The following is a 144,179-nucleotide window of genomic DNA, read 5'->3' on the forward strand; positions in this document are numbered from 1 at the left end:
GAACTGTGAGCAGTATGGACGTTTCATACTCCTATAGCACTACATGAAAGTTTTGTAGAGGGTGATGTAAATGAATGTGCACAGTAGTAAAAGGTTAGGTGAGAGATGAGCAGTTTGGATTCAGATTAAGATGCAAAACAATTGACCCAACATTTGTAGTGAGACAGTTTTATTTTTATTTATTTTATTTAACATTTGTTTACTGGGAAAATCTGACTGGGAACAGTGCCCATTTTCAGTGGCGGCCCAGGGAGAAAAGCTCCACAGCAAATTACAGTTAACAGTGTTACAAAAACACAAGAATCCATACAATACACAAACAAAAATAAGAACTATAAACTATGTACAACAGTTACAGAAGGTAGTAAAACTTACAAAGATTTACATTATGTAATGTTGAGATGTTCATATAGGTACCTGAAGTAAAATTCCTGGTTTCACATAGTTAAGGACAGGTCAAATTGTGTAGCAAAGTACAGTCATTTGATTGCAAGTGTTGTAAGATTTCACACTAATAATCATAGCAGATAATTAAACTTGTAACAGTATAACCAAGAGCTGTAGAGTACCAACCAACATAGATGGAAAAAGTAATGAAATTATACAGACTAGGAGGAGATAGTAAGGAACAGTTTAGCTAGTAAGAATGAGAATATGGGGTGCAGAGAGTAAAGGAAAAGGAAAGGTGAGCAGGTTAATAAGAGGAGGGGGAACGAGTGGATGTTAAGGGTTTTAAAGGATATGAAAGGGAAAGGAAGGATCAGGCTAGGTAAATATGAGGGGGTGGGAGACAAAAAAATGAGGTGGAATAAGGAAATTCAAGATTCAAAGATTCAAAGAAACTTTATTGTCATTTAGGAAATACAAGTGCTACCTAAATGAAATTTCGAGTGTCAGCTCTTTTACAGGAGAAAACAAACAGAAAAAGACAGACATGATAGATATTAAAGAATAAGCAATAAGTATAGTACAAAAGTAAATATCTAGGTAGCTTAGGCTCATAGGCTCATAGGTGTGTACTAGGCTAATGGCCCTGGAGCCTTTACAAGCCTAGCCCATAGGATTACCCTGGCATTCTGCCACCTGACCTTAGCTCCCAGTGCCTCTGTCATCATTAGACTCTACCCCTACACACAAAAATTTACCACTGTGAGAATACAACCTCCTACTTATCTACTTACAGAATCTACGCAACATAGTATGAACCGCAAGCACCAGAGGAGAAGTCTGAGTTTTATTATGTGTAAGTGCCCATTTGTAATTAGTAAACCTTCAGTGTTTGGAATATCTGGTGCTGTGCATCACTGCTCTTGGGACATGGACAGGCCAGTGTAAAAGCACTGTACTTGTCCCATGCAATGACATACTTCTCTGCTAAGATTAATATTCTGTCATGTATGCACATTGTGTTACTGTGAGGCACATGTACCTGTTTCATAGTATGTGGTGGCAATGATGAGCAAAGTGCTAAAACAGTTTATGGTCAAGCAATTACTTGTGCCAGTTCATTTCTGGATGATTGCATGCAAATAGTAAACATTTATGGCATCATCTTCAGCTGTCTTGTCTTATATTTGCTTAATGGGCCTTGGCAATACAAACAATATACATCCTAAATATTACAGTACACTTCAGGATAATAGTGATGAATTATGTGTGAAAAGTTAACACACCATTGTAACACAGTCACAAGTGCAACCTCTAGAGTGCAGACATACTTTAACAGGCTAACTTAACTGAGTCAACATCACTCTGAAATCTAGATGCCTTGGTTTCAAAATTCATTAAAGTCACGCAGAAGTTGTACAACCTACACAATGAATTATTTGTTGTAAACATTTTTTTCACTCTCTTGCTTAAACGTCAGCACTGGCAAGCTCATTTGTACTGCTGATGGCAAAGTATTAACACATATGTAATCACACCCTGGGGTGTTGAACTTAGAATGGGAATTAGCAGTAGTCTGTGGTGCTCTGTACTGACGTTCACACAAAAAAAGCAGTATACACATACAACCATGTGTGAATCTGCTGGAATACAAAACAGACATGGTCCTATGCTCATGTTTTAGGTATAATGATTTACATGTTTGTCTTGACAGTTGCAATTCATCAATCCTTGTATGCATGTTACAGGTATATTATGATACATATGAGGGACCAAGCATGTTATTGCTGCTGGAAACATGGCTTATGGAAACGGTTTTGAAACATCAGCAGGATAATGGTGTATTAAGTACCAAGTTAACATATTTAATGGATATATGTTGCTGTTATAGCATTAGTCATCCTTTTCTCATCTGCTTGCAGCATCACAATTAGCATTTATTTTTCACAAAAATAGGATTTTATGTAATGGCAATCAGGCAGAAAGGTGACAGACAATAACAGGAAAGTATTCTTGACACAGTACACATATCTACTCATAATCTCAAAGTTTACAATATATGTATGAGTCGCTGTGACAAATTTAGAGATATGCATAATTTATCCAGCATATATGACACGTCCACATTACTTATCTTAACACTTTTGTGTTAGCACAATGTAAAATAAAATATATATTACAACAGCCATAAAACATATTATTAGTAGTAAATTGAAGAATTTAATTTTTGACAACAGCAGCACCTATGTAACATACATTCACATAGGTTCATAGGTAGATACTAGGCTATCTGCCCTAGGGCATTTATAAGCCTAGCCAGAGTGTATTTGTCTTCCGCCTCCCTATTAGATTAGCCTACTGTGCCTCTGTAAAGTAGGTCATAGAAGGTACCCTTTTAAGATTAGTTTACTGTGCCTCTGTCTAGCAGGAACACAGGAGAGATCCCATGGGTGAATTTGCAATTTCCCATCCACGCGTCCAAATTTCGCTTGAAGAGGGTCAGCAAGGGGCTATGTCTAACATGAATTGGGATTCTATTCCAGAGTGAGGGGAGCCTCTGGGAAATGAATCTGTCCCTCCAGCATGTCCTATTTATTTTTGTGCTGAGGTTTAGGTCCCTGGAGCGTGTAGCTCTAAGGGACTTGGATTTTTTGAGGTGGAGCATGTCTATTAATTCTGGGTTTGACATGGCTTTGTACGTCAGGCATAGATTGCCTCTCAGTAGGTGGTAAGCAACTGAGTAGAGCTGGAGTTTCTTTAGTCGAGCTGCATAGGACATCTGTTTGTAGCCCATGATCCTCTTGGTGAGGTACTTTTGGGGTCTCTCCAGTTGCTGCAGGTGTCGGGTAAGGTACATCCCAAAAGGGGCATTGTATTCAATTATGGGCCTGATTAGTGACGAGTAGATGCACATGCTTGTACACTATTTATTTACACTGGACAACACTGACTACTAGATGATTAACACATGAAAAGTACACTATACACAGAGGTGAGACTGGGTGATATTGCACATAAGTAAGTGATTAGAATTGCACTTGAATGAGAATATATTAATTTTAATATGCAATAAATAAATAATATTACTGTATGGAAAAAAAAGAAAAAGAATGAGAGGGTAACAATATATTATAGTTTTGATACATCCAGATTTACATCTGCATTAATGAGTCTTATTGCAGTTGGGTCAGAACTGTTTATGAATCTGGAGGTCCTGCAGCAGATACTCCATAACCTTCTGTCTGATGCAAGTTTAGTGAACTAGCCATCTGCTGGATGAGAAGTGTCAGTCAGTATTTTGCGGGACCTCTTTTTACATCTCAGTTCAAAGAGCTCCTGTAAGGTAGGAAGACTAGTGCCCCCAATCTTTTCTGCAGTTCTTATTATCCTTTGCAGCTTCTTCCTTTCGGCCATTGTGCTGTTACCGAACCATACTGCTGGTGATAATGCTCTCAGTTGCACCTCTGAAGAAGGCATTTACAGAATTCATAGAGAGCTTTGCTTTTCTCACCCTTCTTAGAAAGTGTAGTCGATGGTGGGCTTTTTTAATTAGCTGGCCTGTGATTGTACTCTAAGAAAGATCCAAGAAAGAAATAGTGACATAAAAGTGGATGTAGGCTGAATTAGAACGTGATAAAGGAAGGAAGACTGGGGTTTAGCCAGAGGTGGAGCATGAGCACAGCCAGTTGTTACTCAGGTAATCCTTAAGCAGTTTCTTGAAGTGAGTTAGGTTAGGAATAGTTAAGGTAGGCTGAGGGATAATATTCCAAATTTTAGAGATACAGTTGGAATAAAGAGAGTCACCAACACTATTTTTTGATTTAGAAGTGTGTAGCATAGATTTATTTGAGGAGTGGAAGCCTCGAGTTTTAGTAAAGAGATGGAGCAGTTGTTAGAGAGCAGGGACTTTGTCTGGATGGTGAAAGATTTTATGGACAGTAGTGAGCTGGGTACAGGTTAAGTAGTAGGTTAGTTCTAACCAGTTGAGTTGTTTTAAGGCCACGCAGTGATGGGTTCGATGAGGGACGTTTGTTGCGAACTTACCTATTTTATTGTAGCAAACCTCAAGTTTTGCTAAATCAGTTTTCTTTAAGTTGGTAAAAATCAGGGAGGCATACAGTAAGGTAGAGAGTTGCTGAGTTCTGGCAATAGCCTGTCTTGTAGCAGCAGTGAGGAAAGGTCTGAGTTTGTAAACAAAACCTAGTTTTATGTGTGTCTTTTTGAGGGCCTGTGAAATGTGTTTGCCAAATTTCATGCTGTTGTTGATTATTACACCTAACAGTTTAGCTTGGGGGAACTGTTGATATAATAGTATTGTCTGATGAGTAAATATGAGTCGGGGGATTTACCAGGTCAAAAGAGCAAGACCTTAGTTTTGTTTTGAGTAAGAATCAGCTGTGTCAGATACCCAAGATTCCATAGCTGAGAAGGCCTGTTGTGTTGTTGCTTTAAGTTGTTGTAGGGTGGGTGCAGCATAGATGAGTGTAGAATCATCTGTGTACTGAACAATGGCGGAAAGGTGGGTAGTGGTGTGAAGTTTACTGGTAAATATAGTAAAAAGAAGAGGACCTAGGACTGAGCCCTGAGGGACGCCTGTGGTAACAGGTAAAAGAGTAATGAGGTCTTGCTGTTATTTGACAGCTTGTTGGCAGTCATTTGGATAATTATGGAACCAAGATAGAGATGAATGACTGAGTTTAAGGGAAGCGGGCTCAGTGAGGATTTTCTGTTAGGAAACTGTATTGAATACTTTCGACATGTCTAAGAAGATGGAGGATACCATTTTGCCTTCATTTCTATACTGGTTGATAGTGTTAGTAAAGCTTTAGAAGAGTGGTTGTGGTACTGTGATTGGGATGGAATCCATGTTGTGTATTAGATAGTAGAGTGTTACATAAAAGGTAGTTTAAGAACTGGGTGTGAAAACATTTTTCCAGTATTTTGACAAGGGGGGTAAAATTGCTGTGGGTCTATAATTAGAGATCTCAGTAGAGATCCCTCCTTTATGCAGTGGGGGTGATGTATAATATTTTCCAGAGGCATGGAATGTAGTGTTCTGATACAGTGTGGTTGCTAAAAATTGATATAGGGTAGGAGATGGCATCTGCTGCTAATTTAAGGAATTCAGAAGGTAAATTATCAGCTGCAAGAGAGGTAGGTTTAAGTCTGCTAAGTAGTTTCTTTATGGTATTAGTTTGGACAGGTTTAAAAGAGAAGGTATCATTGGTTTCCATGGCTAGTGTTGGGATAGTTAGCAGAGCTTTACAGACGTTATTAGAAAGTGGACATAGTTAGTAAAGAATGTACTAAATGTTGTGGGTATGCTGTCTTGGGTAGTAGTGACTGATGGGGCTGGTATTGATTGTTGGCCAGATTGAAGGAGTTTTTATGGCAGACCAGAATTTATGTGGATTATTATGGTGTTTTAGCTTAATATCACTGTAGAAGTTTTTTTTTTGTCTACTTTGACTTGGGTTTTGGCTTTATTTCTAAGATTACAGTACTGGTCAAGGTTGGCTTGGGTTTTGTTTTCATGTCATTATGCTCAGGCTTTATACCTTTGTTTCAATGGGTTTTTGGTTTCTTTTGTTAGCCAGGGAGCATAGTTTGATTTAATTCTTATAGTCCTGCATGGGGCTATGTTGTTCAAAATGCTGAGGATAGTACTGTTAAAGACTTTCACTGCAGTATCTAGGGATATGTGAGTGGGGTCCAGTTAAAGGTACGTAGAACTGAGTTAAGTGTTTGGGGGTTAAAATCTTTTTTGTTTCTAATTAGCCGAAAGGTGGTATTTCTGGGTGGATGAAGGCACTGCCTAAGTAGGTAGGTTGGGAGGTGATCACTGATGCTGTCAAAGAGACAGCCTGACTGGATATTGTGAGATGTTCTATTAGTAAGGATCCAATCCAGTCTAGATTGCATTCTGGTGGCTTTGTCAACTCTAGTTGGAAATTGTATGAGTTGGGTAAAGCCATGCAGTTAATAAAATTAGTGGGATTGTTGGAGTTGCATTTGAACCAGTTAACATTAAAGTCGCCCATATCGCGAATGTTAAAGATATGTAGTGAAGAATTTGCTCAAGTAAGACAAGGTTATTGCCTGGGAGAGTATAAATACCTATGATGGTGAGGTATTTGTTGTGGTAAATCTCAAGTTTAGTCAATAATATTACTGTATGTTTCTTGAAGGAATGTTAAAGATATGTAGTGAAGAATTTGCTCAAGTAAGACAAGGTTATTGCCTGGGAGAGTATAAATACCTATGATGGTGAGGTATTTGTTGTGGTAAATCTCAAGTTTAGTCAATAATATTACTGTATGTTTCTTGAAGGAATGTTAAAGATATGTAGTGAAGAATTTGCTCAAGTAAGACAAGGTTATTGCCTGGGAGAGTATAAATACCTATGATGGTGAGGTATTTGTTGTGGTAAATCTCAAGTTTAGTCAATAATATTACTGTATTGTTGAAAACTGGGTTATGTGGTTCTATGCATTCTAGTTTAAGATTTGATTTATATATTATGGCTACTACCCCTCCACATTTGTTAGTTCTGTCTAGTCTATGTATACTGTACGCTGGGGGTAGAATTTCATTGTTGGTAATATCGGGTTTTAGCCAGGTTTCTGTTAGGATAGTGATGTCAGGGGAGTATACTGATAAACTGGCGTGGAGTCCATGTATCTTAATGAGCATGCTCCTTAGTTAGGTTCATGTTACTTAATAGAAGGTCAGATCCTTTGGGAGAGATGTTTATTGCTCTGAGGGGTTGGAGAGTGGGGGGAGTTGGTGGATTGTTGCATGTCAGTTTTGGAGCCAGAGTTTGGGTGAATATCACCAGAAAGGTTTAGATGATTTTAAGGTTTAAGAGTAGTGTAGAGAGTTTTGATAGGTGTTTATTAATTTTAAGGATAGTATGGGATTTGGTAACTAGGTGTGTTTACTTATGCTGAAAGTTCCTGAAATGAGCAAGGTCAGGAGCTATTTTGAGGTTTGGTGGAAGTCTGTGGAGAGGATGAGTGAGTGTAATGCTAGGAGAACAGGAAGACACTTGAGAAGAAGCTAAATATAAGGAAAAAGTCCAAATGGGTATTCCCAGACTTGGAGAAAGCATATGACAAGGTCCCAAGAAAGCCATTTGGGGCAGTCCTGTGGTGGTTCGAAGTTCCAGAAACATCAGTAAAATTAGTGCAGGCAATGTACAAGGACACAGTGACTCAAATGTGAACAGTGTTTGGTTCTCAGTGGGAGTGGGTGTGCATCATGCTTCAGCTCTGAGCCCACTGCTGTTTATACTAGTGATGGAATACATTAGTAAGCAAATTGGAGGGTAAAGATCAGCAAAGTTGCTATATAGAGACAACGTGGCATTACAGAAAGACTGAGCAAGAATTTCAGGAAAGGATGGGGGAATGGAATGCAAAACTGAGGGCACACGAGATGAAAATGAGTACAGATAAGCCAGTGGCAATGGCAGAAAATGGGGGAAATCAGAAATTAAGATAGAAGAGAAAAACAGTGGCACAGGTTAATAGCTTCAAGTATCTGGGAGGTGTGGTTTAGGAGAAGGGAAGTCTGAATGAGGAGGTCAAAGCTAGAATCAGAGGGGCTGCGGCCAACTGGCACAGAGTGTATAACAGAAGAATGCCAAAGAAGCTGAAAAATAAAGTGTATATACAGTGGTGCAACCAGTACTACAGTATGGTACAGAGACATGGGAAGTAAAGGAAGAGCAGTTGAGGAAACTAGAGATGATGCAGATGAAGTGCCAGAAATTGGAGGTAGGATGCATACTGTGGGAGAGATGATGAAATGAGAAAATAAGAGCAAAACCAAAGTGGCGTCAATTGCAGAAAAAGGTCAAAGAGAATATACTATGGTGGTTTGGACTCATATATAGAATCAGAAAAGTAGAAGACAATCTGGTGAAGACGATTTGGGACAGGCAATAAGAAGGAAATGAGTGCATCCATCAAGGAGGTGGATATATTGTGTGAGAGAAGATCAGCAACAGTCAGACATGATTGTTGAAAAAGGTAAGAGTGTGGCATTGAATAAAGAGATAGCAAAAATGACATCTCTGGACCAAGATGCTATCCCTTTGCTTATAAGCTGAGCAATATAGATGGATGTTTTCACAACAGTAGGCACACAGTTGAATGCTAAGTCACAGTATAGGTTCATTGGTCCATAGGTAGGTACTAGGCTATTGGCCCTAGGGCCTATATAAGCTTAGCCAAAAGGGTACCATGGCTTTCACCACCCAAGAAAATTATTTTCCTGTGCCCCTGTTGAGCAGAGCCACAGAGGTGATCCCCGGGGTGAATTTCCCATTTCCCATCCAATCATCAAGATTTTTCTTGAAGAGTGCTAATGAGGAGCTTTGTTTGATATAGATAGGTCGTTTGTTCCAGAGTATGGGAAGTCTCTAGGACAGGAATCTATCCCTCCAGCATGTTCTGTTTATTGTGGTGACAAGGTTTAGGTCCCTAGAGTGTGTAGCTCAGAGGGATTGGGATTTCTTTAAGTGGAGCTTGTTCAACAGCTCTGGGTTTGACATAGCTTTGTATGTTAGGCAGAGATCACCTCTGAGTAGGTGATATGCGACGGAGTAAAGCTGGAGTTTTTTGAGACGGTCTATGTAGGGCATCTGTTTGAGGCTGGTAATCCTCTTTGTGAGGTATTTCTGTGGCCTTTCCAGTTGTTGTAGATGTCTTGTGAGGTACATACCAAAAGGGGCATTGTACTCTATAATGGGTCTAATGAGTGATGAGTAGAGGGAAGCAATAACCTCTTTTTTCCTGGATGAGAAACCTTTTGTGATGAGGTGTGCCATGTAGAAGGATTTCCTGACTACTGTGGCGATGTGATTATCAAAGGAGAGACTACTGTCCATCTGTGTCCCAAGGTCTCATCACACGTTTGGTGTTAGGTATTCTACCACCTATATGGTAGCTCATGGGTGCAGAGTTTTTACCAAAGGGGATGACAATGCACTTTTTTGCATTGAGCTTGAGGCCATGGCTTTGACACCAGGCATTTGTCTCAGGCCCTTTTGTAGGATGTCCACATCATTAGGAGTTTCGATTATGGCTCCTAGTTTGCAGTCATCTGCAAACTTCATTAGCCAAAGACCTTCTGAGCTAGCCTGTACTTCAGAAAAGTAGATACCAAACAGGAGAGGATGCAGGACTGAACCCTGTGGTACTCCACTTGTCACTGGTCTGAAGTCGGATTTGGAGTCTGCTACTTTCACAGTGTGGGTTCTGTCAGTGAGCCAGTTGGCAACCCATATTGTGACATATGGATTTATACCTAGTTTAGTGAGTTTATCTATAATTCCAGAGTGGGGGTTGGTGTCAAAAGCCTTGCCGAGATCTAGATAGGCTGTGTGAACCACCTTACCCTCATCTACGGCTTTGGTGACTGCTTCAAAGAAGTATATCAGGTTTAGGAGACATGATCTGCCTTTTACAAACCTGAACTGGGTGGGGTCCAGAGTTTGGAGTTTACCAATGTCTTTGTTTATAAGTTCCATGATGATACATTCCATGGCCTTGCAGACCAGGCTCGTTAGGCTAATGGAGCAGTAGTTCCGGGGATCTATGGTGGCTCCCCCTTTGTGGAGTGGGATAACCGTCGCTGTGTGCCATTCAGTGAACACAAAGCCTGAGGTGAGGCAATGATTGAACATGGTGCTTAGGTGGGGTGCCAGTTCATTCTGTAGTTTGTGTAGAATGCAGCCTGGGATGTTGTCAGTTCCCATGGATGCTGTGTTCTTGGCTTTGGAAAGTGTGGTTTTTAAATGTGCAGCCGTGATTGCAGGAACTTTGCATTCTTCCAGTATAGAGATGGGCCCTTTAGAGGGTGAGAGGGGGGTAAAGTTAGTACTGAACCTGTCTGCCAGGATGTTAGCAATATCAGTTGGTTCTGTATATTTAGTGCCATTGTGCTGTAACTCAGAGCAGATCTGAGTGTTGCCATTGAGATTCTTGACATAGCTATAGAATGCTTTGTGGTTGTCTTTAGAATCAGTGGCAATTTTGTTTTCATAACTAGCTTTGGAGGATTTTATGAGGGATCTCAACTTCTTACCGAGGCTGACCAGGGAGTTCCTCCAATCATGGGATTTTACTCTTTTTTTGTAACATGTATGTTCTCAAATCTTTAACTATTAGCTCGACTCTTAGGGATCTATTGTCAATATGATAGTTTCCCCATTTTCCCAAAGGATAAAATAATGCACTTTTTGGCATTTAGCTTAAGCCCGTGACTCGGGCACCAGTTATCTGTATGGGACAAGCCTTCCTTTAGCATGTCTAAGTCTTTTGGCAATTCAGTGAATGCTCACAGTTTGCAGTCGCCCACAAACTTGGTTAGCCAAAGACCCCTGATGTTTGGTTGGACTTTTGAAAAGTAGATGCCAAACAGGAGTGGTCCCAGCACTGAACCCTGTAGGATTCCACAAGTGACAGGTCTTTTTCTGGAGGTGGCTTCCCCTATCTTGACTTCCTGTGCCCTATCTGTGAGCCAACAGGCAATTCATTGGGTGGCACAGGGGGTCATTCCTAATTTAGTAGGCTTTTGTACAATGCCTGAGTAGGACATTGTATCAAAAGCTTTGCCCAGGTCTAGGTAGGCAGTGTGGACTATCTTGCTTTTGTCTATTGCTCCAGTGACTCTTCCAAAAAAGTCCACTAGGTTAAGTAAGCATGACCTGCCTTTGACAAAACCAAACTGGGATGGGTCCAGTGTTTAGGGGGTTCCTATGTCCTTACTGAGTAATTTCACAATAAGTCTTTCCATGGCTTACATATGAGGCTGGTCAGACTTATGGGTCTGCAGTTACCCAGGTCAGTGGATGGCCCTCCCTTGTGCAAAGGATATGACTGTTGCTGCCCTCCACTTGCTTGGTACAAAGCCCATTTGGAGGCTGAGATTGAACCGTGCTGCATTTAACTGAGATAAACTATTTGACAACAGAATTTCTGACAACATAATGACTTTAAAAATTCCACTTTCCAAATATTACAACAATACAAGTGTTGCCAGATGAACTACTCTGCAACATCAAAAAATACTTATCAAAAGTGAATATAACAGATCTCCTTACACCAATGAGCTCACAATTTTTATACTGTGTTACGGGAAAAACAGAATACTCCACAGGGGGCAGAATGTGAGTGCCTTCTATTCTGATAGCCTTATTTCACTGATGTAATATTTGAAAGCTATATTTCTTGAAATAGTTCTATGTCATGAAGTCCTAGTTTTGGACATTTGAACTTACAGAACCAAAATTAGTAAAACTATGATTTGACAGCTCAAACCAGACCTGCAAAGCTATTTGCATTACAAACTTAATGCATTGTATTATCCATAATTGTTCATTCACTCTCCGATACCTGTTTTATCATAGTCAGGGTCACAAACAGCCAGAGACACATGCCCTGGCAAGCAGTAGGGTGTAAGGCAGAAATTTCATCTGACTGTCTGTTATAGCCATTTAATTTCATTAAAAAAAAAAAGGGAAAAAATACAATGAAATAAAGATTTCAGGGACTTTTCACAGATTAACAGAGCGAAATGAGATTTTTGTTCTGTATAGCCTACATGGCTTGCACATTACCTGAGTACATTTGCAGCCATTGTTCATGGCTGAAAGCCACTGTCATCCATTGACACAAATAAGTAAATATTAACACTATGTTCAGCACTATTACCTTCAGGGAGAGAACATCAACATGTTTTCAGATTCTGAAACAGAACATTGCCTAGTCATGTTACCATAACATTTTTTGTTTTTTTCATCTGAAATTCCTGGCTTTACTTGTTCTATAACTACAGCATGAGTAATTGTTTGTACAGTCGTAACTACGTCCCTGATTCATAAGGGCTACACAGAACTTGTCAATATCACACTTGAGATTTGGGGGACTTCATGTACCTCACGGGAATTCTAAAGCTCATTGAAGAATGCTGTTTAAAATAACCAAGAAAAACAATGGTTCTAGTTAATTTGAGAAAAGTCAGTCCAATCAAACACACCTTCTTTGTTGTTTACAGTTCATTTTGTTTAAACTACTAGTCTAAAGTGACTAAAATGGATTCATGTACTGCAACTATGTGACTACAATTTATGGTTTGTTGACTTCATTGATTTACTGCATTGAAGTCTTAATTTATTTGTCCCCAGACAGTATCTTTCTCTTTGAGTTCATTACTTTAAATTGCATAAAAAATAAAAAAAAAAACACAACTGATTAACTGCAATAAACCACTATCAGTCTCTGTACTGAAGACTTCTTGCTCTTAAAATGAAAAAAAATTAAAAAAAGAATAACAAAATACAGAGAAACTTGCAAACATGACACTTCTGTGATCTTTGTACAATATTTCAGTATAAAAAATATTACCTGGTAGGCTGGAATATCTACTACGGTTTTACAGTTGTTGAATTTTCCATATCATTAAGCATGCTGAGATATTTTCAGCGAAAAATACATTGAGAACCACCCCTTAGCTTAATTATAATCCTACATGCAGAAGACAGCTCATTTTTAATGATGGCAGTATAGAACTAGTCATTATGATAGTATAAATACAAACTGTATTACAGAAAGTTGTAGCTTACAGTTCATGCAGTGTGTAATCCAAACTACCAGTACTTAGGAACAGTTCCAGATAAGTCTACAGCTGTATTTTCATATGCCAACATGTTTCAACACAGCTAACAGTGCAACACATGGCAGGTTATTACATTGATTGAATTTTATTTTTAGAACTATAGGAGAGCTAGCAAGACTCTTTTTTTTTTTTTTTTTTTTTTTTTACTGAAATATTTTAAGGAACTTTATAAATGCATAACAAAACTATTGATCACTTTCTACATTCTCCAATGCCACATTTGTCAACTGTGTTTTAAACTGGAAAAAAAAAAAGAAGTTGCAGAAATGAAATGTGTTTGGCAGTTATTTATGTTTGAAAAGTACACATAAGTTAGTATTAAACTATTTGACTTTATTTTTACTAAAGGAGAATCACATAATGGAGTTATGGAGTGTAGAATCATACCTTTTTACTCTAGTGTAGTGTTAAACTACATAAGTAGTCATCATTTTACTGTATGTACCTTTTTTAATGCTTCGTGTTGTCATGCCATTCAGTTTACTGTAATCAGCTGTAGACTGCAGTTAAATATGGCTTAATATGCAAATAACCTTACATATGGTAAGGAGAAAAATTAATGCAAAGTCATGGACAGTTTAGAGCATGAATATGCAAAGGAGAAGTTAAAAAAAAAATTAAGAGTAACAGAAACATAGGACTGTCCTAGAATAGCCTTTTGGGAGTAGCAGCGTATACTGTGAACACTGCAGAAAGTAATGCTTCAGCTAGAAGTCACCAAAGTAGGCAGAAAGCAATATGTTGGCTAGAAGTCATCCAATAAAGGTGGAAACACAATATGGAGCACTTCCCATCCTATGAACATTCCCTATTCATTGATGCACCTATCAGAATATGAAAGGTGTTACTGGAAAGCTGAGAGTGGGCTGTATTGTTTACAACCTGTCTCACCATTCATAGGACCTCTGGGTACCTAGTGGTGGAAAGACATGCTGCTGCTACTTGGGACAAAACAGTTTTGCTGTTCAGTATTATGGCACCATGAATGCATGTACACCTGCTTTCAAGGGACAAGTTCTTGCCAGTCTGATGGTGTGATGTCTGGCAAATATTCCACCGGACTGCCAACTAAAACCTGGGTCAGTAATTAAGGAGCCTCAATCCTCACCAGTGACTCCAGTGTGGGAGTGTCATGGAAAACTCCAGAGCACAGAGCACACAAGAATATAATTCCACAATATCCCTTAAGATCACAACAGGAACATGCTTTTTTCCTGGGATTGGATTATATACCTCTGTCCACCCCAAATGTAATCCCTTATCATACACTTCAGAGCAATGTTTTCCAGTTTAAGACCTCTGACTCACTTACACTCAAAATAAATTCAAGTCTTACACACTCAGACTCTTATGGAAAGTCTGACACAGATTTCTAGCTGTGTCCACTCCCCAGTGCAAATGGGAAACGCTGCTACCAGAGTCATACAGCTCTACACACCCTTCAAAGGATGATCAGTTATTAAAAATTAAATATCAAAATAAATGATAGCTAGGACCAGAAGTAGCCAGGCATTCAAGGTGACCTGGGGAGTATCAAACCGGTATAAACACTATCTAATCTCTAAAGAACACACTGAAGGTCCAGCCGCAATGTAAAGTAATGAAAAAGATTTACTAATAAGTAAAATGATTACAAGACTGTAAATCAGTAACTTTCAATAAACACCAGAATTCAATCACCAGAAATATAAAATTAAACTGCAGGACAGAAGTCCATCATCTTAGAAAAACTCTATGTAAATAACTAAAGTTTCCTGCTCTAACTAGCGAATACTGCCCCCGATCTAATATAAAACATAATACCAAGGCAAAGGCAGACTTACAGTTCTGGTGAGTCCTTTTTCTGGGTATCTTCTGCACAACACTGTAAATGACTGCAACTCTCAACTGACTGCTGCTCTTAACAAACTGCACTGCTTAACAGTCTCAACCGTCTTGTTTTAAAAATAACAGTCAGCTGTTTGAAAAAGTTGGTAACCACAAATCTAAAACAGACCAACTTGTACCACGACACAGCAGGTCAGCCCAGAGGTATACCCAACAACACACAGGAGATAATTTCACTGATTTATTAAAATACTTTTCAATGCTTTCAAGTATTTTAATAAATCAGTAAAATTATCTCCTGTGTGTTCTTGGGTATACCTCTGGGCTGACCTGCTGTGTAATAGTACTGTTTGAAAAAGTTATTTTCCTGTCAGTCAGCTGTTCAAATAATCACATAGCAACCAGGAACATTCTAATGACATCACCCACTGTTCAGCTGATTCTCCACAAACAGTTTGTACTTTAGAATCTCCCTCACAAACATATGCAATTAGAAATGTATCAAAACACTGATATATTTTTTAAGCATGTTGTATAAACAGGGAAATACTCAACATTTTAAAACTTATTTACATTTTCACAATTAGACATGCTGGCATGCAAGTTAATCTGAGAATATACACAAATCTCCTGCTAGTTATGCTAATACAGATAACAGTGTTTTCATTTTCATCACAGATGGTATAGATAAAATTGGCCAACCATGCCCTTGCTGAACCAGGAACTGGTAAGTCAGCTGGATGAAACTGAATTGAGCTCTGCAGGCTAGTGTTTCCATTCTGGGGAATGGGCATGAGGTTAGCAGAAGCAGACCAGAGATTATCACTGAAAAGGTAACATTGTCACCTTTAGTGATCCCAGAAATGATTTGGAAATGGAAGTTATGGCTATAGGTTTGGACTTGCTTTGTGAGGTGCCATTTTCAGATGGACTTGCGATCATTTTGCTTCCAAGTGGAAATGTCAGCACAATGCAGTCCAGTGATAAATTAACTGATGAAAGTATCACATGACAATGAGGAATTTTTAGCAGTCTGGGAAAAAGGTCTATCAGACTTAAACAATATAGTCTTCTTTTAAGTTCACATGGGCATCGTATTCCAGAAAAGCTTGAAATAGCAAAATAGAGAGAAGATGAAATACTTTGTGCGGTGAGAAGAAATACTAACTTTAAAACAGATTGTGAAAGGGATAAGGTCTACATGACTTCAATTACTGAAGGCCTTATTAAAAGCATTTTTAAATTCTATTTTCCTTAGAATTTAATCCAAAAATCATCAACAGAAAACCTTGAAAAGTCTTGAAATAGTGCTTTATAATGATATTTAAGCAGGAAGTTGTGTGGTACCACAAAGCAGTGGAGGTTCTGACTAAGTAGCTTGTCAAAGCCAACAGATACACTGTGGGATTCTTTATCTAAAATTGTGGTTCATTTCTTTCACCCATTTAAAAATGTTTCTTAATCAGCAGTCAGTAGTGAAGACTTGACTTTGCACTAGACTTTGCCTGTCTTTTTGTATGGTTTACACAGAAGTAATACCATCTACTGATACCATGATATTTGGGAAAGGTTGTAAACTATTGAGCTGGAAGTGTTTGACAGAAATCATTAGCATCTTTAATGCTGAATTCCATTTACCCATTTAACCTACTGCAGGGTCACAGCCTAGTACAGCATTCATTGGGCTCACGAGATTGAAGTTCATTCTGAACATATCAGCAGCTCATCACAGGATACAGGAAGACACATTTTCAATCTAATATGGCATGCACACATGCAGGCAGTTTAGACTAACATCAATTCACCCATAGCATGCATGTGGCATATGAGAGGGACATGTGTGACTCCAACCTTCATTAATTTACACAGTCAGGAATCAGTTGAAACCATCATTGTCTCTACTAGGGAAAAAAAAACTATCATCTGGAGCAACAATGTTTACATGTCACTGATCTTGCAAATATCTGGCAATGCACTGATCAGCCACTTAACCTAAGTATGATCACAATCTCCTCAACTTCCCCACGTGACTAGTAGTAAGATTGAGTCACTTCTGACTTTAGAAAGCACTTCAATAGCTTAATAAAGAAGTCATTGCATACTGGTATAAATACTACTTCTGCTATCCTGAAATAATGCTACTAGCCTAGTGGGACTCACACAGTCAACAAAGGATAAATAAATAAAAATAAAACTGCTCTAAGAACACTATTCCTGTCCCTGCTAAGGCTTGTTCTTCCTTTACTCTTCATATGGTCTCACCTGACTTAATTCCTACTTAAACTCAAACTAGGTTGAGCTGTGAATGACGATCTTTACTCTGAATACCTTTGAGTTACTGCCAGTGCAGTTGTATATCCTATCTGTAATTATTAAACATTAAATCTAAGTAAGCAGAGTATCCAAAGATGATCTCAGTAACTGTCATCTTAATGCCATTCTTTCGCCTTTGTTAAAAGTACTTCAAATATGTGTGTAGGTGGTATAGATGGATAAAGCCCTGACTTTGGCCTGTGCAATCCAAGTCTGACTTCCAGTTTATGCATCTTTGGAGCTGGCATTGGGGGAGCAGGAAAAGGAATGGGAAGGCTTAATCCAACTCTCCTCTCTTTTGTCAATGGGAAGGGCATACACTCAGAGCATGTGGTATAATCCCTATTGGAGACCCATGGATCACATGATTGTGCCCGTCTGAAAGGGGAGGGGCAGCACCAACTGAGCACATCACAAAGGCCCATTACACATCAACCTCTTGGATGCCTAATTGCATGTGAAGGGAAAGCAGGACATTAAAGAGAAAATTCTGATCCTCCTTGCAGATGACAGCACTACTCCTGGTCTGCTTGCCCCTTGATCCTAGGGAATGAATGAATGAATTCTAAGGTTCACACCCAAGAGGTGGGGGCAAACAGATCAACAGAGCATCCAAGGTGATAAGGTCAATGATCATTGGAGGAACACATCAAAAATGTGTTCATTGACACTTCTGCAGCATCTCATTAAGATTATTTGATTCCCAATATGGTTTTAGGCCCAGTTATAGACCTGAGACTGCCTTTCTAGATATTCTATTACATTTTGGCTGTCATTTTAATCAAGGTAAGGTAGACAGGTTGTTGTGTTTTTCACCCATCATAAGCTTTTGATGCTACATGTGATGGTAAACTCTTAACAATCTCTGTATCTATGGTGTCTCCCTTAGTGATTCAAGGTTGTTTTCAATTTACTTGGAAAACATATTGGTTTGTTAAGTGGAGCCAGGGCATTTGTCTCTTACAGAGGATGTTCACAAGGGTTATTTCAATATATCCTATGTGCCTCTAATACAAGAGGTTTGAGAGGTCACTCAGTGAAAATTCTAGCTTGGCTAGAAATTTCTCTTAGTTTTTACTGATTCTTTTTCCTGTGTAACCTTTTCACTTATTGTTCTAGCTTACAGTGGATGTTGAAATTCCCCAAGAATGCTTTAGGTCTACTTCTCTATCTTTGCCAATGACATTTGCAATCAATGTGGGAACAGAGAAATTATATAATATGCTTATAATTCCTTCATCCTCCTAGCTAACATTATTACTTCAGTTCTGACAAAAGTATAGCTACAAGAAAAAGGTTGTTATCACAGGAGGCTGATGGCTCAGAAGTACCCAGTATGGCAGTGATGATTATGCCCATCCTTTTCAGATAAAATATGTTACAAGCTATATGGCTGGATCCATTTACCACTGGTGTGAAAAAAGGAATAAAATTTAATTACATAACATAAATGCGAGACATGACAGCAGCAGCACATGGGGGACCACTTTAACCCAATCATACACTAACAAGACAGAAATGCACCTGATGCTTAAGGTGTATTGTAACTTACAGGAGAACACTGATGCTGGTCACCCAGTAGAACTGTTCAGAGAAGGTCAGACAGGAACATGCTGTCAGAGCGAGTTCGATCTATCAGGCAAAGGATATCTGAAGAGCACTGCAAGCATTTGGGAAGATGCTCTCTGGCATAGCAGGATATGTGCAATAGTCTGAGAATCATGTGACCCTAGTCTCAACAAATGAGACTCTACAACAAGTGCCTAAACAGGTAAAGTAAATTGTGAGGCTGCAGATGATGATGTTGTTTAAACAGAAGGAAAAGAAATCCAAATGTTCTGCAATCTCTGGCCTTTATAAGAGGTGCTGGTGATTAAAAATGATGGTAGTACCTGGTTCTGTCTAAACTAAAGAAAGCAGGACATTCACACAAGGTCAGTTGCATAATGCATGATTGAGACAGATGCATATCTCTCAACCTCTTAGAGCAAGAAATCTGGACAAAGCCACCAATAATGGGGGGGGGGGGGCAAAGGCCCCAAAATAGGGACACTTTTTAAATATCCCTCTTACAAACTTAGAACAATTGATAGAATAACAGGTTTTGCATTAACATGAATTTTCTGAAGGGTATAACGTCTGAAACTCAAATATCTGTCACTATTTTCTGACTTCAACCCTCAATAATTTGCCAATGATTTGCCAGAAAACCACAAATTTAAGAGAAATGGACCAAAATATGAGGCAATCATCTGAACATTCTGCAAAAACCTGTACAGTTGAGACGTAGATGAGGCCCTTATGCAGCTGGGTGTGGCAAAGCACTGCTGGGGTGCTGCTGACTTAACCAAGGGTTATTGTCAACTACATCTGACTCCAGCTGCAAGGGGGCGGAGACACTGTCATTCTCTTTGGGTTATCTGATCAAAGGATGCCTTATGCCTCTATCTTGTGCATCCTTGACTTTGTCCATTGCTTTGAGCCCACAACATTTTTAGGAAAAGATGTAATCACTTCTTACTTTCTTAGTAAAAAAAAAAAAAAAAATGACTATCTTAAAATGCATCCTTTTATCATATTTCTACTTCTGAAAAATGCTGTTGTTTGAAACTTTGTAAATTCTTTTGCTGTTTTACTTATATTTTTATTACTTATTTTCTTTAAAGAGGAACTGCTTAAACTTAATTACATTGTAATTAAAAGTCAATAACTTACAATAAATGTTTATGCATTTCTAAATTCCTACTGTATCATTTTTCTGCTATATTTTAATGCATTCTGGCAGAAAATGTAAAGCAAAATTACTCAAAATACAAATAAATTATACTATATTAAGAAAGGTAGGAGGGACAGGGGTGCAGCAGTTAGTATTGCTGCTTCATAGGTATAAGTTCTCCATTTCAGTGTCCACGCAGTGTGCCTTCTTGCAGAGTCTACATTTCTTCATAGAATCAGGAATATTCAAGAAAACTGGGTTTTCTGACCATTACTACTTGCCAAGTCCCACTCTAAATTGTACATCCCCTTTCAAAGAGGGTTACGTCAGTCAAGCCCAGGGTGAGTTATGAATACCCAACCAGTTATTCACATCTACTTTGAAGGAAGGTAGTGTATCATACTGCTTGATCTCCAGAAGTGAGAAAGGCACTGAGTATAGAATGTCTCTCCACTATGTCTTATTAATCTGTTGAAGTCGATTTAGATACCTAGTTCTAGTATTTATGGGACTGTTTGACTTGTGAAGGTACAAGAAATCATGGACCACTGGGTTGCTGATTGTACAGAAGGCAGGGCATAGGTCCTCCCCAAGGATTCTACTTGACATAGAGAAGAGGAACAGTACTTCAAGTCTTTTCTAGTAGTTTAGGGTTTTTAACCCCCTAAATTTATTGGTTAGGAAACTTTAGGGTTTTTCCAGTTGTTCGATAAGTCTAATGAGGTACATCCAAAAGGAGGCATTGTAGCTATATTTCCCATGATCAGTGCTGAATATAAGGTTATAATGATCTCTTTTAATCTGGATGATATTTCCTTGGCATTCAGCTAAGCAAAGTAGAAAGATTCTCGAACAATCATTGCTTAGTGGTGCTCAAAGGAAAAGGAATTATTAGCTTGGGTTCCAAGGTCTCTTAAGTGGGGTATTGTCTATTCTGTATGCTTGGGGGAGGAATAGTCTACCAAATATAACAGTGTTAAGCATTTTAGCATTTAAGCCTGTTTTGGATATACCAGTTATTTTTAAATGTAATTCCTTGCTATATGGCTTGGACATCACAGGAGGATTTGCCAGTGACAAATAATTTACAGTCCTCTGCACAGTTGGTAAGCCAGATATCCTGCTTCTTGGTCTGGACTTTGGAAAATTAAATGCCAAATAAAGGTGGTCCCTTGAAATGAGTCCTACAGAACACCACTGGTTATCTTCATTGCCCATTCCACCTCCACCACATGGGTCCTGTCTATTAACCAAACACCTACCTGTTTTACAACGTAAGGATCTACTTGTAATGCATTTTTAATTACACAAGGGATTGTGTTGAATGCCTTGGCTAAGTCAAAGTAAGCCATGTCGAAAGAGTGACTGCTGTAAGAAGCTTGTGTTAACCTATCAAAGAAGTTTACCATATTCATTAAACAGGGTCCACTTTTTACAGGGTCTTCTAGCCTGATTAGATTTTTAATACCAAAATTTATCAGATATTTACAATGTGTTACACAGCCATGCAAATCAGACTTGTCAGGCTAATGGACTTAAAATTCCCATAGTCGCTTGTGGAAGAAGTGGTGTCATCAGTGCAATGAGTCATACTCCACGACAGAGCCTGCTGCTAAACTCATGTTAAATAGTTTATGGAGTGGTCTACAATGGTATATTTAGCACTGTTTATTCATTTGAAAGAATGAAGTGTTTTTGATCTTGAACACCTCCTAAAAAACATGTTCTTTAGTGATAATGTAGAATTTGAGAAATGCAGGGATAGGGTAGCATTGATTTGCACTGACTTTATTTCCTAGTATTTTGGCAATTTCCTCTGGGTTCAAGTAGGTGGTGACACTTTTCATTTGTTATCTGCAAATGCTGGGTGCTGTTTCTTAGATTCTTTACACAATTAAATAATGATTTGTAGTTTCCTTTGGCTTCAGATGCCAGCCTTAGTTCATAAGCCACTTTAGTAGACTTCACTTTTTTTAAACTCCTACTCAGATTTCTGATATTCTCTGTGACATCAGAGTTTTGCTGTATACTTTAATGGATTTTTCACCCACAGTCCAAAGATATGCATGTGATGTGGTGAGCCTGACAGCAGTTCAATACTACCCTTTACAGTTTGATAGTGGCAGCTTGGAATTCAGGCTGTCTGAAGGACCTTTTGTTTTGCAAATGATTGCAACCTGTGATCACATACAAACAATGAACTGTGCAAATGAAGGATTCCAGACCAGTATACAATACATTCAGATGAGGTCTCTTGTCAATTTGCCTATACAGAAGGGTAAATGCTTAATGTTTGCTTCTGGTAATGCTTATTCCTATACCTCCCAGTGTCTCTACACCTCTCTTACAATGTACTCACATTATTTGCCTACTCGCAGGGTAAGCGTATATGACCATTTTAGGTTGTGTTTCGCATTTGTTATTTCTAGTTCACTAAAAATTGTGAATTTGTCTCTTGATTGTGTCCCAGATTCATTTCTTTGTACTTCTCTGGTTTTGCTGCTTCAAATTTTAGCTGCCCTTTGTCTGTTCCTCTTGCCAGGTAAGATCCTATATTATATGCATACCATTACATATAAGATTTCTTTTGATCCACAGAATGGCTTTTACTCGAATACCATTCAGTCAGAAAAAAAGCCAAAGCCCACTTTCCCCGCTCATAAAAACAGCCTAATTTTGTAGGTGGCAAGCCCCCCATACACACACACATGCACACACTCCCAGGTTATACACACAAACGTCATGATCACACAGTAATGGGAAAAAGTACAACTTGAAAGATCACTGAAAAGTTTTATCCATTACTTCTCGAGTGGATGACATTTAATTAAAAGCCATTTGGTGGACTGACACTTTCCCTATACAGCATTTCCAATGTAAATCTCTGTGTTATTTACAAGAAGACAAAATTTTACTTCCAGACTATCTGCATTATCAATTAATAACACAATGCATTAACTTGTAACATTTCTGGTTCCAACACTAGACTAGCTCCATGTTGTCAGAAATAAAACTTTGACTGTGACTCAGATATGTAGGGATTGACTAGTGATCCAGACTCTGAAGAAGCTGGCTGATAAAGTGGGACTGAGATGTCAATGTCTTCCCACTATTCTTGATGGCGATAGGGAGGTCACGTGCTTCAGTGCAACACTGATACCCAGCAGAAGCTGACTGTTGCATCAAGCAACTCTGAGGATCACAATGATTACCAACAAGAAACATGTGCTGCAGTCATGACTGTGCATGCATGCATGCCTGCATGCAGAATTTATTTTTATGTTTATTTTATCTATCCTTTGTTGATTATGTTAGTTCCACTAGGAAGGGAGACAACAAGTGGTATTTACACTACTGGGAGAAATCTGCCCAGAGTACTGGGTAACTTTTCCTACTCATCATTGTTGTGAGTGGGACCCATTTTGAAGAAGCACTTCCTGTTTCTGTTCCAAGTACAGAGGTGGCATAGAGAAATAGGGAGGCAGATGTAGACAGTAAGAAATAATAGAGTGGTGAGAAAAATGGAGGAAAAAGCAAATATCAACACCAGAGAACATGTGCAGGATTCTGAGGAGGTGTTTCAAAGAAATCTGTATGATTGAGATGAGTCAACAAATGATGGATATATAATTACAACCCTCCAGTCATGAGGGTTGTGGGATAATTTGCTTAAAAAATGGTGATGCAGAATGAGCCAGAAAATGAAGAAGCTGTTTCCTGGGGGGACATTAAGGAGAAAATACAAAAGGAGGATGCAGAGACAATCATGAAGAATAGTGGTGAGATGGAAAAGAAAACATGCAGAGAAAGTAAAAGAAGACAAAAGGGGAGTTGCAGAAAGGAAGGCAGAAGAAAATGAAAAACAGAAGTACATGGTAAGGATTCAAAATAAAGATAACAAAGAAATGGGGTATGAAATGTGGGACAATTTAAGAGCTCCTTTGGGTATAAAAGCATGAGGCAAAGCATTTATTCTCATTAACAAAGAGACATTTTGTGATATTATATTTGAAACTGTTTTTCAATGGAAAATTGTCTTGGAGAATATAAAAAAGACTCTAACCTATGGAATCTTTATGTGACAAAAGCATTTAACAGGGAGACAAAAAAGAAACTTCATGTATAGTTTAGAATGGAGGTGGAAAGAGAGACTTTGAAAGGACATTTGAAAACTTTATGTATAGAAGTAATGGATACTGCAAAAGTTTATGAAAAAAAGGGTTTTATGGATTGCTGGTTGGGATTGTAATATTGTGCTAAAAATAGAAACAGGAAAAAATTATATACCAAACATGATAATGTGGAGGGAAATAAGGGCATCATAAAATACTGGGGGAAAAACTCAAAACACATTTTTTTTTGGGGGGGGGGAGAAGGGCATTTCATGAATAACTATAATAGAAGAAAATGTCATATTGGTAGGAAAATGGGACATGATGCAAAAAATGTGAATTGAAAGGTTATAAATGTAACAAAAGTGGACATTTATGATTGGATTGCAAATACAAAAATAAGAGTAAGGAAAAAGAAATGGAAACAAAAGAAGAGCAGACTGAGAAATTTTAGAAGTAGTAGAAATAGAAGAAAAATTAGATGAGAAACAATAATAAAGATGACATGAAAGAAGGCTCTGAAATAGATGATGAATAAGACAAACATTGGGAAATAGTAAAAAAAAATAATTCCATTGATAAAAGGGTAAAAGACAGAAAAATAACACTTAAAGGGATATGGACAAAAGAAAAAAGAAAGGAAATGGATGAAAATTAATACATACAGCTAAAGATTAGAATGACCTATAAAGAAAGCTAGCCTAGGAATTAAATGGACTATGAGTTCTTTCCGCAAATTTGAATAGTAAGAAGAATGTGGATTTTTTGTGGTGCAATACATATGATGTAGATGTAATTATATTTGAAGACACACGATTTAAAAAAAATGAAGAAAGATTACAAACAGAGAAACTATGGTGAGGAACGATAATCTGGAATTTGGGAAATGAGAGATGTTCTGAAATAACCATATTCTGTAGAAATACAGTAAAGTTGTTAAAGCAACATTATCAAGAATGGGAAGATTAACCATTGTAGATTAAAAATGGAAAGAACAAGATAGAATTCTAACATTATGTGCTTATACTAATTATAAAGAAACGGAAAGCTTATTTCATCAGATTTTAAAATATGTAGTGATAAATGTGAACATTAAAATAACAGTAGACTTTAACTGTAATTAAGAGGCAAGCATAAAAAGAAATTAAATGATATAAGAAAAATGTTAAACATTATAATGTGGTAATTTAAAAATTTGGGACAAAAATTCATGCATTATGTAGATTAAAAAAAACTTTCTAAACATCTTTTTATATATACATACAGATATTGTTTCATATTTTTTATTATTTTTTTATGCTTTTGGATGGGGTTACTATGTATGTGTGCACATAGGTTTACAGTGGTGTTACAATATGCTTTCAAAAATGCATTTGTTATAACGCTGTATTTTAAAGAACTTGTTCCTTTAAATTCAAGCTTTAAGAAGGACTTAGCTGTCATGTGACTGTTTATAGTGTGTTTGAACTTTGTATATAAAGCTTTGGCTAACAAAAGCTATTTTAACTGATGAAGTTTTAATATATTAGAACAAAAGTGTTAATCTAGTTTCTTTTTGTAATAAAGCCATGTTTGGATTTATCCTGCTGCCTTTGCGTTGGTTTACAAAAGAGCTGTGTTTGGATCTATCCTGCTGCCTTTGTATTGGTTTTGTGACCAGTTTGTATTCATTTTGGATTTCTGCTTACAAAAATTCATGGACTTACAAAAGAGGTATGTACAGAACTGAAATACAATATTTTATAGTATAAAATAGCTTTTTTTTCTGAGCATCTTGCAATATGGATAGAAATAAAGGAAAACAAGGAATATATCAAAACAGGCAAAGGAATAAAAAAGGTAAATGAGAAACCATGGAATGAAGAAGGAAAGAGATTGGTAATACAGTTATCGAAAGTCCATATTACTATTAGAACATTTTATAAAAACGGGTATGAAGAGTAGATGACATTTAAGGAAAAATATAAAAAAGTTTCTTTTATAGTGGCAATATAAAGAACATATTGCAATGCATATATAACGATAGAAAGTATTTTGACAAAGAAAAAGAATTACATGAAAGAAATCAAGAAAAAATACAAGAATTGTTATTTACACAAATATATTTTTTACAAGGAAAAAAGTTATGCAGTTTACATAATCAGATTAGTAAAGAAAAATGGTAGTATAATGAGAGAAATAAAAACATGTAAAAGGAGAAATAAAAATAACTCAGGAAAAGGTTAAGGATAGTGTAGTACAATATATACAATAAATGTTTAAAGAAAAAAGAAGTTAGTGAAAAAACATGAAAAGTAAAAAAGCTAACAAAAAAGGCAATAAAGAGTTGGAAAATGATATTTCTTTAAATGAGCTTGATAAATTATTAGGACAAGTATATATAGATTTGAATGCAGGACCAGATGGAATGAGGTATAAAATGTATAACATTTTAAAGGATTGGCAAAAAATATTTTTAAAGATTTTAAATGAATAGTTAAATGAAGGTTTTATGTATGAAGAATTATGTAGTGGAATACTTAATGCATATGGAAGAAGGAAAACAGAAGGCAATTAAAAAACTGGAGATTGTAGCAATGAATAATAATGAGTATAAGAGCTTTATGAAAATAATACAAAATTGATTTGAAACTAAAATGGAAAATATTATGGAAGATAGTATGTATTCCCTGGGATTCATTAACATTTACACTAAGTGTACACTGTTCTGAGTGAATATAACTCACACCTTCTTTCTCCTAATTTTAGTTTTTCTACTGATTTTCTTGCAACCTTAAATATCTAGGGGGATTCATAAAGGTTACCACAAAGTATAGACTACATGTACAATTATTATAATATTTCTGAGTGACTAGAAAGCACAAAAAAATGTGGTAGGGATGTTCTTGAATGCAGATCATGTATACTTTACAAGCATTAATGAAATCTGGCCCATAGTATAAAGGAAAGGGTTGTGAAGAATTATTAATTATAGTTAGAGAACTTGTGGATGACATGAATAGAAAAGAAGAAGCATAAATCATGATAGCAGACCTTAATAAGGCATTTGATACAATTGGACATGAAATCTTATGAGTAATAATAAAATAATACAATATAAGTGAGAAAGTTAGGAAATTTTATATGTCAGCGTATAGTAGAAATAAAATAAAAAAACTTGTAAATGGTTGGTTGAGCCAAGAGGTACATACAAAGAGTGGTGTAACACAGGGATATCCAATGACTTGTATACTCTTTGCATTAATTATGAATGTGATAGTATGTGAAATAAATTACAAAATGAAGGAGGTGGGGTATATAACACCTGAAGGGTTAAGAATTCCAATCCTATTAACATATGCAGGTGGCATTATAATAACTGCATAAAACAGAATTTGGAAAAAATGGCAATAATTTGCACAAATGACTGTATAGATGTGATAGGGATGACTTTAAATAAAGAGAAAACAAGGTTTAGGTGATGTAATAAAGACATGGGTATATATTTTACAATGAATGAAATTTCTCTGTTAGGTTTAAAACTTTGGAATAAAGATGTAAATAGAATTGAATGGGAAAAAAACAATAGGAGAAATAAAACAAACCTGCCTTTTCTGGAGAACATATAAATTACCATTCGTAAAAAATGATTATTTGATAAATTCAGTACTGATAGGAAAAAGCAGCACACTTAGCCAGTGTACTTATGTTGCCAATACTATTTGAAAAGGAATTATTGCAGATATATTTTTTCTTTATATGGAGTTCTAGATTAAACCCAGTAAAAAGAGGAGTTTGATATGTAAATAAAAAGGAAGGAAGTTTAGGGTTAATTAACTCAGTGGTATATGATGTCTCAGTAAATTTGTACAAAATGTTAAAGTAGATAAATTTAAAAAATGAGAGATTTGCAGTGAAACTGAATAAATATAAGTTTGATAACTGTTGGGGTATGGTAAAAAAGAGTAAAAGAGAAAAAAAAGTATATAAATTATTCAACTGCAGTACCACCTTTGTCATTCTTATAAGAAAAGCGCAGTCCGGGTCTGCACTGTCTGCAAACAGCTAAAGATGACTTTGAGTATGTGTCTACCTGTTTGAGCCAATATTCATTTTCCCCTGGAGAGCACTCTGCTTTGGCTTGTAAGCAGCCCCCCCACCCCCCACACACACACACACACACACACACACTCATCTTCCACTTTCTCTCTTATTCCCTTCTGTTAGCAAATAGTATCCATAACTGATCAATACTGTGTGTTTGTTAATTTAAACTGAGACCACAGTAGCCTACTGATACAAGGTTATTCTGTTTTTTCACCTGAGAAATGGTTAAGAAATGACTTACAGTTTCAGAGCAGTCATTGGTTAATTGTGATTGTTTCTTAAACACATATTTGTCTTTGCTTTGGCTCATTTAGCAGCAGTACAAAAAACTGCCTGCTCACACCCTTGTTCTCCCCTCCCCCTTCCCTGTTTATTACCTTAAGACAATCCCAAAGTTAATAAATATTACCTGTGGCAGGCACCATTTTTAAAACTACAGCCACCCTTGTCACTATCATATGTTCATTTATCAGTTAACTCTGTTACCTGATTGTTTCCAGCCCCCTCATAAGAGCAACTAACAGGGTCTCTACCCACTTCGCTCCCCACCCTGCCCCCTATTCCCTCCCGCCCCCAGTGGTCCCACCTTTATTACACTCACAAACCCCTCCCATCTTTCCAATAGCCAACCACAGCGCTAACCCAACGCTACCTCCTCCATCTTCCCACTACTATCACACCTCCTCAACTAACATGTACAAGCATACCTTACCTATGCTCACTGCATGCACTCTCCTTGCATATCTTACATTCTACCAAAGCTCCATCATTCCCCGACTCAACCACTACCACTGTACTACTACTCACACCACCACTCATGTCTCACCTTCACTCAGCTCCCCTCCCACCAACTCAAGAACCTTCCCTATGCACCTCCCACATATTCTACCAACTATATTAGTCAAACATAAAGCATCCCTACAACTTAACATAGTAACCCTCCCACCATACCTATTACCCACAGAGCACAATCATAAAGTTTCCCTTATAAACAAACACATTCAAAAACTGAGAAAACGAATAACCTCATGCATATCAAAACTAGCCCTAATTGGAGACATCCACCCCAACCCTGGCCCTACTATCTCCAACCCCAATCCTCATAATCAGACTAGAAACCACAACTTCTCCCATATTACAGCCAAAAGAAAGCCAAGTGACTTCCTTCTACTAAGCCCAAATATTAGAAGTATATCCAACAAAGTCCATGAACCCCATGCCACCATAGACTTGTACTCCCCAGATATAGTCATCCTGACAAAAACCTGGCGAAAACCTCACATTACCAGTGAGCAAATACTCGCTACTGGTTATGGCATACTAGGAGTAGACTGGCTAAACAAGAAAGGAGGCAGTGTAGCTATAATATTTAAACAGCATCTAAACATCCAGATCTTAAAATCATCAGCTCCACAAATAGGCAATGAAGAAATAATATATACCAACCTCAAAATAAATCAAAACAAAGCCATCAACATAATTGGATGCTACTTCCCACCTGGCCAAAACATCCCTCCACTAGAAAACCTCCTCAGCTGGTCTACCCACCATCTCCCCCAAGAAACTATCATTTTAGGTGATTTCAATATTGTCTGGCAATCCTGTTCTGGCAACCATCCAACCCATCATGTAAACCTTCATGGCTTCACCCAACTAGTCCAGTCACCAACCAGGATAAATAAAAACTCCAGCAAGCACACTACTCTGGATTGGATAATAGTCAGTAAGAACCCCCAGTCATATATAACAGGCTGCTTATCAGATAGCCTCAGTGATCACTCTCCAACATTCCTACTCAAAAAATACCTATACCAAGCTAAACCTGTCATCTACCATCAGATACATAAAAAACTAAATTTTAACCCACTCACATTCATCTCAACCCTCAAAGAATGTAACTGGCATCCTCTAAAGTACCTCAGTCTTGATGACGCAGTTGAATTTTTTAATACTACCTTCCTGAGCATCCTTAATTACCATGCCCCCATAAGACTTTCCAGAATCAAAGTACAACCCGCCTCATGGCTACAGAAAACCACTAAGTCAGAAATGAAAAACAAGGATAGAGCCTGGGAGCACTGGCGCAAAACCAGAAACCCCCTCAACTAGACAGAAATTCCTAGAACTACGCAATAGAGTCAAAAAGCTAATAAAACAGGACAAATTCCAATACTACCAGTCTGCCCTAGACTCCTCCCAACACAGCCCCAAACAATTCTGGTCCTCCATAAACTTCATCCTTCACCCAAGTAAAGTCAGTACCCCTCCTCCTAACATCCCTCACTCCTCAGATAATATTGCTACCTCATTCAAAACACACTTCACACAAACCATACTATCACTAGCTAAAAAACACAACCCCCCTCCCCTCCAACCCACACCTTCAACTAGTAATCTCCCCACTGCCTTCTCTTTTTCTCCTGTACCTACCTCCAACATAAAAAAACTCTTAACTAAACTTAAGCCCACCAAATTAGCAGCAGACAACCTCCCAAGTGAGTACCTACAAATCGCAGCTGATGCTCTGGCCTACCCAGTATCCATCTTGATTAACCGATCTCTGTCAGAAAGTTACGTTTCCACACTGTGGAAAGTATCACATATAATTCCCTCCACAAAGGCGGACCCTCCACAGAACTAACCAATTACCGCCCCATAGCTATTCTCTCTCCACTCTCCAAAATACTAGAGAGATGCATACACTCTCAGGTTTCAGACTACCTCCTTATTAACAACCTTCTTTCCAATACTCAGCATGGTTTCTGACCAAACCATAGCACCACCACTGCCTTACTCTCCTTTACTAACACTATCCTTCAACATAAAAACAATGGCTATCTCTCCTCTGCTACTTTCCTAGATCTATCTAAAGCATTTGACATGGTCCCACACAAACAACTTATCTTTGTCCTCAGTAACCTATCCTTCTCACAATCAGTCACCAACTGGTTTCAGAGTTACCTGTCTGACCGCCAACAATCCGTTGTATGGCAGAATGACATATCTCCCCAACTACCTGTCTCCATAGGGGTTCCCCAAGGATCCATCCTTGGACCCCTACTCTTCTCTGTTTTCACCAATAATCTAGCCTCTGCCACCAAACAAGGCACACTCATACAATACGCAGATGATGCAACCATCATCTGCTCAGCCCAGTCCCTACCTAAACTGCAAAAAGTCACACAGGAAGCCTTTTCTTCTGTTGAAACTTGATTATCCAATGCCCAATTAATACTCAACCCAAACAAAATTAAACTACTCATCTTCCAACCCACCAAACATAGTCAAAACAACTCTCACTTTAACATCACAGCAAAAGACAACACCACTATATACCCAACTGAACACACCAAATTACTAGGAGTGGAAATAAACAAACTAAAATTTGACATTCACATATCCATGACCATAAAAAAAGTTCACAAAAAACTAGGAGCGTTATACAGAAATAAGCAACTTCTCACCAAAGCAGCAAAGATTTAAATAGCAAATTCCCACCTTATCTCCACCCTACTTTATGCCTCTCCAATATATACCAACCTAAGGCAATGCGATCTAAACAAGCTAGAGACCTGCTACAACAAAATCACCAAATTCGCCACAGGGGCATCCTACCATAGTTACCACTGTCTCTCACTTGCTGAACTGGGCTGGCTTGAACTCCCTCACCTCCTTCAATGGTATCAACTCTCACTCGCCCACAAACTAGTAAACCATCCACTAAATGTCCCATCCCTCCAGAATCTACTCCAACCCTATCGCACCACCAGACCACTAAGATCCGGCAACAAAAATCACTTGCAGATCACTAAAGCCAATAACTCTGCTGGTGAAGCACTATTCTCTTGCACCATAGCCAAATTATGGAACTCCCTCCCACCCACAATTACCTCCATACCATCATGCACCCACTTCAAAACTTTACTAAAAGCACACCTAAAAACATGCTGGCTATGCCCTTGCACCTCCCACCCTAATATCACCCACCCCATCCAACCACTACCTTTCTTTCCACTCCACTAACTACCTTGATTATAGTAAGCTCAGATGCTCATAAGCCTAGTACGTATTATACAGCAGGAACTTCTTATTGTAACATTTGTTAATGTCTGTTATGTACTTCACAGGTAAAGATTCTAGTTGTCTACTGATGTACTATGTTCTTCATCTGTAAATATGTTGTAATTAATTGCTATGTAAATTGTTAATCGCTATGTAATCCAATATAACTACTGTCTGTTTATTTTAACTGTGGAGCTTTTCTCCCTGGGCCTCCGCTGAAAATGGACCTACATCCAGTTGGACACTCCTGGTCAACAAATATAAAGAAATAAATAGTAAATAAATAATAATTGAAGAAATAAAAGGTTACCAAGAAAAATATTTTGTGGAAAATAAAAATTGATGATATAGAAAAAGATATAAAAGTATGGTACAAGAATGTAATGAGAAAACATTACTATGCAAAATCATGGGAAAATCTAACAGATTAAAAAATTAAAGCTATTAAAATAAGAAGCAAATGGTGTAATCAGAAAGTAGAATGCAGAGATTTTTTTTTTGAGTCTGGTAATACATAAATTACCAGTAAAAGTAAATATGCCATGTAAAAAGAAAAGTGATAGAATATGCTTACCTTTCAAGAAGAAGAAGAAACAATGAAGCATGTTTTTGAAATGTAAAAGAGTTAAAAAATATATGGGGAAAACTATGTAAAGATTTTTCTGAAGATTTAAAAGAAGTGGATAAAATAAACATGGATATGATTAAATATGGACATTATAAGAAAAGTAAAGAATATATTAAAACAATAGATAAAAATCTTTTTTATATCATATGGGTATATGGAATGAAAGAATAAATGAAATTATGTTTAATGGTAAATGGAGTTTATCAACAATATTAAGTAAAAATCAGATGGCGTTTATGGAAAAAGGAGTGTGGGTCTAACAGGGATGAAAATGTAGTATGACTGTAAAGGAAATTGTGAATATGTGTAAATGTATTTGTATATCTATATATTTTTACATTTGCATATACTTGTAAATATATTGAAAATAAGAGTTATTTTTTGTACCTCTACTCTTTTTGATAGGTGCCATGGGATCTTTTACATCTACCTTAAGCTAACTAACTCAAGCAGATGAAGGCCTAGCACTGTGTGCACCTGCATGAGTGGGCAAGACTATATAGAAAACAGGAGTTAGTCCATGTAATAATCAACATGGCTACCTGGAAAGTGGATTCCCATGACTGACTCTTACTCACAGGAAATGAATTGGATGAACAGTTAATTGGAAAGGTAATGGTCTGTAAGGACAGGGAGAAAATGATGCATTAAAAAAATTTGTTACTATTTAAAAAAAAATCCTCGGTCTAACAGCAAACCCTGTAATACTCTAATGAAACTCACTTTTTTATCTGAGTGTGTTCCATTTACTCTTGTTCTCTGTGTTTAGTTGGCTGTCAGTGTGTTACAAAATCTGCCATGCTAGGAGCATTTCCAAGTCAGTTTGCTTTATTTGTTAGTCTTTTACGTGGATGGTATTGTGTCAAATGGCTACTAAGGCTAGCATAGGCTGTTTTCTCAGCCTCTCTCTGTGTGACAACTTTTGCTATTCTCTCTCTTTGACTGCATGTAACTATAGGCCCTGTATCCAATTCTTATCAAGCCATTTCTAATGCCTTTCCTTTAGGACCATTTTCATAGATTTCTTTGTTACCAAGTTTACACTAATAGTTTCTTGCTTTTAAACTGTCCATGGTCTTGTAATTAGGAATAAAATCTACCTTCTTTCATTTTTCTCTATGATTTACAAAAGGTGGTTATTTTCCCATATTTATTTCACTTTTACTCACAGATGTAAAGGCTGCTTAACAAGAGAATCTGAAAGAGAAAAACTTCACAATAAAACCTGGGCACAGCAGTGGTCAACCAGGCTAAGCAGCATGTCTTTATGGTGTGTCAGGAAATTAGGATGCCTCAAGAAAACCCATACTCATATGGAAACACATTAACTTTGTCTAGACAGCATGTGCAAACTGGGACTTAACCTTAAACCTTAACTGCATCAACACGGTTATTTAAGAGAAGTCACTAGCGACACTCTAATCCTATAAGAATGCAGGGATGAATATTATGAGGCCCCATCATGCACCATTGCTTTCTGACATTTTGGTAAAATTCCTTTTTCTGTTAAAAGGTAAGTACCAATCAAGTCTTCTTTAGCATGTGTTTAAGTGTGATTGGATTTGGTTAAGTAGGTAACAGTAAATTCATGCAGTTTCCCTGCCTTCCCACTGACACTCCATTCATGTTTATTTACACACACTCCCTCTCTTCACTTTAGGACTCATTATCTTTTTTTCTTAGCTCTCATAACTGTGAAAGTTTTACCCCACCTTTTTAAAAATATGACTTGTTTATTTTACTTGGGCCTGTGGTTTTATATCTGCTTTTCCTGCTTCATTCTGCTTTACCACTTACAACTGTGCATCCCATTTCTTCAACATTTCCTTCTACATCTTCAGTTCTCTTAACCTCCTTGACCTTTGCTGTTTCTGAAGACTTTGACAGATTCCCTTTTACTTTATTTGCATACTTGTATTACATACAGCTGAGCCACCACAAAAAGATGCAGCAGTTGACTATAACAACATTTAATTGCTGACATTAACGTGCTTAAATAGTTGGGAAGTCTTGTTTCAGACATTTGAACTCATACTTTAATATCTGTGCATTTTTAATTTTGAAAAGCAGGTATATTTGGTACTGAAATATAAAGTATGTGGGGGAGTGGTAGGCAGAATTTTCAGTTTTACAATGTCTATTATTCAGTTCTCAGGAGAGACCATTTCTTTTTTATTTATTTATTGCTTATTTACTGACATTTGATTACCGGGAAAGTTCGAATGGGTAGAAGCCCATTTTCAGTGGAGACCCGGAGAGAAAAGCTCCAAATTATTACAAAACATTTTAAGAACAATAATTCTTACAATCTTCAAAAATAAAACAAAAACATCTGCAATTTAAATGAGTCTAACAAATTAGACATAATATAAAAACATTGGTTAAGAATTGATACAAGGTATATGACAATCATTTAATATTTAGAGGAATTTTATATAGTTTGTTGAGAAATTAAAGGCAAGTTAGTGTAATACAAATAAGAACTGCAGTATGAAGTGAGGGAAAAACAGGCTCGTGGTAGATTTAGAGCAAAAGTCAGAAGAGAACTAGATAGCAGTAAGGAAGTGAAGAAGGGAGTATAAGGAGGTATAAGGAATGAAAAGGTAGTTGTTCACATTTAGGGATATAGTTTATCCCGGTTTTGAGCAAAAACAGAGCCAGATTTTAGCTAGGACGTCTTTCAGAGTGGTTTCAAAAGTTGGGAAGGAGTGTATAGACATGATGAATACAGGTAAGAAGTTCCATGCCTTAGCAACCTTGTATGAGTACAAGATAATGCCCAGCAGATTTGCTAGGTCTATAGACAGACAGGAGTTTCTGGTCACTGGATTGCAATGACTGAATGGGAACATAGTTGTGTTGAATGTTTTTTAGTGCTGGACAGGCAAACAGACACTGGATAATTTTATAGGTGGTAAGAGGTTGTGTATATGTTAGTTGATGTGGAAGTTCTAACTAATTTAGGCTCTTTTGTTAAGCATTGCTCAAGTTTTAAATTTTGTGAATCCTGGAGGTTAGAAAGGATGGGGGTGCCACAAAGAATAGCGGGGAGGAAATAAATAGTGGCAGGTATAGATTTAGTTGCATCAGAGAGAGTTTTTGGCTCTGTAAAGCATCTCTAGTTTTTGATGAGTTTTTCTTATGCAACTTTGTATATGCAGATTGAATGTAAGATTATCATCCGCTATCACCCCTAATAGTTTTCTATGAGAAGTCACTTCAATGGTTGTATTATCAAGACAGAAAACTTTAAATTTATTTTTTTCATGAGAGAGGGATTTAGAGAAAAAAGTAGTACTTTGGTCTTTTTTGGGTTAAGCATGAGTTGTGAGTTACAAAGCTATGCTTCAGTGGCTGCTAAAGCTTTTTGAGGTGTACAATGTTGTCAGATGTGCAGATGAGAGTGGAAATCATTTGCGTGTTGTATTAGGGTAGCCTGTACAATGAAAGTGTAGAGGGTGTTGGTGAAAAATGTTAAAGAGGAGGGGACCAAGCTTTGTGGTACACCAGTGGCTACAGGGAGGTAAGGAGAGAGCATGGAGTGCCATTGACTGATACCTATTGGGCAGGTAACTTTTGAATCGCAGAAGGGTGGGCTGAGATACACATAGTGAGGACATTTGAAGAAGCAGTTTGCTGTGACAAACTGTGTCGAAGGCTTTAGACAACTCTAGAAATAAGGAAGAGACTAGTTTGTCATTATCTCTAGCTTTATGACAGTATATTTACAGGTTAGAATGGCAGTGCTAGTACTATGGGAAGGGTAGAAGCAAAGCAGTGTTGTGTACGGGATATGAGTTCTTCCTTCAGGAGATAGTCTAGCAATTGTTTTTGAATACATTTTTTAAGTATTTTGGTGAGGGGAGATAAGATTGCTATAGGTCTAAAGTTATTCATGTTTGTTGAGTTTCCTCCTTTGTGCAGAGAGGGAACATGGGATTCTTGGACTGACCTATTTATAAGGACTGAGACAGGATAAGCAATGCTATTGGCTGCTATTTTTACGTACTAGCTTGGAAGGTCTTCAGCAGAAGAAGTGCATGGTTTAAGTTTGTTTAAGAGTAGTTTTATATAGGATGTGGGCACAGGCTTGAAGGTGAAAGTGGATGTGGTGATATGTGGCTGTTGGGCAGGGTTGGGATTAGATACTGAGGAATCCTTGGTTAGAGATGCTATACTATCTATAAAATAAGAGTTGAACTGTTTTGCAGTTTCACTTGGTGAGTTACCGGGAGAGGGGTTTGGGTTGAAATTTTGGCCAGGATGTTAAGATTTCTTTAATAGATGCCCAAATTTTTTAGGGTTGTATTTAGTAATATTTTGAAAGTTATTACAGGATTTTTTTTTATATTCAATTATTTGCTTTTTAGTATGATTGTGAAGCTTTCTGAAGTTTTCAAGACAGTGGGGTGTTTTATATTTTTGCTATTCTTTCCATGCTTTTTCTCTATTCTGTATTAGCATTCTACTCTTTTTGGATAGCCAAATTGCATTATTTGTTTTCCATCTCTTCATTCTAGAAGGTGCAGGGCTGTTTAGGATATTTAGAAAAGTTGTACTGAATTAACTTACAGCATCATATAAGGGGATGATTTTTAGGAAGTTCCAGTTAACAGATGATAGTGTAGTAATGAACATCTCTGGGATTTTCTAAAGAATATTTCTGATGGCAAGTTTAGCTCAACGGTATATTTGATGACGATAGATGTGTTGGAATTATTCCCCAGTATACCTCACAATATAGGTTTGGAGTGGTTTCAAGAGGTACTATTAGAAGCAAACTATTTGGAAGCTAATGTTGTCAATTTGATAACTGAATTTATGGAAATAATACTTAAAAACAACTTTGTGTATTTCAATGGTGAATATTACAAACAAGAATGAGGCATGGCTATGGGGGTGGCTTGCGCCCCATTATACGCCAATTTGGTGCTATATTTCTGGGAAAAAAATACATCATAGAAACTGAATGGTATGGAACTATTGTTTATTACACAAGGTTTTTGGATGACATTTGCCTGCTTTGGCAGGGGTCAGTGGATGAACTGGCATCTTTTCTGAATTATATCAACAGGACAACTGATTTTTTGAGATTCACATACACTCTATCCCTAGAGAAAATTGATTATTTAGATGTAACGTTATACAAGGACTTGGTGAATAATTGTTTCCATTCTAAAACATTCAGATTCATATTTACACTACAATAGTAGTCACCCTAACTTTCAAAAGAAGGATATTATGAAGGGGCAATTAATTAGAGCCTCGAGAATGTGTAGTGAACTGTCAGTGTTTCACAATGAGTTGGAATTTATTAGGGAACTGTTTATACAAAGAGAATATCCACCAAGTTTGGTGGACAGCTTAATAGATGAAGTGATTTGGGACAGAGATGTTAAGTACAGCCCATTATTAGGAAAAGGTTACATTTTTGGGATTAAACAGGATGTAACTCAGGTAGAATATGACACTGCCTTTGTTTATACTTATTCCTCCACTTCCACAGAAATAGACAAAATCATTAGGAGACACTGGGGAATTGTGAAAGTACATGAAGAAACTAAGAATTTTATACCAGATATATCGAAATTTATTAGGAGGGATACAAACTTGAAGGAAATGTTAGAAAGAGGGGATACAATGAATGATAAAGTAAAAAATAAACTTGGTACATATAAATGTGGAATTTATAACCATTGCAGGAACATTATTGATAAAGATGAAGTGGTTATGACAGCAAAGAATTACACATTGAAATGTAAGGAAAACTATACTTGCAACACTTCAGGGGTGGTCTATATAGCAGTTTGCAAAATATGCAACAGTTTTTATGTTGGAAAGACAGACAGAAACCTCAGAAGGAGGATATATGAGCACACTTACGATATTTTGAAAGCAAAAGAAACTAGTGCACTCTTTAAACATTCTGTTGGATGTCCTAATTGTAAGTATAAGTTTATGGTTATTGAACAGGTGACATCAGATGCCCGTGGAGGTAATTGGGAAGCCAGACTTGAATATAGTGAATTGTTCTGGCAAAACAAACTGGAGGCAGGAAAACCCTTGGGGTTAAATGATTACATTAGTATAAGTAGTGTGCTCAGACTAAGGTCAGCAAAATTATAAAAAGTTGCGATGACAAGTTTAAAATTAAAAAAGGCATACTTGTCTTAATGCACCAAATTCACTATGGAAATATTATACTAGACTAATTAAGAATTTTGATATTTTTATGTTTCTAGTATGTTTTTTAAAACAACAAAATATTGCATTCATTCATTCATTTACATGCATTGGTATTTTGTGTAAATGTTTTCTTAAATGGGGGAATTAATGGTTGTTTGAAGCTGTTTTTCATTGGGTATTTTGAAACTACATTTAAAGAGCATTTCAAATTGTTCTGATAAGCCTGACATCTGATAGGTGAAAGCGCTTAACCGTTAACTGTTATTGTTCTTATTTTGTTTTGTGTTGGGTCGTATTTACTGTTGCCAACTGTGTTTACCTTGTATTGGGTTTTATCAACTGCTGCTATTGGCATTTTACTGGGTGCTGAGTCGAACGGACTGCACCACATTAAAGTTTGCTGCTTCCAGCTTTGGAGTCTTGATTTTTTTATCTGGTGTTTGCTTGGAGGAGTTCTTAAACTTGGGAAGGTTACATGTTGTTTTATAAACATGCCGTTTAGCTGGATGTGTAAGATTAAGCCTGGTGGTTCTGGGTGAAAGTGCTTAACCTTGAGATTTATTGGTGACATTGTGTTACTCTGTGTGTTATTCTTTTATTACTGGACTTGTAATTAAAGTTTTGGCTCTGCAGTCCTGCCTGGCCTTGAAGTTAATTTTTTCTGGTTCATTGTACTGCCTTGGGATTTTATTGAATGTGTGAGATGTTTAGTTGTACAGCTTGGGAGAAGATCACCAAGACAGTATGACATTGTACCTTTGGTGGAGTATTTGCTAGGTTCTCCGTGGGCAGTGTCAGGTGGGGAGTTTGACTGGGGCAGTACACCTGTCAAAGAGTAATGCAGGTGTCCTAAGGTGAGCTCAGGGAGGACAGAAACCTCCTGTGGAGCAGAAGGGCAAAAGCTGGCTTGATCTTGATTTTCAGTATGAATACCGACTGTGAAAGTGGGGCATCACGATCTTTCTGGCTTTTTGGGTTTTGAGCAGGAGATGTCAGAAAAGTTACCACAGGGATAACTCACTTGTGGTGGCCAAGCGTTCATAGTGACGTAGATTTTGATCCTTTGATGTCAGCTCTTCCTATCACTGTGAAGCAGAATTCACCAAGCGTTGGACTGTTCACCCACTAATAGAGAAGGTGAGCTGGGGTTAGACCATTGTGAGACAGTTTAGTTTTACCCTACTGATGATTTGTTGTTGCGATAGTAATCCTGCTCAGTACGAGAGGAACCGCAGGTTCAGACATTTAATGTATGTGCTTGGCTATTAGGATCCAGTCTAATAGAGAATTTGATGTCTTGATATAATTTGTGGGGCTATTAATTAGTTGTGTAAAACCATATAAGGCCATGCTAGATGTAGGGGAGTTAGAGTTTATGTTCAACCAACTGACATTCACATCACCTAGTAATATTTTTTTCTTGTGGAAATGTTAAGGATATCCAGTATAGGATATCTTCCAGTATAGCTGTACTGTCACCAGGAGGGATATAAAGGACAATAATGCATATTTGTATATAATTGTTTATTTTGAGGAAAATCAGTAAGAAGCTCTGCTAAACTGAATCTTGGTGTTGGTTTGCTGCAAGGGGAAATGTGATAGGTATTGGCAAATATTGAAGAAATACCTCCACTTTTCCTCATTATATGGTTATTATGGATGATAGTATAGCCAAGAGGTATAACTTCAGAGTCCAAAACACACCTGAATCTACCAATTTCAAACAAATTCTATTTGAACATCTACCCAAGAACTGACATTGCTCCTGCGTCAAACCTGACTGACAAGATATCTATAACTCGCTCAACAAACTGTCCACTCCTTACCTCATTTTCTCCCTCTCTTCAGTGTTTATTACTACTTAAAATAAATATATATAAAGGAAATCTCATTTGTTCATAACTATTACTTAATATGTACACAGTACTAATTTTATATTTCTCACAGTGATCTTCACTGAAATGCTTGTGTTTTTTCTTTTTGAACCTGTATCTACTAGAAAACTGTATTGAATACTACTTTGTATAGACTAACTAGATGATGTGTATTCTCCATCTTACTGTATGTATACTATTGTATTATCTAATTATTGTATTTTGCTTATATTTCTGTGGAGCTATTCTCCCCGGATCTCTGCTGAAAATGAGTTTTTGGCCCATTCGGACTTTCCCGGTAAACAAATGTAAATAAAATAAAATAAATAAAATAACATTTATGCTGGGTTTAAGCCAAGTTTCAGTTACAGCAAGAACATCAGGCTTATGTTGGGTAATGAAGGTGGTTCTATGTTACCACATTGAAAAAGCCATTAATCAAACAGCTTTATAACCAAAAATGCCAATAAACGAACATTGTATTATGAGATTTCGGTACAGTGAAGATCGGAAAATTTGCCCTTTCCTCACTGTAGTGTAATCTCGGAGTTGGTATATATAATTAGCAGGGGGTGTGGGGTGGTGCACCCTCCCACAAAAGCAAGTTCTATTAACCGCATTTTCGGTTATAAAGCCATGCAATTAACAGCTTTTTCGATATGGTAATATAGACCCAATCCAGGCATGTAGTTTAGCAGTTTTATTTCTTATAGTTTTAACATTTATTGCAGCAAAAATTAGATCACCAGGCCTGGGGATTGACTGTTGTTGGGTTACAGAAATGTGTGGGAGAGAATTATCTTTGTGTTCATTGTGATAGGTAGGGCCAAGAATAGGGTGAATATCTCCTCCTAGAAGGACTGTAGTATATTGGGAATAATGCATACTTGTTTTTTGGAGAGGGTTCTTGCAGTTAATTCTGCTTTGTTTTGAGTTGAAGTGCAATTAATTAGCCTACATTTATAATACAGATGTGGTGCAATATTAAGTAGGTTTGGTGCGATGTGGAGACAGTGTAAATAGGAAACATGTATAGGTGGTTTGGACAGAGTTGGAGAGATATTGTAATATTTTATTGAGTCATGGTAGGATGACAGATGACACAGTAGGAAGACACGAATGCAGGATAAGCTGAAGAGTAGCATAGTTAAGTGCAGGAATGTGTATTTTATAGATGCCAGGTATTGTGGAAGTAGCAATGAAGAAGGAAACAAGAAGGTGCAGGACAGTAGGAGATTCAGTGATGGTGGCTTCTGAAAGGAGGAGGAGAGGTAAGGAGAGAAGTCATTTCTAGAAAAGATGAGTGGTAGGTTGCCCTAGTATCTTTTCTGGAATGTAAGGAATACAGGGGTATTAAAGGGTAGAGTATAACAATGTATTCTGAAAAGTGCATACTGTGTACACAGGTGAAAAATTAAATGAAAACAAGCCCCCCCCCCCCATAAGTATTTTAAATAGCTGTATTTCCAGTGTAAAATGGTGGTACTTGGGGGATACAAAGAAAAGAAGACAAAGAATGGCAGATGTGAGTCAATGAAAATGAAAATAGGGAATAAAAGTTTATCCAAAAGAAAAGGCAGCCAAAGACGTGAGGTGAGCACACCTTTCCAAGCAAACATATACGAAGAGATGGAAGATGAGACTGGAGTAACGTGGAGAAAGGAGACCAGCAGATGCTGACTGCCTTGAAAATGGTAGTAAAAAGCAAAGAACCTGAACAAATAAATTACTGCTGCCTTTACAGAGAAAAAAGTGATTGAAATAATCAGGAAGGCACAACAGCATATTAGAGAACACAAATCCATTTGTGGTAGGTAAAACAGGAAATTTTCAGCAACATCACTTAAAGTAAACAAAACATGTACACCAGTGAATAATGTACCTAAATGCTGTATACCTGAATGCCCGGGAATGTAAGAGAAACCTAAAGTCATGTACACTTACAGCACTATGTTCTCTTTAAAATGCATTCAGCTACGTATTGTCTGATGAGGCAAACAGCTGTACAAGTGTCTGCCTAACGTAATACTGTAACTTTCCTTGAGAGAACAGCACAAAATTGTGGTAGCATCTGCCTGCATATGTTATTACTGAAACTAGATATCTCATCATGAAGCCAACTCAGTTTGTAGATACGGTTATACAAACTTGTTAGAAGGACTTTCAAAACAGTGCATGCAGGGTCACAAATTTGGCTGCACTTGCCTCATCAAGAGTGTGCCAGAATTCTCTTTATCTATAATGGCATTCAGGAAAAGTTTACAGCAGTTTGTATTACTTTTACACCTGGTCTGTCTATCCTCATAAGTATGCTATAAGTCTGATATTTATGAAACACATAAGATCTACTAAGGGAAATAATAAATGAATGAGAAAGCGAGTGAGTGTGATTAAGACACAGTGAATAAGTCAAAAAATGAATTAGTTTTTCTTTTTTTTTTTTTGCAAAAAATCAGTTGTTCAGTTGTACTTAATTTCAAACACATATAGATTATCCAAAGGATTTCCCTTACAACCAGGCAGTACAATATGCATATGAACACATTCTCAAAGTCAGATATTGCCCTTCCCCGGGAAATACTAGTGATGGCCAGAGATGGCCCATCCAAAGAAATAGTAAGCTCAGAAACTGTTTTTTTAAAGAAAGTAGATGCAAAGGTACTCCCCACTGTGTAAAAGGAGAGAGTGTGGGACTTTGTTCCTATGATAAACACATAGCTTTATGACTCATGTAAAAGCTAATTTATTTTTTTTTCTTTTCATTGAAGCAGCCCTACTGTGCTCAGAAGAAATTAAACCACAAATCCATGCAAACAGAGGGAACCCAGTTAGGCAGATCTGAATAATAAAAATCAGTACTGGCTCCAAAAACGGTTCCCCCACATGATGGAGATCTTCAAGGGAAAGAAGTGAGAATAAGGACATATTTAAGTTTCCCTAAGGTATGCTGAGGCACTTAAAAGGAATCTTCCTAAACAACAAAGATCTCCTTGACCAAACGTTGTCAAAGTTATGCCTCAGCAAGTCCAAAAGCACTCAGAAAAAAAAACAGTTCTTAACACCACACATACTATCACTCTCAGTGAAGCCCCAAACACTAAGCCCCTAAGGCAAGCAAAGACACTTTCTGGAGCTCTTGTTAAAGGGGACTCCATTGTAAGATATACAGATGCCCCTCTAACCAGGCTGAACAAGGAGAAGAGACTGTTAGTTGGTTAACTGGAGCCAGGATCTACAAAAGCATGCAGGCACTCAAGTCAGCAACCACAGGTGCCAGTATAATTCCATTATAACCCATGTAAATGAGCTGAGATGCGCCTCCCTGGACTATATGAACAGAGACATTATGGAGCTTTCAGACTATGTATCTCAGGCTCATATGAGCCTTGCACTGAACAACATATTACCTTCACTGAGGATGATGTCACAATATGAGCAAACAATTGATTTCAACAGCTATCTTTCTGGTGTTATTCTATGGGGAACCAATATTTGTCAGCTTGACATGGTTAACAGACCACGTTGCTTTGCCAAAGATGGTCTGCACCTTTCCCCTCTATGCTTTCAAATACTGGTTAAAATTTTATTCACCCCCACAGTGCTCTTTTTTAGGCAATGCCAAACTGAGAAACCTACCAACATAGCAAAATTAACTCAGTTGAACCTCAAGGTGTTACTGCTTAATGCCAGGAACTAAAATAAAAAAAAAATACACTCCCTCCAAGCCCTTCTCACACTTGAAAATATAGACGTCTGTGCAGTAGAAAGTACCCTGGAAGTACAGGGTTTCAGTGCTTTCCGTACTTTTAGACTATTAGCTACACAGAGAAGGTCTAAAGGTGTCTCAATATACATCAGTAACAAGCATCCCTATAGGGTGATCAAACAGGATGACGTGCTGGAGTTCCTCCATGTGCAGATCACCATAAACAAAATCCCATAACATATCCTAGCCAGCTATAGGTCACCGTCCATGTCTCAAGAAGCTCGCAATGCATACTTGGACCTACTGGAGACACTTACCATCCAACCTAGCACTCTACTCAAGGAACTATTTAATTACCCCTGTACAGACTGGGAATCCTACATGGCCTCAAATCTACAGGCACAGAGATACCTGGACTTTATAAATACAAACACCCTTGACCAAATAGTGAATACACCCACTAGTGGTTCCAACATACTGGACATCGTGCTCACAAATATGAGAGAACACTGCCACCCCCTCCAATGTTTCATCCTCCCTGGTAAGGTCCAAACATAAAGCTTTTGCCTTCAAAATCAAATTCAACTCTTTCCCATTAAAACCAGCAGCAGATAGGAACTATTCCATGACAAATTACCTGTTATTAAGAGATAGTTTGTCAAAATTCAGTGTCCCTCCAAACCCCAGGAACGCAGCAGCCTATGCTGAATTGCTTGCAGAAACTCTGTAGAACCATGTCAATGGCAGCATAGAGGCTGCTGTACCTAACAGAAGTAAGCCGAGGACTAGCACCAGAAACAAACTATCCTGGTAGCTTCCCAAATTAAACAGGATATACAACAAAAGGAAAAATTATGGCAAAAATCAGGAAGAGTAATTCCCATAAAGACAGAAACTCTCTCGACAAAGTAAATTGGCAGCTAAGAAGTATAATTAGGTCAAACAAAGCCAGCTTTGAGGTTAAGCTAACCCTCCAGGTGAAAGATAACCATAAGGCCTGAATGTGCTGAACTGGTGGTTAATAGTGCCACATTCACCAAGCAAACTTATTAGTGGACAAATTCAGTTCCAGCTTTACCGGCTTCTCACCCCAACCATCCCCCTCAAAAGTACCCTCAAACATAACCCTTCCAAAAATAACTAGGGAGTATGTACTGGCTGCATTCACTAAAGCCAAGAACACAGCCTCAGTGAGTGCTGATAACATCCCAAGATGCCTCCTGAATAATCTAAAATGCAACTTATCAGGACCCCTGGAGTCTTTATTTAACTATAATTTTAAAACAGGCTTTTTGCCACAAGAATGAAGGACTGACCTTCAACAGATCTTGGAAACTACAGACCCATTAGTCTGATTAGTCCTATTTGCAAAAACATGGAAAGAATTATTACGGAACTTGTCAGCAAGGATATAGGAGACCTTCACCCGCTGGCTCAATCCCAGTTTGGCTTTGTCAAAGGAAGGTCATGCTTACTAAATCTGGTGGACTTCTGTGAAAAGGTCACTAAGGCAATAGATGAGGGGAAAATGGTGCATAATGTCTACCAAAATCTGGCTAAGGCATTTGTTACAATACCCCACTCAAGCATTGCCAACAAACGTATGGAATTAGGTATAAAACCCTTTATAACACTTTATAACATGCTGGATAGCTAGCTGGCTCACTGATGAAACCCAGGAGGTTAGAAACGGAGAGGCCAGCTCCACAAAGAGTCTGGTTTCCAGTGGAGTTCCCCCATGCTCTGTGCTAGGCATCTACTTATCAGATGCTAAAGCCAATGTCAAAGGCCTCTAGCTAAACAATCTGGGAGGAGTAATTGAATCCTCCCAAAATGAGAACATCTTTCAGGAAGGTCTAATACAGACAAATGCTTGGTGCAAAGACATGGCTTAAAACTCAGTACTGAGAAATGCATTACAGTAACTTTTGGGAAATCTGCCAACCTGGGTAACTACTTCATTAATAAAGTACCCTTAAAAGTTGATTCACTAGTCAGGGATCTGGGAACTCATGTAGACAGTAACCTAGCCTTTGGCCAACATGTATCCACGGTATTAAGAAAATCCTTCTGTGTTGCTCAACTTATAAATAAGTGTATGGCATCTAGGTCCAGAGAGGTCATCAATACCACTGTACTTGGCCCTCATCAGACCCATTAGAGTGTGATACCTTCTTCAGTATATACCTAACCAGACACATGCAGCAACTGAAACATCCACAAAGGTTCCTTACAAAAAGAATACAGTGAGAAAAACATAATGACCCTTGCTGATCATCTCAAAGCCCTGTCTCTTTACTCAATATCATACCGACTTCTGAAAGGTGATGTTTGCTTAGCATGCAAGGCACCCCTGGACCCCGTTTGTATGAACCTTTTGCACATCCACAAAACAAAACAGTTATCAGAACAACTAGATTAAAAGACCTAAATTTTGCTTGTGACATAAATAGGGCATGTATTTCACAAGAAATTACCCATGAAACCATCATTATGGGTGATTTCAACGTTGACTGGATGACACGCAACTCTGAAAACCCCAGTAATCATATCAGTCTTTTTGGCTTTACACAATTAATCCAAGCTCGTACTAAAATAGACAAAAAAAAAAACAACACGCAGTCTACCCTAGACTGGACCCTGACAAATAAACCCTACTGCTATCAAATCACAGGCTCTTTACCCGACAGCCTTGATGACCACCTACCTACCTATCTCCTCAGGCAACATTCCAACCCTACTAAACATATCATTTTGCTCCAAATCTACAACAACAAAAATTTCAACCCCCAAGATCTGATAAATACTTTGAAAAAATGCAACTGGTCTCCTCTTAGGCATTTATCCCTAGACTCTGCTGTGAAATACTTTAATTATACTTTCCTCAACATTCTCAACAGATTGGTTCCTCCCAGAACAATTCGAGTACAGGCAAACTATGCCCCATGGCTGACTAGAGAAACAAGAACCCTCCTCAAGCTAAGAGGCAAAGCATAGACCTTGAAGCAAACCAACAAGACTCAACCAAATCACTTAGCATATCAACAAATCAGGAATAAGTCCAAACACCAAATCAAACTAGATCAACCAAATCACTTAGCATATCAACAAATCAGGAATAAGTCCAAACACCAAATCAAACTAGATCAACCAAATCACTTAGCATATCAACAAATCAGGAATAAGTCCAAACACCAAATCAAACTAGATCAACCAAATCACTTAGCATATCAACAAATCAGGAATAAGTCCAAACACCAAATCAAACTAGATCAACCAAATCACTTAGCATATCAACAAATCAGGAATAAGTCCAAACACCAAATCAAACTAGATCAACCAAATCACTTAGCATATCAACAAATCAGGAATAAGTCCAAACACCAAATCAAACTAGATCAACCAAATCACTTAGCATATCAACAAATCAGGAATAAGTCCAAACACCAAATCAAACTAGATCAACCAAATCACTTAGCATATCAACAAATCAGGAATAAGTCCAAACACCAAATCAAACTAGATCAACCAAATCACTTAGTATATCAACAAATCAGGAATAAGTCCAAACACCAAATCAAACTAGATCAACCAAATCACTTAGCATATCAACAAATCAGGAATAAGTCCAAACACCAAATCAAACTAGATCAACCAAATCACTTAGCATATCAACAAATCAGGAATAAGTCCAAACACCAAATCAAACTAGATCAACAAAATCACTATACCAACATACAGTTTAGATATCAAAGAAACCCACAAAAAATGTTGGACCACTATCAAAAATATCCTACATCCAGGACAAACTACAACCCCTCCCCCAATATAACAAATAAAAGGGTCCATTGCCGAATATTTCAATAAATATTTTACAGAAAGTATTCTATCACTAACCAGAAACAACCAACAATACCCAACACCGCCACCCATAACAACCAGCATTAACACTGAACCTCTTTCATTCCAACAATCCCTACCAAAACCATAGAAAGACTGCTAAGAAAACTTAAACCTACCACAACTGCAGCAGACAATTTGTCATCTGAATATTTAACAATTGCACCTGAAACCATTTCATACCCTGTATTAGTACTGATTAGTTAATCTACTGCTGAACAGTACGTTCCTTTAATCTGAAAAATCTCATACATTATACCCCTACACAAAGGTGGAATTTCAACTGAGCTTACAAACTACAGACCCATTGCAATTCTGTCTCCACTATCGAAACTCTTAGAAAGGTGTATACATTCTCAACCCCTCCACTACCTTACTAGCAATAACCTACTGACCATATCTCACCATGGCTTCAGACCCTTCCATAGTACCCCTACAGCTCTCCTTAGCTTTACCAACATCATAAACCAATTTACAAATAAAGGGACGATAGTTTCATCTGTCTTTCTTGATATGTCTAAAGCCTTGCTACAGTTTCCCCAATACAAACTCTTAAGACTACTCTCAAACCTGAAGCTCAGCTTCTCCGCTCTGTCCTGGTTCCAAAGTTATCTATCAGACCGACAGCAGGCAGTGAAGCGGCTAGAAGACTTCTGCCCCCTACTCCCTATCTAACTAGGAGTCCCACAAGGCTCCATTCTTGGTCCTCTACTGTTTAGTATTTTCATTAATGACCTTAATACTGCCACCCCACAAGCTTCCATAATACAATATGAAGACCAGTCCACCCTTATATGTGCCGCACCTAACTTACAACAGCTCCAAGATATAACTCGAAAGTCTTTCACTTAAATAGAAACATGACTATCTACAGTAACTCTCAACTTACACTTAACCCCAGCAAAACTAAACTGGTACTTTTTCATCCTACCCAACCCTCAGACCCCAACCCCCCCACCTTCTACATCACTGCTTCTAATAATATAAAAATTACCCCTGACACTTCCACAAAATTATTAGGAGATTCAATCAATAATAGACTAAGATTTTTCTTACAGTTGCACATATCCCAAACAATTAAAAAAGTACACAAAAATGGGAACCCTTTATAGAAAAAAAAGATTCCTAACAGATACTGCTAGAATTGCTATCGCCAGAACCCATCTACTGTCTACTCTACCTTATGCCTCACCCATCCTTATCAACCTTAAAAAAACTGACTTAGACAAATTAGAAATGTGCTATATAACAAAACAGCAAAATTTGCCACAGACTCTTCACATCGGACACACCACTGTCTCACACTAAAAAAACTCACCTGGCTAAAACTACCTCAACTAAACCTCTTCTAAATGTGCTTCAGTCATACTCTAACATAAGTAAACTTCGCTCAGCAAACACATCACTACTACAAGTCATTAAATCTAAAAACACTACTGGGGACTGCCTATATTCCTACCATGTTGCTAAATCTTGGAACCCGTTACCTCAATCTATTAGATGCACCCCTTAACCTAACTCAATTTAAAAAACTACTCAAACAGCACTTATCAGACTCATGGCTTTGCTCATGCAACAGCCCAGGCTAACTATAAACTAATATAAATATTTCTATCGCTTTCACAAAACTGTCTCTATAACTTGTTACTATCTCACACACACACATTTATTCTATTACTTTTTTCTTATTCTACCTTTTCACTATCACTTTATCTTAAAGAAAAGCACTCTCTCAAAGTTAACTTCACAATCAAAATCATTCACCTTTTACTCCTTTTCTCATCCCTATCTTCCTCACTTCTTCCATCCGTTTCCCTTATTAATAAATTCAAACAGGAAGTGTTACAAAATACATGATTCCCTATTTCTTTACTACAAATTGTATATTATACTGCACAGATAAGTTCACTAAGCTAACATATACCAATCAATCATGAATCACAACAAGAACCAAATAATCAGACTTTCCTATATTGCTCAACTATATTGTTATTTATACTATTATTTCTTGCTAACCTCACCTGCTTCTTTCTGCTGTTTATGTACTTTATAATACAAGACCACTGTAAATGTATTTATCATTGTATAAAAAGTATTCATTCTATGAATGTTGTTGCTATGTTACTGTGTTCTGTTATGATTTGGAGCTTCAGCGGGCATCTGCTGAAAATGAGTTCTTCCAATCAGACTCTCCTGGTAAACAAATGTAAAATAAAATAAATAAAATAAATGTTGGATAGACAGCTATGTTTCTCTGAGAATTCTGATTCACTGGAATAGCCCCCCATCCATGTGAAGCAGAGATCCTCCCTATCCCTATTTTAAGCACAACTTGGACCAGTGGATGTATAATCAGAAATTTACGCCTGGTCTGGCTCCTATGTCTCTGATGGGCAGAAGCAGTCAGTAAAACACCCTCTATACAAATCAAATTTGTGAGTCACATTTGGGTTGCACAGCTAGGCTTATAAAGGCCCTAATGGTTGTTAACCTAGTACACACCTATAAACCTATGAAACAAGCACCTACAAAGATTAGGCAGCAAAATTATATTAAGAAGAGAGATGTACTTCAGCAAGCATAGAAGGTAATGGCTACTACATTTACATGGTAGATCAGGATGTTCTTCCTTGTCTGTACCGCAAGGAAAAGCTTGTGATAGAATTCACTAAGACTTTGAACACAGCTGGCATAAAATAATCAGATACTTGTCTAGGATTTCTATTCAGTGACAATTTTGCTTTTGTGCAAAGTAGAAGAAGAAGAGGTGGAATTTGAATTTTGGACTTCCTGTGGGTGGAGCCCCTGACAGACTTGCTGTCTTCACATTCTTTCCTTTAATTCTAGAGTAGCTGCACCACACACAAAGGGGAAGATCCCCATATAATGATCAACATCTGATTTTTTTTTTATCAACCATATATTACTGTATGGTTAAATGTCACATACTTTACTCCCCAGGCAACCCAGAAAATTAAAAAAAGAATTAATAAATCTGGGCAGGGAAAGACAGCTCTACAACACGCTAGGACAAGATAAAGTAGAAATATGTGTGGTGAAATTGGAACGTAGCTCAGTTCTTGAAAACCAACCAGATGAGCTACAGATATGACCAGTTCATCAAAAATCTTATTTGCCAGTAAGTGTCACTACAAGACTGAATTGCTCCACACTGCTATGTTACACTGAATTTAGAGCTACTTACACAAGTATCAGAGGGTGCAGGGGAACACATAAAAGCAAGCTTTGTGTTTTTGATTAGAAAGATGTTTGATCACTTCCCCTGGTTTGAAAGTTTCATCAGTTTGGTGTTTTTGTATGAAGCAGGTTTGGAGAGGTATCACATTGTTGTGCTTCCTAGCATTGGTGCCTGCATCCACAGAGTGTTTCATTACACCATAGGTGTAGAAAAATATTAAAACGTATACATCTGCCTCAGTAACACACTGTTTAGTCCTAAACATATGCAAATAATCTAACAAAGAAATAATCTGCAGTTTCAGGCACAGAAGCATTATCACTAAAGGTAATTATCTTTTCTGTTCACATAGTGGATATATGACACTGATTAAATAAACACACCATTTAGCTTTTCCTTGTAGCTATGAACTATAAGATAAACAGAAAACAAGGACCTGTCAGTGTTAACAGCTGGCCTGCATAACAGGTAGAGTACTGTAATAAAGGCCAAGTATATGAAGTTAGCAAAATAAGGAAGTATGGACTTAATGGAAAATAACACAGAATATCCACAACTTTGTTTATTTACTGTTTCCTACATCTTCCTTTAACTTTTGGACTTTTGTCTGCAGTAAATGATTAATTATTCCTTCTTACTAAATGATCCATTACTCCAAAAGGAAAGGAAAGGAGCTGAGGGCCATTACAAAACATCCAGTCATTTTTTTTCACACATACCCTAATACCCTGAAGGAGGCCACTGTGCATTGGGCAACGACTTGCTTAGACACAAGTATCCTTCCATGGGTACACCTTTTGCTGATAACGTCTGTAGGCTTTCTCCTCACACTGATGTGGTCTCTTTTTACTAGTCTCTATCTAGAGAAGAAAACTAGAACATCAGCTGTTTAGCTCTGCCATAACCAGGACTGTAGGGTGTGAGACACTGTTCAGACTTGTGTCACCATCATAACAGATGTAACTTTTCTATCTGGGCCTCTGTACCTGACCTAATTTTCCACTCTTTCGTTAATGTTTTGTCGTCAATGTTTACAAAAGCTGGGGCAGGAGATGCAGCCATGTGTTAGGGTATTAAAATCAATGTTTTTCAGCTCTTGTAATTGTAATTAAAGATATCCTGCACACAAGAGGTGTTGTAAAGGATCAGTAAGCATAATCTGAATTCAGTAGTGAAAAGTGGTGAATTCCAAAGATTCATAGGTTAATACTAGGCAATAGGTCACCTATACCTTTTGAAGCTTAACCACAGCAGTTCGTCTAGTATACCCAACTAGTTATTCCCCCTGTTCAGTGATCATAAGTGAAGGATGTGCTTTGCTTTACAGAAAATAATAATTTACTTTAGATATAGTGAATTATTTGGATGAGATATTTGTTAATGCCAACAACTCACATTTATGCTGTAACACAGGTGTAGGTCCATGGATCAATTGACATTTTATATGTTATTACCACTCTTTCAGATATGCACTAGATAACTGGGTTGTTTCACCTTTGTAGGCCAGGCTAGATTGTCCCACCAGGAATCGTTAGGTTCATAGGTTCATAGATTAGTACTAGGCTAACTGTCCTTGCGAGCCATTTTAAGCCTAGCCAATTATTCCTTGTGAGACTCAAACTCTGCACCTTGTGTTTGTGAGGCCAACACCTTAACCATTAGGCCACCCTCCCAACTTTTTTTTTTAAATTCCTGATGTCCCAGCTGAACGATCCACCAATTCAAGTAAATCCATGAAAAAGTAAAACGGCTGCTTTTATTATTTGGATGAGATATTTGTTAATGCCAACAACTTTTGCATACTATGGGTCATGTAGGCTCAAACATGAACTTTTTGGCAGTGAGGATCACTGAGATTTTTCAGCTTGGTTAGGTTTCTGAACAGGGGCATACTGAACAACATATTACACTCAACTATGGACCTGACGAGGGACACGTACAGAAGAATTATGGCATCTTCTGACTAAGAGGAGATGCTCTTGGTGATCATTTGGGTAAGGTAGAAAGCTTATCTATTGACAATCAATGTGGTCAAAAGAAAATTTGTTATCCATGAAGGTGCCTACGTCTCTAATCTAAATGTCTGTTTTAAAGCGGTATCATTGATGTGGTAGGTATGTCAGAGTTTCTTTTCCCCAAACTATAGCATGGCAAATTATTTGTTTAGCTTTAGACCTGATCTTGACACCCATTTTTTTGTCTGAGCTAGGCCCTCTTAGAGGATCCAGGCTTGTAGTTATCTGCAAATTTGGCTAGGCAAAGGCTTTCAATATCAGATTTGACATCAGAGAAATAGATGCCAAATAAAAGTAGACATCCCAAGCCAGAGCCCTGGATACAGAACTGGTGACAAGTCGCTTGAAGAATAGTGTGCCATCAATGCAAACAGAGTGGTGCTGTCAGTGAGCCATTTGACAATCCAAACTGGTTCACAGGGATTTACATTTAGTTTGACCAATTTATCAACGATGTCAAAGTGAGGTATAGTGTCAAAATCCTTAGCTAAAATCAAGGTAAGTTGTATAAATGGAGATACCCTCATACAGTGTTTCTGTGACCACTTCAAAAAATCATTTAGGTATTGGAGCTCATAATGCCTTAGCTAAAAATGTGTTTATCCTAAAATCAAATATGGGCACACTCTTGAAACCTTACATTACAGCTCATAACCATGTAGAATACAAACTATGATAAACAAAATCTGCAGATACGTTCTTCTTCCAGAACACCAAACTCATCACAGTGGTGTAACTGGCTACCTGTAAATGACAGAGCCACATTTTTTTCTTAATTGTCAAATCTATAAGCTGTTAAAAACCGGGACACTGCCCACCACCCCAAAAATAAAACTACAAATCAAGGAATCTAACTACTCTATACCCTCATTATACTTTATTTTGAAACCACCACAGGAGAAATGGCCATCTCTAAGTTAGGCCTCGCTGTTTGGAATCAGCTACCTGCAGAACCGATGTAGCAAGAGACACTTCAATTATTTAGAGGCAAACTAAAAGAACAAGTGTTTAAGAACACCAAATGTGCTTGTTTTTAAGACAGTCACTAGTTCTTTCAGCTCTTGCTGTAGTCACATCTTTCTTTTAATAATACACTTTATAACAAATGACCACTGGTTGAATGCCTACCTTAATTGTACATATTGTAATTAAGACCACTTGCATTTATAATTGTTAACAACATACAAATATACTGTCTCTACTTTGTTAGTGCACTGTGTAAGAGGAAGGTTGGCATAATGGCTAAAGTCTTAACCTCACGGATACATGGTAAAAGGTTTGATTCTGACCTCTGGTTATTGTCTAAGTTTGTAATAATCCACAGACTGATAGCTTAGCATTTCCCTATGCTGCCTGAGTCATAGCTAAGAAGGGTCTGTCAATCAGTCTGCATACCCAGTTGTCAACCTTAAATAAATAAAATAACAGTCATGATCTACCTTTCTCAAGACCCTGCTGATGATGCCCACGACAATACAATCCATCACCTTGCAAGTAAGTATGGCAAAACTGATCTGTGGTGGGGCATCCTTTGTAGGAGGAGAACTACTGCATATGTCCTGCAGGATTATGGTACTTGTCCAGTGGACAGGGATTGTTTGCACAGTTTAAGGAGCAGGCTTGATACATCGTACTTCATACTAAACAGAAAACAGCCAGAAATCTTATATGTACCTATAAAGCTGGTGCTTTAATGAAGTTCTGAGGACAAGTTGTTGCAATTAAGTGCAGACTCACCATATGTAATGGTTTTCATATATAGGACATTAAAACAAGCATACATGTTTATGTTAGTCCCTAACAAAGAAGCAGAAATAGTTATCCTGTTTGGAATGTGAGTTTACTCAGCAAATGCAAAATATCATTTTAGGGTGCAAAACAAATGGATTTGAAAGATGATTTCTATTATATGAGTGTTATACTCTTAAGAAATAGCTTTTTTGTAAATATCAGGAAATATATATGAAACTACTAAAATTAATGTGCTATTGACAATACTTTTGAACACAAACTCTGACTTATTTATTTTTTCTTTATTTTTTATCACCCTCATCTACCACTTCACTGCCCTACTCACTAGTCCCTGGTTGAGTAATTGGTTCCCATATGTGACACCACACAGACAACAGGCTTGGGATACAGACATTTTTATATAATCCTATCTGCTGTGTGAGATTCTTACACAGTCTACATAACAGCACCACCCTGGATTTGCTGCTATGCATAAGCAAGCCACGGCTTTTAGTACATATTAACAGGATGCTTCTGTCAGGCCTCCAGCTGGGGTCAGCGCTGCGCTGCCAGCAATCCATTTTCTCTCCACCAAGGATAGAAAAGCTGGCCTTTGACTATTCACCGGAGAGGATCCAGTTAATGTTACATAACAGCAATTTCCAAGAAAAGAGTTACCACTTGTTGCTTTTTTCCACAGAACAGTTCCAACTTAGGCAGTAGTGACCTAAAAATAATGTGAAAATGACAAATATCTTCATAGTCTAGGAATAAAGGTATGGATTTATTTTCCTCAAAGTATTCCAAAAACTACTGATGATATAGTAAAAATTCCTTAACATGGTATAGAACAATAGAAACAACTACAATTCTATAACCGAATCTTCATTCTATTTTGATGATTATAAAAAAAATGTTGTTTGACCTATTTGAGATATTCTTCTTGCAATCACTTTTTTCTGTCATTGTGTACATGGATGATAAAGAGTCACTGGTCCAGTCTGACTACTATAAATCGAGGGGGATTCACAGAGATGAACTGCACTTTTGCACAGGGTTTGTCCAACTGAAAATGTCCAGCAATTATGGACAGGTAGATGTGCTTAAGTGTACATAAGAGAGCCAAGTAGCGAGCATGTAAGTGCATCTAACCATGCAGCAGCGCAACATATATTTAAAAGCACATGAAACAATCACACAGCAGCTTCATCCTACATAACACAATTGATTACAAACAGAAGACATGAACTCAGACTACTACATCCTGGTACAAAGCAGTGCTTGCACCAGCTAGGTTGTACTTGTTACCACATCCCTGAGCAGAGTAGCTATGGCAGGTTCATAACTATGATGTACAGATAAGTGGATACCTGTTGGATTCATACTAGAGAAGGAAAGGATAGGGGTGTACTAGGGAAGACCGAGCAGGGGGGTCATAGAAATGGGCAATATGGGGACAACATAAGAAATGTGCAGTATGAAACAAAAGGAGGGAACTTTTTGGGGAGGATAGTGCACCCCTATTTTGGTATGAAAACTGTAAGACATGTCTTGTGGCTGGCTGCAAGCCACTCCTAGCTACTGTGGAAGACAGCTCAGGTTTGCATCACATTCTGCTCATGCTGAAAGAGAAAGGGCACATCAAGGAATCATGTTAAATGTAAGGTGAGATGTTGAAACAGTAGCTACAATCCTACAAGTAAGAAATACACAATGTGTCCCCAGTTGGTCTCTAAAAGGTTCCTATAGCCAATACAGAAGCAGATGGTCTCTAAAAAAATGACCAATGACAATGTGAAAAATTGACTGTTAATAACATTTTACATTGGTTATGAATAGCCTCAAGTGCATGCTGGCAGAAACCAGTGGTGCTAAGGGTTATAGTATGCTATATGTAATGACAAAATTGTTGGTGTGCTTTGTCCTTTTATAATCAGTTGCATGCGGTTGCATAATGGCTTATATAGATAACTATGAATCTCAGCTATGTTCACCTCCTTTGACATTTTAATATTAATAGGGCCTCATTTTACCACCCTATTTCACTTTCATGCCAATATACAGAAATCTGCATATTTTTTTGCTGTGCATTTGGGCTCACTGCACTGGTGTGCAGCACTGAACTATGAATCACTACTAACCTGAATCAGTCTACTTGTGGGAACTTCTGGTGTAAAAGTGTACTGCATACAACCCAACTTGTTTATGAATCCTGGCCAGTATGTTTTGATTCCTCCAACAGTTCATACTTCATGTGGCAATAGGAATTTACATAAAGGTACTTGAACTCGGTTAATATATAGCAGACTTATTTGTATTTTGCATGTACAGTGCACATTACATTATCCTGATTGTATAGGTAATATAGCGGTCTTCATTTAGGATACTGGCAGCAGGGTGCATCTAGGATTTGTGACATTGTATTCCAATCTGTAAATCGACATACACAACCTTCCAGAATGTATCATCACCCACAAACTATGGGAATATTTCTGAAGCACATACATTAAGTACTGAAATGTGAGACCTAAGCAAAAAAAAAAATCTAGACTGCTAAACATTCTGATTTCAAAAACAAGGCCACCATTTAAAAATTTACTTTATGGATTTTTTTAATTTAATTTCTAGCAAAATGTTTGCTTTCAACAACCAGAGGGACTCATAATTGTTTCCAGTATTGTCAGCACCTTCCTTCAAACAGAAATAGCACAAGTATTCTTGTCTGAGTCAGACCATGTGCTTACGTTACACAGAAATTTGACATATTCTGAATATACACTGCACTTTACCCCCCCCCCCCCCCACAGTGGAAACGAAGTATAAGGCAGCTTGGCAGAGAAACTTTGAAATGCTGTAGAATCCCAATTTAAGTAGAATCCCAATTTAAGTACTTGTGTACATGAGGCCATACTTCAAGTCATCCTTTGACTGCTCTTAATAAAACCCTCATGGACACACCTGGACAGACAGGTACATACTGCACCTAAGACTGCCATTCTTTCCTTAAGGATTTAGATAAATGTTGCTCTCTGCTCAAGTTGGGTGGGAATATATTGGTATGATAAATAGATGGATTCTGGGTGAAGGCATATTCTCAGTGACAGTAAAGATAATTTTTCTACAAAAATATATATGGTTTTAGTTCATTCTGATGTGATGCCTAATCAGTGCAGATATGTTAAGACCACCTAATATCTCCCTACACTGCAGAGAAATCATATACTACCCACAGCTCCAAATATAAAGTAGTTTGACAAATTGCACTTTCTAATAGTAAGGTACGCTACCAGTGCATGGTTGCTGCTATGAAAAAGTCTGATTTTTTTCTAGCAAAAACTTCTGAGCAACATATTTGGATATTTAAGCAATAACCAATGATGTGGTGTGGTATACTGAAGATTTACCCATGGTTGGTGTGGTTTAATCACGAGGGCAAAGTCCGAGTGATTAAATAAAGCTAACCGTGGGTAAATTTCAATATACCACAACCACGGAGTCGGTTATTTCTATTATACAATGATATTATTTAAGAAAAAAAAACTTACTTTTCTTAAATAATGTATTTGTATAATGCCTCCATGCTGCCCTTCCAAGGTTTTGTGGTATCCTGGGGCTTTTTCTAACGTACTGCGCATGCGTATGGGACTTGTGTTCCCATGCTTACACAGTACATCAGTGCTGTGCAAAGGAAGCAATGGAGAAAGGAAGATCTGCATTGCCTTTTTTTTTATTGAAAACAGAAAAACAAAAAAAAAGAAACCAGGAGACTTTTAACGAATGAGGGAGAGCTGGGACAGACAAAATAAAAGGATAATCCGGTAAGGTTCTATAGTTTTGCAGAACGTACCTGATTATCCATTTATTTTTGTCTGTGCCATCCCTCTCATTCATTTCAGGTCTTCTGTTTTCTTTTTTTTCTTTGTTTTAAAAAAAGAAAGGTGAAAAAATTGAGAGATATATTAATGGGAAAAAGTCCGGGTGACCGGACCTTTGCCCATTGTTATATTCTCAGATTTACAATGAACACGCTGTTTGGGCTGGCCATTTAGCGTACTCATCTTTGAATATTAATAGCCAGTCATTGTATGATTAGCTATAAATCACACTTATACTGTGTGTTTAAGTTTTCAGGTAATGATACAATGGCCTCCAATTACACCTCTCAACTATCCAGATTTCCATAGAATGTCTAGATTTTTGCTTCATATTTTTGATCTGTTCCCTCATAAAATATGTGGTTTTCTGGCAGTAAGTACATACATTTGAGTTTTAGACTTCAGAAAATGCATGGTAACACAGAATATTTTATTCAAGAAACTTTCTAAGTTCGTAAGAACAACATTTAAAATTTGTCCCTATTTGTGGGCCGTTGCTACCCCATTACTTTTTGTATTTCTGCAGATTTCTTGTGTTAAGAGGTTTAGAGGTATGCCTCCAACAGTGAAAGCAATATCTAGTAGTTTGTTGTGAACCATAACTAAAGAAAATTTTCAGGCTGTAAGTTTCTAATGGACTTAGGTTAAAAGATGATGATTGGACAAAGTTCTTAATCAGAAATATGACGGAAGGTTTACTAATGGTCTTGCTAGTTATTGTGGTCCTCCTCACTTCCAGTGACTTTCCAGGGGAAATGATTGGACAAAGTTCTTACTCAGAAATATGATGGAAGGTTTACTAATCGTCTTGCTAGTTATTGTGGTCCTCATTACTTGCAGTGACTTTCCAGGGGAAAAAGTTATAGGGTTTATGTTACTTGTCCCTATCCCTAGCTAGCACCCTTTGCAAAAAAAATGCAATATATTAAAAGCACCTCTGAAAGCTTGTAATGTGCTAGCCTCAACACTCCATTACAGCAACATAGTGCTAACCCTCATGTATTAGAAAGCAATAGCCACAGGAAAGAGGAAAATGTCACCATATAGGAGTGTAAACATGTAAACGACTGCATGACCTACTGAAATGATCATAGTATAATTCTTAATGCTGTTTGTCTAAGTGTGACAGCTAACACAGCACCAAATTATGTAATCAGTTCTGTTGTGCTACTGCTACCAATAGCTGCATAGCAGCATTGCCTAGACTTTAATAATGCCATTTCTGTTCAAGCATCAGATTGCATTTTAGCATTTAGTTTAACATTAGTTATATATCTCTCCTGATATTGTAGCCTCAGAGAGCAGAGCCAGTCTTGAAACCTTTACTTTTGTGCTCCCTGTGTATGTTATAGTTTACAAAAGAAAGCTACAATAAATGGATGTATTAGAATGTATCATTTGCCACGCCAGCAAATGCGAAATGACTACTGATACTTCATAATGCACTTGCAAGTATGCAGGTTAATACAAAAGTTATCTTGAAGCTCACAAACTCAAACTGTATAACCAAAAATGTCTCCAAACTCACAAGGACCAAGACTTCATACTCAAATTTATTAAAAAAAAAATATTAAAAGAACAATATTCAATTACGTTTCAGTACAAACAATAAGTTTTTCATCACCACATTTAATTTGGATAGTAAAGGAATAGTAAAAAGTATTCACAAAAATTGGGATAACTTTAAGAAGGACAGGTCAGCCATTGAAGTAGTAAGAATAAAGCCTTGTACAGTGAATAAATCTTTTAAGCAGTTATTGGAATGAAATAGGGACAAGGATTTCAGTGTTTCTCAGTGTTTCACATGGATTAATAGGTGGCTTTAGAAAAATGGGTATGTTCAAATCTGCAAGATGTGTTTAGTGTCCTTATATTAATAAAGAGGAACATTTTATTAAAGGTGTTAGTTACCCTATAAAGGGTCAGTATAGTGTGAATCTAAGCAACTGGTTTATGCAGCTTTATGTGAAGTTTGTCCTGCATTTTATGTAGGAAAAGCATCACATAAATTAAGAGAAAGAATATATGAACATTTGCAGGACATTAATAAAAAATAAAACCACAAATACATTAATAATAAAAATAAAACCACGAATGCATTAAGTAAACATATCCAGGGCAACAATGAGCACAGTTTTAAGTTTAGTGTACTTGAACACGTAAGTCAGGATGTTAGAGGTGGATTCATTGAAGCACAACTTGACAAATGTTGAGTTAGTATGACAATCACAGTGTAATGCTTTAAGTCATCCAGGACTCAATGAGTCCTGCTCAGTAACATCTGTTTTAAAAATAAAACATTACTATGGTTAAGATATTTATTAACAGGTACACATATTCATATACTTATTTTTATAGGTTTTATAGCAAGTTATACTAGTTATTTTAACATTGTAATGAATCATAGGTATCATCGTGTGTGTTTTTTTTTCATTTGAAATGAAGATAATTATTTAATAGGTTGATCAATCACATGATATGCATTATTAAGTATTTAATAGTAACAATGACGGTATTTTGTTGTGATGAACTTACAGAACTGTTTGGAATGAAAGAGGTTAATCTTTTAATCTTTTTTTAATAAATTTGAGTTTTAAGTTTTGGTCCTTGTGGGTTCAGAGGTGTCTTTTGTTAATACAAAAGTTACTGAATCCGCTTATGAGTGTCTTTACCTTCTACGGCACATGTATGAAGGTGAAATATTGACTTACGGTGGCATAAAACACCATTCTTAGATTGCAAAACTGAATACAAGAGGTAAAATTCCAAAGGGAAACTTTGGTTCTGTTTCCCAACTAAAGAGAATTAGTTATTTTAAGGTGAAGAGGAATCGAGCTTTAACTGTGGTCCAAATGACCTGTGTTTTTCTAGCAACTTGGGCCTGCCTCATGATAAGGATTTGAAATTTAATGGCATTTTATCTGCTCAGGTACTCCAGGAGGAGCCTAATATCGGACAATACCCCCCATTGTTATACTGGGATGAATCCATTCTAACCTGAAAAACAAAAATGTAAGTACCAACACACTTTCTGGACATTACTGGTCTTAAAGGGTAGGACAAAAAAGGATAATCCTTATGGCTGTGATTATGATGCTGCACTGGGATGCCTCACTCCTTTTAACCAAAAGGAATTTTTTTTTTAGATCAGATCCTGTGACTCCCATCATCCAGCATGGACAAGTGACATTAGTGCCAGCCAATGGCCAGCTGCATAGAGGCAAAATATATAACTAAAAAAAAGGAAATAGGGAGCGTAGGATGAGAAACCTCATACTGTGCGAAGGAAAACTACAAGGCAGGGCATTCTTTTAGTGAAATGAAAATAAAATTACTGCACCTTTTACACATACACATAACTGAACATCAGCGGATATTCCTTTTTATTAGACTCTGTGGCTGAGCTAGCAATCAGCCTAAGGAAGATTGTTCATAATTAAGCCTTTAATACACAAATGAGTAATACTATGCTTTAAGCATTCCTACCACTAGTTTAGAACTTGTTAACCCTGATTTTTATAAGTTTATTTCTCACATATGAAAGAGATGAGCTAAGCCTTATATGCTATAGTTGCTGTATATAGCGATTCATGCCATGCCATTAACTTAATGCTTGCTTACCTTGATTTTTCATTGTCTCATTTAGCTAAACACAGAACTCAATTACAGAACTTGATTTAGTATGTTGTGCACTTGGAATTAAATCCAAGAAGTGACTCACTAAGTGACAAACTCCCTAAGAAGTTTATTTTGAGATACTGTCACCATTACTTAACTCACTACAAAAGCAATTTGTTTATAATGCCAAACTTTTTTAAACTGCATAGTTTAGATTGCACTTTGATTCACTTGCATTCCAGTAGCAGACACTGTATGAGTCATACAAACTTAAATCAGCCTCCTTCAGCTATATTAGACACTAATAGTATTATTATGCATTCTTTTCTTTTTGAGGTAATGCTACTAGAGTCTTCATATGATCATCTACTGCTATTACCTACCAAAGCTAACTTTTAACAAATGCTTGGGGGACAGATTTTTATTCTAATGCTAATAATATGGCCACCTGAGAAAAATGTGCAATTCTAATAGTTATTTTACATTAGTGGTACGTCAGTAATCCCCCTTTTTATGCATTTGCTAACCAGGTAAACTCAGTGGACAAAGTGTCCCTTTTCAGGGGTGACCCAGGAGCACTGTCTGGGTAAGTGACTTGCTTAACGTCACACAGCAGGTAAATGGAGGTGGAAAGAATAAGGTATGTGTTTTTGTCTAGAAAAAACAACTCGTTAGTACCTTAGGAGCCTTACTCGTCTTTATTAACTGCCAGCCTTTGATAGTGGAAGTGGAGTGTTGCTAATGTAATAGATATTAGTTTCCTATAGCAATAACCCATGCCTGGATGTGGGTAATGCTGGATTTACCCACGGTTGGCGTGGTTTGGTCCCGAGGGCGAAGCCCGAGGGACCAAACAAAGCCAACCATGGGTAAATACAGCATTACCCACACCCAGAAGTGGGTTATTGCTATTATACCATGACATTATTTAAGAAAAGAAACTATTACTTTTCTTAAATAATGGCATAGTATAATGCCTGTTTACTGCCCTTCTGCAGATGTCTGGCATCCACGGCAGTTCTGATGTACTGCGCACCTGCGCAGTACATCAGAGCTGTGGGCAAAAGCAACGGAGAAAGCAAGATCTCCGTTGCTTTTTTTTTTACTGTTTTCGCTATGTTAAATGGGTTTAACATAGCGAGACAGTTAGCGAGACAGTTTTAAAATAAGCAACGGAGATGTCCGTTGCTTATTTTAAAACTGTCTCGCTATGTTAAACCCATTTAACATAGCGAAACAGTAAAAAAGCAACGGAGATCTTGCTTTCTCCGTTGCTTTTTTTTTAAAACCTGTCTCGCTATTGTTTTAAAAGTAGAGTTATACTAATGGAAAAAAGTCCGGGCAACCGGACCTTTTTCCATTAGTATAACTCGATTTACAATGTGCACGCTGGCCAATCAGCGTGCACGTTTTGGGGGGGGTCATGGTATAATAAAATTTTTTATCACTGATAATGTAACAAATAGAACAAATGTGCTACTTGCTATTGGGTGTAATGACTTAGGATGTCTTCATATTTGTCCAGTAACTGATCTAAGGCTGCAATGACTTTGTGTCCCACTTTTCTACTCTTTGTATTATTTACTTTAATAGTATTCAGACTAAAATGATCGCAGTGAAGGTAATGTGGGATGACCACTTGCTCCATAGGTAAAGGTTTTGAAATGACTACCTACTATATACGTAAAGAATCAGTTTGCATTCATTAACCAGCTCTGTTAAATGCTCCTCCCCTGTAATGACCATTTTGTTTTACTTTACTTAATTGCTATGAGGTTTTCTGTAAATACTCTGTAATTTATTTTGTACAGTTATACTTCAAAGTACTTTTGCATTTACTACTCATCAGAAAAGATTTTTATTCATTTTACTTTAAAGACTCCTTGATTGTATTGTACTATTTTATACTACTTTGTCTCTTCCTTACTGTTTTGTCTTTGACACAATGGCCAGGGTCATTTGACCAGTCAACTTACCCAGCTAACAAACACACAAACATAATAATAATAATGAACACTAATGCTAATTATACAAACCAGTTTTACTATGGGTTAAACTATACAATAATTACTTTATAATAGCTTCTACTTTAGTGATGTGTATTGTAGCAGTATTCTCAACAGAATGAATGCCTGCCTAATCCTGTATATTTTCTTTTTTATTTATTTACTTACTTACTGACTTTTGTTTGCTTGTCTGATTGTTTGTTTGTTTGCTTGCTTGTTTGTTTTTACTAGCTACTGCTGACATCAGATCACTGGCCTCTCATGTAGCTCCTTCCCTCTCCAGTGCCACTGCATCCAGGGTGGTACCCTGGATGTGTCTGTTCTCCAGGTGGGTTTTGTGCTTCCAGACAAGAAGACTTTATGGCCATTATGCTATTATGATCCCCACAACTGGTGGAGAGAAGCAGAAAAGCTGATGCCACCACACTGTGTCAGATGGGTTTTTCTCTTTAGGCCTAGCCTCTCTCTGACATGTGGTTGACATTACCAAGGTGGGTGTGTAATGGTGTTGTGAGGAAAATGCTCTGCTTATGTGGTGGTACATTCCTCTCTTGCCCACCCATCTACCTACTGCAGCACCAGCTCTATCAGATCCCTGGTATCATAACTAGTGCTTATGAATTAGCATGTCCTCAACATGTGCCCAGATCCACCCCAATAACCTGGGAAGCACTTGTGGCTGTTTAACCAATATGATCTTAGGCTGATATCCAAAGCAGGCACTGTGTGAAAGCTCTTGTGTACCTACATCTCAATGTCTCTGCATGCTGGAACACACTATACTAAAACAGAAGCGTAATGCAAATCCTACATTGATCAAAAATGTGATGGCGACCATTCTCCTTAATAATAAGACGGTGGTCAGTGCGTCCATGAGCCTGACCAGAGCTTGGAGGAACAATAGTTGTACAATCATGAAAGGGGAGCACCTAAAAATTATTTCTTCTATCCTAAAGGTTATTTTGTCCTTACTTTGTAAACTCACCAGACATGTGACAAATTCAAACTCATAACTTTGTCCCTTCATGCTCCACTTCACGTAGAGTGCTGAGTTTATCTATTTGTTTATCTATCAGGCACTGATCCAAACATTCTTTTCATACTGGACCAGGCCAAATGCGCACACAGTAAAATGTGGTAAGGTTGCAGTGCACAGTAGTTACACATACAATACAATATGACAGAAACTGTGTATATAGTAATATGTAGTTTTGCAGATTAAAACAGAGAAGAGAGAAACATTAGAAGAAGAAGAAGGGGGTAGGGAGAGAGGAGGTAGACTATAGTTGAGAGTGAAGTAGTTTTGTGGTACCAGGAGTGTGACGCCCCTGCATTGGCCCAGTAATCAAGGAGCCTCAATCCTAACCACTGGCAACAGTGGGGGGCGTACACACTGGGAGGATAACAAGTACACACACAGTAAAGTGCAATTTCCCTTAAGAGCACACAGACAACACAGTCAGTCTGGGGCTGGTTTCTCCCTCTTTCTCCAGATCGCCAATAAGACTCCCCACTGGCATAGGGTAACTTAAACTCAAGTATTCTTAAGTTTTGCAGGTTAATCTTCTATGTTCCAGCAGGGTATGCTATGTTTACATTACTGAAGATCAGAAAAATAACATACAGTTCTGTACAAATCATATCAATATTCACAAATGACATAGAATTATTTACAAAATTCCAGAAAGTTGGGCTGGCAGCGTTTCAAGCAGTATAAAAGAAAGTACAGTAAGGTGGCCAGAAATGCTCTCTGATGAGAGTAAGGAGAGATGAGGTAGAGTATGGTAGAAAGGGAAGTGGTTCTGAGGCATTGACAGAGACCATAAAAGGCTGCACTGGCAAAGGACAAACAAGCAGAAACCACGCCCCTGCACATTTTATCCAGAGGGTCACTGCAGGTGGGACTCATTTCAATTAGGAGGATAACTGTAAACCTTCAATAATATTTATTTTAGGATATATTGACTATGAAAAGGGAAAAATTACCTACCTTATGTAGATTCTACCCAGAAGGTAATTGCAGGTGAAGTCCACATCATCTATAAAGAACAGTGAGCTGTCCCTGATACCTCTGTATAAGAACTTTATCATGTCATTATCCCTGACTCTACAGGCTATTTTTACTTCTTTAACACATAAATTACCCACCTTACTGTCATCTTTGTCCTTATTCAAGGTTTCTCTTGCTTCCTGCATTTCCTCTAACATCATGTAGTACACAAGACACTGCTTACAAATGGTCAGCTCTCTGGGATACCACCACATGCTTTTTAAGTAATTTAGACAAAAAAAATGTCACATCTGTGTAATGGCATAGTGACAGGACAAACATTATGCTGAAATATATATATTTTCTTCTATCAGCCTTTAATAAAGTTATTTTTCTTCACCCTACCTCACAGAGACACTTATTTGGTATGTATTTCTCATGTACAAGATCATTCTATTCTAGAAGAGTCTCCAGAGATCTCAGAGACAGAGAGAGTAAGTAGGGAAAATAAAAGCTGCAGTACAAATGTTCATAAAAATAGAGTGTATGAGCAACTGATTTTGATGGATCCCTTATAAAAGTCAATATGCATCCGACTGACAGCTAAGTCAATGTTGAAAACTTGTCAAAAAACATATATGCTGCCCGGCTCTGCGGTGTAGATGGATGGAGCCCTGATTATAATCCAGGTGGCGAGACTTAGAGGAACACGTTTGCAACCCAGCACCTCCCAAATCTCTGGAATATACTTCCCCTACATTTTAAGCAGAGTGACTCACTACTGTGCTTTAAACATAACCTAGACAACTAAATAAGTATCCACAAAATTATTCTGGAATTGACTGGTATGGCCATCTTGGAGGAAGTGCAACCTGGGGTAGTACTGGCAAACCATAAATGGTCTAAGACTCAACAGCCTTGAAATATCTATGAATCTATGAGAGAAATTAATGGTGGGTAGGGGTTGTTTTTTAATGGTACATATCTTCTGCTAGCTGTACATAACTTCTGCTAGCTGTTATTACTGTAGTTCATGCCAGGATACAGAAACTCAAAAACACTATTGAATCAGTTTGGTACTTCCTTCTCCCACTCTTCCCTAGATACAGATATACAGTACCTAACAGCAGTGTAACTGAGTTGCAACTACAAGTGATGTGATAAATTAGTAATTCAGCATCTCTTAACATCCACAAAGATGAACTTAGATCACACCAGCCTATAGAAACCTAGAAAGCATAAGCATTCAAAAAATCAGCTTTTCTTTGCAGAACAATGCAAGTCCATTATGCATAGGAGTTTGTTTTCAAAGTTGACTTGAGAGCACTACAGATGTTAGTGGTCCTGCTTGGTGATGCCCATCATGCAAGCTAAACCTCTGACCCACAGTTACCTGTTGAAGATAACAACTGAAGTCTCTAAATAAACTCTGGTCTAAGCTGGTAGCAGCCCATCCGTCCGTGTATTTAACTGGACACTGAGCCTCAAACCAGCTTAATTCAACACCTTTGCAATCATAACTAAAAAAATATTTGCCAATTCAGTTACATACATTTCTAAAATTGTCTTTTTCCTATAATTTATTGAAAAACAAGAGAAGAACATGTAATGACAATAACTAAAAGCAAATCTAACTGCACAGATTGACCAACTCAAATAAACAAAAGAAAAATCTTTGAATTATAAAATTACTCTGTGTGACATAGGTTTCCTTAGATTTTTCTTCTGCTTAGACAAAGACAAATGCAAGCACAGTATGTAATATAAACTGACCTAAGGAACCCAAAGAAAAACTGACAAACAAGAAAGTAGGAGATATGGTTGGGATGAAACCTTTTGACTTTCACTTTCTCTTGCTCATAGGACATTTAATAAAGTTATACAAATGTACGGTTTGAAAAGTTTTCAAGTGTTACATAAAAGAGAAAAAATGGGTTATAGCATCAACCATGTATTTTACAATTGACTTACTTGGTCAGAGTAGAGTCCTTTCCATCTGCTTTACTTTAAGTTCGTTTTCAAATGACAAAATTCAGTCCTTCCTCTAAACTGTAACTGTTTCTCAGACGTCATTACACAAGGATGGACTATTTACCAAATAACAGCTGGGTAGGGCACCCCCCCCACCTGTGTCAGCATGGAAATGAATAATAAAACTCAGCGTACATTTCTGTACTTAGCACAGTACATTAGCAGACAGGCTTTGTATACGGCAGGTGTTTACAGTGTATCTTTTTCACTTCACTCAGATTTGCAATCGCACGCTCAATCGCACACTACCATTTCAGTTTGCGGTTATGGATGGACAGGTGTCTTGCATTTGCTTAATGCATGCAGTGCGCTCAACATCTTACATATTTTATGTGTTTTTCTGAATTCCGGACATGCTTCTCACAGTGCAGAACTGAACACATACACTCTTTCAATGCCCTTCCCCCATCTGTCCTTAAATAAAGTTTACTGCAAAGCAAGATCAGATATCTGTCAACGCTACTTCTGGCTTTTCTTGTTTTCTTAACTACCACTCAGCAGTATTTTCATGTGTATGTAGTGAATTTTTACATAAAATATAAAAAACTGAGACAGCAAGAAAAGGAGAAACACCTTACCACTAGAAAAACAACCACGGCTCAGCAGTGTTGATATTTGCCAAGTAATATTCTGTTGCAGTTTCCTTTTAGGTGCACAGGTTTGAAGGTCACACATGTACTCTGCAGGAGTGATTAGTACACCGAAGTCAATCATTAGCCCTATGTACTTAGGGCATTGGCGGAGGGTGTACCCTTGTACTTAATCTACCTCTGAAGTAAAAACAATCAGAAAATGAAGGGTGGGAGGGGCACGTGTGTAAAAGAAATGTAGTATGCCCTTTTCTGTCTGCTAATGTTAGCTCTGGAGTATAAAGTGTTGCAAGATATCATGCATTTTTTGCAGGTGCTGCCAACTGTGTTGAAGGCAGCTGTGAGTCAAAAGAAAAAAAATGCAAAAGTTTTTGTGAGGGTAATAACAGCAATATGCAGGTCAGCTGTTTTATTAAAAAAAGTTATACATTGGGAGGAAGAGATGCATTTTACATTATGCAAAGACAGCTTTAGATTTTTGTGCTAACACACTTACCACTCACTGCAAATGGAGATTTTAGGCTTCAGTTTCGTATCCCTACTGAGTTAACAAATTCAGAAGAATAAATACATAAAACATTGATTTTAAATGAAAAAGAACATTTCTCTTAATTATTTACAAAAGAAGTTAATACAGGAAAAGTAAAATGAAAAGACTTTTAAGTTCAGAACAGCAAACTGAGATAGCTTGGGCAAAATGCACCCTCATGCTTTTAGTTTTATTCCCACTGTTTGCATGTTATGAATCTGAAAGTCTAATTTTGCTGCCCCAAGGTCACTATCTTAATAGCTTGTTGTGTTTAGAGGACCTTTCCCAGTTAAGGAAGGTTAAACAAAATATCCTGGATAAATAAATGAAATGCTGTATGTCGTATTGGTATCTATTCATTCTCCTCTCACATGCAATTTTGTGGTATCTTGCCTTTCCAGTCTTATATGATTGTATGTCTCAGAGGATGTGAGCTCCTAATAAGCTTCATATTGCAGTGAGTTTGTTGTCTTCCAATCTTTCCCAGCAAATTCTTAAGACTTTTTGTCAGTTTGTTGAACGGGAGAGCACACCACTCACCCCTGAAAAAAGAAAGGTACCTGTGTCTTGTGGGTTACCTACACAAAAAAAATAAAACGATTGACAGATAATCCAGAAATGAAAAAATGAAAGTAGGAATTCATTTAGATCTAAGTGATAATAGAATCTTGCCCATGTAAACAGTTTAGATGTGGCGGCAACAAATTTTGTAGTGAGACTCACAGCAAGAGGTTCTCTCATTCGATTCTCCGCTGGAGTGCCTTCCGTGTGGAGTCTGCATGTCATCCCCGCGGTCAAGTGGCGTTAGAAAGACATGCGTGAACAGGCGTGCCTTCGTTGAAGGTTGGGCGTTGAGCTGGCACCTCGGCACCATAAAAATCTACTGCCAATCATTAGCGGACCGAAGTTCCGCTGTGGTGATCCCTAACTGGGAAAAGCCGAAAGAAGAAGAACAACATGGTAAATGGAATTTCATAGTGGAAACAATGACTTTCATTTCTATAACAAGTTCGCTTTTTTAAGTGGTTCAACATCATACTTGGCAATTCTTTATCTTCTTTCATCCCCGTAGATCAACAACCAGCATTTAAAACCCAATGCTACCTGGCTAGCTGAGAGCTGTGTCATAATCCATAGTAAAGATTATAGACGGGTACTGTTCATTGTTGTGAAAAATATGGAGGCTATAAACAATGTGTGCAATGATTGTACATTTTGGCTTGTCCCTCATCATTTTTTTTTATTTTCTGGTAACTCACAGAGGATTACAGTCAGACAGTAATGCCACATATTAAGAGTTTCATACTTACTATTATTCAGAAAGCATAACTTGTTCTAGAGTGCCCCTCAGAACCAGAATAAAATAACATTTATGAAAATGCATAAAAGTTAAAAATAAAAATACATTTAGACTCGCCCTTCCACCATACATATCAACTGTCCATATTTTGGCAGAATGCCCAGACTTTTGCCTCATATTTTTGGTTTCTTTTTCATAAATCTGTGGTTTTCTGGCAAATAATGACATATATTTGAGCTTTGGACTTCATATCTTTCAGAAAATGCATGCTGACACAAATCCTGTTATTCTAGCAACTGTTTGAGTTTATAAGCGCAATATTTAAAATTGGTCCCTATCTTTGGGTCTTTGTCTCCCCAGTATTTGACTTTGTCCAGATTTCTTGTGATAAGAGTTTGAGAGGTATGCTTTGCACGCTTGTCTCCCAGTATCCTCCTAAACTGGTCTCACTCTTTTTCTCCCTCCCCCCCCTCTCTCTCTGTCAATGTCTCTGTCTCACTAGGATACTGTCCAAACAGGCTTTTCATTGCCACTTCTTTATTTACCATATGCAGTAGAGAATAGTTCAGAAAACAGAAACCTGTGCTGACTTTGTGAGTCTCAGTAAGGAAGCTTGAATGGGTTCCATCCAGGCTGTTCAAACAGTACACTTGTCAGTACACCTGCTGTGCTGTTAAAGGAACTGCTGTGCTTTCTTTCCATCTCTGCAAACAGAACTTTGATCTTGTCCTTGTGACTACCACTTGCTGCTTCCTTCATTCCTGCAAGCATCCTTCATCCTTCAATCCCTTTGCCACCATCTCTCCTTTCCCACAATAATGCCAAAATGAAGTGGCTGTTGATGTACTGTAAAGAAATGCACCTTCAAGTGACTCCAACAATGCTACACGTGACACTACTTCAGTAAGCAGGAAGTATACCTTATTTTTAAAGTTGTGTACATCTCAGTGTTTTATGAAAAAAGTATTTTAAACTTGGAATTCAGGCTACAACTTACAGACCCATGGTATGTGAGTATGTACTATCCCAGAAAATAAATGAAACACACTAGTGCTAAACTGCAGTATTCCATAATAGGGTTCTGTAGTCTTTAGCTACTTAATATTTCATGCACACAATGATCATCTTCTTGGTTTACATTGCTATATACATTCTGATAAGGCATCTGCAACTTGTAATTTGTCCCAATAACAAATCTGACATGTGAAGATGTGAGGTATTGCCAGCTATGCCAGGAGACATAGGGCAGTGGATGTGTAACATATGCCAGCATACCTAGTTGGAGTTTTGTAAAGAATTATGTCATTTGTATATCAAACTGATTGGTACAGATGCTTGTGTTGAAAATGTATTTGTAAAGCTGCTTGTGTTAAAATGTACTAACAGTGGGTCCTGCTGGACAGAAAAGAAATACACTTGTATGTCAGGCTGTATTGTAACTTTTGAAATTAATATATTGTAACAGAGGATACTGGAAGAGAAGAGGTTAATCTCAGTCCAGCTAACTTTGAAAAATAGTCTGAAGTTAAATTATCTGGTTTAGTCCATAAAGATTGTATCTTACAGTTCTGATTGCAGCCAGAGATGAACGGTCTATGAAAACCTGGACTAAGAATCCTACTGTATTGTCCTTAGGAATGAACTAACTGCTGCCCAGGAAGGGTGAAAGCTATGAAATGGTTTTATAGCTTCCAGATACTATAACACATCTTAGCAAAGTTCTATTGGTGTTTATGGTAACACATATGTGCTAATTTCTGTTTCAGTTTCTAGTTAAATGGGGTAGTGTGGGAACCAGAGTCAAATGACAAGATGTATGTGAAATAGTTCTGTAATCCAGCATTGAAATGATGTTTTAATACTAGATGAGATAGAAGTCTCAGGGCACTCTGTTTTGGAATTGACAAGACCACTCACCCACTTCATCTTGCCTTGCTCTAGTAGGTGAACTAGGGGACAGTAATTCTTTAAATCAGTCAGGAAAATATGGTGAGATTAGTTAAGTACTGTTTTTTTCTGTAGCTGTGTGAAACTCTTCATCTGTGTTATTTTTAATATTGCCTGTGATGAAATTCTGGTGTTTATTGTTAATAGAGATTTATTATTTTTATGTTCTTTTATTATTTATTATTAAATATATTTAAACTTTTCATCGTGGCTTGTCTTTTAGAGATTATTGTAAACTTTGAGAGTGCTTACATTTATTTGGAGAGACTCAGGCTGCTTCTGAAAGCCTTGCTGCATTGGTCAAACACTACCATTTGTATTAGTATTAATTTTACTCAATATAATTGAGTACCCCGGTAAAAGCCTTAGAGTAGCTGTTTTTAGAGTGTTCTGGTGGCAGTAGCTACCTTTTAGTCTGGAAAAAGGTAGCAGAGCTAGTAAATGTGTGCCAGCCTTTCACAGGTGTGTGTTTGTGTGTGTGTGTGTGTGTGTGTGTGTGTGTGTGTGTGTGTGTGTGTGTGTGTGTGTGTGTGTGCGTGTAAAAATCAAATCTCAAAGTGTGTGTGTTAGCTACTTGGAGCAAGGCCATAGAGCACTGGTTTCACAGAGAGGGTTATGGAAGACTTGGCTTGGAATACTTGGCTGAGGACTCAACTCTACAGCTATGTCAGTGGGGAGTCTTATTTATGGCCTGGATAGAGAGAAGGAAACCCAGCCCCAGTACTGAGTGTGCTCCCTCTGTGCTCTTAAGGAAAACTGTGCTGGGTGCAGAGAGCGAGTGAACATCCCTTACTGGTGTCAGTGGTGAGGACTCAGGATCCTTGATTACTGGCCCAGAGGAGGGATGTCACATATCGGTGGCAGTGGTGGGATATTAATTGAACTTCTGTAGCCTGTAGGCAGTTATCATTGAAGGTGTGTGTACTCTCAGCAGCCACAAGATAAACATACAGTTTCATTTTATCAACAGTTTTATTTTTTTTTTCTTAATTTAGTTTAGTCAGGGAAAGCAGACAAAGATGTCACCAGAGGATTTTGGCAAGCTGACAAAGAACCAGATGGCCAAGGTGTATTAAGCCAAAAGACTGGTGCATGCCGACCTAAAGAGGAAATTATTTCAGCCTTAGTCACAGTTGTAGCCCGTACCAGCAACCAGAAAGACAACCTGTTTGTCGATAGGGATGTGCAGACCTCAGAAACATGACAATTCATCTTTTCCTCAGAGGTCTTAAAAATTCATTTGGAGTTAAAGAGACTTGGACTGGAGGCCAACCATTTGGAATTAGAATCGGCAGAGAGATCGTGGCATTTGGAGGACAAAGAAACAAGAACCTGCAGCATTTGGTGGCCAAAGAAAATGAAAGACTAAGGAGTTTTGAGGCTAAAAAAAATAAGAAACAGCCCCGACATAAGAGGGAGATGCTGACAATGAATCTACTTCAGAAGACTGAAAAAACAAAAGACTGAATCCCAAAAAATGAACATTCAAAATACTGAACACATTTTTAATCCAGAGGGCAAGCCCCCCTGCTCCCCTCATGGGGAGGGCTGTGCCTTGCACACCCACTGGTAACTATATAAACCTACTCCAAGATCACAGAACATCAGAAAAGGAGCAAATCCCATCATTCAATATTTTGAATTTTCAGCCTTTTGGGATTCAATCTTTTGTTTTTTCAGTCTTCTAAAGTAGACCCATGATGATTCATCAGGGTCATGAAGGTAATAGGGAAGGGAATAAATGAACCCCAGAAAAAATAAAGGTCAGTAAATTTCTTCCACAGTTTACAGAGAGTGATAATTGTGATAGTTTTATTTATATATTTGAAAGAGTAAACAGTATAATGTTGAAAAAGAGCTCTGGGTATGGTTCCTGATCCCCTTACTTCATGGTAAAGCTGTAACTGCTGTTTCTAAATTGTCTGATACTGATTGTTTAAACTATGATAAAGTAAAGCAATGTTTATTGGAATGTTTTAACTTAACACCTGAAGCTTACAGAAAAAAAAGTTTTGTGAGCATAGACTCAAGGCAGATGAAAGTGTATGTGATTATATTGCTGAGTTAAGCACTTATTTTCTTAGGTGGGTGAGTGGGTGTCAGGTAACCACTTTTGAAAGGCTGGCAGCCCTTTTGATGAAGGAGCAACCCATTAGCACTTTGCCTGAGGACATGCGAATCTGGTTGGCAGACCGGGAGTGTACTCTGACCGGGAGTGTACTCTGTAGATGAGCTGGGTAAAGGGGGATCTCTACTTTGCAAGCAGGGCATCACTGCACAAGAAGGGGATAACCAGTGCTGAACTTGGATATAAGGGAACCCATGATGGGCAGCCTAAACCTCTCTAACAGAGTCCACCAGTAACAGGGAAGCCACTAGTTCAGGTACATGGCCAGGATCAAAGGTTAGATGTTTTAAATGTAAGCAGTGGGGCCATGTAGCATACAGATGTCCATGGAAGCAAGGTCAGGAACAAACAGTGGGGAAGCCAGCAAGTGGGAATAACAGTATGTCAGTGGTAAGTTGTCTGGAAACAACAGGGGTACCAGACTATCACCAGAGTTTATATCCTAGTGGATGGAAAACAGCCCACTGCTAAGAGAGAGGGAGAGAGAGAGACACAGCCTCTGACATAACCATTGTGAAGTTGGCAATGGTTAAAGAGGAGCAGTACTTGCTTGGGCAGTCCATTCTAGTCAGAGCATTAGGAGGAACCCCATTTCAAATGCCTTTGGCCAGGGTTCACCTTGACTGGGAGAGTGAAAAAGGAAGCAAGCAAGTAGGTGTGTTTGAGGATATCCCTGCAGATGTCCTGAAAGGGAATGATTTTGATAATGCAGTATCTTGTGTGCATGCAATTACATGCAGTCAGGCTTGGAGATAGGCATGTGGGGCTGGTAGCCAGGGGGAGACCTAGACAGACCCCACACCTGAAGCCAGGGCTGGTGAAGTGGCTATTTCAGGGAGGGAGCTACCCTGTAGCAATGAGCCTGAAGGTGAGCCACAGCTGCTGGTATGTACTGATTTTCCCTTGGAAGGAGTGACTGCAAGATCAGAGGTGAGTGGTAGTATCCAGGCTAACAATGAGGCACCACTGTTAGAGGATACCAGACTTTCTGTGGAAGGGGAGCTGGGAAAGGTCACAAAGACAGAGTTGAGACAGGCTCAGCTCTCTGACCCTACCCTAAGAGGCTTGAGGGGGTAGCTAGAGAGGCACCTGATTCTCAAGGAAAGAGGGAGGGAGTCTGTATACTGGGACAAAGGGTTACTGTAAATACAGGAGACCCCTGGGGGGGCTAGAGGGTGAGGTAATACAGCAGTTGGTAGTGCCTAGAGCTACCGTCTGGCACTTCTAGCCATAGCCCAGGACATTCCTTTTGCAGGTCATACAAGCATAAAGCATACCAAGAGATGTATTATGCAGAACATTTATTCACCTGTGATTGCAAGTGATGAAACAGGGTACTGTAGGACCTGTGAGCAGTACCAAAAAGTAGGCTAGGCAGGAGACAAAGCCAAAGCTCCTTTGATGCCTTTGCCTGTGATTGAAGAGCCATTTCAGAAGGTAGCTGTGGATATTGTGAGTCCTCTGAGTACCCCAAGTTCCACAGGGAAGACGTATATCCTGGTGGTAGTAGATTATGCTAATAGATACCCTGAGGCAGTGGCTCTGTCCTCCATCGAGGCAGAGAAGGTGGCAAATACTTTGTTAGAGATTTTCAGAGGGGTAGGTTTCCTGAGAGAAATACTGACTGACATAGGTGCCAATTTCATGTCAGACCTGCTGGCTTGTCTGTGTGAGAGCTGTGGGGTGAAGAACCTAAAGAACAGCTCCCACAACCCCCAGACCAATGGTCTTGTGGGAAGATTAAACTCTACTCTAAAAAGGCATTTACATGCCAGTTTAAGAGATAGTGGGACAACTATTTGTCCCATCTGCTGTTTGCATACAAAGATGTACCCCAGGAATCCACAGGTGTTTCACCCCTTGAGTTGTCATATGGGCATAGGGTGAGGTGCCTTTAGATTTAATTTGTGATGAGTGGGAGGGTGAGTGAGAATCCCACAGAGATTCTGTTGTAGTGTATGTGCTAAACCTCAGGACAATGCTTAGGGAGCTCATGAGCTTGGGCCAGAAAAACCTGGCAGGAGCCCAACAACAGAAAAGGTCTGGAATGACAGGAATTCTTAAGCCTGAGAGTATGCTGTAGGACAGCAGGTTATGGCTCTCATTCCTGTCAGACACAAAAAGCTGCAGGAAGCTTGGGAGGGACCCTTCAAAGTGTTAAGGAAGGTCAGTGATGTTAACCACATGGTAAACCTGCTAGGCAGGAGGCAGCAGCACAAATTATACCATGTTAACATGATGAAGCCTTGCCATGATAGGGAGGCCCTTGCACTGAGTATTTGCAGTGGGTGGCAGGAGGAGTCTGAGGGGGATTTATGACTACACCAAGCTAGACAGCAAAATGACATGGTGTTAAGGTGGAGCCTAGGGTTGCAGCCATATGGCATGACAGTGCAACACTGTAGTGGAGTCAGCAATGCCAATCTAGATGGGTTTTCAAGACAGGGTATGGGTTAATGTGTTGCCAGACAAGCTCATTTCTCTCAAGCCACATTTCTCAAGGGTCACTTGAAAAACTAACTTGAGTCTTCAAAGGGCGGAGAGATGTGATGATGTGAGATATTGCCAGCTATGCCAGGAGAAGTAGGGCAGTGGATGTGTAACATATGCCAGCATAGCTAGCTGGAGTTGTAAAGAATTATATGTCATTTGTATATCAAACTGACTGGTACAGATGCTTGTGTTGATAATGTATTTGTAAAGCTGCTTGTGTTAAAAATCTACCAACATGGGTCCTGCTGGACAGAAAAGAAATACACCTGTATGTCAGGCTGTATTGTAACTGTTAAAATGAATATATTGTAATGGAGGATACTAGAAGAGAAGAGGTCAATCTCAGTCCAGCTAACTTTGAAATATATACGAACAACAGCAACCATCAAATGAAAAGAACAAAATACAACCAAAGGGTGATCCACAAATTTATTCTGTAGCACACTTTCTTCCTCTGACATCTCGGCCATAGCCTTCAAGGAGTAAAAAACCGTAAGAACACACACATTTTATATACTAACAAATGAAAATTGGATAATTAATTAATTACCCACTTAAAAACTTTTTAACAAGATATTACAATAAAATAATTAAATTAATACCCTCCAATTAATTTCTTCATTTAATCCATGAGGGTATAAAGTACCAAACTTTAAAATATAAATAGCCTCCTTAAATAATAATTGTTGTTTGAGACTATTTGTATCAAATCAATAAACTTTCACTTTTTCCAATACTGTTCCTTGTAACCCCTCATTTTTACCTTGATGAAATTTTTTAAAATGCATAGCCACAGTACCTTCTTCTTTATTATTAATAATATCTCTAGCATGTTCCATTAATCTAACTTTGAATGCCCTTTTTGTTTCACCAGTATAAAATTGGTTACATGGGCATTTAAGTGCATAAATAACACCCTCAGAATTGCAAGTAAAATAATCCCATGTATTAAAAAATACATTGTTTATATGGGAAAAACTCTTCACTATAAACTTACAAGCCTTACATTTACCACACGTAGAAGTCCCACTGAATACTATACTACACTCTAAGTGCATAGAAGGCATAGAGAATTTACTCCTAACCAAAAAATTCTGTATATTTTTACCCCTTCTAAAGGAAAACCCTAATTTCTCATTCAACCAAACTGACACATTGCTAAGGGAGTTAAAATATTCCCAATAATGTCTCACCAATCTCATCAGTTCAGTACTAAAACACCCAAATGTAGTAACAAAATACAAAATATTACACTGTTTCCCAGTCCTGTTATTAGAAGAAGCAGTATATATTTTATGGGTACTATCCCTTGTTTTTCCATAACTGCTTCCAAAAAACTTTTTACAGCTTTTATTAATCAACTCATTACTATAGCCCCTTCGCTTAAACATCTCCACAGTTTTATCCAATTCATTTACAAAAGCATGCTCATTATTACATAATCTAGAAATCCTAAGTATGTCACCATAAGGTAAAGCTTCCAATGTGTGTGGAGGGTGGCAGCTCTGCTCATATACATATTGTGTCCCTTCCTCAAATTTTCTATTAACTGATGTCTCTAAGGTTATACCATCCACAATATTCAATACAACATCCAAAAAAGAAATACTCGTCCCAATTTTGAGACCATCAAATTCCAAAGAAAATCCATTTATATGCAACTCAGAAATAAATTTCTTAATCAAAGTCTTGCCACCTTGTACCAAAAATATCAAATCATCTATAAACCTATAGTATCTAATAACATATTTATGAAAACAATTATTCCTATATAAATATTCAGACTCAAAAAGACCCATAGCCAAATTGGCATACATGGGGGCAAAGGCTGCTCTCATGGCAGTCCCTTGTTTTTGTCTATATAAATTGTTATTAAACTCAAAAAAATTATGTGTTAAGCAGAAGTGTATAAGTTCTGTTATATACTCAGTAACTGGACTATTGCCTAAAAAGAATTTAACAGCCTCAATTCCAAATTCATGTCTAATATTTGTATAGAGGCTCTTTACATCTAATGTAACCCAGTACATTTGATCATTCCACTCAACATTTTGAATTTTATCTAGAAAATCAAAAACATTGCAAATATAAGAAGGCAAAATTTTAATTGTAGGTAATAGATAACTATGTAAAAAAAGATCTATGTTATGCAAAAAATAGTTACAACCTGAAACAATAGGTCTCCCCGGAGGATGTATTAGACTTTTATGTATCTTGGGAAGGCAATAGAATAAGGCCATCCTACAACCCTCCATATTAAATTTCTTATTAACATCCATATCTAAGAAATAGCCCAATCTTTGTCCCTTCCCAAGTAATTCAACATATTCAGACATTGAATTCCTATACAAGAATACATCCATCTTTTCATAAATGTTACTATCATTTAGATGTTCCTCACACATTACCAAATATTGTGAATAATGCATTACAACAAGCCTATTCCTTTTATCTGAGAGTTTGAATATAATATCCCTCATTTTACTTAGCACCTGTAAGGCTTTCCATTATTTCAAGGACAAATTATATTCAATATTATCCTTATGTTTCATAAACTCAGTATATGCACTTTCAATAGAAAAATTCAATACATTTGATAAGTGCACAACATCATTATTAAGCACAGGTGGCATAAAACGACTTTTGTGTGAAACATACTCGTTGTCCAGTTTACAATATGCATTGCATATATTATCTGAATTACAAGTATGAAGAAATAAATTGGTGGGTATTAATTTAATTATTTTATTGTTTTATTGTATTATCTTGTTAAAAAAAAATTTAAGTGGGTAATTAATTAATTATCCAATTTTCATTTGTTAGTATATAACTTTGAAATATAGTCAGAAATTAAATTACCTGGTTTAGACCATAAAGATTGTATCTTATAGTTCTGATTGCAGCCAGAGACGAAATGTCTGTGAAAACCAGGACTAGGAATCCTACTGTATTGTCCTTAAGAGTGAACTAATTGCTACCATGGAAGAGTGGAAGTTTTGAAATGGTTTTATAGCTTCCAGATGCTATAACACATCTTAGCAAAGGTCTATCTGTGTGTATGGTAAATTCTGGTTCAGTTTCTAGTTAAGGGGGGTAGTGTGGGAAACAGAGTCAGATGAACAGATGTATGTGATGTCATTCTGTAATCCAGCACTGAAATAATGCTTTCATACTAGATGAGACAGAAGACTTAGGGCACTCTGTTTTGGAAATGACAAGACCAATCACCCACTTCATCTTGCCTCGCTCTAATAAGTGAACTAGGGGACAGTTATTCTTTAGGTCAGTCAGGAAAATATAATGAGATTAGTTAAGTAATGTTTTTCTGTATCTGTGTAAATCTATCCATCTTTGTTAGTTTTAATATTTCCTGTGATTGAAATTCTGGTATTTATTGTGAATAGATATTTAGTATTTTCATGTTCTTTTATTATTTATTATTAAATATATTAAAACTTTTCATTGTGGATGGTCTTTTAGAGAATATTTTAAACTATGAGAGTACTTATTTGTATTTGGTGACACTGTGGCCACTTTTGAAAGCATTGCTTCATTGGTCAAACATACCATTTGTATTAGTATTAATTTTAATAAGTATAACTGGGTACCCTGGTAAAAGCCTTAGAGTAGCTGGCTTTGGAGTGTTCTGGTGGCAGTATCTTCCTTTTAGTCTGGGCTAAGGCAGCAGAGCTAGTAAATCTGTACCAGTCTTTCCATTTTGTGTGTGTGTGTGTGTGTGTGTGTGTGTGTGTGTGTGTGTGTGTGTGTGTGTGTGTGTGTGTGAAAATCAAATCTCAAAGACTGTGTGTGTCAGCTACTTTGAGCAGGGTTTCACCAAGATGGTGGTGGAGGACTTGGCTTGGAACACTCGACTGAGTACTCAACTTTACAGCTGTGTCAGTGGGGAGTCTTATTTGGGGCCTGGATAGAGAGAGAGAGGGAAACCCTGCCCCAGGACTGAGTGTGCTCCCCGTGTGCTCTTAAGGGAAATTGTGCTTGGTGCCAGGATCTGCATCTGAAAATAATGTATATGTATATATATATATATATATATATATATATATATATATATATATATATATATATATTTTTTTTTTTTTATTTTCTTCCAAGTGAATGACTCTCACCCATGTCAGTGATGAGGATTCAGGCTCCTTGATTACTGGCCCAGAGGAGGGAAGTCACAATACATATTATGATACTTTCTTGTAAAGCAGTAGAAAACAGTTAAAACATTGCTTAAAATGCTGCACAAAGTGAAGGGCTGCAACAGGAACATAGGTTCATAGGTTCATAGGTTGTTACTAGGCTATCGGCCTTAAAAATATTTATTTTAAATTAAATGATGTTTCAGAGTACCATGACACCCATCTGAGTTTCTGTTAAGTGATTTTATTGATGGGGTTTTAATCTGTCAGGGTGTTCAGTTTTGCTAACCTGTCTATTGGCAGTGCTAATAGGTCTGCATTTGAACATGACTGGATGCTCTACATAACCCCAACTCCCTACTCATCATGCAACCAAGTAGTTGATCCAAACTGGTCAACTAGTCAACTCATTGCAAAGCACCAAATCAGAAGTGACCACGTCGCACTGCATTTGTGGAGAAATTTGCAATCCACCTCTGTTACTGTTTTATATGTATAAGTCCACAGTCATGCAACCCTGGGGAAAAAAGAAACAATCAGAAAGTGGCAAAATTTGCAGCAGCACTAGTATATTTGCTGTCCCATTAAGACAAGGGATGAAGTATGATCTGAGATCTGTAAAATCAATAAGGTATAATCAGACCAGAACAGTTGGTGTTTGTCAGCGTACATTTAATCAGAAAGTAAAGAAACCAAATATGGATCTATGAATGTGCGTGCATCCTACAATGGACTGTCAGCGCATTCAGGTCCGGGTCCTGCCTTTCATCTCTTGGAGGCCTAGATAAGCTCTGGGCCCTGCAAACCTGAACTGGATCAAAGCAGGTTTAGAAAATGTATAAACTGATATTTAACTTTAAATGGTCATTTCTCTGTGATGTGATGTAATGCCCCTAGGCATCTCATATCCTCTATTCATATTTACATTAATAATTTCAAAACCATGCTACATAAAAAAAACTATTGACTACTTTCCTGTTAAAGCTTGCATGATGTGCAACACAGTTGCATTGATACATGATCCCTGACTGTTACAGCTAAAGAGTTACTAAATGTTGTTATGTGTATTATCTGTTTATATTTTCAGAAATTTCTTGTCTGTCTCAACAACCAATTAAGAGGCAGAGCTGCTTAATGAAACCTCACAGCTGAATGAAAAACTGCTGCTGACAGCATGTGCATAACTCAAATATTATTTATGTAGTGTAAGTTGATTACTAAAATGTAAAAATAATAGTTTCTTATTTTTTTTTCTGATCCATAAAATGGAGTTTAAGTCATAAAGTCTAATAAATGCTACCACTGTAAAGATTAATTTGTGGGGAGCCATTTGCCACTTAACATTTCTTTAGCAATTCTTATAGTGCTAGAGATATGAACATCTGTTTGAACCGCAAGGATATAACTTGAATTTTGTCAAAAGAGCAATGATGCAACCACTGAGTACAAACTTACAAAGCTCAGAACCTATGGACTTTTTTCTCATTAAATCCATTCTGCTAAAAGCATAAAAAAACAGAATTCATGGGCATCCCAGCCAGCAAGAATTAATAACGCTAAAAGAAAAGAAAAGCTTCTGATACATTTGAACAGTGAATTAATGCTACAGTCTTAAAACAGTGTATGCTTGATCCTCACCACTATTTCTTTCTGGCTAGCTCTGGGGATAGAGTGCAATACCTGCTTCTCTTCTTTTGAAGGATAAATATTTTTCTTACCTATAATTGTCTCTGCTTCCAGCTGCAGAAATCTGCTAAATATTTCCCATTTTCACTAAAAAATGTTTTTTGCAATACACTAAACTGATTTTAACTATATGTTTCTTAAAATACATTTGGTTGGGTTGGGTTGGGTTGGGTTGGGATGTTCCTTCTTTAGATAAAACAGGTTGATATATCTGATTAATGGTTTTACATTCTTTTTCTAGTTTCATATAGAAACAAACAAACAATTTGCCTTCAGGTCTTTATAACTATTGACTTTTTGAGACAATAAATATTTACATGTACATGTTCCATACCAGCATTTTGTGAACTATTTATAACAACTGCTTGTAAGGTAGGATAATTATGCAACACATAAAGGTAGCTACACCTGTACTTTTTTGTACCAGCTGTGCCCAGCACTTTATTCCTACTGTTTATATGTTCCCCTTCAGACAGTCTCCTGTTTATCATTCAGTTTTACTGCATGACTTCCAACAATCCATTTTCTGTAAAGCCATATCTGCAGAGTTTCTTGTAACCTGGAATAGGAGTGTGTGTCTAGGCTGGGGGGTTTAACATGAGTATTTGATCAGCAGTCTTCTGATTCTGGGAAACAAGTGGTCAGCATTATTCATTGGCTGAAGAGACATCATTCCATACCTTCTCTCTCCATCAGATTGAGAGGAAAGATTTGAGTTACCATCTGTTCACAAGCTTACAAATGTAAAAAAAAAGAAAAAACAAGAAATCATGTGCACATTGTTATCCAAATTGTCATTCATGTAGAATTTTGTTATTCAATTGCTTCATAATTCAGTTTCAGTATGTTTTAAAAAATATTTAAAGTCAGAAAATTACTTTTCTACAAAAAAATAAGGATATTTTTCCATATTTTGTTTTTCATTGGACAAAACTACCTCAATTTTAACTGCCATGTAGACATAGACAGCTGGAAATAAAAAAAAAAAAAACTCACAATGAATGCAGATGTTCAATAAATACACAGTAAGTCACAAATAGAGAAACTATAGTGAACCATCCATGTACTTCAAGTGAGGAAAATGTGCAGTAGATGAGCCCCTTCTCAAAATAAACTATACAAAAGAGGAGAGTTGGAGGCTATCTTGCTGGCACAGAGGGAGGCTGTGCATGTGGGTGGGTGGGTAAGGCGGGTGGGTAAGGCAGGTGTGGTAATTAGCCTGGGATACAGAACTAATGATGGGGCACAGGAATTAAGCATCTGCTGGATGTTTTTTTTCTACATTTTGCAGGGGTTTATGGTGCTACAAGTCTAACCTCAAAACTGTGCTATTCAGTAGAGAAACAAATGGCATAATAGGATAGTCTGCACTCAGAATGTATATGAATATACATGTTACATTCTGCATAGTGATGTGAGAAGGGTCTTACAGCAGAAGAAGTACAGAGGATAAATCTCCCGCAACAAATATGCACATTTAGTCAGCAGTACGATAACCACTGTCCCTGAGCTTTTTCACATTACACTTGGCCTAAATGTGGTAGAGAATGAATGCTGGATATCAACCAGCGAGGAGTAAAACATTATTGCAAAATGAATGAAGCAGCAGCTAATGATACTGAAATCAAAAACAGATAGTTAATTCTTCTAAGAAGAAATGTGTTTCCAAACGACTAGATAATTAGAAATGGTGATGACCTTCAGGCATACATGGAACATGTGCCAAAGAATTGGGGGTTAGGAGTGGGTGGAAGTCGCACTGGATTAGGTAATGGTATATAGTAACTATGTGGAAAGGGACAAAAGTTGGTAGACAGGAAAGTAGACTATGTTTACCTTATCTACTAGTAAAGTAAATATGTCTACAAAGAACCTGAAAACACCCACACACCCACTGACAGACAGACAGACACACACACACACACACGCACACACACACACACACACACACACACACACACACACACACACACATGCACAAACACACAAAAAATCATTCTCCTGATTAATTAGAAGAATGTGGTTACTCAGTTAGAAATACTTCATAGTAGTTTACAGAGCTACTTTTCTGGAGAACAAACTGGTCCTTGTGGATTCTAGAACATTTTCATCCTTCTCTACTGGACAGCATATGACCATTCACATCATTACTATCATCATCAACCCTCTTTTTCCAATTTTCTACATGAGGTTGGGGTGTTGTGTCAGGTGTCTTCATCTCTCACAATTCAATGCCACTCTCCTACCTTCTTCACAGGAAATGCCTAACTGCCACAGGTCTCCTCTCACATGATGCATTTATCCCTTTGCTGGGCATCTTTGTTTCCTTTTATCATTTAGATACACTTCTGAAACGAATCTATCAACATTGTGGACATCTGTACCATCATGCCAGTGATCGGTTTCTCTGTTTATTTGGTAAAGGAACACTGCACTTGAATTAAAAAGTGTTGAAACACTGAGCAGCAATATAAGTAATATATATCACTCAGTCTATCAATATATTTGTCTAACTAGCTAACTATAACTATTATTTGTCTATCTGGCTGTCCATGTCTATCTTTCTGTGTCTCTGTCTCTGTCTCTCTCTCTCTCTCTCTCCCCCTCTCTTTCGCTGTCTGTCAGTCTCTGTGGCTACCTATCCATCTGTCAGTCTGTCTTTCTGCCTGTATACTTAACTAGCTACCCATCTATCCATCTCTTTCTGTTTGGCTGGATGGATGTGGGGCAATGCATACTTAACTGTCTATACTAGGTGAGTAGCTGTCTATATGCTTGCCACTAGCCTTTGTATTTGTATATCAAAGTTTTCTAATTGCCTTATTTTGATGAGCTCCACCCTAATGGAAATAGAAACAAGTCTGCTAGGAATCATAATGTGAGTACTGTGTCTTTACTATATGAGGGACAAATTAATTAACAAACAATGTTTTGAGATATAAATTTTTTCCAGTGCAGATTTACCTAATCTTTTAAAAAGTAATACAATGATAATCTGTATGGGAAATAACATACAAAAAGGACAGAGAAAATTATGTTAAAATGGGTGTCAGACTTAACTGTTAACCAAAACTTAATGTGACATTGGTTTACAACTGTGTACTTTTTTATTTTTTATTTATTTATTTATTTTTTTAGTGTTTGGGAACTGTAAAAAAGTCTGTGTGATAGAGTGTTGTACTAACATTATAAACCCAATAAATAAGCACTTCACTCAGGCAAAATTAATTAGCCTCTTTTGTGCATTAGGCTTGATTTAGACCCCAAATTATATCATGCAATTACAAGGTAGTCAGTTCAGAGTATCACAAAAGGAGTGAAAAAGTAGGTAAAATGAAACCCGAAGAAATTAATTTGTTGTGGCTGGATTCTGTGGATTAAACATACCTCTCAGCTTCCAGGAATGATACATGTTGCTATACCTTCCCTCTTTCTCTTGCCTCTTGTATTTTACCTGGTGTTCTTATTAAATTTCACCTGTCTTGTGCATAAAAAGACCATCAAACCAAGGGGTCTGTTATTTAGCTGACCAGAAGTTGGTCAGCTGGTACATGAGTGAAATTTTCCCACAGAGTTCAAGCTGTTGAGAGGGGGTGAACTATCTCATTTCATTTGAGGTGTAAGAACCCTGGAGCTAATTATAGCAGCAAAAGATTGCGGGTCTAAATATCTGGATGGGAGGTTACACCGAATAAAAAGAAAGATTTTTTTACAATATTTTAAGAGACTGCCGTAGTTAGGCAGCATAAGATGGTGGTTTGTAAGATGATGTTGGTGATCAAGAAGAGGAGGAGGAATGTGAGGGCAGCACCAAGGATCAAATGGTGGAAATTGAAAAAGGGTAATTGTGAGGTGGAGTTCAGAGAAGAGTTAAGACAGGCACTGGGTGGCAATGAAGAGTTACCAAATAGCTGGGTAACTACAGCAGAGCTAGTAAGGGAGATTGCTAGAAAGGTGCTTGGTATGACATCTGGACAGAGGAAGGACGACAAGGAGACATGGTGGTGGAATGAGGAAGTACAGGAGAGTATACAGAGAAAGAGGTTGGCAAAGAAGAAGTGGGATTGTCAGAGAGATGAAGAAAGTAGACAGGAGTATAGGGAAATGAGGTACATGGCAAAGAGAGAGGTGGCGAAGGCTAAGGATAAGGCATATGAAGAGTTGTATAAAAGGTTGGACACTAAGGAGGGAGAAAAGGATCTGTACCGATTGGCTAGACAGAGGGACCGAGCTAGTAAAGATGTGCAGCAGGTAAAGGTGATAAAGGATAATGAGGGAAACATACTCACAAGTGAGGAGAGTGTGTTGAGCAGATGGAAAGAGTACTTTGAGGGGTTGATGAATGAAGAGAATGAGAGGGAGAGAATGTTGGATGATGTGGGGATAGTGAATCATGAAGTACAATGGATTAACATGGAGCAAGTAAAGATAGCTATGAAGAGGATGAAGAATGGAAAGGCTGTTGGTCCAGATGACATACCTGTGGAAGCATGGAGGTGTTTAGGTGAAATGGCAGTGGAGTCTTTAACCAGATTATTTAATGAAATTTTGGAAAGTGAGAGGATGCCTGAGGAATGGAGAAAAAGCGTTTTGGTAATGATTTTTAAGAATAAGGGTGATGTGCAGAGCTGTAGTAAATACAGAGGGATTAAATTGATCAGTCATAGCATGAAGTTATGGGAAAGAGTAGTGGAAGCTAGGTTAAGGAGGGATGTGATGATTAGTGATCAGCAGTACGGTTTCATGCTGGGAAAGAGCACTACATATGCAATGCTTGCTCTGAGAGTGTTGACAGAGAAGTACAGAGAAGGTCATAAGGAGTTGCATTGTGTTTTTGTAGACTTAGAGAAAGCATATGACAGGGTGCCTAGAGAGGAGTTGTGGTATTGTATGAGGAAGTCGGGAGTGTCAGAGAAGTATGTAAGAGTGGTACAGGATATGTACGAGGGTAGTGTGACAGCGGTGAGGTCTGCGGTGGGTGTGACAGATGTGTTTAAGGTGGAGATGAGATTACATCAAGGATCAGCTCTGAGCCCTTTCTTATTTGCAATGGTGATGGACAGGTTGACAGACAAGATCAGACAGGAGTTCCCGTGGACTATGATGTTTGCAGATGACATTGTGATCTGTAGTGAGAGTAGGGAACAGGTGGAGGAGACCCTGGAGAGATGAAGATATGCTCAAGAGAGAAGAGGAATGAAGGTCAGCAGGAGTAAGACAGAATATATGTGTGTGAATGAGAGGGAAGATAGAGGAATGTTGAGGATGCAAGGAGTAGAGGTGGCAAAGGTGGATGAGTTTAAATACTTGGGATCAATAGTTCAGAGTAATGGTGAGTGTGGAAGAGAGGTGAAGAAGAGAGTACAGGCAGGATGGAGTGGGTGGAGAAGAGTGTCAGGAGTGATTTGTGACAGACGAGTACCAGTAAGAGTGAAAGGGAAGGTCTACAAGAGGGTAGTGAGACCAGCTATGTTATATGGGTTGGAGACAGTGGCATTGACAAAAAGGCAGGAGTGAGAGCTGGATGTGGCAGAGTTAAAGATGTTAAGATTTGCACTGGGTGTGACGAGGGTGGACAGGATTAGGAATAAGTATATTAGAGGGTCAGCCCAGGTTGGTAGGTTTGGAGACAAAGCCAGAGAGGCAAGATTACATTGGTTTGGACATGTGCTGAGGAGGGATGCTGAGTATATTGGGAAAAAGATGCTAAGGATGAAGCTACCAGGTAATTGGAAAAGAGGAAGGCCTAAGATAAGGTTTATGGATGTGGTGAGAGAGGACATGCAGGTGGTTGGTATGACAGAGCAAGATGCAGAGGACAGGAAGAAATGGAAACAGATGATCCGCTGTGGCGACCCTTAACAGGAATAGCCGAAAGAAGATGATGTTTTCAAGAGACTGCCAGGATGAAAATGTTATAGTTTTCTTTTGTTTTTTTTTTGTTTGTTTAATAACCATTCTGTACTCGACCACAGGAGTCACTTGTTCATTTGAACTGAAATTAGTTGAATGCATAGATACATGGGCTTGTTTAGCTTTGAATTCACCAATAGGCCTGTATCAAAGAAATATAATGTCTCTTAACCTTTGCATATTTTTTTTTGAGAATGCATATATTAAAGACAACGGTGATGAAGTTCATAAAGTGTTTCCTGAACCTGGCTTAAACTTTCAACACTATTATACATTAGGATATTGTTGAGAAATTGTGTAAACTAAATATAAATTATAACTTAGCATAATGTGTCAAACACTGATAAAGCAAAAGAGCATAACAAGTCCAGGATGGCTTCTTTCTACTCAACCAGGCTTATCTGGCCATGACACGGGGTTTGGTACTAAGTCTCTTACTGGGAAGGAATACTATCTCATTAAATATGTAAGTCACTACAAATGTGGTAATATACTTACATCACCCAGAGATGTAACAGTTCTACAAGATGTGTTGAATAAGTGATGCTCTTTGTATAATTACAGTAGTTATATTTTAAAATTAAGTAATGCAGCATAGTCAGATATAAGACGTTATATGAATCTGACCACAAAACAGATATACAGCTGCTATGGTATGATACATGTAGGGATATTAGTGGATAGCAAATATATCTTTGGTCAAAATGTGGCCTTTATACTCCGAAAGGCTTATGACTTGGAAAGAAGCTAAGGTTGTTACTTTCTACAACGGTAGTAAAATACATAAAGTTGAAAATTACTACCCTATAAGCATACTTGTCCCAATAGCAAAAGTACTTGAAAAAAGCATACACAGTCAGCTCTCTGATTAATTCAATGAGCAGAATAAGCTTGCAATAACCCAACATACTTTTTTCACTGGACATGGCACACATCATATCACCATGAGAATATGCCTTTTACAATGATGGGATTTATCGACAGTGGTTCTTTATGCTTTGGTGTCATTGCAGCTAGATTCCTGCAATATCCTGCACAGGAGTTTCCTGATGTTCTGACCTTGACAACTGCAACTGGCGCAGATCTCCACAACTAGATTTGTAACAGGTACATCATAGCACCAATAGAGTTGCAGAAGATTTCTGGGTCGCATATAAGGTGACTAATATGTATAACACAACATATCCCTGCATAGTCAGTAGTCCCTCCTGCTGGTTTGTTAATGTTAGTCTAAGAACACTGCTATGCTCCAGTGGAATTGCCAGTGTGCTTTCCAGAATTTACCTGGGAACATCTAGCTATAGTATATCTTCCTAATGGGCCTTGTTTTCTGTGGAATACAATACCTTGACAGTTGCAAGACAGTCCTACAGCCCATAATTTCAGACTGTTCTCAATGGCCTCTCGCATCTACATAATCCCCAAGAAAGTTTTTAAATTATTTTCGGTTTTGTTATAATATTATGTATGTTTTGAGTGTTTATTATATGTATTGTTGAGTCTTAATTTACTGTGCTAAACTTTGAAATAACCAGGAAAAAAAGTAAGTGTCTGAAAAGAATAGAAGGACTGGCAGAACAGAAACACAAGTAATAACAACAGATGTGAACTTTGTGGGTTTAATGAAGTAGATTGTGAGCTTACCAGTCAACTGTCCAGATTTTCGCAGCATATCCAGATTTTTGCCTCATATTTTGGTCTGTTCTTCATAAAACTTGTGCTTTTTTGGTAAATCATTGATGATTGAAGCCACTAAATAATGGAATACATTTTAATTTCAGACTTCAAAGCTTTCAAAATATGCTTGCTTACATAAATCGTGTAATTTTAGCAACTTTCTGAGTTTATAAGATCAATATTTTAAATATGTCCCTATTTTGGGCCTTTGTCCTCCTACTATTTAAGGCTTTGTCCAGATTTCTTACACTAAGAGGTTGAGAGGTATGCATGTCAGAGAAAACACTGTAAAGTCCTGTAACACTGCTTTAGGATACATAAGCATTTGGAGACAATTTTCAACACACCTGGGAGGGACATCAGTAATGATGTAATGCTAAGAGCCCTGTAGCGTACCATATGAATAAGATGATGGAAAGCAATACTAATGTTTCAGAGACAAAGCTGTTGTCTATAACAAGAATGACCTAAGTTTGGGAATGGGGAAAGACTAGTAAGAGTTTGGGTGGGGAGTTAAAAGTTGACCATACAGTAGATGTTCTATCTGATGAACGAGTAAAATAATTTACTATCCTTAGGTTTTGAGCTGTTATGGGCTAGGCACATGTTCAAGTAATATATGGAGACAGGTATGTAACTCAGACTGCAATGCATACAGTGAAAAACCTGGGACACTGAGGGAAGATGATGACATGAGCCAGACGTAGCCCAAATGACTCTACCGCTGTACTGTGAAAGTCTGTACTCAGCATCCACAGGGCATTATTGCCCTGAATGGTTGATACACTGGCCAAACCTCTCAATTTTCTTAGTGCAAGAAATCTATACAAAGTCAAAATAATGTGGAAACAAAGGCATAAAACCATGAACAGATGTTAAATATTGCCTTATAAAGTTAGGGAGTTGCTAGCATAACAGGTTTTGCATTGCTATGCATTATTTAAGGATATGAAGACTGAAACTCAAATGTCTATCATTATGTAGTGACTGAAGTCCCTCAGTGATTTGCCAGAAACCCACACATTTTATGTGGAACTGACCAAAAACATGAGGCAAAAAGATGGACATTCTGTGAAATTCCATACAGTTGAGAGGTATGTTGATGGCCCAAAAGGGTTATGCTGGGAGAAATCTGTAATAAATCCCAGCAGCAGGAAATTTGTGGAGCTATCAGTGACAATGGTGGTTACCCCAAGTATCGAAGGAAGAAAATGAGTAGACGATAAACTTTCTGACCTGTTTTGACTATCATGTAATTGCTTCCTCACTGTAGAAAATCACAATCTATAAAACTGAAACAGTTGTATAAATGTTTTGCGAAACCTTTTAGCGCAATCAGGACAATGGGCACTGCGCACGGGTAAATATGCAGATCCAGATTTTTTTGTCTGCCTTGATGTATGAGAGCATATAATGCTTATCACAGTTATCAGAATAAAAGCAAACTAAAACAATAAAATAAAATTACAGCCAAGCTTGCCTGAACTACAGCTTTAATTCCTGCTATTAACTACTGCAAACAATTTCCATTGCTTAAAGCATTTCATAGTTGAATGTGTACAAATACATATATTTTCTTATCCTTTTCTTAAATAATCTAGCACTAACAATGAGGTTAATTACTCCATCTTTTCATATACATTCCAGAAGTGGAGGACTTACTGATGAGGCTGTCTCCAGTTCCATTTTAAAGTGATTTTGGATAATATAATTTTAAAGCTAAAATGTTACAAAAGCTGTTTTATTCCCATTCTCTATATCACAGTTCATATTCTAGGCACCATGTAGTTATATAATTATTTTATTTTTGTATGGTCTTTGTTGACCTGTGAGCCCACATAGCCCCATTTACCCATTCACCCCCCTTGTACATACACCTTCACTACCTTGGCCTTCCTCACACTGGGTAGATTCCCTAATACTATGAGGAAAGAATCATTTGTCAGTGTAATAACTGAGATGCACCATCTCACTGGTAAGGGCTGAGGAAAGACAGATCAATACATCACACTTTATGGTGAGGCTTTTTAACACTGTGCAGCCTAAAATCCATTGATAATCATGTGAAGAAGTACCAACAGAGGAGCATGTGCTTCTAAATACCTCTACCACCTGCTGTTGTGCATAAACCATAGTAATCTGTCAGAGACCTGAAAGTGAATCTAATAACCTTCACGTGGAAGCCTCCACTCCAGTGCCACAGAACACAGACTTTTCTTGAGAACAAAGTCAAAGTCTGACCTCTCAAGTCCCAATGATAAGTCAAATGCAAGTTACTGGCTATGCAAATGAGTACTATGTCTTTATATAATTTATTGTCATGCTGTTCTGGTTATTATTGTTATTTTTATTATTATTATTGTTATTATTATTATTATTATTATTATCTTTACAATTTGTGTTTTGAGCATCTGAAATAAAAAAGCATTTCAAGCAGCTGAGAAAAGAATGTGTACATTTTTTCCTGAATCAAAGCCTAAATGTTATTCCTTTTTATGTACTTTTTGCTGCCATAACTAATTATCAGTCATTATTTATCACATTTGGACCTCCAGGACTTTTTTAGCGAAGAAACATCATCAGACTTTCCCCTGGTTTTCCTGCCCAAAAGAACAATGGACTACATCAGCAAACTGTCCCAGAAAGCACAAATGCAATGCTTTATAGCAGTCAGGGCGAACAAATCATGATGATAATCCCAACAAAGAAAGCAGTTCTCAGTCCCACTATGCAATGAAATAGTTGTGATACTGAGGACTGATTGTTTGTTTAGGTCCAGTTAAAAAAGAAACTTGTAAGCCAGTAGAAATGTGTTAATATTGCCACCTTTATAAAAATATAGGAAGAATATAGGCCTCACTTGTGTAAAATAGTTATAACTGGTTTAGCATGCTGACTTAAAGGCAATGAAATCAGTTTCCAACATTTGTCTTTCACTATCTCTCTTCCTACTAAGTTTTTGGTGTTTTACCTTCATTACACAATTCAGTAAATATTGTCATTAAGTTTCATGCCATTCATTTTTGGCTTTATTTACCAATGAAGCTTTCTTTGTATTTCTTCTATTTATTTTCTTTGATATTATCAAATTTGGTTGAAATATTAAGAAAGACATAAGGAGAGTAGTGTGTTTACTAAAATGGGTGTAAGCAGGCATTCACTATCATAAGCCATGGCATACAAATTAACATTACAGTATTTGCTTTGCCATTTCTTAAGATTGTTATGTATTATACTGCTGTAACACATGGTCAAGTTACACCTGTTAGCAGACATTCACTACATAAGCCATGGCTTGCAAGTTAATTTTACAGCACTTTAGTTTGTCTTTTGGGCAAAGTGCTTACACTTTAACATTCTCATCTTCAGCTTACTTTCCACTTCATCCTAACCTAAATGTATATATATATATATATATATATATATATATATATATATATATATGCGTGTGTGTATATATATATATATATATATATATATATATATATATATATATATATATATACATACATACATATATGCATTGTATTAGGCTTCATCCTCACGTAATTGTAGGTCCTGGAAAGTTGAAAGTATATAAATTCCTTATGCCAGCTGTCCAATTTTTTGTACTACCAACACATTATATAACTCTTGTACAGTCATTTCCTATTTGTATACTGGATTGTGATATTTTTCTTATATATGCTTGTATGTTTTTTTTTGTCTTCTCACCTAAGCTGAACTTGAAAATGGGTAACCAGCATTATCACAGTTAAATGAATATCAGATAAAATAAATAGCTTAACTGAAATGCAAAGTATACAACCAAGGCAATAAAGAAGGCACTTGTGTTTAAAATATCATACATTTTTGCCATTAGATATGTGATTAAAATACTTCTTACAATAGGCAGATTTGAACATATCTTTAATTACCTGTGTGGATCTCCTGCCACAGACCGTATAATGTGTATATGTGCAGAGGAGACATCAGAAGTGAAACTTGGTGTACAAATCTGTACTCACTATTTTTGTAAATGATATGCTTTACCCAACAAGTATGTTTTTCTGCTTGCTGTGCTGCAGATATTGTATAAATACTATTACAATGCACAAAAAATCATTTAAGAAGGGAATGTGATGGATTTATCAGAGATGGCTTGATGGAAACCTGGGAATGTGATGGATTTATCAGAGATGGCTTGATGGAGACCTAAGTGAGACAGGAGCTATTGTTTACTTAAGTCACTAATATGTCACTGTATGCCACATGAGTTTTCCATGCTATCTGCTTTGGTAATGATGTAATCAGCTCTTTCTAGTCACTCTACATGTACAATGCTTATTTATCTGTTTAAACTTCTGTGCCACTTTCATAATGCACATGCACAACAAATACACTTACAGAACAATTGTACTTCTTCGATCACATACTACACAAACCACACAAACCAGTAAGGGGAAAGCAATCCGTGAGAGAAGACCAGAGTTGTTTTGAAAGACTTGTCAATGACAAACTAAAAACAAAATTATCCAAAATAAAAATAGCAATTTTTTGACGTTGAATATATTTAACTCATTAACCCCGAGTACCTTCTCATGGCTCCTGTGTGCTTAACACCGAGCGCACCATGAGAAGTTACTCATTTCAAGCCATTACCCCCGAGTGCTTCCTGAAGCGCGAGAAACTGTAGTGCACATTTGTAGTTGAACCTAATGTAAAACACACTGAAATTGTAACTGAACATGTAAATTACATTATATAGTTACAATTCAGTGTGTTTTCACATTAAGTTCACATTAAAGTTTTACTTGTAAATCTGTTTAAAAGGTTGTTTTTAAAGCAAGTGGTGGCAGCCAATCGGATTCTTGCAATCCGAACCACCACTTGCATACCAGCTCCACCCCCAACCTAATTTCTTTTTTTTATCCAAATAAATAGAGGGTCCAGCTACAGGTATTTATTTTCCTTTTTTTTTTTAGACTTTACTCGCTACTGGATCCCTCTAGTGTATTTGTGCACTCACGGAGATCGCCAGAGATAGCCATTGATGCTCACCGGTATGTGTGTGAAATGTGTTAGCCTTATGTCTAGATTGTTTAGTCAATTTATAACAGTTGTAATAGTTTATCGTTTGATACGGCGGGATGGGTGCTTGGTTACAGTTAGAATGTTGGGGTAAGTTGTGTGGGTATACTTGTATTGTTTGTTAAAGTAGTAACTTTTGTAGAAAAGTAGCCTTGTTATGTTAGTTTTGTTCCCCTATACCAGGCACATAGTTTTGTAGTCACTGTAGGTATGTCTTTTTTAGAATGTGTCTAAGCGCTATAATGTCAAGTTAGTGTAAGTCCATTTTCAAACCCGATGTAGCAACATAAAATAAGTTTAGTCTATTTCTTTGACTTGTTTATGGGAATGGAGCGAAACTGAGCGTGTTGCACAGATCGTAACCTTATGGCTGTAATTTTCTAGCTTCATTCCCTATTAATTCTGAATGAAGCACTTGTATTTATGATAAGTTAGGTCAGCAAACGTTATGCTATCCGCTTATATGTGGTATTTTTAAAAATGATTGCTAGACGTCGGCCGTGGTTCATCATGTGTGCGTACACCGTTTTCTTACTAAGTTAGGTCAGCAAACGTTATGCTATCCGCTTATATGTGGTATTTTTAAAAATGATTGCTAGACGTCGGCCGTGGTTCATCATGTGTGCGTACACCATTTTCTTACAATCACACTTAATCTCTCTGGACAAAAACGGAAATCGTAGCACAAAGGTACAACATTGGAGACAGGTTTTAAATATTTAATTTTATAGACATAGGAAGTGGCCACAGTAATGAATATTACACAAGTGCGCATTTTCTGAGAAGTATGAAATCCGAACCGTAAATGTATCTAATGTAATGACTTCATTCTTAATGATTTTCCAGGAAACAATATTCATGAGGTACAGACCAAACATGACTAAACCAGGGTAGTTTAGGTATGTAGAGACTGTGCTTTTTAATTGCTGTAGTGCAGTACTTTGTTTCAGCAAGTCAAAGTCTACAAAGGGGTCAATTGTTTAGCTCTCTGCACTTTTGAAGGCGACCGTCAGTTTTGTCACGGGCTAGAATGATCAAGTCATATTCCGGTGGCGGTGATGTAATGTAGCAGAGGGAAGCAACTGAATGGCCAATAAGAACAGACAAACAGTAAGTTGCTATACACAATTTTAACATCCTGCCAACTGTAATAGAACCATGCCACCTTTAAAAAACACATGGTTGTTTACAGATGTGCCCATGTGTGGCACAGCAGATATCATTGTTATCAGTCTTCCAGAAAGGTTGCATATGCCAGCAAGGGCTTAGGAAGTTCGAGTTTTAAAATAATTGCCCTGAGGGTACCCTTGTGAATGGAAAACACATCTGCTACCCATTGCAAAGAACAACTTGAAACGAGATCTGTGCTTCAATTTAAAGCAAAACAATTTCAAAACCAATCTTAAGCAGTATTGGCTGTTTGAAATGGGCACCAAACCGCCAAGTCAGTTCGAAATTGGTAAATCTGTTTTGCTTGAGTAAGTTATGAATGAAATTTGTCCTTCCATAAATACAGTGTAAGGGATTTAATATGTGGGACCTACTTGATGCATACAAGATATGATTTTCCCACATCCCATTCTTCTTATAAAACACTGTTCTAACATGTTGTTCTTCTGGGCTTGTGGCATTCATGTGTTACTACTCAGCTAACTGCCCTTGCGGGCAATTTTAATCCCAGCCAGTTATCCCATTTGAATCAACTAAGCCCATTGGAGTTTAGAGTCACCTACAGCTTTCCAATATATATTTATATGTATATATGTGTGTGTTTAATTTAATTTAATGAAGAGGGCTCCAGCATTCTGTGTACTGCTCTTCTTTTAGCCAATAATCTCTTCCTTTTATTGTAAAGCTTGTTGATATTAAAGCTTTCCGGGGTGGGGGTTATTTTTTGGTATGCCCTTCTCTTGTACCCTTTCTTTCCGTTTCCTCCAAGAATGTATACCTAGTTCCAGTTCCCGTTTTGCTAAGTCATTCAGCTGTAGTCTTTGGTCTTTGTACAATTTTGCTAGCCTTTCTCTGGACACCTGCAACTCTAGTTCCCCTTGTAGAGATGTAAGCCCCAAAGTTATGCCCAACATTACTGACACAATCCCACCAGTTATTTCTTGGGGGGGGGTAATAACTTCTTTACTTCATAGAGAATGTACCTAGCTTTATAGAAGTTAAAGGCAAGGTAGTATAATGCAAACGGTGAAATATGAAGAGAGAAAAGCTGGCTTGTATATTCAGAGAGAAAGCGGAGGGTGGGATAGAAGTAAGGAAGTGAGTGGAAGAGACAGTAAGGAGATGTAAGATATGAAGAGGTATTTGTTAACGTTAGGGATCATAGGAGGTTATTAGGCTAATGGTCCTGGGGCCCTTACAAGCCTAGCCAAGAGTTTGTTATCTAAAAATGAACCTTTCTCAGCACCTGTCACTCCTGTCAATGGGGGACAAAAGTGAAACCCTGGGACAAGTTTGTGGTTTCCCATCCACTCATCAAGGTTGTACTTGAGGTACTATGACATGTATGGCAAGTCTATTGCAGAGATGGGGCAGCCGCTGGGAGATGAACCTCTCTCTCCTGTAGGTTTTGTTGATGTCTCACATTAGATTTAGGCCTATGGAGTGGGTAATGTGAGAGTAGTTAGACTTATGGATATGGAGCATCTCTAGTAGGCAGGGTCCGATACTGCCTTATAGGTGAGACATGGATCACCTCTGAGCAATCTGTATGATACCGCTGGAGGCCATGGATTCTCCTTGTGGGGTATTTCTGTGGCCTTTACAGTTGGTGCATGTGTTTGGAGAGGTGTACAACAAACAGGACATTGTACTACATTATAGGTCTAATGAGGGAGGAGTACAGAGAGGTAGTATTTTTTTATTATTTTTTCACTGGATGCAATCCCTTTTACTTATGATATGAACCAAGTAGTAGGCTTTGCTGCCCGCAGCTGCCACATGATGGTTGAATGTGAGATTGTTGTCAACCTGAGTACCCAGGTCTCTCACCACAGGTTGTGTGCTTAGGGGATTCTGCTGATGTGGTAATCAGTAGGGGTGTGTTTTTGCCAAATGGTATGACTATGCATTTTTTTTTGCCTTTATAACTTTGTAGCTGTGAGACTCTCTTTGCAGTATGTGTCATTTGGGGAGTCAGGGACCGCACCCAACATAGTCGTCTGCAAACTTGGTCAGTCACAGGCCCTTGGTCATTGACTCGACTTCTGAAAAGTAGATGCCAAACAGTAGGTGTCCAGGTGGCGGTGCCTATTTTGACCTTGTGGGTCCTATTTGTGAACCACCCATCTGACAAGATGCGTATCAACACCAAGTTGTTAGCTTTTCAGTGATGCCCAAGTGGGGGATTGTGTCAAAGGCCTTGGTCAGGTCAAGGTAAGCTTTATGTACTGACTTTCCCTCATCCAGGGCCTTGGTGATAGTCTCAAAGAAGTCAATTAGGTTCAGTTGGCAAGATCAACCTACATTCATCCTGCAGTGTCTCATATGTAATCCAATATGCAGGTGACTCTACTCTCTTATCTATCTTCAGTACTATCTCTGAACTACACACACTGACACACAATTCCTTTTAACTCTGTTAAAAAATGGCTCAAACAATCAACTAATCCTTAACCCTAAAAAAACTTAACTCCTTCTCTTCCTACCTATTCTAAACCAACCACTCTCTTCACATCACTGCCTCTCAGTAAACAAACTTCAGTGGCTGGAATTTTCGCACATTCTCCTACATTTGCAACTTCACACTACCTTTTCCATACTCAACAACCTCTCTGCCTGGCCCGCTCTTGCCTCCCATGTTACATTTTACCCCCCCACCCCCCCCCCCCAGCCTCTCCGGAGTGCATTTTCTCTCAGTTTATAAACCCAAAAGGAATATTAGCAAACTACTCTGTCTCACTAAATTGGAACACACTCCCTCTCCATACTTGCTCCAACCTTTCCTTTCCCTGCTACTACTAAACTTAAAATGATGCCGTTGCCTTGACCACACACAGTCAATTTGAAAGATAAACAGCAGTGGCAAGAAAAAAAGAAGAGATGGTATTGACTTTAAAACTATTTTGTGTGTTGCATGAGACTTATACTGACAATATAGCATTGCATTTGTGGGGGGTGTGTTTTACCCGAAGCAAATCTTGGTTAGAAATTTATACCCACTGTTCTGCCAACGTCTTACATGTTGAAAATTGATATGTTCAGCTTTACAAGAAAGTTGCAATTGATTTATTATTTTAATCAAGAGTCTAAAAGGGTATTTGTTGATGTATGAAATATTTCAGGAGACAGTTTTGAGGAAATGTGTTTTTCTTGTGATTCTAGTTTTATGTGATGATTCTAATGCTTATTGTCTATTAGATACTTCTGATGTATGTAAAAGCAACTTTAATCCTACCTTTTTGAATGAGAATATAAAAAGTTTTCCTGCTATGCTTAACTTTGCTGTTGAAGGTGTATGTAAGAATTTTTGTGCTGATAGAAATATTTCTTTTAATCCGACTACAGCTCAATGGCTAGCATTAAAAAATATGAATCATTGACGTGGCTTGGTGGTTAAACCCTCGGATACAGGTGATAAAATTGTGCTTATCCACTTTACTCAGTATAAGAAAATGTGTGATGACGATGAAAGTGTGCATAGAAAAGTGATGAGTAATGAGTATGACGAAGCATTGAGGGACTTTCATGATTTAATCCATAAGGGTTTTAGGTTACTTTACTCAGTATAAGAAAATGTGTGATGATGATGAAAGTGTGCATAGAAAAGTAATGAGTATGACAAAGCATTCAGGGACTTTCATGATTTAATCCATAAGAGTTTTAGGTTAGGATATTTTTCCAAGGAAGACGTGGAAAGGAATTTTACTACACAAGGTTGCTCTATAGCTAGATTTTATTGCCTTCCAAAATGCATAAGAATGCCACCCCAGGTTGCCCTATAGTGGCTGCAACTAACTATTTTTTACATAATGTGGGTTTATTACTTTATAAATACTTGTTGAAACCTGTCATAAAATTAGAATCATATATTTGTGGTTCCTTTGGCTTTTTTAGAAAAATTAAGTCGTTTGAATGGAATACAAAGAACTATTTGCTTGTTATGGATGTAACGAGCCTATATACACATTAGTCACCCATTGGGTATAGAGTTCGTATTTTATTTTTTGGGGGGATAACCAATTAGTTAACTATTAATAATAGTATATTTTTTTTAATTGGAAAACTAGCTACATTCCCACAAGATTGCACGCAAAGAACATTTGGAAATAAGTCTGGTTTCTAGGTGAGTGATGTGTAGTTGGTGAGAGCTGGTATGTGCACATTAAACTGCATAGGTCATGTGGCAAATGTTTGATTTTTACAGCTTGTGTATACTCGTCTCTACAGCTTTCGGCAAGGGAGCATCTCAACGTTTCAGGAGATGTGCACATTTCCCTCTGCATTTTCATGTTTTGTGTTTTATTGTTATGTTATGCACTTTGTTTTTATTTCATTCTTGACACACACACACTGAAAAGTCAGCATTAGACTAGATTTTGTTTTCGTTTGGACTGGAAATTGCTTAGCAGATAACCTGGACATTATATGATTGACTTCAATACTTGGCTTAGTTTCTGGTGTGTTTCCAGGGGTATTCAATATTGGTCAGCATGGGAGTACAAGGGTATCAGACCATATTACTTAGCAAATGATGGTCTGCACCTGTGTTCGTGTATTTGATATTTACTGTTTATTCCACAGGATTTTGTGATGTAGACAAACAGTTGTAATACGACTCATACCTCATTGCTTGGTATGCTGCTAACAAGTAGGTGGGAGGATGGGCTCAATAATTTTTATACTGTTTTTGCTGAGTTATTGAATGGCAGAAGACAAGCTATCTAGTTTATTTCTGCTTGTCATATTATTATTAATATGATTATAGTGAGTAGTTGCCTGAGTGAGACGTTTATTACAGAGTGACTACTGACAGCATGGAGCTACCATATTTTTATGCATTTCTCCTGGCTTTGTCAGTCATGTGTGGAAATTAGGTGGAATTTAGGTGAGAGGAAGGGCACAGTAATATGTAAGTGTTATACTGTTTGAATGAGTATGGCCTTATAACAGATTATGACTGTGTTGCATAACACCTGCAGAAGGTAATATAATGAATGCCAGCAATTATCACCTGTGTCTGGCCATGCATAACTTTGCAAGTCATTAGCACAGTGCAGTTACAATATAGTACTGAGTCATTGTCACTTTTCAGGTCAAACTGTCAGCAGCTGTCACTGTTATTCACATAAGTAGAAGTCGTCATCACATTGATGAATGCACAACTCACATTTGGCTCTTTCTCCACTTGCAGTGATTGCAATACACCCCCACCCCTCCACCCCTCCACACTACTTTCATTTATGTCACGTATACAATTTCAAGACATGTAAGCAGTCTAGGAGGAAAAATGTAGACATTACATCTTCAATTGCTGTTTTTTTCATGAGAAAGTGGCTGTAATAAGAGGATTTGTGGTGTACTGTATGATGAATTGGAATATATATATTATTGACTGCCTTGCATCCTCTCATTTGACAGAAAATCATAAATTGTTTGTAACTATAAGGCAATGACAATATCCAACCTCATATGTTGTATTTCTTTGCGACTATTCTGCACTGCTGTGGTAAAATATTTCCTGTGCTTTTGAACTATGAAGTCATTCTGTTGAGTTACTGATTATAGTCTTGCTCTTTTATTTAGCATTAAATATATTGATACCTCCCTTTGTGGGTGAGATACCAGAGGCATATTTCACCTGTTAGACTATTTGCATATCTGTTTGGTGAGCTACCCAGGGTGTCAAGTAGCTGGGGACATATATATATATGTATGTGTGTATGTAGATATATATAGATGGAGATATAAATATATAGATATGTGTGTGTGTATGTATGTATGTATGTATGTATATAAAATATATATATATATATATATATATATATATATATATATATATATATATATATTTATTTATATATATATAGAGAGAGATAGGTGCATTGCTTTTCACGTGCCTCTGTGCAGGTATATTACATCAGAATGTTGTATATCATTGTGTTTTTCAGGTGTGATTTCAAGTGTAAAGCATGTATGAAGGTCAGGACAGCAATTAGTGAGTTACTTCAGTCCCTCATCCCTTAGGTCCACTGCTGAATGGGCACATGTAAAGAGAAAAGGCAGAGGTAAGGCAGACTGCTGACACTGAAGGAGGTCATGAGACCATAGTGGTATCAGCAGTCTGAGTGGGCAGCCGGCACAGCTATGAGACACTACAGATAACCAACATTTGGAGCCCCATGCCTGTCCTTGGCGTATTAGTGGAGCGGTGGTCCTTACCCTGGCTTTTTCTCTTTACATGTGCCCTGGCTGGACACCCTTGTCAGTGTCTACCCATGCTTTATTTCAGATAACATAAGACTGTCTTCTGCTGTTCTGAGAGTCACTGGAAGGGAAGATGTTCACTGGTTCAGAAGGGATGGCATTCACCTAACTGAGGAGGGCATTGCGTTCTTCTTGACCAACCTCCACAATGGCATGAGGAGAGCCATGCATGATTGTGAGAAGAATGGAAAACACCCATGACCAAGTCAGACCAGTATAGTAAGTAAAACACTATTATGAAATGTGTTGTGTAAAATTAATTTCTCTGAGCTTGGCAAATAACTGTTATGGAAATTATGATTTTTTTTTTCATTTTTTGGTAAATAACTTTGCAAGGGAGCATCTGAATGTGCCAAGTAATATCTCATTTTGAAGACAGTATTGCTGGTTCTAATATGGTAAAATAATTGTGCCAGTATGTTTGACACATGTGCAGATATCAAAGTTTGTCTGAGACTTATGGTTATGGAAATTATGATTTTTCATATTTTGGTAAATAACTTTGCAAGGGAGCATCTGAATGTGCCAAGTAATATCTCATTTTGAAGACAGTATTGCTGGTTCTAACATGGTAAAATAATTGTGCCTGTATGTTTGACACATGTGCAGATATCAAAGTTTGTTTTGGACTTAGGTTATGGAAATTATGATTTTTTTCATATTTTGGTAAATAACTTTGCAAGGGAGCATCTGAATGTGCTAAGTAATACCTCATTTTGAAAAGATTATTTATAGTTCTAACATGGTAAAAGAATGGTACCTGTATGTTGTACTCATAGGCAGATATTAAAGTTTGTTTCCGACTTAGGTTATGGAAATTATGATTTTTTTCATATTTTGGTAAATAACATTGCAAGGGAGCACCACATTGTGTGAAGTAATGCATCATTTTGAAGACAGTGTTACTCCTTACATCATGGTAAAATAACTGTGTCTAGGCACTGTACACACGTACAGATATCACAGTTTGTTTAGTCTTGTACGAATATGAAAATTATACATTTACAATACTTCTCTTTATTATGCCCATATCTTTGCGAGGGAGCATAGTAATCACACAAATGATGCATCATTTTGAAGCTGACATTCAGATGCACAACGTCTACACTGATATGTAGGCTTTGCCTGTTACAGGTGATGAGATATTATGCTTTGTTTATTTATCAATTATGAGAAATAATATACTAATCATATTTCTGTGAATATCTCATGAAAGGAGTGGCACACAGTTATGGTTAAAGTATCATTTTAAAGCTGACATTCATACTAACAAATTAAATTCATATTGTATGGGTCTGCATGGTACATAGACCAAGATATTGTGCTTTGCTTTTCCAAAAAATTAAAAAAATTGCACAATATCAACATTCCTTGTCAAATATTTCATTATGATTTTGATATGCACTATCAGCATTTACACTGTTGGAAAGGTCAGTGTCTGCTGAACAACTTTTGCGTTTACATTTTTAGTGTAGCTCTTATAGTTAAAGAGTTATGAGCATTTGTTTTCTGTATAGTATTACAAATGGATTTTCTGAAAATGAGCTCAGGCTGCTCTGTTGTTCCTATGGTGGAATTCAGCAGGCAGCTTTTCCTGAGCTGCTCTGGAGTGAATGAGTTAAAACTGGAGCTTCTTCCCTCTATCCATAAGGCTGCTGAACTTGAATGCCAGGCATGACAGTGAATCTTCTTCTTCTTCTTTTGGCTTTTTCCCAGTTAGGGGTCGCCACAGTGGATCATCTGTCCGCTCATGATTGCAGTGTAGTTTTACAGTGTCGAGTTGCCAGCCCGGCGCCCAACCTTCCACAGAAGGCACACACATGCACACACTCACACCTAGGCCCAATTTAGAGTGTCCAATCCACCTACTGCATGCCTTTGGGATGTGGGAGGAAACCGGAGCACCCGGAGGAAACCCACGCAACCACATGGAGGACATGCAGACTCCGCACAGAAGGCAACTCAGCCGAGAATCGAAGCGGAGAACCTCTTGCTGTGAGGCGACAACGAATAATTAGATCAATATGCCACTTGCTGTGAAGTATCATCTATAGTAATCACTCTGGCAAATTGCTTCAGTAACTTGTACAGTTAGCCTGATTTCTTATGCTATTACTTCCTGAATGTGCAATAGTCAGGAGTGTCACCACTCCATACATGTGCAATATGAACATCAGAATATATCATACTACAACTGATGAAGTGCAATATTCTAAGTAATCACAATGTGAAGTCATAGTCCTGCAAAACCTTCTAGTATAATACTGTCTAATGTCTTCCTGTCCAGTTGTGGCAATTTATTGTGTTGTTAATATTTTAATTATTACTGTATGCGCATTAATCGTACTGTCACTCAAACTATGTGTTCATTGTTATGTTTTGCACTGGGACCAAAGCAACGTAATTTTGTTGAGCTTGAACTGCTGTGTGTATCGGATCGACAATAAAGTTTACTTTGACTTTTGACTTTGACTAAAATCTAATATATGTAAGTCTGTTTAGCATTTTTAATGCTAGAAAGAACAATTCTTAAACCTCTCTCATGACTCTTAATTCTCTTAGTGAGTTAGGGGACCAGAGTAAATGTTTTCTTCTGAAGTTTCTACCAGTCATTAATGCAAATACATGGTCACTACAGCATCAGGTAATGCTTACATTTATAGATACATACATTCATAAATTCGTAGGTAAGTACTAGGCTAGATGCCCTTGCAGACCATTTTAAGCCTAGCCAGTTTCTCTTTTGGTGCTTGAATGAGCTTATTCTCTTTGGTGTTAGATTGGCTATAACCTTCCTATGGTTGACATTTACATATTACTCATAGTAAAAATAAATGGGATCATAACTCAGATAATTTGAAGTGACCAATGCATGGGATAAAAGTATATTTAGAACCTGTCTCTGTCTATAAGTAGTACACTAGGCAGTCCTTGGGTAAATGTTCTAATACTCATCCAGAGATCCAAGATGCACTAGAATATGGACAGGGATGGGCTTTGTTTTATGTGGATGGGTAGTCTTTTCTACAGTAGTGGTGTCCTCTGCAAGATATACCTGTCTCTCCAAACTGTTCTGTTGATATTGCAGAGCAGGTATTTCTGATGGCATTTGACTTGCTGATATGCAGTAAGTCTATCAGTATTAGGTCAAAAGATCTTGTATGCCAGACAAAGGTCACTTCTTAGCAGTCGGTAGGCTGCCGACTATAGTGACAAGGCTCTCAGTTGGTCCATATGGGTCTATATTATAACATCGAAATCTGCAAAGATCGAATGTTATAATATCGCACCCTAAACACAGAAATCCGAAAACTTCGAACAGTCAGAATAGCAAATTTTTTCCCAAGGAAAAAATTCGCTATTCCAAGAAACATACACACAACACACACAAAAAAAGCAATCCACACACATACACTTAAAATCCTACACCTAAACCTAAACAAAACTTTACATACACTACTAGCTATCCGCTTACCTTAACCCATCCCTAACCCTAAGGTCTGTCACTATCGCACACTCACCTCACCCGTGCCCTAACCCTTACTCACCTAACCCACCCCCTAACCCTAACCTACACACAACCGCATACTTACCCGACCCACGCCCTAACCCTAACTCACCTAACCCGCCCCTAACCCTAACCTACACACAATTGTACACTTACCTGACCTGCGCCCTAACCCTAATGTCCACACAACCGCACACTTACCTGACCCGCTCCCTAACCCTAACTCACCTAACCCGCCTCCTAACCCTAACCTACACACAATCACACACTTACCTGAACCCGACCCGTAACGTTCCAACATATCGAACACTGAAAACAGAGAAGCCACAGCAAAGGCCCACCAAATTCTTTCCCTGGGAAAGAATTTGGTGTCCTGCACCTTCACTGTTTTCGGCATTCGACATTACGGGGTCGATATTATAGCATTCGATCTTTGTAGATTTTGATGTTATAATATAGACCCATAGGGCATATTGTTTAAGCCATGTATCTTTTTAGTAAAGTATTTCTGTGGGCATTCCAATTCTGTCTAGACAGATATATGCCAAAGGAGGCATTAAAGTCAATGATTAGCCTAATGAGGACTGGGCTGAGTAATGTGGGACAATGACAGCTTTAGATTTATATACAATCTCTTTGTTTATAACCCATGCAGTATAGAACGACTTTCTTACAACAGTGGATAAATGTTGGTTGAAAGTTTAGTCACTGTCCACATATGTTCCTAAATCCTGAACAACGGGGTCAACTCTTAGGGGTGAATTGTCAATGCAGTAGTTCCCTGGGACAGGTGACTTCCCAAAGGATACAGTAATGCATTTTTCAGTGTTTAGTTTCAGTCCATGATTTCGGCACATTTTATTTGTTTGGGACAAACCTCCCTGCAGGATGGCCAAGTCATTTGGGGATTCAGTGACTGCTTCTAGCTTATAACCATCAGCAAACTTAGTCGGCAAAGCCATTTGATATTGGCTTTTATTTCAGAGAGGTAAATGTCAAACTGGGGAGGTCCCAAAAGTGAACCCTGTGGGACTCCATTTGTGACTGATCTCTTTGTGGAGGCAGTTTCTCCTATTTGAGCTCCTGCATCCTATCTATGAGCCAGTTGGTAAGAATCATGTATCGTGGCTTCAGTACATCAAATGGACAAACAGGTGATGTTTAAATATAACTTAAACATTGCTAAAACACTTATCTGTACTCATACCTTTCAACGGGCCAGAATTTTGCAGACTGCCCATATTTTTGTTTCATATTTTTCATCAGTTCCTCATAAAATGTGTCATTTTCTGACAAATCATTTAGGACTGCATTCACTAAATAATGACAAACATTTGGGTTTCAACCTCTGTATCGTATAGAAAATGCATGCTAATGCAAAACCTACTATTCTATAAAATCTGTCCTTGATCTCGGGCCTTTGTATTCCCGTTATTTTTATTTTTGTTTAAAATTCTTGTGCTAAGAGGTTGAGAGGTATGTCTATACTGTGTAAATAAAGGGCATGGTCTGCATTCCCAACTCTATCAGTGATAAAAAATAATTAATCAGTTGTTTGTTTTATTGACTTGAAGTTTTTATTTTTACTTAAAAAGATGCTATAAAAATAAATAGTACAAGTTAACGCACAGTAAGAAATAAATAGTACAAACTGCATAAGCAAAATGAAACAAAGCTGTCTACAAAATTTCAAATCTACTCTCTGTAGAAATCAGAACGGCTATTGCTGTTAATATGCTAATATGCTAATTCCCATATTAACATATTACTTACCAATTATTGTTCCTCTCATCTTCAAAATGCTGAAAACAAATGAATTACAGTTCATTCACCTGGCAAACATAAATTCGCACCACTGTTATATAATACAAAAAGCCAAACATTTCAACTAGTGCTTCATTTTATTAAACACTTTTACCTTTAGAGTACTTAATCACTATTATATAATGTCCGTCCATTAATATTCAGAAATGAGCACGCTGATTGGCCAGCCCAACCAGTGGGTCTGTTGTAAATTGAGCATATACCAACAGAAAAAAGACCGGTCTCCCGGGCTTTCTTCTACTAATATATGCTATGGGATTTCTAGCAGATGCAGGTTTTTCAATGCAGATACACAGAGTTCTGTGGCAGTAGAATATGTCAGTGAGAGCAGATATTATGTTTGAAGGATTGTGAAATCTAAATAATTGATGTAAAACGTTGACTGTTGAGGCACCTGTCAGTTTGTTTTTTGTCAGCCACTATTGCTACATGTTCTTTATGTGGTCTTTATAATAATTTTCAGCAGCAACATCCTTTGCTGGTGTCAGTGGGTTGCGTTTTTGTAAGCTGTTGAAGGCAGTTTTACTTGTTATTGCAACATTTGACTTTAGAAGAGAAGAACGGTATGCTTTTAATTGGTTGACTCCTTGGCTTTTAACGGAGGTTGGCAGCATTTTCTTCATTATTGGGGCTTTCCAGTTTTCTTTCTTTTTTTTTTTTAAGCTCAAGTTTGAAATCTGGACAGTACAGATGTATGAGAGAGACAGGACAGAGAAAATACAATGAAAACCAGGTACATTATGCAAAACTAAGGGGGGAAACTCAAGAAACAAGGAGAGACTGGGAGTTTGAATGCAGGCCTTTAAGGAGAATAACAATAATCATACACAGTATTATATCCATAAAGTAGCCAAAAGTATTCTAAGACCTAAGCCACAAGAGGATGGAGAAAGGAGATTCTGATGATAGGGATTACTGCAATTAGGGATATAGATAATAGGCAAGGGAGGCTGGAATTTATTGGAGAAAACTGGCAAAGGAACCAAGGTATTGGGAGCAAATAACTAATAAGGGAAAGATGATAGAATGGGAAAATGTCAAGAATTTATTTGCACTGCAGATTAAAGATTGCCTTCCCTATCACATATTGATATCAGAGTATAGGCAAAGAGAAAGAAATAGGGGGATCCTAAATGAAAGATCAGCACTGGTAGAGTTTTAGTAGAACCTAGAACGGACGCTGCCATTAAAAAAGGAATAATTAGTAGAGCATATAAAATATTGCATGATAACGATAAGAACCAATCAGAGGATGTTAGAAAAGATTGGGAAGAGAGAATGGATAAGCAATTCACAAAGAAACGGTGGGAGGATATATGTATGTCTCCAAAATATGCAACAAAATCTAGAAGATTTAGGATTTTTGCTTGTGAATGTTTGCATAGATATTTTTATACCCTAAGTAGACTCCAGAGAATTTTTTTTCCTCAGGTAGATAACAAATGCTGGAAGTGTGATGGGGAAGAAAGAAGTAATTGGCAACATATTTTCTGAGAGTGCAGTAAGTTGGCGGACTTTAAGGATTCCCTGCAGGATGCACTATCAGAGGTGCTGGGTGGCAGATTGGAGTGACGAGGGAGATGATTTTTCTGAGCTAGTATACAGAATCGGATTTGCCTAGACATGGTAAGGCCTTGCTGTCTCTAATTATCTAATTATGGTGGCTGCCAAAAAAAAAGCAATTACTATAAAATGGAAAACAAAATCTAAACCAACTATATTAGAAGTAGTGAATATAGTAAGAGAGATAAAACAACTGGAATTGAGATCTTTAGAAAAAGTTAGGCGCAAACTACATAGGAAAAATGGGAATTGTGGGGTCAGTATATACAGGGGAGGAATGAGGTTTAAAGGAAGGCAGGACTTAAATAAGCCATGTAATGTTTGGCTGAAAATGAATGGGTAGATTATAAGTGATTTCTAATGTTTGTAACTGGGAGTGTGTCAGTACAGTTTGTAATGTAAAATGCTTGCAACTAGAATTTTGTCAGTGTGGTTTGTTTTCATTTATATAAATGCATGATTGCTTATGTTGTGCATGATGGTTTAATAAAGATGTTTGTTGCTTAAAAAAAAAGAAACATACCTGATTTTCCTTGTTTTTTTTCTATCCTATCTCTCACATACCGCTTAAGTGTCTAAATTTCAACCTTTATTTAAAAAAAGGACCAACGGAGAGCTTCCTTTCTCTGTTGCTTCCTTTATACAGCACTGATGTACTGTGTAAGCATGGACATGAAAGTCCCACATGTCTATGCTGTACATCGAGAAAGTCCAAGGATACCAGTGAAAAACATGGAAGAACAGCACGCCACCCTTATACAAGGACAATATTTAAGAAAATGTATTAATTTTTTTCTTAAATAATGTCATTGTATAATAGCAGTAACCCACGTCTGAGTGGGGGTAATGCTGGATTTACCCATGGTTGGCTTTGTTTGGTCACTCAGGCTTCACCCTCCTGATCAAACCACACCAACCATGGGTAAATCCAGCACTACCCACACCCAACCCTGGGTTATTGGTATAATAGTACCCCCGGCTAGCTAATAAATCTATTGATTCAGGAAGTCTACTATTCCCTGAACAGCTTTGACAGGATCACATTACATTCACCAGAATTCACCTTAGTCACATGTGAAAAGTCATTTATCAAACTTACCTGAGCTGCATGGAATAACATCCCTTCAAAAATTATAATTACTAACAACCTCACAAAGCTTAACAAAAATATGAAAGAATTTAAATGTCAGTGCTTCAGATACCCAGACTAAGATGAACAAAATTAAATGTTATTTTTTTTTTTATTGTGACAAAGTCAGGTGTTGCCAGCTCTGCCAGGAGAAGTAAGGAAGTGGATAAGTAACATATGCCAGCATAGCTAGCCAGAGTTTTGTAAAGAATTATATGTCATTTGTATATCAAACTGATTAGTATAGGTGCTTGTGTTGAAAATGTATTTGTAAAGTTGCTTGCGTTAAAATAATGTACCAACAGTGGGTCCTGGTGGATAGAACAAGACGTATACCTGTATGTCACACTGTATAGCAACTATTGAAATGAATACATTGTAACAGAGGATACTGGAAGTGAAGAGGTTAAGCTCAGTCCAGCTAGCTTTGAAAAATAGTTTAAAATTAAATTACTTGGTATAAGGCATAAAGATTGTATCTCACAGATCTCAATGCATCTAGAGACAAAAAGTCTGTATAGGGAATCCTTCTGAAGGGTGGAAGTTTGAAATTGTTTTATGACTTCCAGAAGCTGCAACAGATCTTAGCAAAGCTCTATGTGTATGATAACACATATGTGCAAGATTCTGGTTCCATTTCTAGTAAAGGGGGGAGGTGTAGTATGGGAACCAGAAGTCAGATGATCAGATGTATGCGATGTCATTCTGTGATCCAGGACTGAAATGATGTTTTAATACTAGATGAGACAGAATTCTCAGAGCAGACTGTTTTTTTCCACCTGACATAGAAGGATCTCTCACGCACTTCATCTTGCCTTGCTTCAGTAAGTAACCAGGGAATAGTAATTCTTTAGATCAGTCAGGAAAATATTGTGAGATTAGTTAAGTACTGTTTTTCTGTATCTGTGTGAATCTATTCATCTGTATTATTTTAGTATTTCCTGTGATTGAAACTGTTTATTGTAAATAGATATTTAGCATTTTCATGTTGTTTTATTATTCATTATTAAATATATTTAAACTTTTCATTGTGGCTGGTCTTTTAGAGAATATTTTAAAATTTGAGAGTACCTATATTTATTTGCTGACACTGCGGCCACTCCTGCCTTACTGCATTGGTCAAACACTACCATTTGAATTAGTATTAATTTCACAAAGTATAATTGGGTACCCTTGTAAGAGCCTTAAAGTAGCTGGCCTTGGAATGTCTGGTGGCAGTAATTACCTTATAGTCTGGGCAAAGTGTAGCAGAGTGAGAAAATCTGTGACAGCCTTTCCCAGGTGTGTGTGTGTGTGTGTGCGTGTGTGTGTGTGTGTGTGTGTGTGTGTGTGTGTGTGTGTGTGTGTGTGTGTGTGTGTGTGTGTGTGTGTAAATGAAATCTCAAAGTGTGGTGTGTCAGCTGCGTGGAGCAGGGACAAAGAGCACTCTTTTCACAGAAAGATTGGTGGAGGACTTGGCTTGGACACTCGGCTGAGGGCTCATATCTGCAGCTGTGCCAGTGGGGAGTCTTACTGGGGACCTGGATAGACAAAGAGGGGAAACCCAATCGCTGGGCTGTGTGTATTCCCTGTGTGTTCTTAAGGAAAATTGTGCTTGGTGCAGACAGCTGCACCTGAAAATACTCTGTGTGCCTATCTTTGTTCCAAGTGAATGTCCCTCACCAATGTCAGCGGTGAGGATTCAGGCTCCTTGATTACTGGCCTAGAAGGGGTATGTCACATTTATTTTTGTCACTTTTCTTAAATAGGATCTGTAGGTATTGATATTATTTTTTGCAGACTCATGATAGGTTGTAAAGAGATGTGTGTAATCTCTTAGAGGCTTCTGATCCTTGTACATTTCATAACAGATTGTAAATTGTTGTACATAGTGTCTTTCGGGTTATTGATTCCTACAGATTTAACTTTCTTATTACAATATACTCTGAAATTTGTATTCATTATGTTTCTCCTTCTTCTTGCAGCATGTTCATGTTTGACTACCATAGGTTTTAAAAGCAACTGCTATCGCTTTCTAATAGTATGTCTAAAAATGTAATTATTTTTATTACAGTTTCCATCTGTGCAATATGTGCAACCTAAATATGCCTACCCGTCCTTCTCTACTCTACTTCATGTACTGATGTTTGTAAGTTTATATGTACAACTGTTGGTGAATTGTTAAATTTGCCTTAAGGTACAAATCATGGCTGGAAATGGTCATGTGAAAAGTCCACTTATCTGGTTAAAAAATGATAAATAAATCATTAAATGAACATGGTCAGCTGAAAGACAGACTTAGTAAAATTAAAGCACAAAGGTGCAGCACAGCCATGTTAGATAAATAAATTGTGAAACTCTTCTGAGGCAAGTTGATATTCACACTACTTTATTCTGGTAGCATCATATTTTCTGGGAGGATAAAATATTTAAAATATGCAAATAAAATAAAATTACAACTTGGAGATGTAAATTAGATGAAAATGTTAGAATACAGAGGATTATGATAATTTCTATGATCATAAGCAGGCTGTTATTTGTTGGAGACATGGATGACAAGGAATTCACCTTGACAGCAATGATAAGAAAAACAACATGTTGAAGACATGTAACAACCAGTTTATAAATGGAAGACCTGATCATAAAGCTTCTTTAATTTTTGTAGTGTACAGAGCTTCAGTTGTTCTCACATGCTACAAAAGTAGGGGAAAATATATAATAGCATGGAGTGGGTTACAGCTTTGAAGTTGTAATACACTTACTGCTGCCATGCACAGAGAAGTTACCAGAAAATTGTGGTGGGAACACATTAAGCACTGTTTGGACTATTCAAAAAAGTCTGAACAAAGTGTTTAACAAGTTCCTGCCACTCTTCTGTGGTGATGAAACTGCTGTTAACGCTTTTGCATTAGATTAGAAAGGTGCTTAACAAGTCTGTCTTTTCCATAATCGCAACAATCCATGCATTACAGTACCTTTGAAACTAAAATTAATAGTGTGCTGTAATTATGGTCAATAAGAAAAGAAAAAAATATCACAGGAAATGAAATACAGTAAAATGAGATAAAATTGTAGTGGAAAGCTTCTAAAACTGTAGAAAGTTACAGAAGATTGATAGACGGATATCTGGATATAGAGATGCAGTCCAGTTTAAGAAAGAGAATCTTTCTAAATATATTGCTGATGAGATGGAAGTGCCTTAAGTGGAAAAGACATGGGTAGTGCTAAGGAAAGAGGACCAGTTAACTCTACAACTAGTAGACATCTGAATCCTTAGAAAAGAACAAACAGTAGAAGAAATCATAAGTGATAAACAAATTGCAAGTTCACCCAGAAGTTGAAAAAATAACAGAACAATAATCAAAGGTAAAAAGAAGATACAATGAGGGGCATTTAAAACCAACAAAATATAGAAAGATGTTGAAATGTAAGCAAATGTCATTTTAATATAAGAAAATTAATAATGAAAATAAAACACTAGTCAGAAAATTCTAAGTTTGAGAGCACAGATGAAGAAGTCAAGGAAGGCTGAAGGAAATATGGAGAAGAAAGAAGAACACAATTAGGAAGGAAAGTATATTAATATCCTGGATGAAATTTATATTTTTAAAGTAGAATTTGCCATGGAAATAAAACATCTGGAAATATGAATTAAAGCAAGAAGACCAGTAAACTTAGGTAAAAAGCAACAGCTGTCACAGATGGATAGTGGTATGCACCAGCAGAAAATAATTTGGCTGGAATGTCTGCAGGGAATTTAGCACTGACTGAAAAAGTTGAAAATCTAGATAATATAACGCAGCCCTGCAGTATCAGCATTTTTGGAATACCCAAATATGCTGAGGAACCAATTCTAAAATAATTTGTTGAGCATATATTTGCTAATATACCTGGAATCAAGAACCTCAACGAGGCTTAAAACTGCACACCAGAAATCAGGTCCTGTCCTTATAATGGGTAGTAGACCTACAGCTAATATAATGTTCTTTTAAAGCTATGCCACTGAATCAAACCATTTAAATATATCCCTGCTAATAAAGAATGTACTGTTGACAGTACACATCGACTACTCAAACAGGCTTCCAAAGGCAAGAAAATTGTTTTAGCCATTAAAAATAATTATCAATAAAGGGATTGGGTATGTTCTAACATTTCCAGCAGAGTTCAAATTATGCTTCTTTCTGGTGAATAGCTATGACTCCCTCTTAAGAAGAATCAGTTACAGAATTGTAATCAAGCTGCAGGATACTGTTGCTCATAGAGACAGCAGGTGAATGTGGAGGAAATGGGACACCAGGTAGACCTGTGGTCCAAATGACAAAGCAAAGAAAGAGTAGAAAAGCTGCAATCTTGGAAGAAATAAAAACTCTCCAATACTCTTTTTAAGCAGAGGTGGCTGAAGGTGTTGCCATAGCCTGAAGACCAAGGCAAAAAATTGATGTGAGAGTGACCATTAGAATGTATGTGGCTGGAAAAAAAGAAATGAAAACAAAAATTATTTTTATTTTTTTATTAACATGACATTAAAGATTGACGTGTCATATACAGTAAAAGAAAAGAAGAGAAGAAAAAACAAACTATACTAACACTTATTCTGTCATTTTTATGCAGTATACATTTTAATAATTTTCATTCATTTCAACATTACATAAATTGCTCAATTTTTGTACTTCACTCCAAATGCTAAACAGTATTCTGCATGTATTGTTCCCATAAATTACATGTATTTTTATGTAATTCGCTCCTTCCCTTTTCTAAAAATCATCCTTCTATTTCTTTTATCTACTTTACAATATTCAGTACTTCAGTTTCAGATGATTCAGATTTTAATTTCCATTTTCAAGAAATGGCTTTTTTGAAACCAATGCATTAAAATTAATAAGGCCTTACTATATCTGAGCAATTCAGATCATATATTCCAGATGAATTATTTCCTTAGTTACAACTGTTTGCTCGTCTAGCTTTTTTGAAAAAGTATTCTATAAGGAATTTCAAAAATCTGCCAACTCATTACATTTACAAAAACATGTTCCAGATTACCTCTCTCTTTCCCATAACACCTCAAATATTTGCCATCTGCCTATGGAAAAATTCTCTGAGGTCTGCTTGTGGCATAAAACTACCTATGCAAACACTTCCAAGTAAAAATTCCAAAACTTATGGTCCTTGTTGTATACTTAGAAGACATAAAGATATCCTCCCGTTGTTCCTTTCTATATTGCCTTCACATTAGCTCCCCCCAATCTTTTCTAACCTTCTCTGATTGGTTCTTATAGTTATCATGCACTTTTTATATGCCCTGCTAATTATCTCTTCTTCTCTTCTAGACTCAACTAAAACACTACCAGTCTCCTGTCTCATTCTCTTTGCCTGTACTCTATTATCAGTCCCTGACAAGGAAAGTAGCACCTTACCTGCAGTCCAAACTTCAGCTTAGTCTCAACCCATTCTTTTACTTTTCCCTGTCTAATTATTTATTCCCCAAACCTGGATTCCTATTCTAATTTTCTCTAGTAAATTCTAACTCCCTCTTTCCAAATTTCTACACCCATCTCCACAGGTAAAATGTCCTCGTTCCATTCCCATGTTGGCTTAAGTCTTAGAATATGATATTCTGTATGGTTGTTGCTATTCACCTTAAGACCTTCCATCCAAAATCCTACTCTCCCCTCACTTCAGCAACACCCCCACTCCCCTATTTTATCATTATCCCTTTGAAAAGACTGAGTGGGAACAAAGGCAGTGTAAATTTAAACTTTATTTAAATTTCCTTTGCCCTCCCCAAAAAACAAACAAACAAGCGCACACAGACACACACACACACACACACACACACACACACACACACACACACACACACACACACACACACACACACTTTTCCAATACTTTTTTCAAATGATATCTAGAGAGGATTAAACATTTTGTTTGGGGGCGAGGTAGTTTGATTAACAAATGAGGAACAGGAGATTCAATCGGTGGTGAGAGGGTGGAGTGATAGAAGGGAGTCTATCATTGCAAACCTCCCTTCCTTCCTTCTCGATCTGGAGATCTGCAGAGATTACCAAGTCTGTAAGTGAGAAGGAGATGAGTATATGCTCTATAATACAAATTAGAAATAGATAAAAACTGAGTACTGATTTTGGCAACTTTAGGATAAAAAGTTTGAGTTATGCCACAGTAGCAAATAAGAAGCAAGTCCAGTGTCTGAAAGATCTATTTAGCTACATATATGCCGGCAAAGAATGCTAGGAAATGGTTGCATATATCTGACTAAGGTAGAGAAGGTGGATAGTTTGTGAAGAGAATTGTGATGCACAGAGTTTGATTAAAGAAGAAATACTGTAAAAAGAAGAAATACCTCTTGTAAAAGGGTGGGTTGGGACCAAAATGAAAAACAGTGTTTAAAAGGGGAAAGTAATGTATATCAATAATCTTAGTGCTAAAGCTTCATGTCCAACTGCTCCCACTCCTTCCTCCAAATGCATGAGCTACATATAGGGAAAAATATTGACAGCAAAATTCATACAATATAGTTCTGATGGAGTGAGATAAATGGAGTCTGAAAGGAGAGATATCCACCACTTAAGACAAGTTAAAGCAATACATATAGTTTACCTCCATTTATCCTTTATTTTTTGCAAGAATGGTATCTGTCCTAAAACAGTAGATAAGACTGACAGGTAGAGATTTTTACACCATACTGTTTCTTGTAAGAATAGCAGGAAAAGGGTACATGCTGGAGGCAGTATGCAGATAAGACCAAGAAGGGTGACAAAATGTGTTCACAGAAGATGTGATATAAATGTTGATATTGTTACTGATATACATATTCCATTGTGCAGTGTAATAGATAAACTTTAAAAGGTGATAGACATGACTGATCAAACAATCAAAACACAATTACAGCATGAAATACAAACATGGCGAATCATCTATATAAAGAGATAACAATAGTAATCCAACTCAGAGATACCTTGTACAAAAGTTCCGGAAACAGCATGTACAGATGTATACCTAAATTTACATCAGAGGGACCATACATTTTTTTTCTTTGGGAGTGGGGGTTGTGGGGGGGGGGTCAAGCATATATTACATCATTGACTCTCAGACATTTTTCATAGATAGTTACTAGGCATGCAGTCCAGGAGACCATTGAGAAGCCTAGCTCAAATTCCCAATAGCCCCAAAGCACTGCCTGGTTAAGTGACTTGCTCAAGGATACACAGCCAGTATAAACATCTTAGTGTATGACCTTGCAAACAGTTTATGGATCTTACCACTAAGCTCTTCAAAGTTCTTTGAGATGAATCATAAATTTTCCAGTGGAATTCATTTAGTGGTTCAGATGGAAAGTGCTAGAAGATTGTAAAATGTCTGCTGAACGTCAAAGATGAACACCCCACCATCAAAGAAATTGAGTTCTTCCTAAATGAGTCTTTAATGCTGCATATAACTAAAATTGTCTCTCACAATATATGTGGGCCTTGTCTGTTGCACAGTTATCCTAACCTTGTCCAGCACATTAAAAACAGGGCAAGTCAGCCACCCAGCTGATAAGCTGTCTCTAATACATTACCTAATCCTAATTAGATTAGTCTAGGGATAATCTTAAAGTAGGCCATACATCTTATTTTGTGTGTAAAGGCTGAATCTGGATTAGGGATACAGTGCAAGTACAAGTCCAAGTTCAGTTCTGGCATATACATAAGTGTCTATGCTAACCATATTTTAGAGCGTCCTAAGGACAGGTTTAGGGCTGTGACTGAGATTATTTTAAATTATGTTTGTGGTTAGGATTATCATGTTCTCTAAGCAGAGGATAAAAGCCATTGGGAGACAGTGTGAATGTATGTGTGCTTATCTGAAACATAACTCCAGTCAACTGCCTGATCTTAGTCCACTAATCTGGTCAGGTAAGTTTCCAGTTAGGTGTAAGGCTGGAGTTATGATTAGTAAAACATGGGTTATTTCATATGCTAAGGGTTCTGGTAACTGCTTACTTACCCAGGATGATAACAAATGTTAAGATATAAAAATGCATGTCTAAAGAAAGAAAATGTAAGTTTTAAATTTAAAATTTTTTGTGTACCATTTCTTTATTTTTTTATATTCTATTTCCTTAAAATTATTCAAATACTCCCTAAACTTGGCATAATTTCAGTTCTCATCTTATTCCTACTCCTGCCCTGTCTTGCTGTGACTTATAATGATTTTACAAAATGGTAATAAAAATGAATAACAATAAAGAAATGTGTAACTTTATATAATTAAATTTTAGCCCTCACCCGAAGTTCTGGTCAGTCAATGTGACTGGAACTGGCCAGAGCACATGTCTGTCACATGCAAGTGTAAGGTGTACTTGAATGTGGCCAGACCAGTTATGCAAATATGCATTCATTCCTTATACTGCTTCTGTTTTGCAGCATTTTCTTTTGCCAGGGGCTACGCATTGTCCTCTGTGGGACCTCATTCTGAGATGGTCAGTAGCATTAGTAAAGACTGCTATTTGCATAAACTCTTACATGTTGCAGGTCATTGAATCTGACACCACACCACATCAGTTCCAAAGTCAGATACATGACATCTGGGGGAGTTTAGCTGAAACATGAAAACTGTTGTTGGGTCTCACAACTTTTGCCACTCTCTGCAGGCTCCATAGCTTCATTATCCTTAACACTTAGTCTTCATACAGCTGCATCCATCTATCCATCCTCAACCCCTTTTTACATGTGCTGTGCTTACTGCATGCATTCGAAAAGACCAGAATGAACCTTTGCATTATTGCTTTGACAATTCTGCTTTGTGCATTACAGCTTCATAGGTACCTACAAGGCTTGCAGTCCAGAGGACCATTAAGGAGCCTAGCACAAATTCCCAGTTACTCCTAAGCACTGTCTGGTTAGGTGACTTGCTCAAGGCCACACAGTAAACAAGTGAGGGCATCAAACCCTGTACTGCAGGAACTACAGCCCACAGTCTTCACCCTCTACGTCAACTGCCACATGAGCAGTTGATGCATATTGTAATCTATTTTTGAGAAACATTAATGTTTTCAGTAAATTTAAGATTATAAGATACCTAAATAATGTGCTATAGCCTCGCTGTCTCTCCATTTTATGAGGCCTCTACTTATATGATTTTTGGCTCATACCCTGTAGTATCATATAAAACCCATTTCTGATTTTAGTAGATAATTCTAAATTTTCCTGTACACAAATCAAACATTATCAGCTCATGTTTTATGGATGTATTTAATCTATTAACAATGTAGGGCCATTGAGATGACAAGTGCTTGTTTTCAGAAGCAGTACATGAACAGGTAACCTGCTCAGTTAACCAGTGCACAAGTAGAGACTAACAGAATTAAACCTGGAACAGCAAGATGAAGGTTGGCAACAAGCCATAACCTTAAGTCTCTCTGCCCAAAAAACAATCTGTTTTCAACATCAAATCTTAATATTTCACATCCGAGTGTTGTTTGTAAAAAGGTATGCCTTTCCTTCCTGCCTCTGCATGTAGAGGAGATATTAGTTATACCAGTGAAAGTGAATATGTGTAATCTTCCATAAAGGTAGCTGGTGCGAGCCCTACTGGAGTACTGGTGGAGGCTGGAAGAGAACAGAAGCAGAATCTGTCTGTATCAGATGTACTCTGTAGGAGAAATTATGGCATACAAGATGTATCACTGAGTACAAGAGGCAGATACCACACACAATGCAGTGGGAAATAAGGAGCAGACCCAAGACACTTAGAATGGAAAAGTCACTTTAAACCCATCTAATGAGGTACACCTTAATTCCACATTTATCATACACAGGAACTTGCTAAACTGTTGACAAAAGACTTTGCTTTCTGTCATGTCCTCCAAAATGTTACAGCCAGTACCCACCACTATCATGTGGCTTATATTCCTTACCCCTGGTCAGTCACATTTGTTCACATTTACCCTATGTATTGCTGAATTTATAAGATGGCTTATGTTGTACCACAGTTGTGGCAAAGGATTCCAGGTCCCACCACTCTCTTTCTCTTTGAAATAGTATTCTTTAAGTAGCCTGGATTTTCACACTTGTAGTTGTCATCCATGTCTTCTCCTCCCCCCCTGTCTTCCTGTTTGCCATGAGGCAAGCAAGATGGATGGAATCAATCTAGTGTAACCACAACACCCGTCTCTTTACTTTGTTTTTCCTTCCAAGTTCTGTAAGATTGCCCTCATATCCAAGATCTATCATTCTCTTGAATGTTTTCATTACTGCGTGTTTGTGTTTCATAGTTTCTGCCAGCTTAGCATGCCCTCATATGCAGGGTTACCAAATCTATGCATGTTAATCCATATGTGGCATATCCACCTGAACAATGAGAACATGCCTTTTGCATTTCAAGACCTCACTGTGCTAGTTATGGACTTATTAACCAGATAGTTTGCACAACTGCACTTCAATAATATATTGAATGATTTGTCCTCAGAAAAAAACATGACCACAATATTATTTTACACATTTGCCATCTCTAGGACCTCCCCATCAAGCATATATTTTCTGGCACCCTATCAAACTTTTGAGACTCTATAATGCAAATCCAAAACTCAAAAAATTATGATTCCCTGCATATAACTGCAAAGTATGAAATTCATTGTTATACCTAAAAAGTATTTGCCCCGATGCTCCAGACACCCCTGCTACTTATATATGTTAACTCTGGGACTGATGAACCTCAGAAAAGACGGAATACTCCAAGATATAGCACTTTCAGGGTTAGTATATTTTTCCTTGTGATTGCATTTAAATTGTCAGCATTTCAAGGATTCCACTTATGGTCTTCAAACATACAACATAGACCTATATTTGATGCCAGGATTCTCCTTGCTTGCTTGCTTGCTGTCTTACATCCTAGAGTGACTCCCACAGACAGCCAACACTACCCACAGAGTTTTCAATGCAAAGTAAGAAATGCAAGTGGGTTGGTAGGCCTTTCTTCTATATCACACACACACACACACACACACACACACACACACACACACACACACACACACACACACACACACACACACACACACACACACACACACACACACACTCTCTCTCAACCCTACAGGCAATTTTAAGCCTGCAATCCAATTTACAGCATGTCTTTGGTGGAAATGTGGCCACCTGTAGAAATCCCACATGAATACAGGGAGGATGTGTGGACTCCACATAGCAGGCGCTGTAGCTGAGAACCGAATTGGGGAGCCTTTTCTTCTACCAACATGCATAACTGTGCCCCTAGTTGCACTTAATGGAAGGTGTTAAAAGTCTGTCCACTCTATGAGCCACAGTATGCCTGAATGTTTATATGTGAAGCTGAGCTTATTTTAAGCCTCTAAATTTACTTTGGGTAGTAACAATAGATATCAGTACAAACATAATCAGAAATAGTCTGATACAATGTAACCACATTACATTTGCACAGGTCCTGTTGTATCTGTTGGTGAAGATTTAAATTCTTGGTTCTAGTATTTATAGGTATTTATAGGTTCATAGGTAAGTCAATTCTAGAGGTTAGGGAGGTGCTGGGTTATAAACCTGGCCCTTTACTGTATATTAACCTATTGTCTAGGAACAAGGTATTTATCTGTTGGTGAAGATTTAAGTTCTTGTTTCTAGTATGTATAGGTTCATAGGTAAGTCAATTCCAGAGGTTAGGGAGGCACTGGGTTATAAACCTGGCCCTTTACTGTATATTAACCTATTGTCTAGGAACTTATTATTTATCTGTTGGTGAAGATTTAAGTTCTTGGTTCTAGTATTTATAGGTTCATAGGTAAGTCATTTCCAGAGGCTAGGGAGACACTGGGTTATAACCCTGGTCATTTACTGTATATTAACCTATTGTCTAGGAACAAGGTATTTATCTGTTGGTGAAGATTTAAGTTCCTGGTTTTAGTATTTATAGGTTCTTAGGTAAGTCAATTCCAGAGGTTAGGAAGGCATTGAGTTATAAACCTGGCCCTTTATTGTATATTAACCTATTGTCTAGAAAGTTATTATTTATCTGTTGATGAAGATTTAAGTTCTTGGTTCTGGTACTTATAGGTTCATAGGTAAGTCAATTTCAGGGGTTAGGGAGACACTGGGTTATAAACATGGCCCTTTACTGTATATTAACCTATTGACTAGGAACTTATTATTTATCTGTTGGTAAAAATTTTAGTTCTTGGTTCTAGTATTTATAGGTTCATAGTTAAGTCAATTCCAGAGGTTAGGGTGGCACTGGGATATAAAGCTGGCCATTTATTGTATATTAACCTATTGTCTAGGAACATATTATTTATCTGTTCGTGAAGATATAAATTCTTGGTTCAAGTATTTATAGGTTCATAGATAAGTCAATTCCAGAGGTTAGGGAAGCACTGAGTTATAAACCTGGCCCTTTAGTGTATATTAACCTATTGTCTAGGAACTTATTATTTATCTGTTGGTGAAGATTTAAGTTCTTGATTCTAGTATTTATAGGTTCATAGGTAAGTCAATTCCAGAGGTTAGGGAGGCACTGGGTTATAAACCTGGCCCTTTACTGTATATTAACCTATTGTCTAGGAACTTATTATTTATCTGTTGGTGAAGATTTAAGTTCTTGGTTCTAGTATTTATATGTTCATAGGTAAGTCAATTCCAGAGGCTAGGGAGGCACTGGGTTATAAACCTGGCCCTTTAATGTAAATTAACCTATTGTCTAGGAACTTATTATTTACCTGTTGGTGAAGATTTAAGTTCCTGGTTCAAGTATTTATAGGTTCATAGGTAAGTGAACTCCAGAGATTAGGGTAGCATTGGGTTATAATCAAGGCCTTTTACTGTATATTAACCTATTGTCTAGGAACTTATTATTTATCTGTAGGTGACAATTTAAGTTCTTGGTTCTAGTATTTATTGGTTCATATGTAAGTCAATGCCAGAATTTAGGGAGGCAATGAGTTATAAACCTGGCCATTTACTATATATTAACCTATTGTCTAGGAACTTATTATTTATCTGTTGGTGAAAATTTAAGTTATTGGTTCTAGTATTTATAGGTTCATAGTTTAGTCAATTCTAGAGATTATGGGTGCACTGGGTTATAATCCTGGCCCTTTACTGTATATTAACCTATTGTCTAGTTATTTATTACTTATCTGTTTCTGCAGCTTTACGTTCTTGGTTCTAGTATTTGTAGATTCATAGGTAAGTCAATTCCAGAGGGTAGGATGGCACTGGATTATAATCCTGGCCCTTTACTGTATATTAACCCAGTGTTTAGGAACTTATTATTTATCTGTTGGTGAAGATTTAAGTTCTTGGTTCTACTATTTATACATTAATAGGTATGTCAACTTCAGAGGGAATGGAGGCACCGGATTATTAACCTGTCCCTTTACTGTATATTAACCTATTGTCTAGGAACTTATTATTTATCTGTTGGTGAAGATTTAAGTTCTTGGTTCTAGTATTTATAGGTTCATAGGTAAGTCAATTCTAGAGGTTAGGGAGGCACTGGGTTGTAAACCTGGCCCTTTACTGTATATTAACCTATTGTCTAGGAACTTATTATTTATCTGTTGGTGAAGATTTAAGTTCTTGGTTCTAGTATTTATATGTTCATAGGTAAGTCAATTCCAGAAGTTAGGGAGGCACTGGGTTATAAAGCTGGCCTTTTACTGTATATTAACCTATTGTCTAGGAACTTATTATTTATCTGTTGGTGAAGATTTAAGTTATTGGTTCTAGTATTTATAGGTTCATAGGTAAGTCAATTCCAGAGGTTAGGGAGGCACTGGGTTATAATCCTGGCCCTTTACTGTATATTAACCTATTGTTTAGGAACTTATTATTTATCTGTTGGTGAAGATTTAAGTTCTTGGTTCTAGTATTTATAGGTTCATAGGTAAGTCAATTCCAAAGGATAGGGAGGCACTGGGTTATAAACCTGGCCCTTTACTGTATATTAACCTATTGTCTAGGAACTTATTATTTATCTGTTGGTGAAGATTTAAGTTCTTGGTTCTAGTATTTATAGATTCATAGGTAAGTCAATTCCAGAGGTTAGGGAGGAACTGGGTTATAAACCTGGCCTTTTACTGTATATTAAAGTATTGTCTAGGAAGTTATTATTTATATGTTGGTGAAGAATTAAGTTCTTGGTTCTAGTCTTTATAGGTTCATAGGTAAGTCAATTCCAAAGGAAAGGGAGGCACTGGGTTATAAACCTGGCCCTTTACTGTATATTAACCTATTGTCTAGGAACTTATTATTTATCTGTTGGTGAAGATTTAAGTTCTTCGTTCTAGTATTTATAGGTTCATAGATAAGTCAATTCAAAAAGATAGGGAGGCACTGGGTTACAAACCTGGCCCTTTACTGTATATTAACCTATTGTCTAGGAACTTATTATTTATCTGTTGGTGAAGATTTAAGTTCTTGATTCTAGTATTTATAGGTTCATAGGTAAGTCAATTCCAGAGGTTAGGGAGGCACTGGGTTATAAACCTGGCCCTTTACTGTATATTAACCTATTGTCTCAGAACTTATTATTTATCTGTTGGTGATGATTTAAGTTCTTGGTTCTAGTATTTATACGTTCATAGGTAAGTCAATTCCAGAGGTTAGGGAGGCACTGGGTTATAAACATGGCCCTTTACTGTATATTAACCTATTGTCTAGGAACTTATTATTTATCTGTTGGTGAAGATTTAAGTTCTTGGTTCTAGTATTTATAGGTTCATAGGTAAGTCAATTCCAGAGGTTAGGGAGGCACTGGGTTATAAACCTGGCCCTTTACTGTATATTAACCTATTGTCTAGGAACTTATTATTTATCTGTTGGTGAAGATTTAAGTTCTTGGTTCTAGTATTTATAGGTTCATAGGTAAGTCAATTCCAGAGGCTAGGGAGGCACTCGGTTATAAACCTGGCCCTTTACTGTATATTAACCTATTGTCTAGGAACTTATTATTTATCTGTTGGTGAAGATTTAAGTTCTTGGTTCTAGTATTTATAGGTTCATAGGTAAGTCATTTCCAGAGGCTAGGGAGTCACTGGGTTATAAACCTGGCCCTTTACTGTATATTAACCTATTGTCTAGGAACTTATTATTTGTCTGTTCGTGAAGATTTAAGTTCTTGGTTCTAGTATTGATAAGTTCATAGGTAAGTCAATTTCAGAGGTTAGGGAGGCACAGGGTTATAAACCTGGCCCTTTACTTTATATTAACCTATTGTCTAGGAACTTATTATTTATCTGTTGGTGAAGATTTAAGTTCTTGGTTCTAGTATTTATAGGTTCATAGGTAAGTCAATTCCAGAGGTTAGGGAGGCACTGGGTTATAATTCTGGCCCTTTACTGTATATTAACCTATTGTCTAGGAACTTATTATTTATCTGTTGGTGAAGATTTAAGTTCTTGGTTCTAGTATTTGTAGATTCATAGGTAAGTCAATTCCAGAGGGTAGGGAGGCACTGGGTTATAAACCTGGCCCTTTACTTTATATTAACCTATTGTCTAGGAACTTGTTATTTATCGGTTGGTGAAGATTTACGTTACTGGTTCTAGTATTTATAGGTTCATAGGTAAGTCAATTCCAGAAGTTAGGGAGGCACTGGGTTATAAACATGGTCCTTTACTGTATATTAACCTATTGTCTAGGAACTTATTATTTATCTGTTGGTGAAGATTTAAGTTCTTGGTTCTAGTATTTATAGGTTCATAGGTAAGTCATTTCCAGAGGCTAGGGAGTCACTGGGTTATAAACCTGGCCCATTACTGTATATTAACCTATTTTCTAGGAACTTATTATTTGTCTGCTCGTAAAGATTTAAGTTCTTGGTTCCAGTATTTATAGGTTCATAGGTAAGTCAGTTCCAGAGGTTAGGGAGGCACTGAGTTATAAACCTGGCCCTTTACTGTATATTAACCTTTTGTCTAGGAACTTATTATTTATCTGTTGGTGAAGATTTAAGTTCTTGGTTCTAGTATTTATAAGTTCATAGGTAAGTCAATTTCAGAGGTTAAGGAGGCACTGGGTTATAAACCTGGCCCTTTACTTTATATTAACCTATTGTCTAGGAACTTGTTATTTATCTGTTGGTGAAGATTTACGTTCTTGGTTCTACTATTTATATGTTCATAGGTAAGTCAATTCCAGAGGTTAGGGAGGCACTGGGTTATTAACCTGCCCCTTTACTGTATATTAACCTATTTTCTAGGAACTTATTATTTATCTGTTGGTGAAGATTTAAGTTCTTGGTTCTAGTATTTATAGGTTCATAGGTAAGTCATTTCCAGAGGCTAGGGAGTCACTGGGTTATAATCCTGGCCCTTTACTGTATAATAACCTATTTTCTAGCAACTTATTATTTATCTGTTGTTGAAGATTTAAGTTATTGTTTCTAGTATTTATATGTTCATAGGTAAGTCAATTCCAGAGGCTAGGGAGGCACTGGGTTATAAACCTGGCCCTTTAATGTAAATTAACCTATTGTCTAGGAACTTATTATTCGTCTGTTGGTGAAGATTTAAGTTTGTGGTTCTAGTATTTATTGGTTCATATGTAAGTCAATGCCAGAATTTAGGGAGGCAATGAGTTATAAACCTGGCCCTTTACTGTATATTAACCTATTGTCTAGGAACTTATTATTTATCTGTTGGTGAAGATTTAAGTTCTTGGTTCTAGTATTTATAGGTTCATAGGTAAGTCAATTCCAGAGGTTAGGGAGGCACTGGGTTGTAAACCTGGCCCTTTACTGTATATTAACCTATTGTCTATGAACTTATTATTTATTTGTTTGTGAAGATTTAAGTTCTTGGTTCTAGTATTTATATGTTCATAGGTAAGTCAATTCCAGAAGTTAGGGAGGCACTGGGTTATAAACCTGGCCCTTTACTGTATATTAACCTATTGTCTAGGAACTTATTATTTATCTGTTGGTGAAGATTTAAGTTATTGGTTCTAGTATTTATAGGTTCATAGGTAAGTCAATTCCAGAGGTTAGGGAGGCACTGGGTTATAATCCTGGCCCTTTACTGTATATTAACCTATTGTTTAGGAACTTATAATTTATCTGTTGGTGAAGATTTAAGTTCTTGGTTCTAGTATTTATAGGTTCATAGGTAAGTCATTTCCAGAGGCTAGGGAGGCACTGGGTTATAAACCTGGCCCTTTACTGTATATTAACCTATTGTCTAGGAACATATTATTTATCTGTAGGTGAAGATTTAAGTTCTTGGTTCTAGTATTTATATGTTCATAGGTAAGTCAATTCCAGAGGTTAGGGAGGCACTGGGTCATAAATCTGGCCCTTTACTGTATAGTAACCTATTGTCTAGGAACTTATTATTTATCTGTTCATGAAGATTTAAGTTCTTGGTTCTAGTATTCATAAGTTCATAGGTAAGTCAATTCCAAAGGAAAGGGAAGCACTGGGTTAAAAATGTGGCCCTTTACTGTATATTAACCTATTGTCTAGGAACTAATTATGTATCTGTTGGTGTAGGTTTAAGTTCTTAGTTCTACTATTTATAGGTTAATAGGTAAGTCAATTTCAGAGGTTGTGGAGGCACTGTGTTATAAACATGGCCCTTTACTGTATATTAACCTATTGTCTAGGAACTTATTATTTATCTGTTGCTAAAATTTGTAATTCTTGGTTCTAGTATTTAAAGGTTCATAGGAAAGTCGATTCCAGAGGTTAGGGTAGCACTGGGTTATAAACCTGGCCCTTTATTGTCTATTAACCTATTGTCTAGGAACTTATTATTTATTTGTTTGTGAAGATTTAAGTTCTTGGTTCTAGTATTTATGATTCATAGATAAGTCATTCCCCGAGGCTAGAGAGGCACTGGGTTTTAGCTCTGGCCCTTTACTCTATATTAACCGATTGTCTAGGAACTTATTATTTATCTGTTGGTTAAGATTTAAGGTATTGGTTCTAGTATTTATAGGTTCATAGTAAGTGATTTCCAGAGGCTAGGGAGACACTCGGTTATAAACCTGGCCCTTTACTGTATATTAAACTGTTGTCTAGGAAGTTATTATTTATCTGTTGGTGAAGATTTAAGTTCTTGGTTCTAGTATTTATAGGTTCATAGATAAGTCAATTCTAGAGGATAGGGAGGCACTGGCTTGTAATCCTGGCCCTTTACTGTATATTAACCTATTTTTAGGAACATATAATTTATCTGTTGATGAAGATTTAAGTTCTTGGTTCTAGTATTTATAGGTTCATAGGTAAGTCATTTCAAGAGGCTAGGGAGGCACTGGGTTATACTCCTGGCCCTTCACTGTATATTAACTTATTGTTCAGAAACTTATTATTTATTTGTTGGTGAAGATTTAAGTTCTTGGTTCTACTATTTATGGTAAATAGGTAAGTCATTTCCTGAGGCTAGGGAGGCACTGGGTTTTAACTCTGGCCCTTTACTCTATATTAACTTATTGCCTAGGAACTTATTATTTATCTGTTGGTGAAGATTTAAGGTCTTGGTTCTAGTATTTATAGATTCGTAGTAAGTGATTTCCAGAGGATAGGGAGGCACTTGGTTATAAACCTGGCCCTTTACTGTATATTAAACTATTGTCTAGGAAGTTATTATTTATCTGTTGGTGAAGATTTAAGTTCTTGGTTTTAGTCTTTATAGGTTCATAGGTAAGTAAATTCCAGAGGTTAGGGAGGCACTGGGTCATAAATCTGGCCCTTTACTGTATATTAACCTATTGTCTGGGAACTTATTATTTATCTCTTAGTGAAGATTTAAGTTCTTGATTCTAGTATTTATAAGTTCATAGGTAAGTCAATTTTAGAGGTTGCGGAGGCACTGCATTATAAACATGGCCCTTTATGTATATTAACCTATTGTCTAGGAACTTATTATTTATCTGTTCCTAAAATTTTTAATTCTTGGTTCTAGTATTTAAAGGTTCATAGGGAAGTCGATTCCAGAGGTTAGGGTAGCACTGGGTTATAAACCTGGCCCTTTATTGTCTATTAACCTATTGTCTAGGAACTTATTCTTTATTTGCTGGTGAAGATTTAAGTTCTTGGTTTTAGTATTTATGGTTCATAGATAAGTCATTCCCCGAGGCCAGAGAGGCACTGGGTTTTAACCCTGGCCCTTTACTCTATATTAACCGATTGTCTAGGAACTTATTATTTATCTGTTGGTTAAGATTTAAGGTATTGGTTCTAGTATTTATAGGTTCATAGTAAGTGATTTCCAGAGGCTAGGGAGGCAGTTGGTTATAAACCTGGCCCTTTACTGTATATTAAACTGTTGTCTAGGAAGTTATTATATATCTGTTGGTGAAGATTTAAGTTCTTGATTCTAGCCTTTATAGGTTCATAGGTAAGTCAATTCCAGAGGTTAGGGAGGCACTGGGTTATAATTATCGCCCGTTACTGTATATTAACCTATTGTCTAGGAACTTGTTATTTATCTGTTAGTGACAATTTAAGTTCTTGATTCTAGTATTTATAAGTTCATAGGTAAGTCAATTTCAGAGGTTGTGGAGGCACTGTGTTATAAACATGACCCTTTACTGTATATTAACCTATTGTCTAGGAACTTATTATTTATCTGTTGCTAAAATGTTTAATTCTTGGTTCTAGTATTTAAAGATTCATAAGGAAGTCATTCCAGAGGTTAGGGTGGCACTGCGTTATAAACCTGGCCCTTTATTGTATATTAACCTATGGTCTAGGAACTTATTATTTTTTTTTTGGTGAAGATATAAGTTCTTTGTTCTAGTATTTATGGTTCATAAGTAAGTCATTTCCCATGGCTAGTGAGGCACTGGGTTTTAACCCTGGCCCTTTACTCTATATTAAACTATTGTCAAGAATGTATTATTTATCTGTTGGTGAAGATTTAAGTCCTTGGTTCTAGTATTTTTATGTTCATAGGTAAGTCAGTTCCAGAGGTTAGGGAGGCACTGAGTTATAAACCTGGCCTTTTACTGTATATTAACCTATTGTCTAGCAATGTGTTATTTATCTGTTGGTGAAGATTTAAGTTATTGGTTCTAGTATTTATAGGTTCATAGGTAAGTCAATTCCAGAAGTTAAAGAGGCACGCGGTTATAATCCTGGCCCTTTACTGTATAATAACCTATTTTCTAGGAACTTATTATTTATCTGTTGGTGAAGATTTAAGTTCTTGGTTCTAGTATTTATAGGTTCATAGGTAAGTCATTTCCAGAGGCTAGGGAATCACTGGGTTATAAACCTGGCCCTTTACTGTATATTAACCTTTTGTCTAGGAACTTATTATTTGTCTGTTCGTGAAGATTGAAGTTCTTTGTTCTAGTATTTATAAGTTCATAGGTAAGTCAATTTCAGAGGTTAAGGAGGCACTGGGTTATAAACCTGGCCCTTTACTTTATATTAACCTATTGTCTAGGAACTTGTTATTTATCTGTTGGTGAAGATTTACGTTACTGGTTCTAGTATTTATAGGTTCATAGGTAAGTCAATTCCAGAAGTTAAAGAGGCACGCGGTTATAATCCTGGCCCTTTACTGTATATTAACCTATTGTCTAGGAACTTGTTATTTATCTGTTGGTGAAGATTTAAGTTCTTGGTTCTACTATTTATACATTCATAGGTAAGTCAATTCCAGAGGTTAGGGAGGCACTGGGTTATTAACCTGGCCTTTTACTGTATATTAACCTATTGTCTAGGAACTAATTATTTTTCTGTTGGTGAAGATTTAAGTTCTTAGTTCTAGTATTTATATGTTCATAGGTAAGTCAATTCCAGAGGTTAGGGAGGCACTGGGTTATAAACCTGGCCATTTACTGTATATTCATCTATTATCTAAAAACTTATTTATCTCTTAGTGAAGATTTAAGTTTTTGGTTCTATTATTTATAGGTTCATAGATAAGTTATTTCCAGAGGCTAGGAAGGCACTAGGTTATAAACCTGGCCCTTTACTGTATATTTACGTATTATCTAGAAACTTATTGTTTACCTGTTAGCGAAGATTTAAGTTCTTGGTTCTAGTATTTATAGGTTTAAAGGTAAGTCATTTCCAAAGGTTAGGGAGGCACTGGGTTATAAACCTAGCGGCCCTTTGCTGTATATTAACCTATTGTCTCGGAACTTATTATTTATCTGTTGGTGAAAATTTAAGTTCTTGGTTCTAGTATTTATAGGTTCATAGATAAGTCAATTCTAGAGGTTAGGGAGGCACTGGGTTGTAAACCTGGTCATTTACTGTATATTAACCTACTGTCTATGAACTTATTATTTATTTGTTTGTGAAGATTTAAGTTCTTGGTTCTAGTATTTATATGTTAATAGGAAAGTCAATTCCAGAAGTTAGGGAGGTGCTGGGTTATAAAGCTGGCCCTTTACTGTATATTAACCTATTTTTTAGGAACGTATAATTTATCTGTTGATGAAGATTTAAGTTCTTGCTTCTAGTATTTATAGGTTCATAGGTAAGTCATTTCCAGAGGCTAGGTAGGCACTGGGCTATACTCCTGGCCCTTCACTGTATATTAACTTATTGTTTAGAAACTTATTATTTATTTGTTGGTGAAGATTTAAGTTCTTGGTTCCACTATTTATGGTAAATAGGTAAGTCATTTCCTGAGGCTAGGGAGGCACTGGGTTTTAACTCTGGCCCTTTACTCTATATTAACTTATTGTCTAGGAACTTATTATTTATCTGTTGGTGAAGATTTAAGGTCTTGGTTCTAGTATTTATAGGTTCGTAGTAAGTGATTTCCAGAGACTAGGGAGGCACTCGGTTATAAACCTGGCCCTTTACTGTATATTAAACTATTGTCTAGGAAGTTATTATCTATCTGTTGGTGAAGATTTAAGTTCTTGGTTTTAGTCTTTATAGGTTCATAGGTAAGTAAATTCCAGAGGTTAGGGAGGCACTGGGTCATAAATCTGGCCCTTTACTGTATATTAACATATTGTCTAGGAACTTATTATGTATCTGTTAGTGAAGATTTAAGTTCTTGATTCTAGTATTTATAAGTTCATAGGTAAGTCAATTTTAGAGGTTGCAGAGGCACTGCATTATAAACATGGCCCTTTACTGTATATTAACCTATTGTCTAGGAACTTATTATTTATCTGTTCCTAAAATTTTTAATTCTTTGTTCTAGTATTTAAAGGTTCATAGGAAAGTCGATTCCAGAGGTTAGGGTAGCACTGGGTTATAAACCTGGCCCTTTATTGTCTATTAACCTATTGTCTAGGAACTTATTATTTATTTGTTGGTGAAGATTTAAGTTCTTGGTTCTAGTATTTATGGTTCATAGATAAGTCATTCCCCGAGGCTAGAGAGGCACTGGGTTTTAACCCTGACCCTTTACTCTATACTAACCAATTGTCTAGGAACTTATTATTTATCTGTTGGTCAAGATTTAAGGTATTAGTACTAGTATTTATAGGTTCATAGGTAAGTCAATACCAGAGGTTAGTGAGGCACTGGGTTATAAACCTGGCCCTTTACTGTATATTAAACTGTTGTCTAGGAAGTTATTATTTATCTGTTGATGAAGATTTAAGTTCTTGATTCTAGCCTTTATAGGTTCATAGGTAAGTCAATTCTAGAGGATAGGAGGCACTGGTTTATAATCCTGGCCCTTTACTGTATATCAACCTATTGTTTAGGAACTTATAATTTATCTTTTCATAAAGATTTAAGTTCTTGGTTCTAGTATTTATAGGTTCATAGTAATTCATTTCCAGATGCTAGGGAGGCACTGGGTTATAAACCTGGTCCTTTACTGTATATTAACCTATTGTCTGGGAACTTATTATTTATTTGTAGGTGAAAATTTAAGTTCTTGGTTATAGTATTTATGGTTCATAGGTAAGTAATTTCCTGAGGCTACGGAGGCACTGGCTTTTAACCCTGGCCCTTTACTCCATATTAAACTATTGTCTAGGAACTTATTATTTATCTGTTGGTGAAGATTTAAGTTCTTGGTTCCAATATTTATGGTTCATAGGTAAGTCATTTCCAGAGGTTAGGGAGGCACTGGGTTCTAACCTTGGCCCTTTACTTTATATTAAATTATTATCTAGGAACTTATTATTTATCTGTTGGTGAAAATTTAAGTTCTTGATTCTAATATTTATAGGTTCATAGGTAAGTCAATTCCATAGGCTAGGTAGGCAGTGGGTTATAAACATGGCCCTTTTGTTGTATATTAACCTATTGTCTAGGAACTTATTATTTGTCTGTAAGTGAAGATTTAAGTTCTTGATTCTACTATTTATACATTCATAGGTAAGTCATATCCAGAGATTTGGGAGGCACTGGGTTATTAACCTGCCCTTTACTGTATATTAATCTATTGTCTAGGAACTAATTATTTATCTGTTGGTGAAGATTTAAGTTCTTGGTTGCAGTATTTATAGTTTCATAGGTAAGCCAATTCCAGAGGTTAGGGAGGCACTGCATTATAATCCTGGCCCTGCACTGTATATTAACTTATTGTCTAGGAATTTATTATTTATCTGTAGGCGGAGATTTAAGTTCTTGGTTCTACTAATTATATGTTCATAGTTAAGTCAATTCCAGAGAACAGGAAGGCACTGGGTTACAAACATGGCCTTTAACTGTATATTAACCTATTGTCAAGAAACTTATTATGTATCTTTTGCTGAAGATTTAGGTTCTTGGTTGTAGTATTTATAGGTTTATAGGTAAGTCAATTCCAAAGGTTAAGGAGGCACTGGCTTTTAACCCTGGCCCTTTACTCCATATTAAACTATTGTCTAAGAACTTATTATTTATCTGTTGGTGAAAATTTAATTTCTTGATTCTAGTATTTATAAGTTCATAGGTAAGTCAATTCCAGAGGTTAGGGAAGCACTGGGTTATAAACCTGGCCCTTTACTGTATATTAACCTATTGTCTAGGAACTTATTATTTATCTGTTGGTGAAGATTTAAGTTCTTGGTTCTAGTATTTATAGGTTCATACTTAAGTCAATTCCAGAGGTTAGGAGGCACTGGGTTATAAACCTGGCCTTTTACTGTATATTAACCTATTGTCTAGGAACTTATTATTTATCTGTTGGTGAAGATTTAAGCTCTTGGTTCTAGTATTTATAGGTTCATAGTAAGTCATTTCCAGAGGCTAGGGAGGCACTTGGTTATAAACCTGGCCTTTTACTGTATATTAACCTATTGTCTAGGAACTTATTATTTATCTGTTGGTGAAGATTTAAGTTCTTGGTTCTAGTATTTATAGGTTCATAGGTAAGTCAATTCCAGAGGTTAGGGAGGCACTGGGTTATAAACCTGGCCCTTTACTGTATATTAACCTATTGTCAAGGAACTTATTATTTATCTGTTGCTGAAGATTTAGGTTCTTGGTTGTAGTATTTATAGGTTCATAGGTAAGTCAATTCCAGAGGTTAAGGAGGTGCTGGGTTATAAACCTGGCTCTTTACTGTATAATAACCTATTATCTAGGAACTTATTATTTATCTGTTGGTGAAGTATTAAGTTCTTGGTTCTAGTATTTATACGTTCATAGGTAAGTCAATTCCAGAGGTTAGGGAGGCACTGGGTTATAAACATTCCCCTTCAGTGTATATTAACCTATTGTCTAGGAACTTATTATTTATCTGTTGGGGAAGATTTAAGTTCTTAGTTCTAGTATTTATAGGTTCATAGGTAAGTCATTTTTCCAGAGGCTAGCGAGCACTGGGTTATAATCCTGGCCCATTACTGTATATTAACCTATTGTATAGGAACTTATTATTTATCTGTTGGTGAAGATCTAAGTTCTTGGTTCTACTATTTTTATGTTCATAGGTAAGTCAATTCCAAAGGTTAAGAGTCACTGGGATATAAACCTGGCCCTTTACTGTATATTAACCTATTGTCTAGGAACTTATTATTTATCTGTTGGTGAAGATTTAAGTTCTTGGTTCTAGTATTTTTATGTTCATAAGTAAGTCAATTCCGGAGGTTAGGGAGGCACTGGGTTATATACCTGGCCTTTTACTGTATATTAACCTATTGTCTAGGAACTTATTATTTATCTGTTGGTGAAGATTTAAGTTCTTGGTTCTAGTATTTATATGTTCATAGGTAAGTCAATTCCAGAGGTTAGGGAGGAACTGGTTTATAAACATGGCTCTTTACTGTATATTAACCTATTGTCTAGGAACTTATTGTTTATCTGTTGGTGAAGATTTAAGTTCTTGGTTCTAGTATTTATAGGTTCATAGATACATCAATTCCAGATGTTAGGGAGACACTGGGTTATAAATCTGGCCCTTTATTGTATATTAACCTATTGTCTAGGAACTTATTATTTATCTGTTGGTGAAGATTTAAGTTCTTGGTTCTAGTATTTATAGGTTCATAGGTAAGTCAATTCCAGAGGTTAGGGAGGCACTGGGTTATAAACCTGCCCCTTTACTGTATATTAACCTATCGTCCAGGAACTAATTATTTTTCTGTTGGTGAAGATTTAAGTTCTTGGTTCTAGTATTTATATGTTCATAGTTAAGTCAATTCCAGAAGTTAGGGAGGCACTGGGTTATAAAGCTGGCCTTTTACTGTATATTAACCTATTGTCTAGGAACTTATTATTTATCTGTTGGTGAAGATTTAAGTTATTGGTTCTAGTATTTATAGGTTCATAGGTAAGTCAATTCCAGAGGTTAGGGAGGCACTGGATTATAATCCTGGCCCTTTACTGTATATTAACCTATTTTTTAGGAACGTATAATTTATCTGTTGATGAAGATTTAAGTTCTTGGTTCTAGTATTTATAGGTTCATAGGTAAGTCATTTCCAGAGGCTAGGGAGTCACTGGGTTATACTCCTGGACCTTCACTGTATATTAACCTATTGTTTAGAAACTTATTATTTATTTGTTGGTGAAGATTTAAGTTCTTGGTTCTAGTATTTATGGTAAATAGGTAAGTCATTTCCCGAGGCTAGGGAGGCACTGGGTTTTAACTCCGGCCCTTTACTCTATATTAACCTATTGTCTAGGAACTTATTATTTATCTGTTGGTGAAGATTTAAGGTCTTGGTTCTAGTATTTATAGGTTCGTAGTAAGTGATTTCCAGAGGCTAGGGAGGCACTCAGTTATAAACCTGGCCCTTTACTGTATATTAAACTATTGTCTAGGAAGTTATTATTTATCTGTTGGTGAAGATTTAAGTTCTTGGTTTTAGTCTTTATAGGTTCATAGGTAAGTAAATTCCAGAGGTTAGGGAGGCACTGGGTCATAAATCTGGCCCTTTACTGTATATTAACCTATTGTCTAGGAACTTATTATTTATCTGTTAGTGAAGATTTAAGTTCTTGATTCTAGTATTTATAAGTTCATAGGTAAGTCAATTTTAGAGGTTGCGGAGGCACTGCATTATAAACATGGCCCTTTACTGTATATTAACCTATTGTCTAGGAACTTATTATTTATCTGTTCCTAAAATTTTTAATTCTTTGTTCTAGTATTTAAAGGTTCATAGGAAAGTCGATTCCAGAGGTTAGGGTAGCACTGGGTTATAAACCTGGCCCTTTATTGTCTATTAACCTATTGTCTAGGAACTTATTATTTATTTGTTTGTGAAGATTTAAGTTCTTGGTTCTAGTATTTATGATTCATAGATAAGTCATTCCCCGAGGCTAGAGAGGCACTGGGTTTTAGCTCTGGCCCTTTACTCTATATTAACCGATTGTCTAGGAACTTATTATTTATCTGTTGGTTAAGATTTAAGGTATTGGCTCTAGTATTTATAGGTTCATAGTAAGTGATTTCCAGAGGCTAGGGAGGCACTCAGTTATAAACATGGCCCTTTACTGTATATTAAACTGTTGTCTAGGAAGTTATTATTTATCTGTTGGTAAAGATTTAAGTTCTTGGTTCCAGTATTTATAGGTTCATAGGTAGGTCAATTCTAGAGGTCAGGGAGGTACTGGATTATAATCCTGGCCCTTTACTGCACATTAACCTATTGTCTAGGAACTATTTATTTATCTATTGATGAAGATTTAAGTTCTTGGTTCTAGCCTTTATAGGTTCATAGGTAAGTCAATTCCAGAGGTTAGGGAGGCACTGGGTTATAATCCTGGCCCTTTACTGTATATTAACCTATTGTCTAGGAACTTATTATTTATTTGTTGGTGAAGATTTTAGTTCTTGGTTCTAGTTTTTATGGTTCATAGGTAAGTCATTTCCCAAGGCTAGGGAGGCACTGGATTATAATCCTGGCCCTGCACTGTATATTAACTTATTGTCTAGGAATTTATTATTTATCTGTAGGTGAAGATTTAAGTTCTTGGTTCTAGTATTTATAGGTTCATAGGTAAGTCATTTCCAGAGGTTAGGGAGGCACTGGGTTATAAACCTGGCCCTTTACTTTATATTAACCTATTGTCTAGTAACTTATTATTTATCTGTTGGTGAAGATTTAAGTTCTTGGTTCTACTAATTATATGTTCATAGGTAAGTCAATTCCAGAGGTTAGGGAGGCACTGGGTTAAAAACCTGGCCCTTTACTGTAAATCAACCTATTGTCTAGGAACTTATTATTTGTCTGTTTGTGAAGATTTAAGTTCTTGGTTCTAGTATTTATAAGTTCATAGGTAAGTCAATTTCAGAGGTTAGGGAGGCACTGGGTTATAATCCTGGCCCTTTACTTTATATTAACCTATTGTCTAGGAACTTATTATTTATCTGTTCGTGAAGATTTAAGTTCTTGGTTCTACTATTTATATGTTCATAGGTAAGTCAATTCCAGAGGTTAAGGAGACACTGGGTTATAAACCTGGCCCTTTACTGTATATTAACCTATTGTCTAGGAACTTATTATTTATCTGTTGGTGAAGATTTAAGTTCTGGGTTCCACTATTTATAGATTTATGAGTAAGTCAATTCCAGAGGCTAGGGAGGCACTGCATTAGTAACCTGGCCCTTTACTGTATATTAACCTATTGTCTAGGAACTTATTTATCTGTTGGTGAAGATTTAAGTTCTTGGTTGAAGTATTTATAGGTTCATAGATAAGTCAATTTCAGAGGTTAGGGAGGCACTGGTTTATAAACATGGCCATTCACTGTATATTAACCTATTGTCTAGGAACATATTATTTATCTGGTGGTGAAGATTTAAGTTCTTGATTCTAGTATTTACAGGTTCATATGTAAGTCAATTCCAGAGGTCAGGGAGGCACTGGGTTGTAAACCTGGCCCTTCACTGTATATTAACCTATTGTCTAGGAACTTATTATTTATCTGTTGGTGAAGATTTAAGTTCTTGGTTCTAGTATTTATAGGTTCATAGATAAGTCAATTCCAGAAGTTAGGGAGGCACTGGGTTATAAACCTGGCCCTTTACTGTATATTAACCTATTGTCTAGGAACTTAGTATTCATCTGTTGGTCAAGATTTAAGTTCTTGGTTCTAGTATTTATACATTCATAGGTAAGTCAATTCCAGAGGTTAGGGAGGCACTGGGTTATAAACCTGGCCCTTCACTGTATATTAATCTATTGTTTAGGAACTTATAATTTATCTGTTGGTGAAGATTTAAGTTCTTGGTTCTAATATTTATGGGTTCACAGGTAAGTCATTTCCAAAGGCTAGGGAGGCACTGAGATATAAACCTGGCCCTTTACTGTATATTAACCTATTGTCTAGGAAGTTATTATTTATCTGTTGGTGAAGATTTAAGTTCTTGGTTCTAGTATTTATAGGTTCATAGGTAAGTCAATTCCAGAGGTTAGGGAGGCACTGAGATATAAACCTGGCCCTTTACTGTATATTAACCTATTGTCTAGGAAGTTATTATTTATTTTCTGGTGGAGATTTAAGTTCTTGGTTCTAGTATTTATAGGTTCATATGTAAGTCAATTCCAGAGGTCAGGGAGGCACTGGGTTGTAAACCTGGCCCTTCACTGTATATTACCCTATTGTCTAGGATCTTATTATTTATTTGTTGGTGAAGATTTAAGTTCTTGGTTCCAATATTTATGGTTCATAGGTAAGTCAATTCCAGAGGCTAGGTAGGCAGTGGGTTATAAACATGGCCCTTTACTGTATATTAACCTATTGTCTAGGAACTTATTATTTATCTGTTGGTGAAGATTTAAGTTCTTGATTCTAGTATTTATAGGTTCATAGGTAAGTCAATTCCAGAGGTTAGGAGGCACTGGGTTATAAACCTGGCCCTTTACTGTATATTAACCTATTGTCTAGGAACTTATTATTTATCTGTTGGTGAAGATTTAAGTTCTTGGTTCTAGTATTTATAGGTTCATAGGTAAGTCATTTCCAGACTTTAGGGAGGCACTGAGTTATAAATGTGGCCCTTTACTGTATATTAACCTATTGTCTAAGAACTTATTATTTATCTGTTGTTGAAGATTTAAGTTCTTGGTTCTAGTATTTATAGGTTCATAGGTAATTCAATTCTAGAGGTTAGGGAGGCACTGGGTTGTAAACCTGGCCCTTTACTGTATATTAACCTATTGTCTAAAAAGTTATTATTTATCTGTTGGTGAAGATTTAAGTTCTTGGTTCTAGTATTTATAGGTTCATAGGTAAGTCAATTCCAGAGGTTAGGGAGGCACTGGGTTATAAAGCTGGCCCTTTACTGCATATTAACCTATTGTCTAGGAACCTATTATTTATTTGTTGGTGAAGATTTGAGTTCTCGGTTCTAGTATTTATACATTCATAGGTAAGTCAAGTCCAGAGATTAGGGAGGCACTGGGTTATAAACCTGGCCCTTTACTGTATATTAACCTATTGTCTAGGAACTTATTATTTATCTGTTGGTGAAGACTTAAGTTCTTGGGTCTAGTATTTATGGGTTCATAGGTAAGTCAATTGTAGAGGTTAGTGAAGCACTGGGTTGTAAACCTAGCCCTTTACTGGATATTAACCTATTGTCTATGAACTTATTATTTATTTGTTTGTGAAGATTTAAGTTCTTGGTTCTAGTATTTATAGGTTCATAGGTAAGTCAATTCCATAGGCTAGGTAGGCAGTGGGTTATAAACATGGCCCTTTTGTTGTATATTAACCTATTGTCTAGGAACTTATTATTTATCTGTTGGTGAAGATTTAAGTTATTGGTTCTACTATTTATAGGTTCATAGGTAACCCAATTCCAGAGGTTAGGGAGGCACTGGGTTATAATCCTGGCCCTTTACTGTATATTAACCTATTGTCTAGGAACTTATTATTTATGTGTTGGTGAAGATTTAAGTTCTTGGTTCTAGTATTTATAGGTTCATAGTAAGTAATTTCCAGAGGCTAGGGTGACACTTGGTTATAAACCTGGCCCTTTACTGTATATTAACCCATTGTCTAGGAAGTTATTATTTATCTGTTGGTGAAGATTTAAGTTTTTGGTTCTAGTTTTTATAGGTTCATAGGTAAGTCAATTTGAGAGGTAGGGAGGTACTGGGTTATAAATCTGGCCCTTTACTGTATATTAACCTATTGTCTAGGAACTTATAATTTATCTGTTGGTGAAGATTTAAGTTCTTGCGTCTAGTATTTATAGGTTCATAGCTAAGTCAATTCCAGATGTTAGGGAGGCACTGGGTTATAAACCTGGCCCTTTACTGTATATTAACCTATTGTCTAGGAACTTAGTATTCATCTGTTGGTCAAGATTTAAGTTCTTGGTTCTAGTATTTATAGGTTCATAGGTAAGTCAATTCCATAGGTTAGGGAGGCACTGGGCTATAAACCTGGCCCTTTACTGTATATTAACCTATTGTCTAGGAACCTATTATTTATCTGCTGGTGAAGATTTAAGTTCTTGGTTCTAGTATTTATAGGTTCATAGGTAAGTCAATTCCAGAGGTTAGGGAAGCACTGGGTTATAAACCTGGCCCTTTTGTTGTATATTAACCTATTGTCTAGGAACTTATTATTTATCTGTTGGTGAAGATTTAAGCTCTTGGTTCTAGTATTTATAGGTTCATAGTAAGTCATTTCCAGAGGCTAGGGAGGCACTTGGTTATAAACCTGGCCTTTTACTGTATATTAAAGTATTGTCTAGGAAGTTATTATTTATATGTTGGTGAAGAATTAAGTTCTTGGTTCTAGTCTTTATAGGTTCATAGGTAAGTCAATTCCAAAGGAAAGGGAGGCACTGTGTTATAAACCTGACCTTTTACTGTTTATTAACCTATTGTCTAGGAATTTATTATTTATCTATTGGTAAAGATTTAAGTTATTGTTTCTAGTATTTATATGTTCATAGGTAAGTCAATTCCAGAGGCTAGGGAGGCACTGGGTTATAAACCTGGCCCTTTAATGTAAATTAACCTATTGTCTAGGAACTTATTATTTATCTGTTGGTGAAGATATACATTCTGGGTTCTACTATTTATAGGTTCATGGGTAAGTCAATTCCAGAGGTTAGGGAGGCACTGGGTTAAAAACCTGGCCCTTTACTGTAAATCAACCTATTGTCTAGGAACTTATTATTTGTCTGTTCATGACAATTTAAGTTCTTGGTTCTAGTATTTATAAGTTCATAGGTAAGTCAATTTCAGAGGTTAGGGAGGCACAGGGTTATAATCCTGGCCTTTTAATTTATATTAACCTATTGTCTAGGAACTTATTATTTATCTGTTGGTGAAGATTTACGTTCTTGGTTCTAGTATTTAGAGGTTCAAAGGTAAGTCATTTCCAGAGCTTAGGGAGGCACTGGGTTATAGACCTGGCCCTTTACTGTATATTTACCTATTGTCTAGGAACTTATTATTTAGCTGTTGGTGAAGATTTAAGTTCTTGGGTCTAGTATTTATAGGTTCATAGGTAAGTCAATTGTAGAGGTTAGGGAAGCACTGGGTTGTAAACCTAGCCCTTTACTGGATATTAACCTATTGTCTATGAACTTATTATTTATTTGTTTGTGAAGATTTAAGTTCTTGGTTCTAGTATTTATATGTTCATAGTTAAGTCAATTCCAGAAGTTAAGGAGGCACTGGGTTATAAAGCTGGCCTTTTACTGTATATTAACCTATTGTCTAGGAACTTATTATTTATCTGTTGGTGAAGATTTAAGTTATTGGTTCTAGTATTTATAGGTTCATATGTAAGTCAATTCCAGAGGTTAGGGAGGCACTGGGTTATAAACCTGGCCCTTTACTGTATATTAACCTATTGTCTAGGAACTTATTATTTATCTGTTGGTGAAGATTTAAGTTCTTGGTTCTAGTATTTATAGGTTCATAGGTAAGTCAATTCCAGAGGTTAGGGAGGCACTGGGTTATAAACCTGGCCTTTTACTGTATATTAACCTATTGTCTAGGAACTTATTATTTATCTGCTGG

The sequence above is a fragment of the Protopterus annectens genome, chromosome 12.part0 (genome assembly GCF_019279795.1).
Source record: "Protopterus annectens isolate FY-2018-M chromosome 12.part0, PAN1.0, whole genome shotgun sequence".
NCBI lineage: Eukaryota > Metazoa > Chordata > Ceratodontiformes > Protopteridae > Protopterus > Protopterus annectens.